At 37.6% G+C, this 136559-nt stretch overlaps 2 protein-coding genes across 4 annotated transcripts; one reads left to right on the top strand and one right to left on the bottom strand.

The window, feature by feature from the left end:
• Positions 1–16645: 16645 nt before the first annotated feature.
• Positions 16646–111385, bottom strand: BTAF1 (B-TFIID TATA-box binding protein associated factor 1). Of its 3 annotated transcripts, XM_027112034.1 has the most exons (38): positions 111071–111385; positions 98946–99069; positions 95497–95611; positions 93616–93762; positions 87350–87513; positions 84496–84632; positions 82066–82195; positions 81720–81788; positions 80539–80628; positions 79749–79844; positions 79473–79649; positions 78634–78774; positions 77693–77817; positions 74872–74992; positions 55340–55444; positions 54079–54228; positions 53616–53758; positions 53176–53350; positions 51633–51836; positions 45980–46406; positions 44826–45016; positions 42970–43123; positions 42441–42550; positions 40860–41061; positions 39327–39475; positions 32088–32240; positions 31738–31859; positions 31481–31648; positions 29465–29542; positions 29204–29333; positions 26903–27044; positions 26629–26759; positions 24647–24772; positions 23046–23198; positions 21007–21218; positions 19594–19753; positions 19037–19207; positions 16646–17525 (listed from the first exon to the last, which is right to left on the bottom strand). In XM_027112034.1, exons 1-38 carry the CDS (start codon positions 111082–111084, stop codon positions 17382–17384), a joined length of 5550 nt encoding a protein of 1849 aa, XP_026967835.1. In that variant the 5' UTR covers positions 111085–111385; the 3' UTR covers positions 16646–17381. The 3 variants fall into 3 exon arrangements, with proteins under 3 accessions (XP_026967835.1, XP_026967836.1, XP_026967837.1); XM_027112035.1 differs by lacking the exon at positions 98946–99069 and having other exon boundaries at positions 111071–111349; XM_027112036.1 differs by lacking the exons at positions 93616–93762; positions 95497–95611; positions 98946–99069; positions 111071–111385 and adding an exon at positions 93003–93036.
• Positions 111386–118746: 7361 nt separating this feature from the next.
• On the top strand, positions 118747–119517 carry FGFBP3 (fibroblast growth factor binding protein 3). The gene has a single exon (XM_027113099.1). The coding sequence runs from the start codon at positions 118747–118749 to the stop codon at positions 119515–119517; it is 771 nt and encodes a 256-aa protein (XP_026968900.1).
• Positions 119518–136559: the final 17042 nt, after the last annotated feature.

Raw genomic sequence — 136559 nt, 5'->3', positions numbered from 1 at the left:
TTTTTTTTTTTTTTTTTTTTTTTTTTGTGGTACGCGGGCCTCCCACTGTTGTGGCCTCTCCCATCGCAGAGCACAGGCTCCGGACTCGCAGGCCCAGCAGCCATGGCTCATGGGCCCAGCCACTCCGTGGCATGTGGGATCCTCCCGGACTGGGGCACGAACCCGTGTCCCCTGTATCGGCAGGCGGACTCTCAACCACTGCGCCACCAGGGAAGCCCCTGTTGGAAGATTTTTAATTACAGTTTCAATTTCATTACTTGTGATAGGTCATTGTATATTTTCTAGTTCTTCCTGGTTCAGTCTTGGAAAATTGTACCTTTCCAAGAATTTGTCCATTTCTTTGTGGTTGTCCATTTTATTGGCATATAGTGGTTTGTAGTAGTCTCTTATAATCCTTTGTATTTCTGCGGTGTCAGTTGTGATTTCTCCTTTTCATTTCTAATTTTATTGATTTGTGCCCTCTCCCTTTTTTTCTTGATGAGTCTAGCTAAGGGTTTATCAATTTTGTTTATCTTCTCAAAGAACCAGCTTTTAGTTTTATTAGTCTTTGCTATTTTTTTTTGTTTCTATTTTATTTATTTCTGCTTTGATCTTTATTATTTCTTTCCTCCTACTGACTTTGGGTTTTCTTTGTTCTTGTTTCTCTAGTTGCTTTTGGTGTAGGGTTAGATCGTTTATTTGAGATTTTTCTTGTTTCTTGAGGTGAGACTGAATTGCTATAAACTTCCCTTTTAGAACTGCTTTTGCCGTGTCCCATAGGTTTTGGGTCGTTGTGTTTTTGTTGTCATTTGCTTCTATGTATTTTTAAATTTCTTCTTTGATTTCTTCAGTAATATCTTGGTTATTTAGTAGTGCACTGTTTAGTCTCCATGTATTTGTGGTTTTTACAATTTTTTTCCTGTAATTGATTTCCAATCTCATAGCGTTGTGGTCAGAAAAGATACTTGATACGATTTCAATTTTTTTCTTAAATTTTCCGAGGTTTGATTTGTGACCCAAGGTGTGATCTATCCCAGAGAATGTTCCATGTGCACTTGAAAAGAAAGTGTATTCTGCCACTTCTGGGTGGAATGTTCTATAAATGTCAATTAAATCTATCTGGTCTGTTGTGTCATTTAAAGTTTGGGTTTCCTTATTTATTTTCTGTTTGGATGATCTGTCCATTGGTGTAAGTGGGGTGTTGAGGTCCCCTACTATTATTGTGTTACTGTCGATTTCCCCTTTCATGATTGTTAGCATTTGCCTTATGCATTAAGGTGCTCCCATGTTGGGGGCATAAACATTTATAATTGTTATATCTTGTTCTTGGATTGATTCCTTGATCATTATATAGTGTCCTTCCTTATCTCTTGTAAGTCTTTATTTTAAAGTCTATTTTATCTGATATGGGTATTGCTACTCCAGCTTTCTTTTGATTTCCATTTGCATGGAATATCTTTCTCCATCCCTTCACTTTCAGTCTGTACGTGTCCCTAGGTCTGAGGTGGGTGTCTTGTAGACAGCATATGTATTGGTCTTGTTTTTATATCCATTCAGCCAGTCTGTGTCTTTTGGTTGGGGCATTTAATCCATTTACATTCAAAGTTATTATCAATATGTATGTTCCTGTTACCATATTCCTAATTGTTTTAGGTTTGTTTTTGTGTTTTCTTCTTTTGTGTTTCCCGCCTAGAGAAGTTTCTTTAGCATTTGTTGTAAAGCTGGTTTGGTGGTGCTGAATTCTCTTAGCTTTTCCTTGTCTGAAAAGCTTTTAATTTCTCCGTTGAATCTGAATGAGATCCTTGCTGGGTAGAGTAATCTTGGTTGTAGGTTTTTCTCTTTCATCACTTTAAGTATATCCTGCCACTCCCTTCTGGCCTGCAGAGTTTCTGCTGAAAAATCAGCTGATAACCTTATGGGGATTCCTTTGTATGTTATTTTTTGTTTTTCCCTTGCTGCTTTTAATATTTTTTCTTTGAATTTAATTTTTGTTAGTTTGATTAATATGTGTCTTGCTGTGTTTCTCCTAGGGTTTATCCTGTATGGGACTCTCTGTGCTTCCTGGACTTGGGTTGTCTATTTCCTTTCCCATGTTAGGGAAGTTTTCCACTATAATCTCTTCAAATATTTTCTCAGACCCTTTCTTTTTCTCTTCTTCTGGGACTGCTATAATTTGCATGTTGGTGGGTTTAGTGTTGCCCCAGAGGTCTCTGAGATTGTCTTCAATTCTTTTCATTCTTTATTCTGCTCCTCAGCAGTTATTTCCACCATTTTGTCTTCCAGCTCACTTATCCATTCTTCTGCCTCAGTTACTCTGTTATTGATTCCTTCTAGTGTATTTTTCATTTCAGTTATTGTGTTATTCATCTCTGTTTGTTCTTTAGGTCTTTCTTAAACATTTCTTGTATTTTCTCAGTCCATGTCTCCAGTCTGTTTCTGAGATCCTGGATCATCTTTACTATCATTACTCTGAATTCTTTTTCAGGTAGATTGCCTATTACCTCTTCATTTATTTGGTCTTGTAGGTTTTTACCTTGCTCCTTCATCTGTGACGTATTTTTTTGCCGTCTCATTTTTTCTTTTTTTCCTTTTTTTTATGAGTGGGATTGTGGTCCTGTCTTACTGGTTGTTTGGCCTGAGGCTTCCAACACTGGAGTTTGTAAGCTGTTGAGTAGAGGTGGGTCTTGGTGCTGAGATGAGGACCACCGGGAGACCTCACTCCGATGAATATTCCCTGGGGTCTGAGGTTCTCTGTTAGTCCAGTGGTTCGGACTTGGAACTCCCACCACAGGAGCTTTGGCCTGACCCCTGGCTCGTTAATGAAGATCCTGCAAGCCACGTGGGGTGGAAAAAAAAAAGAACAATAACAAAGTAAAAAATAAGATTAGACTAGAAAACTAACAGATATGTTAGAAAAAATATAAAAATAAAAATATAGATGAAACAGCAACCAGAAGGACCACAATAGTCAAAAAGAGGAGGAGGAAAAAAAAAAGGTGGAAAAGCCTGGGCTGTGGGGGGAGGGGCATAAGCAGGGGTGAAGTTTGGGCAGTGGGCAGGGCCTATTCTTAGGACCCACAGGGCTGGAAAGGTGTGGGAGGTGTGGGGTATAGGGCTTAGGCTCAACAGAACACAAGGGGCCCAGGCTGCCTCCCGCCTCTGGCCTCAGAGGGTGGGGGACCCCACCCGGAGGGCCCTCCTGCCTGCCTCATTTCCCCAGCCTCCCTCCTATGCCCCCAGGACCCATGTGGCCTGGAGGGGGCTTTGCAGGGCCTCCTTCTTTTTTTAAAGTTGAGTAATATTCCAGTGTTCGTCGATACCACAATTTGTTTATCCATTCATCCATCCATTGATGCATACTTGGGTTGCTTCTACCTCTTGGCTATTGGGAATAAGGTTGTTAGGAAAATGCGTGTGCAGAGGAACCAAGGTGGCAGAGTAGAAGGACGTGCTCTCACTCCCTCTTGCAAGAACACCAGAATCACAGCTAGCTACTGGATAGTCATCGACAGGAAGACACTGGAACTCACTAAAAAAGATACCCCAAAGACAAAGGAGAAGCCACAATGAGATGGTAGGAGGGGTGCAATCACACTAAAATCAAATCCCATAACTGCTGGGTGGGTGACTCACAGACTGGAGAACACTTATACCACAGAAGTCCAGCCACTGGAGTGAAGGTTCTGAGCCCCACATCAGGCTTCCCAACCTGGGGGTCCAGCAACAGGAGGAGGAATTCCTAGAGAATCAGACTTTGAAGGCTAGTGGGAACTGATTGCAGGACTTCGACAGGACTGGGGGAAACAGAGACTCCACTCTTGGAGGGCACACAGAAAGTAGTGTGTGCATTGGGACCCAGGGGAAGGAGCAGTGACCCCAGGGGAGACTGAACCAGACCAACCTGCTAGTGTTGGAGGGTCTCCTGCAGAGGCAGGTGTGGCTCACCATGGGGACAAGGACACTGGCAGCAGAAGTTCTGGGAAGTACTCCTTGGCATGAGCTCCCAAACTCATTCTGTGAGGTCACCATCACCCTGATACCAAAACCAGACAAAGATACTACAAAAAAAAAATTACAGACCAATATTGCTGATGAATATAGATGCAAAAATCCTCAACAAAATACTAGCAAACAGAATCCAACAATACATTAAAAGGATCATACACCATGGTCAAGTGGGATTTGTCCCAGGGATGCAAGAATTCTTCAATATACACAAATCAGTCAATGTGACATACCATATTAACAAATTGAAGAATAAAAACCATATGATCATCTCAATAGATACAGAAAAAGCTTTTGACAAAAGTCAACACCCATGTATGATAAAAACTCTCCAGAAAGTGGGCATAGAGGGAACCTACCTCAACATAATAAAGGCCATATACAACAAAACCACAGCAAACATCATTCTCAATGGTGAAAAACTGAAAGCATCTCCTCTAAGATCAGGAACAAGACAAGGATGTCCACTCTCACCACTATTATTCAACATAGTTTTGGAAGTCCTAGCCATGGCAATCAAAGCAGAAAAAGAAATAAAAGGAATACAAATTGGAAAAGAAGTAAAACTGTCACTGTTTGCAGATGACATGATACTATACATAGAGATTCCTAAAGATGCCGCCAGAAGACTACTAGAGCTAATCAATGAATTTGGTAAAGTTGCAGGATACAAAATTAATGCACAGAAATCTCTGGCATTCCTATACACTAATGATGAAAAATCTGAAAGAGAAATTAAAGAAACACTCCCATTTACCACTGCAACAAAAAGAATAAAATACCTAGGAATAAACCTACCTAGGGAGACAAAAGACCTGTATGCAGAAAACTGTAAGACACTGATGAAAGAAATTAAAGATGATACCAACAGATGGAGAGATATACCATGTTCTGGATTGGAAGAATCAATATTGTGAAAATGACTATACTACCCAAAGCAACCTACAGGTTCAATGCAATCCCTATCAAATTACCAATGGCATTTTTTACGGAACTAGAACAAAAAATCTTAAAATTTGTATGGAGACACAAAAGACCCCGAATAGCCAAAACAGTCTTGAGGGAAAAAAACGGAGCTGGAGGAATCTGACTCCCTGACTTCAGACTGTACTACAAAGCTACAGTAATCAAGGCAATATGGTACTGGCACAAGAACAGAAACATAGATCAGTGGAACAAGATAGAAAGCCCAGAGATAAACCCACGCACCTATGGTCAACTAATGTATGACAAAGGAGGCAAGGATATACAATGGAGAAAAGACAGTCTCTTCAATAAGTGGTGCTGGGAAAACTGGACAGCTACATGTAAAAGAATGAAATTAGAACACTCCCTAACACCATACACAAAAATAAACTCAAAATGGATTTGAGACCTAAATGTAAGACTGGACAGTATAAAACTCTTAGAGGAAAACATAGGAAGAGCACTCTTTGACATAAAACACAGCAAGATCTTTTTTGATCCACCTCCTAGAGTAATGGAAATAAAAACAAAAATAAATAAATGGGACCTAATGAAACTTCAAAGTTTCAAAGTTTTTGAAAGTTTTTGCACAGCAAAGGAAACCATAAACAAGACGAAAAGACAACCCTCAGAATGGGAGAAAATATTTGCAAACGAATCGACAAAGGATTAATCTCCAAAATATATAAACAGCTCATGCAGCTCAATATTAAAGAAACAACCCAATCCAAAAATGGCCAGAAGACCTAAATAGACATTCCTCCAAAGAAGACATACAGATGGCCAAGAAGCACATGAAAAGCTGCTCAACATCACTAATTATTAGAGAAATGCAAATCAAAACTACAATGAGGTATCACCTCACACCAGTTAGAATGGGCATCATCAGAAAATCTACAAACAACAAATGCTGGAGAGCGTGTGGAGGAAAGGGAACCCTCTTGCACTGTGGGTGGGAATGTAAATTGATACAGCCACTATGGAGAACAGTATGGAGGTTCCTTAAAAAACTAAAAATAGAATTACCATATGATCCAGCAATCCCACTACTGGGCATATACCCAGAGAAAACCATAATTCAGCAATACACATGCACCCCAATATTCATTGCAGCACTATTTAAAATAGCCAGGTCATGGAAGCAACCTAAATGCCCATCGACAGACGAATGGATAAAGAAGTTGTGGTACATATATACAATGGAATATTACTCAGCCATAAAAAGGAACAAAATCGAGTCATTTGTTGAGACGTGGATGGATCTAGAGACTGTCATACAGAGTGTAGTAAGTCAGAAAGAGAAAAACAAATATCGTATATTAACGCATGTATGTGGAACCTAGAAAATTGATACTGATGAACCAGTTTGCAGGGCAGAAGTTGAGACACAGATGTGGAGAACAAATATGGGCACCAAGGTGGGGAAAGCTGCTGGGGGGTGGGGATGGTGGTGTGCTGAATTGGGCAATTGGGATTGACATGTATACACTGATGTGTATAAAATTGATGACTATTAAGAATGTACTGTATAAAAAAATTAATTCCACAAATTAAAAAAAAAGAAAATGGGTGTGCAAATATCTCTTTACGATCCTGTTTTCAGTTCTGTTGGATACTCAGAAGTATAAATTGCTTGATCAAGTGGTAATTATATTTTTAATTTTTTGACAGATCACCATGCTCTTTTCCATAGTGACTGTACCATCTTACACTCCTACCACAAGGGTGCACAAAGTTTCCAATTTTTTGACATTATTGGTAACACTTGTTATTTTCTATTTTTTGTTTTGTTTTAGTAATAGCTACCCTAATGGTATGAGGTAATTCCATTCCTTCTAATCTATGTCTTTGTATTTAAAGTGGGTCTCTTGTAGATAACATATAATTGGGTCTCATTTTTTAAATATCCTCTCTCAGTCTCTGCCTTTTAATTGGTGTGTTTAGGTAGTTTATATTTAGTGAGTATTTATTATACATTGCTGTTTATAACTGTTTATTATACATTGCTCTCATTTTGTTGTCTTTTTAAATTTTCCCTCTTTTTCTGCCTTCTCTGGATTTATCTGAGCAAATTGTTAAGATTCTATTTTCTCTCATTCCTTTTTTTAAAATTAATTAATTGATTTCGTTGCACCAGGTCTTAGTTGCAGCAGGCGGGCTCCTTATTTGCAGCTCGCCGGCTCCTTAGTTGCGGCATGCAGGCTTCTTAGTTGTGGCATGTGAACTCTTATTGCAGCACATATGTGAGATCTAGTTCCCTGACCAGGGATCGAACCTGGGCCCACTGCATTGGGAGTGTGGCCTTTTAACCACTGCGCCACTAGGGAAGTTCCTTTTCTCTCATTTCTTAGAACTTCAATTATACTTCTTTAACAAATTATTTTTTACTAGAGGCCCTAGGGTTTGCAGTTTGCATTTACACTAATCTATGTCCACTTTCTTTCTTTCTTTTTTTTTTTTTTTTTCATTTCGCGGGCCTCTCACTTTTGTGGCCTCTCCCGTTGCGGAGCACAGGCTCCAGACGTGCAGGCCCAGCGGCCACGGCCCATGGGCCCAGCCGCTCTGCGGCATGTGGGATCTTCCTGGACCGGGGCATGAACCCGTGTCCCCTGCATCGGCAGGCGGACTCTCAACCACTGCACCACCAGGGAAGCCCTGTCCACTTTCCAGTAACACTATTCCATGCTTCATGGGTAGTGCAGATACCTTATAATAGAGTATTTCCAGTTCCTCCTTCTTGTCCCTTATAACATGGCTGTCATTCATTTCACTTACATATAAACTATAATCAGCAAATATATTCTTGCTGTTATTTTGAATAGTTACTATTAGATTAAGAATTTTGAAAGTAAAAGGTTTTATTTTATTTTCTTTCCTTTTCATGTTCTTCCTTTCTTTATGTAGATCTGAATTTCTGACCTATATCATTTTCCCTCTCTCTGAAGAATTTCTTTTAATACTCTGTGCAAGGCAGGTTGACTGGTGACAAATTCCCTCAGTTTTTATTTGTCTTAGAAAGTCTTTATTGCTCCTTTTTTGAAGGATAGTTTTGCTTGATAGAGACTTGTAGGTAGGTGGATTTTTTTCTTTCACTACTTTAAATATTTTAATCCAGTCCTTCTTTGCTTGCATGATTTGTGAAGACAAGTCTGATGTAAGTTTTATCATTGTTCCTCCTTTTCTAGTTGTGGTGCACGGGCTCAGTAGTTGTGGTGCGTGAGCTTAGTTGCCTCATGGATTGTGGGATCTTAGTTCCCTGACCAGGGATCAAACCTGCATCCCTGCATTGGAAGGTGGATTCTTAACCACTGGACCACCAGGGAAGTCTCTCATATTCTTTCCCATTATGGTTTATCACAGGATATTGAATATAGTTCCCTGTGCTATACAATAGGACCTTGTTGTTTATCCATTCTATAGGTAATAGTTTGCATCTAGTAATCCCAAACTCCCACTCCATCCCTCCCTCCCCTACCCCACCCTTTGCAACCACAGTTCTGTTCTCTATGTCTGTGTGTCTGTTTCTGTTTTGTAAATAAGTTCGTGTCATATTTTAGATTACACATATAACTGATATCATGGTATTTGGCTTTTTCTTCTGACTTACTTCATTTAGTATGATAATCTCTAGGTCCATCCATGTTGCTGCAAATGGCATTATTTCTTTCCTTTTTATGGATGAGTAGTATTCCACTGTCTATATGTACCACATTTTCTTTATCCATTCATGTGTCAGTGAACATTTAGGTTGTTTCCATGTCTTGGCTATTGTAAATAGTGCTGCTGTGAACATAGGGATGCATGTATCTTTTTGAATTATAGTTTTCTTTGGATATATGCCCAGGAGTGGGATTGCTGGATCATATGGCAACTCTATTTTTTGTTTTTTGAGGAACCTCCACACTGTTTTCCGTAGTGACTGCACCAATTTACATTCCCACCAGCGTGTAAGGGGGTTTCCTTTTCTCCACATGCTCTCCAGCATTTATTATTTGTAGACTTTTTAATGATGGCCCTTCTGACAGGTGTGAGGTGGTATCTTATTGTAGTTTTGATTTACATTTCTTTAATAGTTAGCAATGTTGATCATCTTTTCATGTGCCTTTTGGCCATCTGTATGTCTTCTTTTTTTTTTTTTTTTTTTGCGGTACGTGGGCCTCTCACTGTAGTGGCCTCTCCCGTTGCGGAGCACAGGCTCCGGACGCGCAGGCTCAGTGGCCACGGCTCACGGGCCCAGCCGCTCCGCGGCATGTGGGATCTTCCCAGACCAGGACACGAACCCATGTCCCCTGCATCGGCAGGCGGACTCTCAACCACTGCGCCACCAGGGAAGCCCCTGTATGTCTTCTTTAGAGAAATGTCTATTTAGGTCTTCTGCCCATTTTTCGATTGGGTTGTTTTTGTTGTTGAGTTGTATGTACTGTTTGTATATTTTGGAAATAAGCCCTTGTTGGTCGCATCATTTACAAATATTTTCTCCCAGTCCATAGGTTGTCTTTTCATTTTGCTTATGGTTGTCTTTGCTGTATAAAGACTTGTAAGTTTTATTAGGTTCCATGTGCTTATTTTTGCTTTTATTTCTATTGCTTTGGGAGACTGACCTAAGAAAACATTGGTATAATTTATGTCAGATAATGTTTTGCCTATGTTCTCTTCTAAGAGTTTTATGGTGTCATGTCTTATGTTTAAGTCTTTAAGCCATTTTTTTAAACATCTTTATTGGGGTATAATTGCTTTACAATGGTGTGTTAGCTTCTGCTTTATAACAAAGTGAATCAGTTATACATATACATATGTTCCCATATCTCTTCCCTCTTGCGTCTCCCTCCCATTTAAGCCATTTTGAGTTTATTTTTGTGTATGGTGTGATGGTGTGATCTAATTTCATTGATTTTCATGTGGCTGTCCAACTTTCCCAATACAACTTGCTGAAGAGACTGTCTTGTCTTCATTGTATATTCTTGCCTCCTTTGTTGAAGATTAATTGATCATAGGTGTGTGGCTTTATTTCTGGGCCCTCTATTCTGTTCCATTGATCCATATATCTGTTTTTGTGTCAATACCACACTGTTTTGATTACTGTAGCTTTGTAGTATCGTCTGAAGTCTGGGAGGGTTATGCCTCCTGCTTTGTTGTTTTTCCTCAGGATTACTTTGGCAATCCTGGGTCTTTTATGTTCCATATAAATTTTAGGATTGTTTTAGTTCTGTGGAAAATGTCATGGATAATTTGATAGGAATCTCATTAAATATGTAGATTGCTTTGGGTAATATGGCCATTAAATTTCTAATATGATAATTCCAAAGTCTGGTAATCATGCTTTGTCTCTTCAGATTGTGTCTTTTCTTGCCCTAGCTTGTTTGTAATTTTTTGTTGAAAGCTGGGCATGACATATTGGGAAATAGGTAAATAGGCCTTTAGTGTGAGATTTTATGTCTACTTTGCTGTGAGTTAGGCTCTGTTTAACGTTTGCCATAATTGTAGGTGTTGGGGGCTTCAGTTTCCCCTAGTGTCCTTGTTTTTGTCTCCCCTCTTTCCTTTGGCTTTCCCTAGAAACTCTTTTTTTTAAAAAATTCTTGAGATATAATTCATATACAGTTTACCCACTTTCAGTGTACAATTCAGTCGTTTTTGATATATTCACAGATACATGCAACCATCACCACAATTAATTTTAGAACATTTTCATCACTTCACAAAGAAATCTGAACCCTTTCCCTATCACCCACCTATACCACACTCCCAGCCTTAAGTAATCACTAGTTTTCTTTCTGTCTCTATATGGTTCTCCATTCTGGATGTTTCATGTGATTGTAATCATACACTACGTGGTCTTCTGTGACTAAGTGCTTACACTTAGCAAAATGTTTTCAAGGTTCATCCGTACTGTAGCATACATCAGTACTTTATTCATTTTTATGGCCAAACAGCCATTTGTCAAATGTATCCATTTGTCAGTTAATGGACATTTGGGTGGTTTGCATCCTTTGTCTGTTATGAATAAAGCTGCTATAAACATTTGTGTACAAGTTTTTGTGTGAACATATTTCATTACACTCAGGTAAATAACTCGGAATGGGATTGGTGGGTCATCTGGTAAGTGTATGCTTAACTTTTTAAGAAGCAGCCAAACTGTTTTCCAAAGTGGCCATACCACTTTGCTCTGCATCTTCATCAGCAGTTCATATTGTCAGTTTTTAAAATTTTGAATTATTTTCATAGGTGTGTAATTGTAGTGGATATACCACTACACACTATTGGAAAAGATGTTGAACATTTTGAACCTCTTTTCATGTGCTTATTTGTCTTTCATATATCTTATTTGGTGATGTATCTGTTCGAATCTTTTGCTTGTTTTTAAATTGGGTTGCTTACTGAGTTTTAGTTCTTTATGCATTCTTGATATGTTCAAGATATAAGCCTTTTATCAGATATGTGATTTGGAAATATTTTCTCTCATGCTGTGACTCTTCATTCTTTCTAGTGTCTTTCAAATAGTGGAAGTTCTTACTTTTTTCCGAAGTACAACTTACATTTTTTCTCCTATGGATCATGTTTATAATTTCTAAGAAATCTTTGCCCAACCTAACATCACAAAAATTTTCTCTGATGTTTTCTGTTTCTATAGAAGTTAAACGGCTTTAGGTTTATCATGTATGTCCATGTTTAACTTTGAATTAAATTTTGCATAAGCTATGTTTGGGGTTGTGGGTTATTATTATTTTATTTTAGCGTATGGACACACACTTTTTGAAAAGATGATCTTGTCCATTGAGTTGCCTTAGCACCTTTGTAGAAAATCAATTGACTATTTAAGTGTCAGTATATTTGTAGGCAGTCTGTTCTGTTCCATTAATCTGTCTTTATGCTAGTACTACACTCTCTTGACTACTATACATTTATAGAAAGCTTTAAAATCTGGCAGTGTAAGTCTTACAACTGTTTCCTTTTTCCTAGTTTTCTTTGATTACTATGGTTCCTTTGCCTTCCCATATAAATTTTAGCATCAGTTTGATATGTACAAAATGTCCTCCTGGAAACTTTGATTGGAATTGCTTTGTGTCTAGATCTGTATGGAGAGAACTGAAATCTTAACACTTTTGAGTTTTGATACATAATATGTATCTCTATTTTTTATTATCTTTTTGATTTCCTTCATCAGCATTTTTGTAGTTTTCAGCACACAAACCTTTTACATGTTTTCTAAGATTTATTTCATGGATTTTGGTGCTGTTATATAAAGTATGTTTAAAAATTTCAGTTTCCAATTTTTTATTGCCAAGTATGAAAATACATTTGACTTTTTGTATATTGACTTTGTATCTTGAGAACTTCCTAAACTCAATTCTAGTAGCTTTTTTGTAGATTCTTCGGAATTTTCTACATAGACATTGTAAGTCAGAAGTTTTGTCTCTTATTTTCTGATGTGTGTGTTTTCCTTTTATTGTCATATTGCACAAGGAAGGACCTTAAGTATATCTTTGATCCATCTTTATGCCAATACTACACTTTCCTGAATAGGAGTGGAGAAAGTGGACACTGTATTTGTGATTTTAATTTCTTAAAATTTGCCAGGACTTGCATTATGGCTCAGCATATGGTCAGTTGTGGTGAATGTGCCACATAAGCTTCTAAAGAATGTATTCTGGAGTTGTTGGGTATGTCTGGGTATGTCTAGGTATGTCAATTAACTCACATTTGTCAACCATATTATTCAAATTGTCTATATCCTGTTGCTTTTTTTTTTTTTTTTTTTGGCCTGCTTGTTCTACTGAAAGAGGTGTGTTAAAATCTCTAACTATGACCTTGGACCTGTCCATTTCATTTTATGTAGTTGTCTATTTTTCCTTTATGGATTTTGAGGTGTATATCAGTTTGGAGTTGTTATAACTTCCTGGTTAACTGAAATCACTTTATCATTATGAGGTACCCCTCTTTACTGTAAGTAATATTTTTTTGCCTTGAGGTCTACTACTTCTGAAATTAATGTAACCATATCAGTTGTTGGCTAAGGTATCCTTCTCACTGGTCTTTAAGCTTCTCCCATTGTGTTTGGTACAGAGTAGGAAGTGATCAACAAGTGTTGTGCATGTGACTGTCACTCAGTTTTTTATGTTTCAAATGTGAAATAACCATATATGTGATTTGTTTGTATATCCCTAAACAGTGTTTCATTTTTACCTGTTTTCAGTCTTTATATAGACTGAAACTATACATATTTTATTATTTTTTTCATTCAACATCGTTTTTGAGATTTATCCATGTTTTACTATAGTCATTGATTTTTCACTGCTGTATACTACTTCACTATATAAATAACACCACAGGAGACCTCATTCAGTCCCATACATTCCTTAAAAATACTATCTTCCAAATTTATCTCTCTAGTCTTGACCTTTCCTTTGAGCTCTAGATTCAACATCTCTCCTTTGATATAACAAGGATCTCAATTTAACAACCAAAAGACAATTCTTGATTTCCTACTCTCCCCCTTCCCAATCTGTTCCTTTTTCAGTATTCTGTATCTCCTCATGACACCATTCACCAAGCTGTACAAGAACCAAAATTTAGATGGAAACACATTTGGTTTTACATTGAGGCATTAGCAGGGGGACAGACTGACTTGACTGGGGTAAATATGGTGGGATATGATGAAAGTGAGAGAGATGGGCAGGGGCCAGCACATGTAGGGCTTGTATACCATGGTAAGGAGTTCAGATTCAGTATGAGTGTTATAGGAAGTCATGGGAGGCTTGGCAAGAGGGAAGACCAGTTAGAATACAGTAGTCCTGAAGAGTCAAGATGATGGTGGGAACTATAGCAGTAGTAGTAGAGATGGAGAATGGTGAACAGACTTGGAATATATTTTGGAGCCAGAGATGGTAGAACTTGCTGATAGACTGGATGCAGGGGTGTGTAATAATTAGAGTTAAGTCAAAGACGACTTCGTCTCTTTTCCCATACCCCCTTCCTTCTGGACCCTCCTATGAACTGTATTATTAGGTGCTCTCATTCCATCTCCCATTTTTGCCTGCCCTTTCATAGTTTCTATCAATCCATCTCTGCATCCCATCATAGATGATTTTATAAGATCAGTCTCCCAATTCACATTCTCTCTTCACCTGTGTCTAATCTGCATTGATGACTATCAAGTTTTCAATTTGTGACTTTTTTCATTTATGAATGTTTCAAATTTATTTTTTATTTTTATTTTTTTATTTTTGCAGTACGCGGGCCTCTCACTGTTGTGGCCTCTCCCGTTGCAGAGCACAGGCTCTGGATGCGCAGGCACAGCGGCCATGGCTCACAGGCCTAGCCGCTCTGCGACATGTGGGATCTTCCCAGACCGGGGCACGAACCTGTGTTCCCTGCATCGGCAGGCGGACTCTCAACCACTGTGCCACCAGGGAAGCCCTGCCTAACTTTTAAATAATGTTTTCCTTATTTTCATATCTAATTAATCATTACTTTATGGTCTTTCAGATTATTCTATTTGCAGTTTTTATTCTATTTTTTAAAATAACTTTATTGAAGATTATTTAATTTTTGGCTGCACTGGGTCTTAGTTGCAGCATGCAGGATCTTCGCTGAGGCATGCAGGATCTTTCGTTGTGGCACATGGGCTTTTTGTTGTGGCACGTGGGCTTCTCTCTAGTTGTGGCGTGCAGGCTCCAGGGCATGTGGGCTCTGTAGTCGTGGCTCGTGGGTTCCAGAGCACGTGGGCTCTGTAGTTTGTGGCACGCAGGCTCTCTAGTTGTGGCGTGTGAGCTCAGTAGCTGTGGCGCGGGCCTAGTTGCCCCGTGCCATGTAGGATCTTAGTTCCCTGACCAGGGATCAAACCCTCGTCCCCTGCATTGTAAGGTGGTTTCTTTACCATTGGACCACCCGGGAAGTCCCTATTTGCAGTTTTGAAATAACGAATTTTCCTATTTGCATCTGCTGACTCTTCCTCCTGGTAGTTCATTGCCTCCTGTAGATTGTGTGTGTGTGAGTTTAATCTTAGAAGCTTTTCCCTGTGGCAATCCTAAGGGACCCTATCTGAAACTGTTCCTATAGGGCAGTTTTGTTTGCTTCTGCTAGGGTCCCAGAGTTGATATGTTATTTTCTTAATTTGTGGTTCTTATAGCTATACATTTAAAATAACCCAACCTTACTTACCTTTGGTACAGGTATTCTGGGATTCTGATTTCTCATAGATGACTTTGTGATTCTGGGCTCTTGGACAGTTCTACTAGTCCTGTTTCAATACGTGAACTCTTTGTGGCTTTATGGAGAGGATTAAGTTATAGCTCCACTTTCTCCTGTAAGCCTGAAACCATGGCTGCTGTCCCTACACAGATAGTAGGATATCAGCCCCTATATTCTTCAACAGAACTTCACTGGTTTAAGGGAACTTACTAGAGACCGGTGGGAACCCTTTCTTTAAGCAGGAGGTAGTTTTTGATGTCTGACACTGATTTGTGTGACTAGCAAATATTTTGTTTATTGACACAACTCAAGTTTTTGCTTCGTAGATTCACAATGAGTACTCTGACACTTGATAACAGATGTTCCTGCAATCAATTTCACTTAAGAGTCCACTGATGCCAGCATGTGTTCTGGGAAATTAGGAGGTCTACCTTTAATTGGGAGGTATACGATTGTACTGGGATTAAATATTTGGAACAGATACGTGATGCAACGCTGTTACTTTTCTGTAATTTCTATTATGCTCTTATAGTCCCCCCACTTTTGCCTCTGAGTGGTCACATTCTCAGACAGCTTCTCTGTGCTATGTACAGTGGATATTCTATATAAAGTCAAGAATTTCCTTTTTGTCTTCCACCAAATTTGACTATAAGTCCTAAATAATGAAAAAATAACCATTTAATTAGTAAGAAAAAAGATCTTGAGCATTTTTTGACCATATCTAAACTAATAATCTTTTGCTTTTTCTAGTGATCACTTCCTACAAATAACACACAGTTGCACATATTTTTACAGTTAAATCTTTTTTTATTCTCTTGTGGAATGCTATGTTTAATGTTACAGTATGGTTGTCAAAGCTACTGAAATGTGACACATATCCATGTCTAAATGCTGCAGAACAGTATAACTTTATTTTAACAAAAAGTTATTTTACAGCTGAGGTCTGATGGTTTTGAAACCAATGCCTATGTGTGTGTATGGCCAGCCACAAACCTGGGGGATGTTTATTTCCTGTACATGTATATACAAATATATCCCATACATATATATGCACACAGGCATGTATTAATTTATGTGTGAAATATATAAAATTATATACATACACATACATGCATATCTATATACATATACCCACCCTCACTATTGAGCTCACTTTTCTAACACTAATCAGCTTCATGCCCAATTACTGCTGCCCAGTATAACTACATGATTTTAGTGCCAATACCAAGCACCCTTTCGGATGCAGGATAGGTACATCTGTGCATATAGATATGTGTATTTATGTATGTTTGTGTGTATAAAGGAATCATTTCTCCCTTTTATGCTACAGTCATGCATTACTACGATAAACAGTCTTTTCACCATAGGTTTTGAAATTCTAAACAGTGTAAAATCTACTTCTGGAAAACTGTATAGGTTCATAGTTACAAAAAATATATATTTTTTATATATATATATATATATATGTGTGTATATATATATATATATATATATATATATACGATTGAAACCTATTGAGTAGATATGTCCTCAGAATCTGGCTATATCCTAGCCCTTAGATAAATTAAAAGAACACCCTCTTAATAGGATGTTATGATAGCCTTAAATAGAACATTACCTGTATTTAGAATAGGTGATGTTTTAAAAGTTAACAAAATGATGTTAAAGATTTGAACAACACTATGCCTTTGCATTAAATATATAAAGGTTTCCACCAAAGGTTTGGTTCAATTAATTGTCTAAGATTTTCATGTTCCAAGAGTGACCAGTATTGTAGTCATTATTCTTAAAATTATGGCTCATTAAAGGCTTTTATACAAAAAAAAGCCCTAGTTTTAATCATTTATAAAAACAAGTTCTCTTTAAAAGGAAAAATGTACATGAACACTAACGTACTCATGGATATTATCCTGTACAAAGTGACTACTATGTAAAGATAGGAGGCTTGTTCCCAGTAAGAACACCTCATGGTAGCACATGTAAACCTGGTTTGGTTCCTCTGCTCTGCAGCTATTCAGCATGTAAAATTTAAACCATTTCACATTAACATTTAAATTTAATACAGTGCAAATGTTTGAGAATAACTTGTTCCCCCCAGTGAAACAAGAACCAGCGTTATGCTGAATATTCTTCAGATCTATTTACACATTGAGCTAAAAAGTTCACCATAAACTTTGAAATTTGCTGAATATCAGCAGAAATGTTACTGAACTAGCAGCAATTGCATTTACAATATCTGATAGTTATTTGAGAGAATGCATGAAATTTTCCAGGCTGTACTCTGAATCGTATTGCTCTTGATCCCACAGATCGCTCAGGTTTTCAAGAACTGATTTCATACTTGCTTTTCCAGAAGTAGAGGTGTCAGCTTTTTCTGCTTTGCCATCCTTAAGAAAAATTGGCAGAAAGATAAAATGAAAGATTAATTTCAGAAATTTTATTTTCCTTGAAAATATCATAGTTGTTTCTAACATTGCACTTTTTCAACAGAGTTAAATACTTCAAAATATGGGGCAGTTTGTGAACTCATAAAATAGCCTATTTTCCCACAGCCCTAATAATTTATCATTTTACGCTTTTTATTTGAGAAGAATTTTAAGAACATTGCAAAGAATTCACTGTTAACTGTGTCATTTGGCTTTGTCATTCTTCTCCCCTTGTGTGTGTTTATGTGTGTGTGTGTGTGTATATATATATATATATATATATATACACACACCTGTGTATATGTTAGTATTAGATATATAAATTATCAGCCTTTCCCAAAACCATTTGAGAGTAGGTTGTGGATAGTATGCCTCTTTATCCCAAGAACAAGGACATTCTCTTACATAACCCAAGTACAAAGATCAAATTAAGGAAATTTAATATTGGTATATTAACATGATCTCATATGTAGGCCATATTCAAATTTTGCCAATAAGATCCTTTATGGCAGTCGTTCTTGCTTCCTTGGAACACCCCTTGAGCCCAGTTTCTGCTCACTGAAAGTCACCCATAAGAATATTCTTTCAAATGGAATAAAATACATTTGAAGCAAGCCATGTTTCTTTGAGCCTTTTTTTCTGGGTTACACAGATCCTGTTCTTTCAATCTCCCTTATGTGACATGATTGAAGAACTTTTCTCCATTCTGGCCATCTTTTGGGGATTCACTGATTTGTTACTGTTTGTTTAAAATGCAGCACCCAGAACCAGACAGTATTCTAAATGTGGCTTAACACACACAGAGTCGAGTGGAACTACTTTCTCTCACATTTGGACACTATAATTCTGTTATTACAGCTAGTTTAATTGCATTATATAAGGCCATTTCTCACCCTAATTTATACTGAGTGTACAGCTGATTTTCTGAACCTACACAGGACTTTAAATCCAACCCTATTAGTTTTACATTATTAGACCAACCAATATGTCCAGCTGGTGCACCCTTTGATAATGGATTGTTATCTGATATATATTAGTTCCATCATCCACATTAACAACAACAGCTACTATTTATTATTTTCGTAACTCTAGTAATATAGGCATTGTTATTCTGCCAAGGCTGAAGATGGTCAGAGAAGTTAATTTGCCTAAGGTCGCCAGTTAATAGGAGGCAGGGCAAGAAACACAGACCCAGGTCTAGCTGACTCCAGAAACAGCTGTCCTTTAGCAGGTAGGGACTAAGGAAAGAAAACCTGGGGAAGACACTGGAGACATCAATCAGAAAGTCAGACCTTCAAACATGCCCTAGTATCCTGGAGAGTTTTATCTGGACATCAAAAAATTCCCTCAAAGGGTTGTCTAGGTGATGCTAAAGTGAATGACTTTTGCTGCTCCTTTTAATACTTTTACCAAGCAGTCCCAGGAAGTCTGTGAATACATTAAAGATACAACAAATTGTATAAGTTCTTTACCTTATCAAGAGTAAACAGATCAAGGAGTTGATCTGTCCCCATACTCTGCAAACTAGAATTCTCTTGGCTAATAACAGTATTTGCTATGTTCATCTTGAATTTCTGCAAACCCATTATTTTCTCTTCCAACGTTCCTCTGGTTATCAATCGGTACACATTAACCACACGTTTCTGAATGAGAAAAAGAAGTTAAGCAACTGTAGCATGAATAAATGGGTAAGTAAGTTTTGAGATTTACCAAGTCAGAGGGCTTGCATACTTGTACTAAGTACTTAACTACCATTGAATTAGGATTGTGTTTTCTTTATCTGTGCCCATGACCTTAAAATGTTTGTAGACGATCACAGAATATTAGGAATGGACAGTTTCCCAGGTTTTCTTAGCCCAGGCACCTCATTTAGCGCATGAGGAAATGGTGCCACAAAATTAAGTGACTTGCCTAACGTCACAACCCTTACTAACATAAGAGCAGGAACTTAAACCAAGGCTTCCTGTCTTTTGGGGGGAGTTATTTTTCCCAGTGCACAAGTTAACACTTGTGAGTGCTGACTTTTTACCTGCCCAATGCGATGGGCCCGGTCCATGGCTTGTAGATCACGCATGGGATTCCAGTCATGCTCCACAAATACCACTGTGTCAGCGCCTGTTAAGTTAAGCCCCAGGCCACCAACGTGAGTTGTAAGTAAGAGAACGTCTATGGATGGATCGTTGTTAAACCTAAAAACATAGATATTAAAAAATAAAATTAGTACATTTCTTCCTAAAGTTCAAGTAACAGAAACTGAACTGTTTAATAAAAATTAAAGAGCACAAATGAGAACACTGCTTTATAATCCACGACATAGACATTTCTGTGACCACCTGAGTTCAGACTGTCTTCTTTTAATATACATAACATCTTTAGTAGTAGAAAGAAGGTATTCTAGAACATGTCAGAAATTTCATACCTAGCAATTAAGTCCAATTGCAAAATGGATACAAAAATGGAACACTAATTATAATTAAGACAAAACCCAACTATGAACATTTAACATATGGAGACAGAAGAGTGTAGAGAAAGGTTAGATCAGTCAGGGAAGGTAGAAGATTAGCGTGCTGAGGGTTGCTAAAATTGTACTAGTCCTAGAAGATATTGACAAAGGACATCTGGTAGCTTCTAGGAAAAAGAAAAACTAACATTACTAAGCTATCATTTATTACTCACTCTGAGTCAGGCAATGGGCTTTGTACTTTATATGCTTTATGTTATTTCTTACAATAGCTCTATAAGATATTATTATTGTTATTTGAGAGACTCTCAGGCTGTGTGGATAATAAACAGGCCCAAGAGAACACTGCCTCAATGGTAGAGTCAGAGTCAAACCTGGGTTCAAAGTCCCTTCGTGGGTCTCTGTTTTGTGCCTAAAAATCTCTTAGGGATGCTCGTTAAAAATGCTCACTCTTGAAGTCAGCAGGCCTGGGACAGAACCTAGGAATATGCATTTTTAAAAATGAACCCCTGCGATTTCCAAAGCAGAGGGAGCAGACCACACGTAAGAAACACTGTACTCAGTGATTCTGCTTCCAAGCTAGGCCAGCTTCCAACTTGTTTTCAGCAGAGACAGAGGGATCAGGATAAAGAGCTTAGTTAAGCCACTTGTTTGCTTCCTCCTGCCCCAACTCCCATAAACAGATGAGGGGAAAGTAGTTATCTCTATTTTTTGTTGATGCCTTAAATTTCTTTCATGCCCTTAGGAGTGCTTTCCTAATACAGTCACACTTTTTTCCCCCTAACTAAACAAACTATTCAATTATATTTCTGCAGTTCTGTATTTTAAAAAGGTAAAGATTTAGTTGGGTTCAATTATACAAAAAAAACCACATTTGCAAATATCTAGCCAAAGAAGATACTTCATGAGGCAAACTTCTATGTAAGTAATAATAATAAATTGACTATAACTTGATTTGTAAGATTTTTAGAAGCCACTTACCGTGAAACAATGGAATGCCTCTGACCAGGAGGTATGCTACCATCTAATCTCAAGTAAGTGACAGAGGGTAAGTGAGGTTTGAGAAGATCATGCTCTACTATATCAAGCATGCTTTTAAGCTGACAGAAGATCAGTATCCTGTGCTGGGCTACAACAGACTCTGTGCCACTCTCGGAAGTGCTGCCATTTCCCAAACCACAGTCCAACAGCAACTTGAAAAAAGAATCACTTGTTACACAGATGTCCAATAAAAGTAGGCAGTCAATCTCACCAAAATAAATATTTCTCTTTGTGGTGAGAAAAGGTTAACTTACCTGTGACCTGAAAAGCAGATTAGCATTTGGGGCTCTCATTTATAACATTTTCTACACTAGCCCATGTGAAATCTAAAATCTTCATCCGTTATTTATTCTCAATAAAATTTAAGCCAGAATAACTACAAAAAGCTAAAACAATAAAGTCCAGGTTTTACAATAAGATCTTAATTTTTAAGGCTAGAAAAACTAAATGGTATTAACATTTACATTAACTTGAAATTGGTTCCTTTAATTTAACCTTTCCAAATTCCAGAATTTTTTAAAACTCCATTTTTAAAAGCTATACCAAGAGTGACATGAGCAAATGGCAGAGCAAGCAGTTCCTAGAAAAATTAATTCCAGTGATCCACACTGACACATATAATCAAGCTGTTCAAAGACAAAGACAAAAAGCGAAATCTTGACGACAGCAAGAGAAAAGTGGCCACCCCACCACCACCACACGACCTGTGGGATCTTTGTCTCCCGACCAGGGATCAAACCCGGGCCCCGGCAGTGAAAGCGCCAAGTCCTAACCACTGGACTGCCAGGGAATTCCCAAAAGTGACTTCATGTAAAAGGGATTCTCAATGAGATGAACACCTCTTTTCTCATCAGACACCATGGAGGACATGACCAAGAAAGTTAAAAGACAATCTACAGAATGGGAGAAAGTATTTGCAAATCATGTATCTGATAAAGGCTTAATATCTAGAATATAAACTCCTAAAACTCAACCAAAAGACAACCCAATGAAAAAACAGTCAAAGGACTTAAACAGGCATTTCTCCAAAGAAGATATACAAATGTCCCAATAAGCACATGAAAAACAACATCATTAGTCAATAGGAATAGCAAATCAAATCAACAATGTGATACCATTTCATACCTATTGTGATGGCTATACTTAAAAAAAAGGAAAATAAGTGTTGGTGAGGATGTAGGGAAATCAGAACCCTGGCACATAGCTTGGGAATGTAAATGTTGCAGCCACTGTGGAAAGCAGTTTGGCAGTTCCTGAAAAAGTTAAACATAGAATTGCTATATAATCCAGCAATTCCACTCTTAGGTCTAATATCTAAAAGAACTAAAAAGAGGGACTCAAACAAGCCAATGTTCATTGCAGCATTATTCACAATAGCCAGAAGGTGGAAACAACCCAAGTGTCATCAACACATGACTGGATAAACAAAATGTACTGGTGGTGGTAATAACAACAACAACAAAGGACTATTATCCAGCCATAAAAATGAATGAAGTGCTGATACGTGCTCTAACATGAATGAACCTTGAAAATAAGTGAAATAAGCCGGCCACAAAAGAACAACAATATGGTGCCACGTACATGAAATATTTAGAACAGGCAAATGCATACAGACAGAAAGTAGATTCGAGGTTCCCTGGGGTTACAGAAAGGGGAGTGGGAAGTTATTGCTTAACAGGTACAGAGTTTCTATTTGGTTGATGGAAAAATTTTGGAAATAAATAGTGGTAATGGTTACATAACACTGTGAATGTTATTAATGCCATAGAATTCTACACTTAAAAATGGTTAAAACGGCATATACTATGTTATATATTTTACCACAATTTTTTAAAAAGCTGTATCAAAAATTTAACAAACGAAATTTTAAAATAAAAGAAATAGTAAACACCTCAGTAATCTTTTGGAAAAGCAAATTTATCTACTGTTACAGACCAAGAATGTACAACACACATCTAACACTTAGAAGACCTACTTACTTGTTTCAAAGCCGAGAGTTTAGGGGCATGTTGAATATCATGGAGAGAAGAATTCTGAACTGCAAGTTTCTCAGTAGTACTCTTGAACTCTGGGTGTTGAGGTGTTAAGACTAATGCTGGATGGTTGCACAGTTTACGCAGGTACTGTAATGCCTTTAAGAAAGGGGAAGAAAGTATACACAAGTCTCCTTCACATGGCACAAATGTTCATGTCAGTATCTTTCCTATGCTAGTCCATCTATCTAAAATGCCTTTCTTCTCCTTCTCACTACTCCTCTGCTCATTCTTCAAGAAACAGTTCAAGTACCTCATCTGTGATGTCTTCATCTGTGTTTCTTACACGACTTGTATTTATTTTTGTGACAGCATTTATAACTTGTATAAATTGTACTGTTTATGTCTGTCTCCCCCACTAGACAATGAGCTTCTCGTGAAAGAATGTCTTATTTATTAGCTTCTAGCTAACTCTTTCCCACTCAAAGTGCCTGATAATGCTGATAGATGATTCTAGAACTAGACATCATTTTCTAAAGAAAGGTTTCTCAAACTTCAGTGGGTATAAAAACTTCTTGAGGACCTTATAAATCTGTAAATCTCTCTCCTCTACACAGTATTTTGATTCAACAGGTCTGGTGGTGGGAAAGGTAAGGTGGAACTAGGTGGTTGTGTTTCAAGTGGTTGTGTTTGAGAATCAGAACCCCCTCAGGTCTTTTTTTTTCTTTCTCTGATTCAGCCATACCCTTTGTCTTTTGTCATTTACTTGGCTTATAGTTTGGGTCTCAACTGTATCCGTAAGCACTATGACAGAAACTGTGGGAGAGGTATAAGCCTTCAAAATCACCTTTCCCCATTTCTATCTTTAAAACTGCTACAAGTATTTAATTTATTGGTGACAAGGGGGTTTGGAAAGTATTCTACAGTGGAATATTTCAAAAGGGAAAGAAAAAAAGTGAGTTGATACTCTTTTTTCTCAAGCACATTCATCATGTGTCTCAGGACTTCTGTGCTTTATGTATCCTCTGCCTGGAATCACTCCCCCCCACACACACATATCTGCATGCCTCAATCTTCCTTCAGATCTTCGCTCAAATGTCACCTTCTCAGTGACATCCCTGATCACTCTATTGAAAACCACAACCTACCGTGACTCCTATACTGTATAACCCCATACTCCTTTATTTTCTTTTACATGATATATATATTTTACTTACTTAATCAATTTTCACCTCTACAAGGGAAGGGGTCTGTTTTGTCCACTGCTTTAATTAACCCCTGAGGTTATAGAAAAATTACTGCCTTGTGGTAGATGTTCAAATATTTTTTGAATAGAAAATAAAAGTTTCTCTATTTTAAAACCCTTCTTTTAATGTAATATACAAACATATATTGTGGGTTTTACTTTAATTTTAATATTAAATTACTTATTAATTACTAATTATGAATATGAAAATAAATTAAATTGGTACTTTTACCTGTCTTCAAGAATGTATACACAATACTGAAAAAAACCAAATAAATCCGTATTTCAGTGTTCCATGTAAAAATTGCTGCACTGAAGAACATTGTTCAACAACATTTAAAAAGTGGACTGTAATATATACCTGGAATACATGGCCTGTAGCTTTAAGCTTTGGTTTTTCAGTTTCTTCAGAAAGTGCAGCTGAAGAAACTGTTTCATCAACATCACACTTGGCACGAGACTTAGCAAAATCCTCATAGAGCTGAACCTGTAAAATTCCCCCCATGAAAGCAATAAGTATAATTATTTTCAATTGTTCAAAACATAACTAGCGGGCTTCCCTGGTGGCGCAGTGGTTGACGGTCCGCCTGCCGATGCAGGGGACACGGGTTCGTGCCCCGGTCCAGGAGGATCCCACATGCCGCAGAGCGGCTGGGCCCATCCGTGAGCCATGGCCGCTGAGCCTGCGCATCCGGAGCCTGTGCTCCGCAGCGGGAGAGGCCACAACGGCGAGGCCCGCGTACCGCAAAAAAAAACCCAAAAAAACCCCACATAACTAGCAAAGGCCAATAAAAGCAGTAATTTAAATCAGCCCTCATCAAAGAAAATAAATTATGATACCTATATTTCACTACTTGATTACAGATGATCCACTGCATCTTGGTAAATTCCTTTTAAATTACATTTAGAAAACAAGTTTAACACATTGTTTGGCTGCTAAAATATTTAAAAAAATAGTCAAATAGTCCTAGACCCAATTTTTCCACTCTGTTCAAGAAGAGAAATACATTACCAATAAAAGAGAACTTTAACCTTTACAAGTAAATGAGGAAATCTTCCTTAAGTGAAGTTATGTGGTCAAGACCCTAATAGGTATATTTCAAAAGACCAAGTTTAAAAAAGGATACTAACTGCAGAACCCATACCAAGTTCAAAGTATTATCTTGAAGTCTGGGTTCCTGCCTTGTATATGCTAAAACAATGTGAAAGGGAAGAGAATCTAGAGTGCTAGAGAACAGAAGTCAGAGAATAAAAACCTGCAGATGCAAAACGAACCCAAATGTCACTTCCCTCCCCAGCCCCCTTCCTCCAGACTGCTTAAGCGTGTTTCATGAGGTGTTATAGTGCCACCCCCAGTATATCATCTCAGGTTTCTTCACATGGCACCTTCTCTTTATTATACTTAACTTTAAAAAGTCTTGATTTCCTTACCTCTAAAAATTTTTCCTTCAAGAAATATTAATCCAATTTTTACAAATGAGGGATGGAGGCTCAGAGAGATGAGGTAGATAATATAAATGATCACAGAGCTCTTAGCATCTAAATTAGTGTCCTGTCCACTAAACTCAGGTTGTATAGATAAATACTAAAAGGTTAAATGTCTATACACTGGAGGGAAAGAAGCAGTTTTCCAGGTATGTCTGTATATCTTTTTTTCATTTGACCATACTAAATCAACTCTAATACTGAAACAGACTGATGCTCACTAACCTAGAACACAAAGTAAACGTTCAAACAGAAAATTCTGCTTATAGGCCATATCTTACTAAGACAAGAGACAGTTTCCCCTTACAAAAATACTGCACAAGGAAAGGCATACAATAAATTCCTTTGATAATGGTCTCTATGTACGAAATCAGAACTGTGCAGAAGCCAATACTTATTTTGGAAATTTACTGGCAATACTTTAAAAGGGACAAGGTCCCACTTCCCAACTCAGCCCTGATGTATACACCTATAATGCTGCTGCAAGGATATGACATTATAGGCAGACTTCTTGCCCTTATAAAACATTGGCTTACTTCTGTATCATTTTAACCTTCCAACTTTTTCAATTAACTAGACATATATAACAAAGCAATTATGATACTGGATTTTGTTTTAATGCTATATTCAAAATGCACATACCCAAATGTGTACTTACATATCCAAACAGATTCATTTAGGTTTTATCTACACCTGTTTGAAACTGAGTATTCCTGAAGTCTAAGGAAGTAGAAGCTAGATTAGAGTGACAAACCAAAGGCTAAATCCCCTTTATTCAATACTTTTGTGGCTTGTTCAAAACATTCCCCTAATAAACATACCACCACCAACCACAACTGCGATCACCAGATTCCTAACCTGGAGAGTACTAAGAGTACAGTAATAGTCTTGAATAATTTTGGGTGGTAGATCCTGCAAAACATCTTCTTTCATTCTTCTCAAAAGAAATGGCAGGACTTGGCGGTGCAGTGCATCCATCGCGAGAACACCTATTAATAATAAGAGGGTTAACTTAATTCTATTTATTATTATTATTAATTTCTCTTAATAATAAGATTAAATGGCTTCCCAAAAGTTAGATATAAATTATATTCACTTGCACAGAGTATATAACTGTATCTCTTTTTCATACCTGCTTCTTGTTCACGACTGGAGCTTCGAGCATCCCTACTTGCTAATATAGGTTTACCATATCGTGCAGCAAACTGGCGTTCAGTCCCCAAAAATCCTGGCATGAGGAAATCAAATAATGACCACAGCTCCAAAACGTTGTTCTGAATATAAGAAAGGAACACCAGTTATCTTGTGTACTAGGATTATTTCCTTATACTTAAAAATGGAACATTAATGAAAGCCCACTGTGATGACATCGATTATCACCACATTTTTGGGTATAAGTCTATATATACACATATTTTAAAGATTTTTTTGATGTGGACCACTTTTAAAGTCTTTATTGAATTTGTTACAATATTGCTTCTGTTTTCTGTTTTGGTTTTTTGGCCATGAGGCATGTGGGATCTTAGCTCCCCGACCAGGGATCAAACTCGCACCCCCTGCAAAGGCAAAGTCTTAACCACTGGACCGCCAGGGAAGTCTCTATAAGTCTATATTTTAACGTGTAAAATTTGGAGAAAATACTCTATCCTATTTGGAGGAAACTTTCAAGTCTCTTCCACCAGAATAAGCCTTGGTCCATGGTATTTAAATCCTACTGGTAGGTTCCATCAAGTAGTAAATAGAAGAGGAGAAAGATGAATACATGTCTGATTCTTTCAACTTTGAGACTCAGATTAGCAGCAAGATTTAAGAAATTTGGCCAATACCACCATTTCTTCAACACAGGAAAACCTAGAAGAGTTTGGTTATAGGTCAAGTCTACCCAGTATTTATGGGGCATGAGGAACAGGCACAGGTTCTTTCCAATTCTGTTGGAGTTTCATGAAAAAAGAAAAAAAGAAATCAACACTTTTTCATTTTAGATGCTTTCCCAGTATGTGTGGATCCTAAGGTACCATCCCATCTGTTTACCCCTTCCAGAAGGCCTCCTCACCAGGCTCAAGCAGTGGCTCACCATGCTGGGCTGCCATTCTATACTGAAACCCTTCTAATCCCACCTAGGCTCTGCCCCATGACTCATGGGCTACCATGGCTGTTTGGTGCAGAAACCCACCCACCTTACAGCTTCAGAGCTAAACTGTTGAGGTGTGGAAGGGGAAAAGAGAGCCTTTAAGCAAACAAATACTTCTTTTGTTGTGAAAGCTATAATCAATTTTAAAATACTGTGAAGTTTCCATATAAGCAAAACAAATCTTGATATATCAAACCTAAAAAGTATGCCGCGGACCAGCTGGGCCCGTGAGCCATGGCTGCTGGGCCTGCGCGTCCAGAGCCTGTGCTCTACAATGGGAGAGGCTGCAGCAGTGAGAGAGGCCCGTGTACCACACACACACAAAAAAACAAACCTAAAGAGTGATTTTTTCCTCTTATTTATTTATCTATCTATTTATCTATCTATTTATTTAGGCTGTGTCATGTGGCATGCAGGATCCTAGTTCCCAACCAGGGATCAAACCCATGCCCCCTGCACTGGGAGGGCAGAGTCTTAACCACTAGACAACCAGGAAAGTCCCTTTTTCCCTTTTAAATGTACTTTTTCTTACTTCCATTAAATTTTCATATGTTTGTAATTACGTTCTCTCTTGTGGTTATTAAAATCTGAAGTGTTTACTTAATAGACAAAACCATAATACTTTAGTAGTCAGTCCATCACCAAAAATAAATATAAAAGAAAAGTAACAAATACATAAAGAACCATCATTTTTTTAAGAGTCAGAAGCAATCTTAGAGGTCACTTGGTGTCTACCCTCCTACCAACTGGAGAATGATGGAGGGTATCTTCCCATCAGACTTGGCTATCCAAGCTAGATGTGAACATTTGCAACCAATTCCTCTGGAAGATAAGAGAATCTCTCAAAAATATCTAAAGGCATCTACATACTCAGCCATCTCCTTCCTTTTCTAAGATAAACTGTTACAATCTCTTTCCTTCAATTGCTTCCTAATCTCAGGTATTCATACCTCTCCTATATGATGAGTCACCTCTGAATCATCTCTAGCTTTTCAATGTTAAATCAGATTGTATTATACTGCAGAAGGAAGATAGCCAATGTGGAAGACTTATGTCTTATGTTATAAGACTTATAAGACTTATGTTTACATAGCCTAAAATTACATTTTAAATATGAGATTTAAAACTTAGTTTGCTCACATACTGCTACATACCAAATGAACCATTATAAAAGCAAGATAATTATTGGAAATTATCATTCCTATAAACTAAAAAAACCTCTTTAATTCACTGTCAAATGCCAAGCCTTCTCGCCACATGGCAAATATTAAAAAAAAAAAAAAAAAAAAGGTAAATAATTACCTGGATTGGTGTTCCAGAAAGAATAATCCTATAATTAGCAGTCAGTTGTTTTACTGCTTTTGACAATTTTGTTTTTCCATTTTTGATGACATGGCCTTCATCAAGAATACAGTAGTTAAATTTAATATTTCTGAAGAAAAACAAAAAATGTTAGCATCTTTTACTATATGTCAGGAACAATATGAAGTCTTTGAGGCAGGAAAATACTAAGTCTCTCTGAATTTGATACTAAGTCTTTCTTTAAGAAAGTTTAATTCTTACCTAAAGAAATCTATGTCGTTTCTCACAACATCATATGAAGCCACTATCAGATTGTGCCTTTTCACCTGATGCTGTAACCTGTATTTAAAAATACATAAGATTACAAAATGGGGAATCTGCAAAGTTTATAATATGCTTTCAAGGGGAAAACCACAGATGCCATTGTATAAAGTGCTTTCAATCTACCTACTAAGCCCAATATTCCCTTCTGCTTACTCTACATCCATGACCCTGATACCTGAAGGCCATTCTTCTTATGACTTGGCCTTGTTGCCCTAACTCAGTCTGATTAGAAAAGAGACAGGTACCTGACTCAAAATGTGGAGGTCATTTTAACTTTATTTGCCAACACCTCTTCCTTGGAGGCACTCACTATTCCTTCACCATTCCATGTTGTGCTGGGGGGTAGAGGGGGAGCTATCAATCATACATCCTCATAGTCACCAAAGAGATGAAGCATTTTAATCAGGTCAAGCCATTCACAATATTTTATCCCCTGACCACAAAGACTGGTTTGGGGGCATGACCCAGTCAAGGCCAGTCAGTCATCTCAAGTACTGATATATTCATGATGGGAGAGAAAAGATTTCTGTTTATTATAGTTGCCAAGCTAGGAGAATGCCCATGGTCATCTTACCTACCAACAGTAGACTGAAGTCCAGTAGAGATCAACAGAACAAGTTATACGTGGGGAAGAATAGTAAATTAGATGTACCTGAAGCAAGAATTCACCCCCTGAGATTCTCAATTTAATTAATGAATTTGCCATTTGCTTAAGCTAGTCTGAGCTGAGCTTCTACCACTTGTAAATGGATGAATTCTTTTACAATAAATTCTTTAAGAGTACAAGCTGTTGAGCTGCCTGTGTTCCAATCTTCATTTAATTAGCTGAGTGACCTTCTTCCCAGACCCCATGTCTTAGACTCCTCATCTGCAAACTGGGAATAATAGTACCCATACCTCATAAGGTAATTATGAGAATACACAATTTTACATAAATGTAAATAAAACTGCTTAGAATAATGCCTAGCCAGTAAGTGCTCAATATATGTTAGCTATTATTAACAGAAGGGCAGCAAATCTATGGACTAATCAGCAATCTATGACTATCCAAGCTTTAAAAGATGAACTGAAATCAGGGCTTTCCTCATGGCACGGTGGTTAAGAATCCGCTTGCCAATTCAGGAGACACGGGTTTGAGCCCTGGTCCGGGAAGATCCCACATGCCACGGAGCAACTAAGCCCGTGTGCCACAACTACTGAGCCTGCGCTGTAAAACCCGCGAGCCACAACTACTGAGCCCGTGTGCCACAACTACTGAAGCCTGTGCACCTACAGCCCATGTTCTGCAACAAGAGAAGCTACAGCAATGAGAAGCCCACGCACCACACCGAAGAGTAGCCCCTGCTCGCCGCACCTAGAGAAAAGCCCGTGTGCAGCAACGAAGACCCAGTGTAGCCAAAAATAAATAAATAAATTTATTTTAAAAAAAGATGAACTGAAATCAATGATATACCACTCTTCAACATTTGTATTTAGGAACAGAGATGTACTAGTCGATAGAAAGAAGGTAAAACTAATAGAACTCTAGTGTTTCTGTGGTATCAGGGCAACTAGAGCAAGCCACTGTGGACCAAAAAACATTTTTGAGGAGAGAGAAGAAGAAAGAGGGAGCACTTCGGGAAACTGAGTAGAAAATGAGGATACAACAGAAGCACCTAGAAGATACTATGATCAGAAGACTTCCAAGAAAGGCATAGAGAATGGTTTTGGTTCCTGACAGTTTCCTGGCTCCAAAACTTAGAAAGCCCAACTGATTGTTAACAATGGCTAAAGTCCTTGAATTTTGATGAGTCTCACTGATTATATCTTTATTATTCACTCACCTTTCTTAAATAAGTAAGTTCCTATGTCTGACAACCAAAAAAGCTAACTAGAATTCATTTTTAATCGATTTTATTCTTCCAAACTACTTAAAGCAAAAGATAAAACATTTTTTGGTTGTACAGTTCTTACCTTATTCTTTCAGTGGGAGGTCCAGTATAATGCAATGGATTGAGATATTCTCTGGAGCAAAATTTACCTACTTCATCCACCCAATGACCTGTTAATGTTGGCGGACAAACCACCAAGGAAGGAAGTGGCATACATTCTGCCAATTTTGATCTTGCATATTCCTGGGCCCTTTAGACAGCAAAACACAATGAATTAACCAGTTCGTTTAAACTGCTCAGCATCTGAAAGCCTTCTTTTAAAATAACATTTAAAATTACCTGTGACAATGATCTCCTGCTAGAATGCAGATGGACTGTAAAGTTTTTCCTAAACCCATGTCATCACACAGAATTCCATGAAGCTTATACTTATTAAGAAATGCTAACCAGTTCACACCATCCTGAAAGGTTGGGAGAAAAAGAAAAATGATAAATGTGAACAGATCATAACAAATTTTTTCTTGTAAAGAACATGTTTACACAGACCAAAAAATCTGTATTTTTACAGGCAATGAGAAATAAATGGGTATAAGACACTAGACAGAAGAACTGAATTACTATATCAATTTTTAAACTCTTTAAGGCACATTTACAAGGAATAGTCACTATTTATAAGTATAAAACTTTACCTGCTGATATTTTCTGAGTTCAGCATTGATTGGTACTGGAATCTTGTAATTTTCTAATTTTTTCCCATCTAACAATTGCTCCAAAAAGTGTCGTTCCTTGGCTTTCAACTGGATTAATTCTTCTGACATATTTGGAGGGTCTGGAATGCCTGCCTAAAATTGTTTTTTAAAGTGTATTAAAACTATTTGCTACTATTTATTAATTTTTCCATCCTCAGATTATGAAATCATTTCACATCTTATCAAAATACAAATGCAGAGATAACACAATATTGTAAACCAACTATACTTCAATTATAAAAAATACCAAAAATAAAACATATATATGTATATATATAAAAATGCAGAGAAAAAAGCAATTCAAAAATAGTATGATTTTAAAGACTGGAAGACAAATATTTAAGAATTTGACAGGTATTAAAAGTGCTATAATGAGACTACTAAATAAACACATTTGAGATATTTTAAAGAACACAGCTACAATTTATTTTTTCCAGTACCATGGCATTACTTGATGAAGAGGCAAATAAAATTGTACAGTTTATTTTAAGTGAAATCCTGTTACTGGAGCTTCTCAATTTTAGTGTTATGATACCCCAGGGTATTGGTTCTCAAATGTGGTCTGCAGACCTCTCAGGATTTCTAAGACCTTTTCAAAGGGTTATTGACGTCAACTATTTCATAACAAAAGAAAGACATTACTTTTTTCACTGTGTTGACATTTGCTCTGATGCACAAAAATAATGGGCAAAACTGCCTGTGCCTCAGAAAGAATCAAGGCAATGTCACCAAGTGTACTGGTAGGCACTGCAGTATTCCTCACAGCCATCCACCAGCTTTTTTTTTTTTTTTTAACTATATAATTTTTTTTTGCTGTAGGTTTTTTTTTACATCTTTATTGAAGTATAATTGCTTTACAATGGTGTGTTAGTTTCTGCTTTATAACAAAGTGAATCAGTTATACATATACATATACATATGTTCCCATATCTCTTCCCTCTTACGTCTCCCTCCCTCCCTCCCTCCCTATCCCACCCCTCTAGGTGGTCAACACCAGCTTTTTTTTAAAGTTGGTTTCACTTAAGAATGTCCTTGAGGGCTTCCCTGGTGGCGCAGTGGTTGAGAGTCCGCCTGCCAATGTGGGGGACACGGGTTCGTGCCCCGGTCCGTGGGCACGAGCGGCTGGGCCCGTGAGCCATGGCTGGGCCCGTGAGCGGCTAGGCCCGTGAGCCATGGCTGCTGAGCCTGCGCATCCGGAGCCCATGCTCCACAACGGGAGAGGCCACAACAGTGAGAGGCCCGCGTATCACAAAAAAAAAAAGAAAAAAGAAATGTAAAGTGAAAGTTAAGAAATGTAAAATTCTCAGAAAAGAACTTCAATTAAATTCAATTAAAATATAAGTTCCTTATAATACCAGAAATAGTATCAGGAGTGAGGTGTATACACTGAGTCTTAAGATGATTGCATGTTATATTTTCAGAAGGTTTTTTTTTTTTTGCTGCGCTGCAGGGCTCGAGGGATCTTAGTTCCCCAACCAGGGATCAAACCTGTGCCCCCTGCAGTGGAAGCGTGGAGTTCTAACCACTGGACCATCAGGGAATTCCCTCAAAAGGTTTTAGAATTAACAACTTTGTCAATTAAGATAGAACCTAACATTTTAACACATCTAATACCATAATGACAACCATCAAAATGAAGCCTTTCTGCACAGTGCTTTTTAAGTAACAAATCTTCAAACATTTATCCTCATGGACCTTTTAATAAATGACAACCAGATATAAGGCCATACAATAGGGACATTTCCTAACAACGATTAGGATTCATAAATACTGTTTAGTGCCAGAAACCCTTCCTTTGAGTATCTTCCTCACCCCAATTCCTATAAAAGCAGCAAGAGTTACTAATAGTGCAAGGAATTAAAGCTTCTATCAAAACCACTGGTTTATATTCCCTGAATCCTTGACTGAAAAGTACATGATTCTTCCTATGAAGATGGGACAGAGCAAATCAAGATAAAGTGAAACAGGAATTAACTTGCATGACATTCTTGTTTCTATTGCTGCATCTTCAAACTCATAGCATCTAATCTGCTATTAATCCTATCCAGTGTGTTTTTATTTGTAATTATATCTTTCAACTCAAGAAGTTCAATTTGGGTTGTTCTTATGTCTTCCATTTTGCTCCTCATCACACTCATGCTTTCCCTCTACCTTCTTGAACATATGGAGCATATTTTAATGTCCTTGTATACTAATTCTATTATCTGGGTCATTTCAGGGTCTGCTTCTATTGACTGACTTTTCTCCTGGTTAACTTTTTTTGGGGGGGCAGGATCTCAGTTCCCTGAGCAGGGATTGAAACCTGGCCATGGCAATGAAAGCCTGGAATCCTAACCACTAGGCCACCAGGGAACTCCCTCTGGCTAATTTTCTGATGGGTGCTAAACGTCCTAAGTTTTACGCTGTTGGGTGCTGAACTTTTGGGGGTTAAACAGTTTTTTCTTTTGGGGATATAGTTAAATTACCTGAAACCAATTTGATCCTTTTCAGGCTTGCTTTTAAGCTTTATTAAGGTGGGTTCAAATCAGTCTTCTGTCAAGGGTTAATTTGGCCCTGCTACTCAGGCAATATACTTCTAAGGACTGTACTCAGTGCCCTATATGGTAGGTCCTCTGACTCAGCCTGGGGGAAATACCTATTCTTGACCCTGTGTGAGCTCTGGGAATTGTTCCACCTACTCCTTTCTGATTTTTCCCCCCAGTCTCAAACATATTCTCATACATATGCCCAGATGAATGAATACTTAGCCTTTGTGTGGACCTCTGGAGCTTCCTCTCTGTGCAGCTACTTCCTCTCAGGTACTCTGCCTTGCAAATTCTACCCATCTTGTCCTCCCTGCACTCTGACTCTGCTAGCCTCTGTTTAGGTTTCACTTCCCTGTCCTATGGTCTGGAAACTCACTCCAGGCAGTAAGCTAGGGCATTTCATTTGTTCCCTTGTTGTTCAATGTCTGAAATCCATTGTTTGATTCATTTTGTCTGGTTTTCTAAGTTAAGGTAGGAGGATAAATCTGTTTTATCATGGCTGGAAGCAAAATATGCATCACATCCTTGTAATTTTCATATCTATCAAAGGGAATCTTATCAATCTTTTCTCAATCTCTAAAGTTCAAAATCTCTTTTCTTTGCCAACTTGTTATCAAGTACTGTTATTCTCCCTTAAAAAAAAAAGTAGTTTAGACTCTTTATCACCTCACAGTGGATCTGGGCTCTGGGGGCACTTACATTCTAATCCACATTCAAACAGCTATTAAACTGATTTTCCTAAAACACTGCTTTCATCATCTACTCCTTTGCTCAAAGAACACATGATGTATGCCAAAAAAGACCAAGGGGACAAAGCATAATCAACTTAGTTTACAGATAAGATGATGCAAGGCCCAAAAGTTAAAGGATATGAATAAGACCTAGGAAGCAGAGGATGGAAACAATTCAGGAAATGTCACTTGGGTCTTTTGATACAGTAGTCTAGTAGTTTTTTAGTCACGGTGGTTATTTTAACATATTGTGGAAAAAATATTCATGCAGAGAAATATATAAACAAAGGTACAGATCAATAAATTAGAAAACAAACAGCTCTCTAACTACTGCCTGATTAAGAAAACAGCCCTGATTTTTCACAGAACTGGAACAAAAAATTTTGCAATTTGTATGGAAACACAAAAGACCCCGAATAGCCAAAGCAATCTTGAGAACGAAAGAAGGAACTGGAGGAATCAGGCTCCCTGACTTCAGACTATACTACAAAGCAACAGTTATCAAGATGGTATGGTACTGGCACAAAAACAGAAAGATAGATCAATGGAACAGGATAGAAAGCCCAGAGATAAACCCATGCACATATGGACACCTTATCTTTGATAAAGGTGGCAGTAATGTACAGTGGAGAAAGGACAGCCTCTTCAATAAGTGGTGCTGGGAAAACTGGACAGCTACATGTAAAAGTATGAGATTAGATCACTCCCTAACACCATACACAAAAATAAGCTCAAAATGGATTAAAGACCTAAATGTAAGGCCAGAAACTATCAAACTCTTAGAGGAAAACATAGGCAGAACACTCTATGACATAAATCACAGCAAGATCCTTTCTGACCCACCTCCTAGAGTAATGGAAATAAAAACAAAAATAAACCAATGGGACCTAATGAAACTTCACACCTTTTGCACAGCAAAGGAAACCATAAACAAGACGAAAAGACAACCCTCAGAATGGGAGAAAATATTTGCAAATGAAGCAACCGACAAAGGATTCATCTCCAAAATTTACAAGCAGCTCATGCAGCTCAATAACAAGAAAACAAACAACCCAATCCAAAAATGGGCAGAAGACCTAAATAGACATTTCTCCAAAGAAGATATACAGACTGCCAACAAACACATGAAAGAATGCTCAACATCATTCATCATTAGAGAAATGCAAATCAAAACTACAATAAGATATCATCTCACACCAGTCAGAATGGCCATCATCAAAAAATCTAGAAACAATAAATGCTGGAGAGGGTGTGGAGAAAAGGGAACACTCTTGCACTGCTGGTGGGAATGTGAATTGGTTCAGCCACTATGGAGAACACTATGGAGGTTCCTTAACAAACTACAAATAGAACTACCATATGACCCAGCAATCCCACTACTGGGCATATACCCTGAGAAAACCAAAATTCAAAAAGAGTCATGTACCAAAATGTTCATTGCAGCTCTATTTACAATAGCCCGGAGATGGAAACAACCTAAGTGCCCATCATCGGATGAATGGATAAAGAAGATGTGGCACATATATACAATGGAGTATTACTCAGCCATAAAAAGAAACGAAATTGAGCTATTTGTAATGAGGTGGATAGACCTAGAGTCTGTCATACAGAGTGAAGTAAGTCAGAAAGAAAAAGACAAATACCGTATGCTAACACATATATATGGAATTTAAGAAAAAAAATGTCATGAAGAACCTAGGGGTAAAGCAGGAATAAAGACGCAGACCTCCTAGAGAACGGACTTGAGGTTATGGGGAGGGGGAAGGGTGAGCTGTGACAGGGCGAGAGAGAGTCATGGGCATATACACACTAACAAACGTAGTAAGGTAGATAGCTAGTGGGAAGCAGCCGCATGGCACAGGGATATTGGCTCGGTGCTTTGTGACAGCCTGGAGGGGTGGGATAGGGAGGGTGGGAGGGAGGGAGACGCAGGAGGGAAGACATAAGGGAACATATGTTTATGTATGACTGATTCACTTTGTTATGGGGCAGAAACTAGCAGACCATTGTAAAGCAATTATACCCCAATAAAGATGTTAAAAAAAAAAAAAAAGAGAGAAAACAGCCCTGCCATCATCCTACAAGGTCCTGTAAGCTCCCCCCAGTGATAACCCACTCTCCTTTCCTCAAGAGGTAATCATCTTACTGATTTTTCATGGCAATTTCTTTTTTACCTTTCTTTATACCTTTATCACCTAAGTATGCATCCCATGTACTTTTGCCTATTTTTGAACGTCATAAAAATAGAATCTTACGTTAAGGATTCACTAGTTGTCGTATGTATCTGTACTTTGTTCATTCTTATTGCAGTATAATAATCCACAGTTAACATACCTACTCTACAGATAATGGATATCTGAGTGGTTTTAAGACTACTATAAATAATGGTATAAATAATATTCTTGAAGGTGTGTCTTGGATGTATTCTGAATTTCTCTAGGATATATACCTAGCATAGATTTGATGGGTCATTGGGATGGGAATCTTCAACTTTACCAGATATAGCCAATTTTTTTTTTTTCAGAGAGGCTATCATCCAACTTACGCTCATATTTTGCTGGTGGAAATATAAAATGGTAGAGTTACTCTGGGAAAAATAGTTTGGCAGTTTCTTAAAAAGTTAAACATGATATGATCCAGTAATTCCACTCCTAAGTATCTGCTCAAAAGAAATAAAAGCAGGGACTTCTCTGGCGGTCCAGTGGTTAACAATCCATGTTCTGGGGCTTCCCTGGTGACGCAGTGGTTAAGAATACACCTGTCAATGCAGGGGACACAGGTTCGAGCCCTGGACCAGGGAGATCCCACATGCTGCAGAGCAACTAAGCCCGTGCACCACAACTACTGAAGCCTGTGTGCCTACAGCCTGTCCTCTGCAACAAGAGAAGCCACTGCAACAAGAAGCCCGTGCACCGCAACGAAGAGTAGCCCCTCACTTGCCGCAACTAAAGAAAGCCTGCGCGCAGCAACAAAGACCCAACGCAGCCAAAAATAAATAAATAAAACAAATAAATTAAAGGAAAGAAATAAAAGCATACATCCACACAAAGACTTTATAAGTGCATAAAGTGCACGTTAATAGCAGCATTACTTATAATAGCCAAAAGCTGGTAATAAGCCAAACGTCCATCAACTGGTGAATGGATAAACAAAATGTGGTGTCTCCATGAAATAGAGTATTATTGGCCAGTAATACTCTAAACACACCCAAAAGGATAACACATCCAAAAGGAGCTACTGACATACTACACCACGGATGAACTGCATATATACTTACTTCCCGAGTTACAAAAATCCCATAAAAATATATAAGTGGCTAAGTGGAAGGGTCCTGGCTTTTCCCTTGCTTCAAGCCACTTCTGTTTCCCACACTGGCCACATATATTATTTCTGTAGCATGAATATACTCCAAAATTCTCCAACTTCAGCCTTCTAGTCTGTTTTCTCCATAATCCAACAGAGACATCATTTGCTTTTTACACTTTCAATTACCATCTTTCAAATTTACCTTTCACGTAAACTTCAGAACAGAATCTTTACATAGATGTTACCAGGGATACTTAGGAACAATTCTATTTCTAGAATAGCATCAATGAATTATCATTCTTTTAGGAACCATAGTTTTTGTTTGTTTTTTAAATTTTTGGCCGTGTCGTGTGGCATGTGGGATCCTAGTTCCCCAATAGAACCCGTGCCCCCTGCAGTGGGGTCTTAACCACTAGACTGCCAGGGAAGTCCCAGAACCACAGTTTTATTTAAAACACTGTATTAAAAAAAAAATTACCCATTAAAGCATAAAATTCTTAACACTTATAAACATATTCAAATCTTTTTTTAAACCTGACATGTTCTTTAAAAAGGGTTACAATTACTATGAAGTTACTGAAAACATTAAGTCCATAAACCAAGTATCTTCAACTTACCTCAAGTGGCATGAGTCTAATGAGTGTTGCAAAGCACTGTGTAGCCATGAATCTTACACTGTCCGTCTGATCACTCATTCTTCCCAACACAGGCACGACTAAAAGGACAATATATGGAACAATACCAACATCCAGTTGTTCCATTACACCTGAGTAAGTTATTAAGGAAATTTCCAACTGGTTCCAAGGTAGATGTTTTCACAAACTAAGACTATGACTTCTAAAACAGTTCCTCATTTTCTCACCTGTATTATGAAGAACTGACTGTCCCTCAAGGTCTATGATTCAACTATAACAGCATTTGTACAATGTTACTCCTTTGTGAACATTATGTAACTTTCTCATGATTAAGATAAAATGATGTTTTTCATCATTTTCATCATGAGGAAGGTTGGAGGTAACTTTATTAATAAGACTTTTTTCCATAGAGAAATTCCTACAAGTTTCTAGAATTCCCATACCAAAATTGAGTTAACAATTGCAAGCAAGGGAGCACAACTCAGCGTCAAAGATTAATTCCAAATTTCCCACCAATATCTCAACAATCTTAAACTGGACATAGCAGGCCCAGTGAGTTCAGTCCTCCTGTAATCTTTAGCATTTCTGAGCCAGAGTTTCTAACTGATTTAATCTCCACCCGTCTTTCTTGCTCTTATACCGAAATATCTTTCGGGTTATTTCGAGAAAAGAATGTCAGTGGATGCCATACCCTTGGTAAAAGCTTGCTTGTAGGGCTTCCCTGGTGGCGCAGTGGTTGAGAGTGTGCCTGCCGATGCAGGGGACGCGGGTTCGTGCCCCGGACCGGGAAGATCCCACATGCCGTGGAGCGGCTGGGCCCGTGAGCCATGGCCGCTGAGCCTGCGCGTCCAGAGCCTGTGCTCCACAACAGGAGAGGTCTCAACAGTGAGAGGCCCGTGTACCGCAAAAAATGATAATAATAATAAATAAATAAGCTTGCCTGTATATTTCCAGTTATTTAGTATACTTAGTCATTTTCTACCCAAGTAATGAACAAAGCGAACATAATGTTTATAAGAACTACCTATATCTGATTAATATTAAAAAAAATTGATTATAAACCAAATAAACAGATTAGTTACTAGATAAATAGTTCATGAGGTACATAAAATTTTTGCCTGTAAAAAGATCTCTTAAAATTAATAGTAATTCTTCAGACTTTCTGTGTGAATATTTTCGTAATCAAATGTAAATATATTTATAATGTATTATAATGTAATAAAAATACACTTCAAAATAAAATCTAAAAAAGTAGGTTTCTTTTTGGAACAAGGCAGGTTATGTGCGTATTTGTTTTTGTTCTGTTTTGTTTTGTTTTTGCTGCACTGCGCAGCTTGCGGGATCTTAGTTCCCTGACCAGAGATCGAACCCATGCCCTCAGCAGTGAAAGCACGGAGTCCTAACCACTGGACCACCAGGGAATTCCCTGTGCACATTTGAATAAATTTTATTTTAGTCATCCTTAAATAAAATGAATATAATTTCTGAATAGTTTGTCAAAATAAAAAAGGATACAGGCAAGTGCTTCAATTGCACCCTCTTGTTTGATATTGTCATCAATTGCTCCCAGCCATGGAAGAACCTTCTCCAAAAAAATATTCATTGTTTCCATGGTACCTATTTTGCTCATGACGCCTATACAACGAGCAGCCATGTGCCTCACTGCAGTGCTGGGGTACTGAAGGCACATATAAAGATGAGGCAAATGCTGTACCAACTAAAAACAAAAAGTTTAAGATAATCAGAACACTCATTAGGGAATCTACTGTTCAAAATATAACTATAACGGCCCATACTCAGAGGTTCTCAATATTCTAAGTAACTCTAAATCCAGGAATATCTCCAATTACCTCAAACCATTACTGTCAAAACATCCTCAATAAAAATTTAAATCTAAGTTGTTATTATAATGCTTTTAAAAAGAATAGAAAGGTGCAGAACTTCTCCCCTGTTCAATATCCTCTTACGCATCAGGGAACACTCAATTCTTTCCAAAATTAGCAGGGAACGCATCAAAGGGACTTGCAAAAATCTCCTACTGAGGGTGGGAAAATGACACCACACATCATCAGCCCCCTCCCAGTATGGCTTAGTTTTAGGTACGTACTTTTTTATTCACGGGGTTGAGTGATCTCGATTTTGTTCTGGGCACTATACTTTGGTAGGTATTTTCCACTTTAACTTCCTGGCTTACCAAAGGCAATATGATCACAAGACCACAACATATCCCATTATTAAATGTCTGCTGCATGGAAGCCAGGATTAATGCTCATGAGATCCAGGTACTTGCTCAACAGACTAGCCTTACAGCTCAGCTGAATGCATGCTGTTGATCACGGAGGGTGAGCATATAAAGGATTCTGCCCTTCTTTACTAATGATAAATCCGCAAAATTTAACAAGAATATGCTTTATTACTATATAAACAGAAAAATTTCACTCTACTCTCTCCTAGATTCTCCCTCTTATATTAGATGTGAATAGAGAATTGGAGATAGCACCCTTCACAATGTTATAAACTGCAGAGGGCTTCCTATTGCAGTTATACGGAAAGAGTAATACTTTCTTCAATGGAAAAACCAGACAATTAATTCTCTAGTCTATGTTCCTCCTCCCTCTGTTCCAATTTTTTGGTAAGAGATATTTTAACAGTCAAAAAATAAACCCAGGTTCTATCTTTGCCACTGACTAGTTTCATCTCTGAGAGGTAACTTCCTTCTACCATTACATTTATCTTGGAAAGAGGTTTTATTACCTGTACTCTTCCTTTCCTAGACTATATTGTTAAGATGGTATAGATGAATAGGGATGCGGCTTTCTTTCCTGTTTATACCTGGCTTCTGCGTCATCAGAGCCCTGTCCCTACTGCCCTGTATTCTAAGCTCCCAGAGTGGGTTTTCTATCATTCATGCACCCAGCTCTGCCTCAAAGCCCATAAGAGTTGAGTTGTCAGGAAAGAAGGAATCTAGATATAGCATATAAAAGAAAATGCAATTATAAGGGATGACATCAAAGTTGCACTTTTCATTCAAGCCTTAAGTCTAATAAGACTACTTGTTTTACTAGAAAAAAAACTACACTTGCATTAGTTAGTTACCAAGGGATGAAGCTCAGAATCCATTGACACTGCTGCTGTTTCAAAAACTTGCAGAGAATTCACCAGTTCTTGGGCAGGGCCATCTCCCTTTTCCAGGAGGGACTTTCCATCTATTAAAACATATTGATTTAAGTGCATATTACCTTGCAAATAATTCTTTAAAATCTAGAGCCCACAAAAAGTTTTAGCACTCCCCCAGGTACTGTGGGAGAGTCTATTTTGCTTTATAATGTAAAATGAAATACCATGTCCTTAATTTAACTGCTGAGGTACTACACCTAAAGCAACTAAAGGTGTTTAACATAATGATCCATTTCAAGTATCTGTTCCTAAATATGTAATAGAAAAAGTAAAAAGCAAAAAGTATGCAAAATGACATGAAAATAAATGTTTTTACCAACCTTCCATTTAAAAACTTACCAGCTGGCCTGGGATAAACAGGTATAGGCATTGTTATTTTATAAGGACATACGTAATGGATATATACTGAAATCTGTTTAAAATGCAACTCGGAAAAATATGTACACACCAAAATTATTTATGTCGATTGTATTCCTCAATGGACCAACCATAGCATCCCAGAGATGGGGCAACTTCACTGCCATTTCACCACCAAAATGCTTCACTATAGTTGTCAAGGCAAATTCAGCTCCTCTCCGTTGTACCAGGTAAGGCTTCTGGGCCTAAAATTAAATGTTAGTTGAAAACGAAATTTGAGAAAAAAGTATAATGCATTTGAAATGTTATTAAGATAATTTAAAAGTCACTACCTAAGAATTCACAGTGTTACCATTAACTAATTAAGCAATTACTGGACATATTTACCATAACTATAAACATTTCTCAATAATTAAACTTACATGGGCATAAAATCCCAAACTAGATTTTCACATCCAAAGTAAAATACTTTCGGGGGGTTGGAGATAAGGAATAGACAAATATGTGCTGTTTCTAGAGACAGTTCTAAGTAACATGTTTTTTTCTTCTCTCCACTCCAAAGAAACAGGTAGAGAGAGGAAAAGGAGATAAAATGATGGGCCCTTATTTATATTTGCTTAAGGGATAGAATATGAACATCTATTTAATTTAACCACAAGATTAATAACCTCTTACTTAGCAGTAATTTTTTTTTTTTTTTTTTTTTTGCGGTATGCGGGCCTCTCACTGTTGTGGCCTCTCCTGTTGCGGAGCACAGGCTCCGGACGTGCAGGCTCAGCGGCCATGGCCAACAGCCCCAGCCGCTCCGCGGCATGCGGGATCCTTCTGGACCGGGGCACGAACGCGTGTCCCCTGCATTGGCAGGCGGACTCTCAACCACTGCGCCACCAGGGAAGCCCAGTAATTTAATAATAATTAAATAGAAAAGAAACTGTCCCCCCAGAAAGATATATATATATTTTTAAATGAAGGAACTATGTAAACCATGTAAGTATAAATATTAAAACCACAGTAAATTTTTGATTAAAATTATGGGAAGAATATAGATAGTGAAAAAACCTTCATTCACAGAATATTTTAAAAGAAATATACACAATAAGCTAAGATTTTGGTTTAAAAAAAGAAACTTAAAATAGGCCTATACTTTATAGAAATATATTAAACACATGTCTTTTAGCATTGATAGTTTATTGCTGAACTCAGGTTAAGTTCCTATGTCTTGCAACCAAAAGAGCTACCTAGAGCATTCATTCCATTGTTAACAATGTGACTGTAAGATTTTCCAAAAGCAAACACTTTTTAAAATCATCTTTAAAGAAGACTGTACTGTAGAATAAGTAAACCAATGAAACAGAATAGAGAGCCCAAGGAGATCCTTATATATACAAAGCATGACATAAAACAGAGGTGCCATTATAAACCAGGGAGGAAAAGATTCAACGGTGGGATAAACTGGCTGTCCATGTGGGCAAATAAATTTAGATTCCTACCTCACATCACATAGTTAATAAATTCCAAGTTGACTAAAAGTCAGATAGGTAAAACTTTGACATGTATAAACTTATCCTCTGAATATCAACAGCAATTCCTGACATTGATAGGACTGAGAAAAGTTAGCTTTCACTATTACTTAACATCTCTGTAGTCACTGTTATAGGAATTAGTTTATATTCATGAATGACTTATGTACCCACTACTGAGAAGGTTTCTTGCCTAGAAGATAATGATCAAGTTAAGCTGGTAAAAATAATAAGAGGCATGAGAAATTTGAAGAAGTTTTCCGTTTTTCTGGACCCTGTTGCTGCAGTACTCCAAAAAGTTATTAGCCCCAGTTCTTTCACTTAAAAATATTAAAATAACAATTCTAGAAGCTGATAGACAATTTAGCTCTCAATCTGTAAGATACTTGTTTTAAAATCAGAGTATTCAAAGAAAAAAACTATTTACCTCATCAAGTTCAACAAGGATATTTCCACCACCTCCTGCAGGAAGATCTGCTATTTGAGCTTTTACTGCTTTGGGGGTAGGACCTCGCCTACTTGTGATAGCAAAAGCAGCTTTTTGATGCCTATAGAGTGTAATTATACCCCTGTGCTTGGTGACAGTATGATGCATTCCATCTTTTTCGGAGTTGGATCCTATTAAGGAAAAAAGTTAAATAACTTTTAAAGCATAATATAGGTGACCAAATGTTTCCTGCTCCAAAAGAGATACAACACATTTTAAAATTGTCTTTTAAGCCTCAATTTTTATAGGCCAATGATATTTTCTTTAGACAATGAAATGGTAACAAAAATCAATAATTTATAACACTGAATGTTTTAATATTTGCATAGGACCATACTTAATACAACCAAATTTGCAGCATCATATTAACAACAAGAAATATTACATGCAAGAATGAATGTACCTTCAGTTAAAAGTACATTAATTCTTTAAAAATGAATGTTTCCAGGCATAAAAAGAAACATTAAAAAACAATGCAAGTAAGTTTTCTTTAAAAAAAAAAAAGTCCATAGTTACCATGAATTCAGAAACACCAACCACTGCAAAATATTGCTGCCTCACATAGCTCTCAGGGACAGGGATGGGGGGAATTTAGGACTAAGGTATGTGAAGAAACATTGGTCCTTGAGATTAGCCTACAAAGAGCAGTTACTTTCCATATAAATTTTCTGGATGAAAATAGAAAAGCTGTTTAAGCATTATTTGCTAAAGGTAACAGAGCCCACTTATCTCATAAGACATGTACTAAATTAGAGAAACCAGAATTTTACAGGAAGAACTTTTATTCACCACTGGATATAATTAAGTTTTCTAGCTCTGTTAACAGTAAACCCTATAATTATGGTCTTGAAAGAGAAGTTAAGGGTTAACACCTGTCTCATAGAATTCAGTCATTTTATATATCAGGTCTTTTATGAATAACTTATTTAAGTTAAGAGACTGTGATTTTATTAGCAATATGTGCAAATTCTCTCAAAATGGGAAAAAGCTCCACCATAAACTGGATTTGTGCTTAAATTATACCTGTAAGTGACTATAAACAAATTTAAATGGTTAATTCTTTCTCTACCCCAAATAAAACTTTAGATATATACCTTTAGAATTTTCCTGGCCACTTTGTGTTGGTACTGGACACGTGACAGAAGGAGTTAGATATGGGTCCACACAAAGTGAGCTACAGAGATTTTTAATAATTTTTGAATTGGGACAGGGCGTCCTTCTTGTGCACTGCTGAAGTAGTTTGGCTATGCACTGAGCCGCGTAGTTCTGCACTAGAGTATTCTCTTCTTTTTTAATTGTCTCCATTAATGGTTTTATAATAGGATTTAATTTCTCCGGAAGTTGCTGCAAGCTTACAACTGCACATGCAGCAAAAGTATGCACTCTCAACTGCAACACTTGCCACTCCTGGTTGGTCTCTGTAACTGTCATTTGGACCTGCTGTCGTTTACTATCTAACTGCTGTAACACTTGAGGATTTAAATCGAAAGATGATGTGACTTCATTAAAAACAGCAGTGACCTATTAAAAAAGAGAAATCAAAAATCATTAAGGACATCAACCCCAAATAGCCTGTAAACTCCTAAAGGGCAGACAACAAACTTTCTGTTTCAATTTTAAGTTCCATGATATCTAGTACTATTTTAGTATTCAGTAAACTAAATAAATGTCTAAAACCTTCCAAGTAAACTTTATTTTATTTTTTATTTATTTATTTTTTTGTGGTACGCGGGCCTCTCACTGTTGTGGCCTCTCCCGTTGTGGAGCACAGGCTCCGGACGCGTAGGCTCAGTAGCCATGGCTCACGGGCCCAGCCGCTCCGCGGCATGTGGGATCCTCCCGGACCGGGGCACGAACCCACATCCCCTGCATCGGCAGGTGGACTCTCAACCACTGCGCCACCAGGGAAGCCCTAAACTTTATTTTAATCTGACTTAATTTAACATTAGTATTATATTGTTTAAGAAAGACAGTTTCTTGAGAGACTTATTATATCTAATAAGTTTGAGTGAAAAATCACACACAATACCCACACAGTACTTTGGTGAAATGAGAACGCTGTAAGCAAATATAAACCAACAGTTAAGAGAGGATGGTACAATAGTCATTAATTATTTAATTACCAAGAGCTGCTTAAAGCTGTAAGACTGTGGCATCAGACTACTTTACAAGCCCCGTTAAAAGACTGTTCAATACATCTTCTTAAAACAACTTTATGAGATATAATTCACATACAATACACTCATTTAAAGTGTACAGTTCAATGGTTTTTATTATATTCAGAGTTGTACAACCATCACCACAATTTTAGAGCATTTTCATCACCCCCATGTAACCACTTATCTACTTTCTATCTTGATAGATTTGCCTATTCTGGACATTTCATATAGATGGACTAATATAATGTGTAATCTTTTGTGACTAGATTCTTTCATTTAGCATAATTCTTCCAAGGTTCACTGATGTTGTATCATGTAAAATTACTTCATTCCTTTTTTTGCCAAATAATATTACACTATATGGATATATCAGTTGCATTTTTCCATTCATTAGTTGATGACTGGATGGGTTGGTTCCACCTTTTAGCTATTACGAATAATGTTGCTATGAACATTTATGTACAAGTTTCTGTGCACACATTTTTTAAATTACCATTTAAAGACTGTGATGGATTACATAACAAAAATAGTCTTCTTGTTTGATAGGTAACTGCAATCATAAAGAGGCTCCATAAATCCAATCTGATCAATGTTGGTCAGAAAAGCCTGTAACATTAAAGAACCTAACTTTTTTTTTAATGGAGAACCCAATTTTTCAGACTTAGAAATAATCAATTCCCTTATGGACAAGACTGATAATGCCAACCTCTATTATAAAAAGCAAAATAGGCACACAAATAAGATCTTCTTTTATCATTATAAAATACCAAAGACTTTAAATTGAGCTGTATCTGCTTCATCTTGATCTGTTCTCTACAAAGGAACATGATCACATACCACTTCTAGCTTATACTTTCCACTTTGCTTTGTCTATTTTATGTGTTCAAGCTTTGCATAAGATTATTTGAAACAGGTTTCATTACTAAAAGTTTAAAAACATTGTCCTAAATACACTATGCTTCTGTCAATTTTCAATGATTCTAGGCAATTTAGGAAAAGCTTTCCAATTACCCCAAATTCATTCACTCAACAAATATTTAATAAGTAATACTAAGAGATGAGTATCAATGTCTTCATACACTCAAAAAATGTTGAGAATAATGTGGGAGACAGATACATAAGTAAACAAGACAATGTAACATGAAACTAAGGTAAGTGCAAGTTGCTGTGGTAGCACAAGGATAGCTTAACTCTTCTTAGAGGAGACAAAAGTAGAGAAGGCTTGCCAGAGGCAGTTAACACTTATGCTAGGTTCTTAAACAATGGATAAGTCTGGAGTTATGGGGACATCTTGGCAAACAGAGTGAGGTAGGGAGTGCAAAGTGAGGCACTGTCCAAGGAACTGACAACAGCTTACCACGGCCTGAGCACAAGGCGATGAAGGAATGTCAAGAGATGAACTTGGGATGAGCAGAGGCTGGAGGGTAGGGAATTTCTGGCAAAGGAAAGAGGAGCTCAGACACCAAAGTGAGAATGAGTGAAGCAAAGAAAGTGGGTGAGGGTGGTGTACTTCTGCAAGAGAATAACTAGGCTTAAGTGGAGGAAGTTTGAGAATAATGAGGAGAAAAGAGATGGGGAATTTAGAGAAGGTGTTGAAAGTAAGAAAAAAACTAAAATCAAGGAAAAAGAAAATCATGTTTTTAAGTAGGGGAGGGATGTGTTCGGAGTGGCACTAAGAATTTTATTAGTGTGGCACAGCATGCAGGATGGAATGAACCAGAGACTGCCTGCAGCCTTAGAGATGAGTCAGGACCTAGTCATAAAGTACTAAGGCCTTTGACTGGGCTGTGGTGATGGAAACAGAGAAAGGATAAACATATGAAACTTTCTGAAAGGAAATGTTAACAAGATTTGAGACGGTGCTTAAAAAGGGCTATTTTCTGTTAAAAAATAAATCCCAATTTTGGTTGTGTTAAGTTTGAAATGATAGTGAGATATCCAAGCAAAAATGCCTAATTGAAGAACATAAAAGATCAAGAGAAGATAGCACAGTACATGGTTAAGAACTAAATTGTGAGAATGGTGACAAAGGAAGACCTTCAGGAAACGCCTATATTTTGCAGGTAAGAATAAAATAGGGATGCAAAGAAAGTTACAAATAGCAGTGGCTCTTAGCCAAGGCCAAGACTAATCTTTTAAAATTGCTCTTCCCTCAAATATGCTCTTCTAGAGACTCTGATATCCCAGGTCAAAACCACTGGACTAAGGAAGCTGATGAAACAGAATAGGAGTTTCATTGGGGAGTGAGAGGTTTGTATAAGAAAAGCTTTAAGAGTCCATGTAATAGCTTTAGAAAGAAATGTCAGAAACAGTAAGAAGGGAACCCAGACCTTAAAGAAAATTTGAGGTTTTATTCCAGGAAGGCAAAATATGGGGGAGGGGAAGCAAAAAGGAGAAATTATAGAAAAACAACAATCAGAAAAACTCAGAAAAAAAATTGAAGCAATTTTAGCTTTTTTTCACAGGTGAGAACAAAAAAAATTTCAACTATATTATTTTTTCAATAAGAAAGGGGGATAAGAAATGAAGCACGCTCTTTCACAGCATTCAACACAAGTGAAGCAGCTGAGTTTCTGGTTCTTTAACTCATAAAAGGAAGAACTCATTTACACCACCTAACCTCAAAGACTTACTAAGTACAAAGATACAGTAATCAAGACACTGGTGCTAGCATAACAGACAAATAGACTGAACAAATAGAGCCCATGTACAGACACACACTTACATTTCAATTAATTTTTGACAAAGGTGTCAAAGAAATTCCATGGCCAAAGAAAAATCTTTTCAATAAATGATGATCGAAAAATTAGGTATCTATATGAAAAACAAAACACAATCTCTACTTCACACTATATATAAACATAAATATGGATGACTGAACAAAAACTAAAACTACAATGCTTTATAAGAAAATGTGTGTGAATAACTTCACCACTTGGAGATAAGAAAAGGTACCTTAGGTCACAGAACACAATAACCATAAAAGAAAACAACTGATAAACTAGACTTCATCAAACTTAAAAATATCTGCTCATCCAAAGACACCATTAACAAAATGAAAAGGCAAGCCACACAGTGGGAGAAAATATTCGGAAAGCATCTATCTGACAAAGGATTGGTATCCAGGATATATAAAGAACTCCTACAACTCAATAATAAAAAGACAACCTAATTAAAAACAGACAAAAGATTTAAACAGACATTTCAGAAAGGAAGATCAACAAATGGCCAATAAGACATAAAAAAGTGTTAAACATACTAGTCATCAAGGAAACACAAGTTAAAACCACAATGACACTATCACACAACCACCAGAAAGGCAAAAATTACAAGGAGTGACCATCATCAAATGTTGGTGATGATGTAGAGCAGCCAGAACTCTCATATATTGCTGATTAGAAGGTAAAATGATACAGCCACTTTGGGAGAAGTGCAATTTTTTATAAAACTAAATAAACACCTCACCCTATGACCCAGCAATTCCACTCCTATGTATTTACCCAAGAGAAATGAAAATATGTCTTTAAAAAACTTGTACAAAAATGTTTATAGCAGCTCTGAGCTAAGAACTTGGAGTAGCCCAAATGTTCATCAAGCAGAGAAGGGCTTACACTAATTGTGGTATATTTATACAATGAAAGAAAACTCAGCAATAGAAAAGAATGAATTAGTGATACATATAACAACATGTATTTTACAAAACATCATGCTGAAAAAGATCCTTACACCAAACAGCACAGAGTGTATGATTCCATGTATATGAAATTCTAGAACAGGCAAAAGTAATCTACGGTGAAGGAAAAACCAGAACAATGGTTATTTGAGGGCAGGGGATTGACTGGGAAGTGTTATGGCACTGTCTGTATCTTGATAGAGGTTTGGGTTTCATAGGTATTTGCTTCTGTTAAAATTTATCATATGTTCCATTGGAGATTTGTACAATTCATAGTACATAGGTTTTACCTCAAAGAAGAACAAAAAAACATAAAAACTCAATTTTAGTTAATGACACAAAAAAAGAGAAAAAAACATAAAAACTGAATTTTAGTTTAAGTGTACTGATATCTGTCTGTAACTTACTTAAAAATGCACCAAAAATTAAGAAGGATTAATGGTTGAATAGAGGGGTAGACAGTTGCATATATATGTGATAAAGCAAATTTAGTAAAATGTTAACTGTGTAATCTAGCTGGTAAGTATATGAGACTTCATTGTGTAATTCTCTTATGTTTGAATATTTTCATTGTAAGTTGGCAAAAGGGAGGAGAAGTACTCAAGAACTTAGAGAATCAATTTTTTCTGTACTCTGCCAGTCTTAAGCAAAACTGAGAAGTGACAAAAATGTAACAGTTTTTTCTAATAAAGGTATATTGGTTTGTCAAAGCTGAGATAAAAAAAAAAAATCCCTTCCCCATTCTCTTATTTCAAGAAAAGTCAATACAATGAAATAACCTTTCTAAAGGGTAGTGATGACAGGCTACCAAGCCATAAATAGATTCAACAAATTAGTGTTTTTGTGGTAAACATGACATGACAAAGTTCTTATCCTTATTTCATGCTCTAAAATTAAGGTTACTTCTTTACTCACCAGGTCATTAGCTTGATCAATTGTAAAAACATTGTTGTTTACTCTATTACCAACTTCAATATGTGCATCAGCTAATGATGAAATAAGCTGTTTACACTCATTCTGCATTCGTGTGAATGGAACGGCAATTTCATCATAATATAAATGTTCTGAAAGGATATCAAGTAAACGTGGCTGCACAGCTAGGGTAACAGCTCTACACTCCTAAAATATAACAGACAACAAATATTCAGGGCAAATATGTAAACATAATTCCAGAAATGCATAAATCTTCACTTGCAAACTACCAAGTCTAAATTTCTATTGATTTTGAACCTATATTCTCTTATCTCCCAGAACAACATAGTTATTAGTTGCACAGAGAAAAGGTATCACACCCAAACTACTCTAAAATTTTAATATGAATGACTATAGCACATGCACATGGAACTATTACAATTCCATTAAACTTTCCACTTAATTACTCTTACTTTATTCTGAATTTATTCCAAGTTTACATATATATTATATACCACAGATTTTAAAATATACAACTGTAAAAAGAAATCAGTCAGAAAAGAACACTTAGCATGCACTAAAAATGTTATTTAAAAACTCATTAGATTTCTTAACAGTTGAACCCATAGCTTCACATGCCATACTGTAGAAATGGATATATAATTTAAAGGCTACTTACCTGCCCCCAAATTTAACTAACCCTTCCCACTCTCTCTGGTTGTTGCCTGCCCCAACCAGAGGGGGAATGACCTCAGTGGTGAGCCATGAGGGGTTCTGTGGGATCTGGGTGATCAGCCTGGGCTTCACAGAGTAAGTCCAGAGAAGCTCTGTGAGGGTCCAGAAACCGAACTGTCAACACTTGCTGCTGAGTCTGAGAGGCACAAAAACACAGCATCACTGCCTCTCCAGCACACCGAGTCCTGCCTAAAAACAGATGAGCCTTGCTTCTTTCCAGAGGCAAAGCTGGGGTTTCAGTTGCAATAGAGCATGGCTCAATTACTTTTAGACACAGCTCTGACAAACTGCTAAGAGGCAGTAACAAGCAGCTCTCACAGCAAGTGCAGACAGTTAAATTTCCAGAATTCCAGTCAATGGAATAAACAAAGCCAGCAGGAAGTTTCTCTGATTTACAGAAGCAAGTCTTACACAAAATCATACGTCTTACTAGAAGTTAAAAATTAAAGGGGCTGTAAGGGAATGGCTTATTTGGAAACATAAAGATTTGGGTTTAAATGTGGAGATTTTATTCTTCCTGTGACCAAAAATCTGCCCTTGCTACTAGTCATAAAAATGGATTTCTATCACTCAAAGCCTCTTATCTTTTGTAGTTCTCAAGTACAAGACTGGGGGTTCTAAGAAAAAAGTCTAGGGTTAAAGGCAAATGAGAAACAATATTGCAATATAATTTGAATACTTTTCTATAAATGTTAGATCTTTATACAGAGAAAATTTTCACTTCTCTGTTTGTAAAATATAATGAAAATAATCCTAACAGCTAAGGAAACTGGTTTAAATTGTCTTCATTTATTTTTGGGCAAAATCTTACCTTCTGTAAAGCAGCCCATTCACAGATTACCAAAGCTACACTAATTCTCTGTAAGGCAGATTTGGAGTTCAAATGGAAGAGTAGTAACTGGCCAAGGGATTCAGCTGGTTTAATTTCTTGGGTTACCACATTTACACCTGGATCACAAATACAACAACAAAGTGCTCCTAACAACCTAAGAGGGAGAAAAAAAGAAGTTACTACAGAATTGCTTGAAGTTTCCCCTATTGAAGCTATAACTTTTCCCAAGGAAGACATAACTCCTATCTTATCTTCATAAAGATATATAAATCTTACTTTTAAAACTTCAAAAAAATTAGAAACTTTTTCTTATGCTTTAATTTTTTTCCTACTCTGTAACTAGTGTGATGGAGGAAAGACTGACAGACACATCAGAGGAATCTTTTGGTTAAATGACTTTTGAGTTTATGTATACTTACTTGGCTGCCATCATTCTAGCCCGCATAACAACAAAATCCCTGGTGGCAGGGTCTTCCATGATGGTGTCTGCACCTGCAATGTACTCCTGAAGTACTTCTTTACTCTGGCTTTGGCCTTGACGCACCTTACCACCTGTTTTTTCCTAGAGGGAATAAGGGGGAAGAAAACAGTAATTAAAGATTAACCATTAAAATTTAATAGACAACATCAAAAACACTCTCATTTGTTATAATCCCAGTAAAATACAGTTCTTTTCACAAAATTTTAATGGATAAAAATTGCTATGCATTTTGTCAAGGTTCTAATGATATAATTTTTCCTTATGTTACAATAATGGTATCATGCTTATAATAAAGCAATACAGATTTCTTACATGGTTACTGTATTAATAATTATGAGTTGAAAAAAATAATAATAATTATGAGTTGAACATACAAATACATTATGTCCCTCTACACTTACCTTGGCTCTAGCTTTTACTTCCAGCAGCATGTTTAAATCAATAGGTAAATGAGAAGGCTGCATCATTAAGCAAAGCCAAGCACCCATCCATGGACAAGCAGCTGCTACCACATACTGAACCGAAGCCTTGCTCAACAATTCCATCCAAACCTGCAGAATGAAAAGGGAACAAGAAAGTGAAATTTTTCTAGCAAGGCCTAAAAAAACCTAATACTTACTTTTAGGGATACTGAATCAAAAAAAAAAAAAAGTACGAAATAGCACAGAGATTAATTTTAAAATTCAATATAGAGGCTTATTTTTAAATACTGTTTTTGGGTAGGTAGGTTCATATACTAAAAAAAAGTAATACACGAGAAAGTTTTTTAAAAAAGGAGTACAAAGTATTTTCCTCAGTATTTTATGAAAATCACTTAAAAAAAAAGATACCCATAAAAATAAGTTATCAAAATCTCAGTAAGTCTCTGAAATCCTTTGTATGTATCATAAAGCTCAATATGCAGTCCTATATTCAACACCGCTTCAATATATAATAGCTCCTATAAATAACCTCTGCTAAATTCAGAGGTAGTAATATCCTAGTATAAATTAAGAAAAGTATAAGTCTTGATTCATGATCTTACTCAATAAAGCACCTTTTTTGATGCCTAGCATTAAATGGGCTAGGGCCAGCATGTAGAAATAATACCAATGTTAACCCAAGGCTGTTAACAATGAGCCACCTCAGAGGTCAGTGATTCAAGACTAACTTAACAGGTTTTAAAGGTACAACAGTGCCATTTCCTCCCATAAATATTATTAAATACATCAAATGTCTATTCTTTAAAGGTTCCAACACATATGACCAATTTTGCTAAGTAATAAAAAAGTACAAGTCTAAACTATGACAATCAGACTCTATATATGACCAATAAATCCCAAAGATACTCTGCAGGATCAATAAGCATGCTGATAAACAGCAAAATGAGGGATGGAGAAAAGCAGCCTTTCCTTCATTTTATTTTCTGTATTGAGGCTACAAAGAAAGCGCTTAAAACGTTTGCCAGGTAGGTCACACAAGCAGCAGGGCTAACCAGGACTTTACTATATTCCATAAGAAGCCTATTTCCTTGTCTCATTTTGCAGATCTCCAGACTATTCAAATCTCTTGGATGATTTCTAATTTCTTAAAATCCCTGATCAACAACAGTACAGAGTTATGAAAACTTTTTTACATCTACCAAGATACTGGGAAAGGAGTACAGATATATTCACCATATACCTTGTGAATGAGGTCCAGAATTTCCTGGCTGCTTTCTAAAACACAAAACTGAAAAATGTGTCGAAGCATATCAGGAAGGATAGGTATAAGCCAAGATGAAGAGTTCTAAAAACAAAAACAAAATCAAAATTATAGCATATAATTCTTTGGTGTTAGCTTATTTAAAAAGCTGTAAGTCAAATAACAGAAGTACTACCATGAAAAGACTGTATGACTTCATCAATAATGTTCAACTGGTGATAAATTTTGACAAGATTCTGGAGCAACAATACCGCATTTATTATTCCAATGGTTTGGAGAAGTTAAATGGCACACAATCGCTAGGAAGCTGGAGAAAGTCTGATTATGATTAACAACACTAAATTGTGCTTCTAATAAATTGAAATCATCCTCTATACGGGAGCAAGCTCTAACCAGCAACAACTCTTTGGTTACATTATATATCACTGCTCAGTCAGGGAAATTTGACAAATGATCAGATTACTGCTGCTGTGCTAAATAAACAGTTTAAGTTCTATGAGCTCACCATTAATGCAAGTAATGAACTGTAAGATGATAGCCAACCTAGAAAATTCAACTTTGAGTTCACTACAAAATTAAGGCAACTGTTCTTTTTTTGGGTGTGTATTTATTTTTGGCTGTGTTGGGTCTTCGTTTCTGTGTAAGGGCTTTCTCCAGTTGCGGTGAGCCGGGGCCACTCTTCATCGCGGTGTGCAGGTCCCTCACTGCCGCGACCTCTCCCGATGTGGAGCACAAGCTCCAGATGCGCAGGCTCAGCAGTTGTGGCTCACGGGCCTAGCCGCTCCGCGGCATGTGGGATCTTCCCGGACCGGGCACAAACCTGTGTCCCCTGCACTGGCAGGCGTATTCCCAACCACTGCACCACCAGGGAAGCCCCAAGGCCAATGTTTTTAATCTATTTTGGGTTAGGGACCCTTTGAAAATCTGGTGAAACTATACACAGAGGAGGAACCAAGATGGCGGAGTAGAAGGATGTGCTCTCACTCCCTCTTGCGAGAACACCAGAATCACAACTAGCTGCTGGACAATCATCGACAGGAAGACACTGGAACTCACCAAAAAAGATACCCCACATCCAAAGACAAAGGAGAAGCCACAATGAGATGGTAGGAGGGGTGCAATCACACTAAAATCAAATCCCATAACTGCTGGGTGGGTGACTCACAGACTGGAGAACACTTATACCACAGAAGTCCAGCCACTGGAGTGAAGGTTCTGAGCCCCACATCAGGCTTCCCAACCTGGGGGTCCAGCAACAGGAGGAGGAATTCCTAGAGAATCAGACTTTGAAGGCTAGTGGGAACTGATTGCAGGACTTCGACAGGACTGGGGGAAACAGAGACTCCACTCTTGGAGGACACACACAAAGTAGTGTGCGCATCGGGACCCAGGGGAAGGAGCAGTGACCCCAGGGGAGACTGACCTAGACCTACCTGCTAGTGTTGGAGGGTCTCCTGCAGAGGCGGGGGTTGGCTGTGGCTCACCATGGGGACAAGGACACTGGCAGCAGAAGTTCTAGGAAGTACTCCTTGGCATGAGCCCTCCCAGAGTCTGTCATTAGCCCCACCAAAGAGCCCAGGTAGGCTCCAGTGTTGGGTTGCCTTAGGCCAAACAACCAAGAGGGAGGGAACCCAGCCCCACCCATCAACAGTCAACGGGATTAAAGTTTTACTGAGCTCTGCCCACCAGAGCAACAGTCAGATCTACCCACCACCAGTCCCTCCCATCAAGGCTCTTACATAGCCTCATCTGCCAGAGGGCAGACAGCAGAAGCAAGAAGAGCTACAATCCTATAGCCTGTGGAACAGAAACCACATTCACAGAAAGACAGACAAGATGAAAAGGCAGAGGGCTATATACCAGATGAAGGAACAAGATAAAACCCCAGAAACACAACTAAATGAAGTGGAGATAGGCAACGTTCTGGAGAAAGAATTCAGAATAATGATAGTGAAGATGATCCAGGACCTCAGAAAAAGAATGGAGGCAAAGATCGAGAAGATGCAAGAAATGTTTAATAAAGACCTAGAAGAATTAAAGAACAAATGAACAGAGATGAACAATACAATAACTGAAATGAAAACTACACTAGAAGGAATCAACAGGCAGAAGGACGGATAAGTGACCTGGAAGACAGAATGGTGGAATTCACTGATACGGAACAGACTGAAGAAAAAAGAATGAAAAGAAATGAAGACAGCCTAAGAGACCTCTGGGACAACATTAAACGCAACAACATTCGCATTATAGGGGTCCCAGAAGGAGAAGAGAGAGAGAGAAAGGACCTGAGAAAATATTTGAAGAGATTATAGTCAAAAACTTCCCTAACATGGGAAAGGAAACAGCCACCGAAGTCCAGGAAGCATAGAGAGTCCCATATAGGATAAACCCAAGGAGAAACACGCCGAGACACATAGTAATCAAATTGGCAAAACTTAAAGACAAAGAAAAATAACTGAAAGCAGCAAGGGAAGAACGACAAATAACATACAAGGAAACTCCCATAAGGTTAACAGCTGATTTCTCAGCAGAAACTCTACAAGCCAGAAGGGAGTAGCATGATATACTTAAAGTGATGAAAGGGAAGAACCTACAACCAAGATTACTCTACCCAGCAAGGATCTCATTCAGATTTGATGGAGAAATCAAAAGCTTTACAGACAAGCAAAAGCTAAGAAAATTCAGCACCACCAAACCAGCTCCACAACAAATGATAAAGGAACTTCTCTCAGTGGGAAACACAAGAGAAGAAAAGGACCTACAAAAACAAACCCAAAACAATTAATAAAATGGTCATAGGAACATACATATCAATAATTACCTTAAACGTGAATGGATTAAATGCTCCAACCAAAAGACACAGGCTTGCTGAATGGATACAAAAACAAGACCCATATATATGCTGTCTACAAGAGCCCCACTTCAGAACTAAGGACACATACAGACTGAAAGTGAGGGGATGGAAAAAGATATTCCATGCAAATGGAAATCAAAAGAAAGCTGGAGTAGCTATACTCATATCAGATAAAATAGACTTTAAAATAAAGAATGTTACAAGAGACAAGGAATGAAACATAATGATCAAGGGATCAATCCAAGAAGAAGATGTAACAATTATAAATATATATGCACCCAATACAGGAGCACCTCAATACATAAGGCAACTGCTAACAGCTCTAAAAGATGAAATCGACAGTAACACAATAATAGTGGGGGACTTTAACACCTCACTTACACCAATGGACAGATCATCCAAAATGAAAATAAATAAGGAAACATAAGCTTTAAATGACACAATAGACCAGATAGATTTAATTGATATTTATAGGACATTCCATCCAAAAACAGCAGATTACACTTTCTTCTCAAGTGCGCATGGAGCATTCTCCAGGATAGATCACATCTTGGGTCACAAATCAAGCCTCAGTAAATTTAAGAAAACTGAAATCATATCAAACATCTTTTCTGGCCACAACACTATGAGATTAGAAATAAATTACAGGGGAAAAAACGTAAAAAACACAAACATGTGAGGGCTAAACAATACGTTACTAAATAACCAAGAGGTGACTGAAGAAATCAGAGGAAATCAAAAAATACCTGGAGACAAATGACAATGAAAACACGATGATCCAAAACCTCTGGATACAGCAAATTCAGTTCTAAGAGGGAAGTTTATAGCTATACAAGCCTACCTCAAGAAACAAGAAAAATCTCAAGTAAACAATCGAACCTTACAACTAAAGGAGCTAGAGAAAGAAGAACAAACAAAACCCAAAGTTAGCAGAAGCAAAGAAATCATAAAGATCAGAGCCGAAATAAATGAAGTAGAAACAAAGAAAACAATAGCAAAGATCAATAAAACTAAAAGCTGGTTCTTTGAAAAGATAAACAAAATTGATAAACCATTAACCAGACTCATCAAGAAAAAGAGGGAGAGGACTCAAATCAATAAAATTAGAAATGAAAAAGGAGAAGTTACAACAGACACTGCAGAAATACAAAGCATCCTAAGAGACTACTACAAGCAACTCTATGCCAATAAAACGGACAACCTGGAAGAAATGGACAAATTCTTAGAAAGGCATAACCTTTCGAGACTGAACCAGGAAGAAACAGAAAATATGAACAGACCGATCACAAGTAATGAAATTGAAACTGATTAAAAATCTTCCAATAAACAAAAGGTCAGGACCAGATGGCTTCACAGGTGAATTCTATCAAACATTTAGAGAAGAGCTAACATCCATCCCTCTCAAACTCTTCCAAAAAATTGCAGAGGAAGGAACACTCCCAAACTCATTCTATGAGGCCACCATCAACCTGATACCAAAACCAGACAAAGATACTACAAAAAAAGAAAATTACAGACCAATATCACTGATGAATATAGATGCAAAATTACACAACAAAATACTAGCAAACAGAATCCAACAACACATTAAAAGGATCATACACCACGATCAAGTGCAATTTATGCCAGGGATGCAAGGATTCTTCAATATACTCAAATCAATCAATGTGATACACCATATTAACAAATTGAAGAAGAAAAACCATATCATCATCTCAATAGATGCAGAAAAAGCTTTTGACAAAATTCAACACCCAATTATGATAAAAACTCTCCAGAAACTGGGCATAGAGGGGAACCTACCTCAACATAATAAAGGCCATATATGACAAACCCACAGCAAACATCATTCTCAATGGTGAAAAACTGAAAGCATTTCCTCTAAGATCAGGAACTAGACAAGGATGTCCATTCTCACCACTATTATTCAACATAGTTTTGGAAGTCCTAGCCATGGCAATCAGAGAAGAAAAAGAAATAAATATTGGAAAAGAAGAAGTAAAACTGTCACTGTTTGCAGATGACATGATACTATATATAGAGAACCCTAAAAATGCCACCAGAAAACTACTAGAGCTAATCAATGAATTTGGTAAAGTTGCAGGATACAAAATTAATGCATAGAAATTTCTTGCATTCCTATACATTAATGATGAAAAATCTGAAAGAGAAATTAAGGAAACACTCCCATTTACCACTGCAACAAAAAGAATAAAATACCTAGGAATAAACCTACCTAGGGAGACAAAAGACCTGTATGCAGAAAACTGTAAGACACTGATGAAAGAAATTAAAGATGATACCAACAGATGGAGAGATATACCATGTTCTTGGATTGAAAGAACCAAAATTGTGAAAATGACTGTACTACCCAAAGCAGTCTACAGATTCAATGCAATCCCTATCAAATTACCAATGGCATTTTTTATGGAACTAGAACAAATTACCTTAAAATCTGTATGGAGACACAAAAGACCCCGCATAGCCAAAGCAGTCTTTAGGGAAAAAAACGGAGCTGGAGGGCTTCACTGGTGGCACAGTGGTTGAGAGTCTGCCTGCTGATGCAGGGGACACGGGTTTGTGCCCCAGTCCGGGAAGATCCCACATGCCGCGGAGTGGCTAGGCCCGTGAGCCATAGCCGCTGAGCCTGCACGCCCGGAGCCTGTGCTCCGCAACGGGAGAGGCCACAACAGTGAGAGGCCCGCATACCACAAAAAAAACACAACAACAACAAAAAACAAACAAAAAAATGGAGCTGTAGGAATCTGACTCTGTGACTTCAGACTATACTACAAAGCTACAGTAATCAAGACAATATGGTACTGGCACAAAAACTGAAACAGATCAATGGAACAAGATAGAAAGCCCAGAGATAAACCCACCCACCTATGGTCAACTAATGTATGACAAAGGAGGCAAGGATATACAATGGAGAAAAGACAGTTTCTTCAATAAGTGGTGCTGGGAAAACTGGACAGCTACATGTAAAAGAATGAAATTAGAACACTCCCTAACACCACACACAAAAAGAAACTCAAAATGGATTCCAGACCTAAATGTAAGACCGGACACTATAAAACTCTTAGAGGAAAACATAGGAAGAACATTCTTTGACATAAATCAAGCAAGATCTTTTTTGTTCCACCTCCTAGAATAATGGAAGTAAAAACAAAAATAAACAAATGGGACCTAATGAAACATAAAAGATTTTGCACAGCCAAGGAAACTATAAACAAGATGAAAAGACAACCCTCAGAATGGGAGAAAATATTTGCAAATGAATCAATGGACAAAGGATTAATCTCCAAAATATATAAACAGCTCATGCAGCTCAATATTAAAGAAACAAACAACCCAATCCAAAAAGGGGCATAAGACCTAAATAGACATTTCTCCAAAGAAGGCATACAGATGGCCAAGAAGCACATGAAAAGCTGCTCAACATCACTAATTATTAGAGAAATGCAAATCAAAACTACAATGAGGTATCACCTCACACCAGTTAGAATGGGCATCATCAGAAAATCTACAAACAACAAATGCTGGAGAGGGTGTGGAGAAAAGGGAACCTTCTTGCACTGTTGGTGGGAATGTAAATTGATACAGCCACTATGGAAAACAGTATGGAGTTTCCTTAAAAAATTAAAAATAGAATTACCATATGATCCAGCAATCCCACTACTGGGCATATACCCAGAGAAAACCATAATTCAAAAAGACACATGCAGCCCAATGTTCACTGCAGCACTATTTACAATAGCCAGGTCATAGAAGCAACCTAAATGCCCATCGACAGACGAATGGATAAAGAAGTTGTGGTACATACATACAATGGAATTACTCAGCCATAAAAAGGAACGAAATCGAGTCATTTGTTGAGACGTGGATGGATCTAGAGACTGTCATACAGAATGAAGTAAGTCAGAAAGAGAAAAACAAATATCGTATATTAACGCATGTATGTGGAACCTAGAAAAATGGTACAGATGAACCGGTTTGCAGGGCAGAAGTTGAGACACACATGTAGAGAACAGACGTATGGACACCAAGGGGTGAAAACCACGGTGGGGTGAGGATGGTGGTGTGCTGAATTGGGCGATTGGGATTGACATGTATACACTGATGTGTATAAAATTGATGAATAATAAGAACCTGCAGTATAAAAAAACAAACAAACAGAGAACAACTAATTCTAAACTTTCTTTGGGTTATTTGTATGGACATATGTTAATATAAATTTTTCAGGCATTACTTGAAATTTCTAAAAATCTTATATGTTCTGGTATAATGTTATAAGTCATAATTGTAGTTATTACTTTAAAATGTATATCTCAGAAATAACTAAATTTTCTTGTCAATTGCATTTTATGAACTTTCATCAAATCTTTTTTTTTTTTTTTTTTTTTTTAATCAAATCTTTATCCGTGGTCATTTTTAAGTCTTTTGTTATTTACAGACAGTTCTGGGTGTACTCTGATGCTTTTGCAAGTATGTTCCTGTAAAAGGGTTTCGTCTTCAAGGATTCATGGAAAAGACTCTGACAAGTACAGGTTTCTGGTAATTGACTATACTGCTAAACTGGATGAATAAGCATTTTCAGAACTCTAATGGGAAACTGATGAACTCATAAAAGTGCTAACAAAAGATGAAGATAAAAAAAATTACATGGGACGGAGTGAACTGATGAGGATGATTATAATTTTTGTGACTTTCTGTTTGAATAAAAAAAAAAATCCCACAAGGACTCAGAGGCAAAAAATATACAGATCAATTTTCACTGTAAAGTAAAGGAGCTGTTACAGTGGAGGATTACTGGACTGAATGTCAATATTATGACATAGTATGAGTGTGTTTCGTGTTTGGTAATTGCAATCATTGTTGCTTTTGTTGTGGTCATCCATTTACAATGCTTGATGTCAGTCTATTTATCTCTTGTAGAAATAAAATACAGTGTGTGTGTCTGTGAAAAGAAAAGTATGGAGAAAATAGACACTGATAATACAGATATCTTTGAAAAACAACAACAACAAAAAACTATACGCCACCTTTTCTAAGAAAAATACACTTATATACACACTTAGGTGTAACATTTTGCTTTCAGTTTCAGGGGGTTCAGGGATTTCCTTAAGCCCAGGTTTAGAACCTTAATCTAAGGAATTTCTCAGCAATTCAAAAGCCAACCCAAATCAAGCAATCAAATAGTGCTTAATTAAATATCTATTGTGTGCCTAAAATTCTAAGAAAAGGAATCTCACATGTTGTCTATTGTTCAAAATTAAAAGCTTGTTGAGAGCTAAAAATTCTATTAACTAGTTCACAGTACTTAACACTACCTCCTTCCACAATTTTTTTTTTTTTAAAGCAAAAACTGTGTTGTCTGGAAGAGACTGAAGAGAAATTTGAAAAATTTAACTGAAATTCCAGAAAGCGAGAAGATCTAGGGATAATGTATAACTCAGAAAGCTACCTATAATTTTCTAGCCAGTGGAAAACTAACAACCCTGGTCCTATCTTTTTAATATGTTTCTCAAAATGGTTTGAAAGAAGTTTAAAACAGACTGCAAAATCAACAGCTGGGGGAGCCTACTCACTGATTTGCTATGCTTTAACTACTTTCCATTGAAAGGGAAAGGGAAATTGGAAAGAAGAAAAGTTCTCTTTCTTTTCTCAGCAGAGAGAATTAGGGACAATCTTAACAGAATTAGGAAAGCTGTAACAGCAATAACCAAATAATTTGATATTACTCTCCCATAATTTCTTCTCATTTCTCCCCACCATATTTACCAACTCTCTTAATTCTCCCCTAACCCCATCACTGGAAATCCAAATAGTTGCTTGTAGATCCCAAAGCCACACCTATAGAGGAAGAGTTTTCCCCTATATTTACAAACAATGAATATAATATAAATTGTAGTAGCCTTCTCAGGCTATAATCTTTCTTACTGTAGTAAATTCTACTTTATAATTATTAAAAACGACCAGGGGAAGAAAGGGATGAAAGAGCACAGGGTAGAGTATTTTTAGGGTAGAGAAACTATTCTGTATGATACAATAATGACGGAGAGATGTCACATTTGTCAAATTCAGCACAATGAACGTGCAACATCAAGGGTGAAGCCTAGGGAATTCCCTGGCAGTCCAGTGGTTAGGACTCCGCACTTTCACCGCCAAGGGCCAGGGTTCAATCCCTGGTTGGGAAACTAAGATCCTGCAAGCTGCGTGGCGCAGCCAAAAAAAAATAGTGAAGCCTAATATAAACTATGGACTAGCTGATAATGATAACGTCAACGTTCGTTTACTGACGGTAACAAATGTACCATTCTGGTGTGAGATGCTGATGGTAGGAGAAGGTGTGTTTGGGGGAGGGTAGGGGGTATATGGATGGGCACTCTGTTTAATTTTGCTCTAAAAAGTGAAGTCAATAAATAAACAGAAAAATAAAATTTAAAAAATAGAGAGGGCTTCCCTGGTGGCGCAGTGGTTGAGAATCTGCCTGCTAATGCAGGGGACACGGGTTTGAGCCCTGGTCTGGGAAGATCCCACATGCCGCGGAGCAACTAGGCCCATGAGCCACAACTACTGAGCCTGCGCCTCTGGAGCCTGTGCTCCGCAACACGAGAGGCCACAATAGTGAGAGGCCCGCGCGCCACGATGAAGAGTGGCCCCCACTTGCGACAACTAGAGAAAGCCCTCGCACAAAAATGAAGACCCAACGCAGCCAAAAATAAATAAATAAATCAATTTTTAAAAATAAATTAAAAAAATAAAGGGAAACCAAAAACCTAACCAAACAAAAAAAACCCGACCCAGCATACGCAGATCACCATCATCACAGGAACCAGTATTTTAAAAAACACATATTCTCCAGTAGCAAAACATAAAGTCTGCCTAGAAGAAAATACAAGATACAAAATACAAGTTGGGAAAACAGCCATAGGCCAAATTCAGTCCATCTAAACAACTGTGCAAGCATCTCCTTTTAGATATGGTTGCAAAAAGTTACACGCTTTAGCTCACTATTAGTATTTTCTCAAAATATCACTAAGTACAATTTGGCCCATCCAGAGTCAACTTGCCTCTTGCAAATCTGAAAGTTCGTCCACCTGCTTTCATTAATTTTGTGCCTGTCTTCCAGTAGACAATGATTTAGGCAGGTAACCTAATGTTGTTTTTATTTATAGTTTATTAAATTGGTTGGGGAGTAGGGTACAGTGAGGGGTGTAGTACTTTCAGTCTTTCAGACATTATCCACCTTGGGATTTTCCATTCCAAAATTTTAAAAAATAGTCCATAGACTTCTAGTATGCTACTAACTAGGAGTCTACTAGTCAAAAATTTCCCTCCTAATCTTAGGCAAAGTCTGCAAAGTTCTGATGACTTTAGTATTAGTCTAGCAGAGTGCAATCTAAAATACAGAAAAATTCCTACCACAGACTGTTTACTTCACCAGGTTTAAATCAACTATAACCTGGACTACTACAACTCAAGTTATAAGTAAATTCATGTTTTAAGAGGGCTTTTAAAAATATTCTTTTGTTTTGTGTTAAATAATTAATATGATATTAGCGCTAGCGCTTTATGTTAGTGCTAAATGTGGTCCCCAACATTTCTATAGTGAGGGTCAGATGGAGGGGAGGGCATTTATGGGAATTACTCAGGGGAATGAAGGACAGTTATTTAATTTGATGAGAATGGGGCAGTCTCTTTCCAGCTCCTTTATTCAGATTGGTGTTCCCTCCTGTGTTCTGCCTTCATGGAACTAATAAGGAAAGCTGATGACAAACAAAAATAAGCCTATCAGACACGTCACTGTACCAGAAAATCAAGGTTAAACTTCTAGCCATCTATACTCCCGTACACTCTATCCTTCAGCCGGACCAATTTCCTTTCACTTCCTCTTTAGTGCCGTCATGCTCACTCCTACTCCCAGAGTTTAACACATGTTCCTTCCTCTGTTACCCTGCTCTTCACCTGGTTAAATTCCACTCATCCTTCAGGTCTCAGTTTCAACTTCACTTTTAGCTAGTGGGGATCCAGTAGCACTGTCTTCTTCCCCTACCAGATACTTACCTCATTATGTATTGATAGTTTTAGGAAATGACCATTATATAATTATAAGGGCTTGTCTAGTTGTCTTCTCCTGTCTTGCTTAGTTTCCTGTCTTAAGTTCAACAGAAGGGCAGAGACCTTGTCTCTTACCAATAAGTATCTAGAAAATTGTAGGCACACGGTTGGCACTAAAATATCTGTTGAATAAATCTACCTTGCTTAGGGGAATGGTCCAAAGTCACAGGGAATAGTTGGTAATATGCAAAATTTTCCACAACTGTAGTTGGCAATAAATCCCTAACTGGCAAAATTGGCATCTTAGGTGGGATAAGATCTTGCCAGTACCATTTTGCTATGCCCCCTCTTTTATCTTCCCCCAAGCACACCCACAAAGTGGGCAGATGTGGAAAAAAAAGCAGCGATCTGATTATCATTACCATGAACACCTGATTCCTGCCTGCAGGCAAATGCATCATCATTTCTATCTCCATATCAAATGATCTGGGGTTGCAGGGAAAAAAATCTGGAAAGAAGCTACAACAAAGTGATGAATCATACTGAATTCTGTGTTCTTCCACTAATTTGGTCTGAAATCCTATTTTGGCCCACTGCCAAAAACAAACCCAATTCTATATATAGACAATTTATAATGCCTTGTTTTATTTATAAGTCCAACCAATATTTATTGAAAGTCAACTAAATATATAAAATTTGCTCTCCTCTTCTCATACCTTTATAAAACCTGGTCAATACCTAATTATGCTAATGTTCTCAAATGCCAAAGTCTTAGTCAGCTCTATTCTTTTGGTCTTTCTTTCCTTCTCTACATATGCATATGTTAAATTTTCTTACATCCTGGACTAAATATGCCCCAGATTCCAACTCAATCTCATGTATGTCTTCATGCTAAATATAAGCGTCATGCTAATGTTTGCCTTTCAAACAAAAATCAATACTGTATGTATTGAAATTCTGGATTGACTCACAAAGTGACTGATGCAAATGGAATGGAAAAGTTGACCCAGTCAACAAAACATGGCTAAACTAGAGATTAATGTCCAGAAGCATATTTTCCTAGATCGTGAATTCGAGTTCTGGTTAAAACAGATAGTGGTTATCAAGACTAATTAACCTAGACATTCCAGTAAAGTAGTTCGCTGATAGACATATACATTCATAGATAAACTCGCATGAATAAATAGTCTATAGAAAGGAAAAACAAGTAATGACTCATATGAGAATAGAATCTAAAAAAGAGTGAATATATGGGTATGTATAACTGATTCACTTTGCTGTACAGCAGAAACTAACACAACATTGTAAATCAACTATACTCTAATAAAAAATAATTTTTTAAAAAAAGGAAAAGCAAGTGATCAATTACTTCACTTTGTCAAGCTCCTAGTTCAGCAAAAAAAAAAGTTACATCTTGATTTTAAGTCATTACCAAACGAAATTAATTTGGTTTGCTTAAGAGTTCTTATTTCATACTCCCTGAGAAGCCAGGCTTGCCAATACTTTCATATGTTAACAACAGAGATAAAGGCACGGGGATTAAACAATTTATTTTCACAGATGCCAAGGTATGTCACATGGAAGTGTAAAAGAAATGAGATTTCCCTGGTAGTCCAGTGGTTAGAACTCTGCGCTTCCACTGCCAGGGGCCCGGATTTGATCAGTCATCAGGGAACTAAGATCCCGCAAGCTGCATGGTACAGCCAAATAAATAAATAAAAGAAATGAGAGTTTATTATTTCATAAATAACTATATTAACTGTGATTCTACACAAAAACATTTTAGAGATGAGCATATCTGCATATGCACTTTTCTTTTCCCATCTTTACTGGAGTATAACTGCTTTACAATGTTGTGTTAGTTTCTGCTGTACAACAAAAGTGAATCAGCTGTATGTATACACACATCCCCATACCCCCTCCCTCTTGAGCCTCCCTCCCACCTCCTTATCCCACCCCTCTAGGCTGTCACAAAGCATCGAGCTGATCTCCCTGTGCTATGTATACACACTTATGATCGGATAAATTTTAAGATTTAGGATATCTTTCTTATAAAGTCTTCTGGTTTTACAAAGCAAAACAAAACACAAGATTACTAAAGATAATCAAAATACTTCCAATGGAACAGAGGCATCAGTCTTTATGAGGTACTGATGCACTGAGCTACAGTGAGGTTTGGCCACACCATATTACCTTGGAATTATTGAGGGGAATAGGTTGAGAAACTAGGAACTGAAACCAAAACAGAGCTAACTGGTAAATTAGCTCTGAAGTTTTTTTCACTTTGGACTTAAGGTGACTTCATATTCAGAAATGGGAAGGTAATTCAAGAGACACATTCCATTTTGTCTTCTAAAACTAGAAGCTGAAAGTCAGCAAGAATTGGATCTAAATCTGAGTTGAGTCGCTTACTATGAGATGTGTAGCTGTGAGCTTGGGAAGGTTTCTTAATTTTTGATCATCAGTTCCCTCATCTGCAAAATAGGAATGGCAATAGCCACCCCATTTATAGTGCTTACTGAAATTCACAGCATAAAGTTAAGCTCTCAATAATAGCCTGGATTATTATTACTACAATTACATATCATTCTTACACCCTAGAATACAAATAAGATTTTGAAATTGTTAGGAAAGATTTCCAAGAAGTGTTAAGTGTTAATTATTATTGTTATGTCTGTACTATTAATAATTTGTATTTGTACAGAATTAAGGCACTTTCATATACATTATCTTACTTGGTCAATATATTACTCTGAAAAAGGATCAATAGAGATTATCACCAGAGGGTTAAATAAACTTGATCGAGGTCATAAAGCTAACAAATGGTAGAGCTAAGGTTAGAACCCAGATTCTCTGTTTAGTTAAGGGATCTTTTCATTAAACCACTGAAGAGGAAACAACAGTGATAGAATGCAGCTCAGAAAAAAGTAAGGCAAGCTATATGAAGGTATATTTTATTGTCACAACAGGCCTAACATCTGTAGTCCAAATTCCCTGGAGCCAAATATGTTTTAAAATTCAGAATATTTTCAAATTTTAGAACAGTAATGAGGTTGTATATACCATATGTTATGTAATATCCTCAATAGAGTCTGAGGCAGCATCTGAATAAAATATATTAATATTTCTGCAGCAAAATTTGTGAATAGGCACATTAAGTAGGATAAAGACTTATTCAGAATGGTCAGGTTTTTCTGCCAAATAAGTAGTTTTATAAGTTGACCCAACTTACAAAAGTGCTGGATTTCAAAATTGCTGGTAAGAGACCATGGGCTTGCATTACAAGAGTCTGTGCATAGCTATTAATCAATCTATAATAACTATCAGGTAATGCCATGGGAGGAACACAATAACAGATAAAAGCATCATACATGGTTTACTCTGCTATCTTCTCAGAAAGCAAATAATGTTGCCAAAATCACAAGATTAACCATAACCATTAAATAAATGCTCTTCACTGCATAATGACTTTATTTAAATAATGTTTTAGATAAAGAAAAATCATAGTGAGTTGTATAAGTCAGAATAACTTTATGGCCCTAGAAATCTGACCTGTTTCCTGAAGGAAAGTTACAGTGAGGAAGAAACGAAGCGAATATTTAGGAGAGAAAATGTGTGTGTGGCTGGGGGCAGGTAGTGTTGGTGATGAGCCATGTACAAAGATACTCTCATCAAAAGAACGTAACATGGTTACAACTGCGATATAGGGGTAGACGTGGACAATATTAGGGAATAGCAGAGGAAAAGGCTGACAAGAGCCAAATAACAGAAGAACAAGAAAGACAGGAATTTAATTCTAATGTAGTAGGCAATGACAAATTACTAACAAGTTTGCAAGTAAATGAGGCTATGGTCCCCCAAATTATCCTGAGACTTAACACAAATTCTCCCCTTTTAGAAATACTATGACTGTGTAGAAACTAAATATACAAAGACTGATTCCAAACCTTAAAGAGCCAACTATTAGGGAAAGGACAATAATATTTTTTTATAAATATACAGAAGAAAGAAAATGGGTAAATTAGAAAATAGGTGATGTTCTAAGGGGGTTACCATTTATTCTTTATATTTTTCATGAAAAAAACTTGAAGCAAGTAAGAATTATAACAAATGCCAAGTGTGGATAGTGGATAGATGAATGTTGTTTTATAATTCCCTCTTTTTTCTATTTAAATAATTTCCCAAAATTAAAAAAATGAAAAAGAGGTGGTGGTAGTAAGAAAAGTAATCTGAAAGGGTTTGGCTTTATAGTATTATTTTGGGAAAAAACAGAACAAAAAATCAAACAAAATAGTAAAGGATATATGTGGGGGCCAAAAAGTGGAATGTACTAAGAGTGGGTGATATGCACCATAACTATAGCCTCCAATGGTGAGGCTACTGGAGAGCAAGGCTCAGGGCAGTGACGAAGCACAAAATAATCTACATGCATCAATATTAAGTTTCACTGACAGCAATGCTTTCAGTAAAAAGACACTCTGAAGATACAGGATAGATAGTAACAATGGGAAATTTCATTAGTGACACCATTAAAATTTTTTTAAGAAGAGAAAAAGAAGAGGCATAGATAACAAACACAAAAGGACATAGGAAATACAATAAACATTAAAACCTAGAAAAATAAAGGATTATGCACATATCAGAATAACTGGACGGAAGATATGGAAGCAGGATAGATTTAAATGTCTAAAAGGAGAAGACTCTTTGGAAAAGCTCTTTTGTTCAATACAGTCTGTATAACTTGCCTAATTTGAAACTGACATATTTTTCAGAAAAATGAGATGCTTATAGAAGTATGTATTAAAGATACTAGATGTTAAATAGGAAGAAGTAAGGGAAGATGACTTTTTTTAACCTTATCACCCAAATCCTCCTGATCTTTCAGCACTTAGTCTAGCCTTCAATGCTGCTTCCTGACACCTATCATATTCTGGTCTTCCATTATTTATTTGCAGAGGTTTATTAAACTTATTACATAAGAGTCTTATCACAATCATATCATAAATTTTTTCAAAGTAAGAACCATGTAGGATTTTTTTCTTATTGATAATTTCCCGTAACACCCTGCACTGAATTTTATATAAATTTATTTAACAAATATTGAGGGCCTATGCATAAGTGATGGCTGACGTACCACAAATCACATACAAACACAATAGAGTTCTGGTATAAGAAATGACAGTCATCATCATCAATCTTCTACACATGCTAAGGCCAAAGCATTCATTTACAAGCCAGTAAAGGCAAATTCAAATTTGGTCAAAGGACCTAAATAAATAAATAAATAAAGCCCCGAATAAAAAGAAATCAACATCACAGAACACCGTAGAGATGTTTTCACAACCACATAATTTTAATAGCCAATATCAACAATCATTGAGGACTTCCCTGGTGGCGCAGTGGTTAAGTATCTGCCTGCCAATGCGGGGGACACGGGTTTGAGCCCTGGTCCAGGAATACCCCACATGCTGCGGAGCAACTAAGCCCATGCACCACAACCACTGAGCCCACGCGCATAGAGCCTGTGCTGCGCAACAAGAGAAGCCACCGCAATGAGAAGCCCGTGCACTGCAACCAAGAGTAGCCCCCACTTGCCTCAACTAGGGAAAGCCTGTACGTAGCAACGAAGACCCAACGCAGCCAAAAATAAATAATAAATTTATTAAAAAAACAAACAAACCAATCACTGAAGGGCTAAAACAATTTTGAAGGGGATTTGGAGCAATTTTGGGATCAAAAAATTTTGAAACATGAGAGGAGGAGCCAGATTTTAAGATGGACAAAAGTGAGAAATCACAATTGACAGCTGAGAGAGGAAAAAAAAAAAAAAACACCTAGGAAAAAGCAACTGAAAAAGAAGCAGTGCGACTCATGTATCTCAATATTCCCACGGTATACCATAATAAGCAAGCACACTATTGACCAATAAATCATCTTGGTGACTCATTCATCAAAAAATATTAACTTATGGGCTTCCCTGGTGGCGCAGTGGTTGAGAGTCCACCTGCCGATGCAGGGGACACGAGTTCGTGCCCCGGTCCGGAAGGACCCCACATGCCGCGGAGCAGCTGGGCCCGTGAGCCATGGCCACTGAGCCTGCGCGTCCGGAGCCTGTGCTCCGCAACGGGAGAGGCCACAGCAGTGAGAGGCCCGCGTACCGCAAAAAAAAAAATTAACTTATGTTTAATATACTTTAAGATGATAACCAGGTTTGTCAATGATTTTAATGGGTAACTATTTTTGGTGGCAAAAAAGTATGTTTCAACTATTTAGAAAACTGATTTATATGAAATACCTGATTTCCTAATAATGTAAATAAAGTTGACATTATTAAGAAATAATGCCACAAAAGTTAAGTTTAAAAGAGACTGCAGGTGGCTTAGTCACCTTATAAAGAACAGAAAGGCTTAAAAGAACAATGAGGAACTCATATACAAAATATACAAAGAAATCTTAAAATTCAACAGTAAGAAAACAACCCAATTTAAAAATGGGGAAAAGATCTGAACACTTCATTAAAGAAGAAATATAGATGGTAAAAAGCATATGAAAAGATGTTTAACATCATATATCATTAGGGAACTGCAAATTAAAACTATAGTGAGATACCACTACACACTTATTAGAAAGGCTAAAATCCACAACACTGACAACATCAAATGCTGGGAGATGATGTAGAGGAACACAAACTCTCACACTGCTGGTGGAAATGTAAACTGGTGCAGCCACTTTTGGAAGACACTTTCTTATAAAATTAAACATACTCTTACTATATGATCCAGCAATTGTGCTCCTTGGTATTTCACTGAAAACTATGCCCACACAAAAACCTGCACGTGAATGTTTAAAACTTTGTTCATAATGGTCCAAACAGAAAGAAACAAAAATATCCTTCAATAGGTGAATATATGAACTGTGTTACATCCATACAATGGAACATTATTCAGTGATAAAAAAAAAAATGAGCTATCAAGTCACAAAAAAACATGGAGGAACCTTAATTCTGTATTGCTAAATGAAAAAAAGCCTCTCTTAAAAGGCTACTTACTACATGACTCCAACTATATGACATTCTGCAAAAGGCAAAACCATGAAGACAGTAAAAGGATCAGTGGTTGCTAAGGCTCTGAAGGGAGGAAAAGTAGAAATGCATAGGTGGGGCACAGGCATTTTTTAGGGCAGTGAAACTATTCTCTATGTTACTCTAATGGTGGACACATAACACCGTACATTTATCAAAACCCATAGAATCTACAATACAAAGAGTGAACCCTAATGTAAACTGTAGACTTTGTTAATGATATATCAATATTGGTTTATCAACTGTAACGAATGTACTACACTAATGCAAGATCTTAGCTAAAGGGGAAACTGTGCGCATATGGGTAGGGGCATATGGGAACTATGTACTTTTCGCTCTTTTTCTATAAACTTAAAACTGCTCCAAACAACAACAACAACAACAACATGAAGGGAAGAAATCTGATAACTTCAAGAGGTCTACCGAAAGTGAATTTAAGAATATTTACATCAAAAACATTTAGGCAAAACTCACAAAAGTAAAACAAAAATGAAGTGAAAACTCAGAACAACCCATGCCGGTTTTGTCATATGAACCCATGCCTGATCAACTAAGGATTATAAAACAGACCTGATAGTTTTTCCTTAGAAGACTGTGATTAGACAAAAAAGATAATGTAAAACGAAACTTTACAAACATTGATTCATGGTAGTGCAACACAACATCATGTTGTAGATTAAAGTAGGTCTACATGGAATATTCCTAATTCACATATGAATGCATGGTTAGTGAACACAAAAGAGACTTTTACCCCTACGATATTGTCTAAAAAATTAATCACTGCTTTTTGAAGACCACCGTCTCAAACTGCACTATCTATAAATAACAGCATGATAGAAGAATAGATTCCTTATGGTGTTTCCCTAAATTCTAGTATTTTGTTTGACCTTTAGGGCTATTTTTAAAATAGGAATGTGAAGCCTTTTACAGACAGGGCAAGGACTCCTCAGCTCATTAACAGATTGCATTCACACAGTGATATTACCTGAAGGTTCTCTGTAGGCATTTCATTGTGTTATTCCTGAAGTATAATATCCTTTGAAATATCATGCTCTTAAGATTGAGTAATCCTTAAGAGAAGGTAAGTGCCTAGCAATTTTATTATCAGTCTTTAGAGTCATACCGCAGAGCTTCAAATGTAGCCTTCTAACCTGGGATGAGTTTTGCCAATCATCCAACTGTCAACCACACAGAGCAAGAAAAGAATAAACAACAAGTCTCTGACAGGAAGGGAATATTCAATCAATCTTTCATTCGACAAATACTCACTGAGGGCCATCCATGTGTTAAGCAATATTCCAAGTGCTGGGAATACAACCTACAACAAAATATTAAAATATTTCTGCCCTTATGGTGATTACATTCTTATGTGTCTACAGAGTCACCATACAATTTTACTAGGCCTAGCATTCTCCTGATCTTTATGTGAAGCAAGGGTAACCTGGTGATCATATTTATTTTACAAAATTAATTTATATAAATTTCAAGATTACTATGGTTATTAGTTCTTACCTGGTCTTGAGTTGATAATAAAGTGAACAGAGTTTCCAATGCTGCTCTTCGAACTGATGATATAGTGTGATGCAAAAAAGGCCAGACTCGTGGAACTAAAACTGTGAGTGACTGTTGAATACTAATAAAGAAGACACAAATTAATCTTACTCATTCTCAGTTGAAGCTCTATTGATACATTATCTAAGTATCAATTCCTTGTGGACCTAGCATCATTTTTGATGAATAAATTCTAAAAAGACAATACAATTTTCATATGAACATTCGCTTAACACCCTCATTCAAAACCGTTATTATATAGTACCAGTACAGACAGAGCAAATGCAGTCATAAAGAAGAGGAGAAATATTAACATTAGGTTGTTCTATGGCACTAATGCCATGAATTAACCTTTATCAAATTAGAACTTTCCAATATAACTGCACTTATTCTCAGTCTGTTCTTACTCAGGAAAATGGGGGCATGTATCTTAGCTGGTAGTCAGCCTACACAAAATCAGGATTGCTAATCCTTACTACTTTCCCATGGCTAACCCCAATGGGTAACCAATAGGTGCACATAACTTACAACCCCCTTTGGGGCCATCTCTATCACATATCAAAAGAAACAAGAGATGGTATGGTAGTAGATTTGAAATTTGTTATCCTGATCTAGCATTACTAAGTTAGGAAAATTCAAATTATCTTCCTTCTCACAGATTAGATTTTTTTTTTTTTGCTGTACGCGGGCCTCTCATTGTTGTGGCCTCTCCCATTGCGGAGCACAGGCTCTGGACACGCAGGCTCAGCGGCCATGGCTCACGGGCCCAGCTGCTCCGCGGCATGTGGGATCTTCCCGGACCAGGGCACGAACCCGTGTCCCCTGCATTGGCAGGCGGACTCCCAACCACTGCGCCACCAGGGAAGCCCCTCACAGATTAGATTTTAAATGGGAAAGCAAGCAAAGCCACGTGTAGGCTAACAACTTGCACTAAGATTCCTGTCACATCCGTGAGTCATTTATAAAAGTTACCTCAAATTAGGAAATTATTTATAACTAGCACTTGAAATATATACCTCTGTAGAAAAAGAAATGAGGAAAAAAGAATATGTCATTGTAACTATTTATCTGTTCTTTTAGTTCCTCTCAGGAGGTCCATCTTTTAATGCTATTTTCATTACTTGCAGGTTTGTATGAACATCACTTCTTAAATTTATTTACACATTTAGTAAATTTACTTATAAAATTATAACTTAAAACACATGCACACACGGACATAAAACAGTCAAATATGTATTATAAAAGCATTATAACAGGTCTTGTTAATAGTGTAACTGTTCATGCTCCAAATACATGCTGCATTTCTTCTTACATAAGCTGGAAAGTATCTGCCAAATATCAAAACATATGAAGCAAATTTTCTAAGGCAATTTTGAAAAAAAAATCAAAAACTACATTATTTCTCATTGAATTAACAGAATTTTCACTATATTCTTTCATTTTTGTTTACATTATCTAGCTTTCCAGACACTGTCCACTTGATTACTTTTTTTTAAAAGTCCAAAGTCTTTATTTAGGGCTGGTGCCAACAAACTAAGGCTCACAGTTCAAATCCACTCTACTTGGTTTTTTTTAAATAAAGTTTTATTGGATCGCAGGCATGTTCATTCCTTTATGTATTATCTATGACTACTTTTGTGCTACAATGGCAGAGTTGAGTAGTTTTGACAGAGATCATATGGCCCACAAAGCCAAAACATCACTATCTGGGCAGAAAAAGTTTGCCAACCCCTGATATAGAGTAATTAAGAACTCTTGCATTTTGAAGCTTGAGAAGGGCTTTCATATAGATTAACTGATTTAATCCCTATACCAATGAAAGCATCTGAAAATTAGGAAACGCCATATATGCACTACCACTTCAACTTTTTTCTTCATTTTATAGGCATTTATTTTGCTACTCCAATTTGTGAGCTGTCCTACTAGCCTAAATTTAACATTGAAGGACTATCAGCAGGTCAGTATTATTTGAAACATTTTTCACACATTGATGATTTTCATTGGAAACAGACGCACTCACAGAACCAGAAATCATTTATAATCATAACCACATAAACATTCATTGAACACTCTCACTAGGCTAAGAAGAATAACTTTCTCATCTGTGATTTTTTTTTTTAAGTTGCATACGATTTTCTTCTCTATCTCCAAGGATACTATTAATAGAAAATAATATTCAGGAGCCAGTCTAAAAGGTAGGGAATACATTAATTAGCTGAGCTTCATTTCAAATATCAGGATAGGAAAATAAACAACACTTTAAATTTTTGGTTTATGTTTTGGCTTCACCCAGACTCTGACTTTGGACATTATATTACATTATTATGTATTCCCTTCCTGATGACTGATTACTGAAATCAAGAACAAGAGTTGAAGTGAACATCACAAAGAAAAAGTTTACAGAGTAGCAAATTTTGGAAAAAGTAAAACTGATGTTCAACAGTAATTCTATTAACTGTCACAAAGGCTAAAATTCCATAGTCTGGGGCTAGAGGTGAAAATAATATGTAATAATTGTATTTCTAAAGTTAACTATTACAGGATGAACAAATCGAAGAATTATATAAATAAACTAACCCAAGAATATGACCTAAGTTCCTGCCCCAAAAGAGCTGGTGGCTAGACAGTCAAGAAGAAAAGTCCTCCTGGAAATAACTGTCTTTGGCATCCCCAACTTACCGTACTGTTCTAAACGGTGCTAGGCTATTGTATTTTTAGGCTTAATTATCTGGAAATGTATGTAAACACTTTTTACTTTATTCCACTGAATAGAAATAATTACCTGCATTGTTGAACCTGAGGATAAGTTAACAAGGATGAAAGAAGAGTCATAATACTATTTGTTGAAGCTGTTAGATCATCTAGTTCCAGAAGAGCATCCCATAATGTATTTATAATGAAGGGTACCTGTAAGATTAGTTATCAAGAAAAGTTATTAATTTTGCAAGAAATATTCCCGAGTCATGCCAAATTGTATCTCAGGAGTCACTACTGATTCAACAACATATACAATCCCAATGACCCTGGATAATGCCAGTTTTGAGCAAAGTTAAGAAGCCTTTAACAATTCTCTACCCCTCTTTTTAATGCCACTCAACTCTACTTTGGCACTGCCCTTTCTAATGAGGCTCATAATGGGATGGAGAATTCAGGAAATAAGTTATCCAATACTCTATTTTATGTAAAAAACTAAACTTTGAAACCAATACAGTGTAGACACACATGTCAGGACTCTCTGAGTAAAGTAATTTAATATATTTAATACATTCCTAATCATCATGGAAGGACAAATTTAGTTTCTGAGCTTTCAAAGTACTGCTTGCCACACTCCCAAATACATGTGTTCCAGTTTTGATAATTCAAAAGGAAGTCAGATAGATCTTAAAAGAGGCATTTCAAAGATGAAACCAGATTAAAAAACCAAAAGCCAAAACCAAAATCAAAACAAACAAAAATCTCATATTCCTAAAAACCGGGAATGAAATGAAGAAGGGATGGTTGCTTCCTTCTCAAGGAAGTTCCCTACATATTCTGTACATGAAAGGGAAAGATAAATAGACACAGTTCACTCTTCCCAAGGATAATATATAATCGAGATTCCATGCATCAGAGGGTTATTTGTCATAAGAAAAATGGAGAATGGCGAAAAAAGTCTGTTTTTCCTAACATGCTACACCTCAAATGTAAACAGGCTCTACATGAAGAAAATGCAAAAATATTTACTTTTTGTGTCTGAAGATACACAAGGCTTTCTACCACAGGTACTAATGATGCTGCAGCAACAGCTCTCACATCGTCATCAAGATCCTGGAGTCCTTCAATTATTCTAGTTAAAACTTTAGGCAATAAAGTATTAATTACATCCTGTAAAAGAGTAGATCAAAACAGATTAATTTTCTATAGTACAATTATTGTGCTTAAACATCTTTTATTAAATTTACATATGGAAGCACAAATTCCAATATTTATTTAAAAAGAATCATGTAAATGGAAACGAAAAATAACATCAACAGATGCCTATGTAACTAATCTCATTTCAAAAAGAACACAACAGTATCAAGTACTTCATTATTCATTGTGACTTGAAACATCAGAACATGTTTTCAAGGCTGGACTATGAATTCCCAGTGTGAATACACACACATACACACCCCTGTGCTAGAACCTTAACTTCTATTTCTCATTCAACACCACTGACAAACAAAGGGAATACGAGAGAAGAGGGAAAGAAAGCCATCTCTTCCTGCTTCTCATTACTCCAAACTACCCTCTTTTCAATCGCTCCAATAAAGGCAGCTCCCAGAGGCTACTCCTGTGATCATACACTAGGAATCTCGCCGAGAACTGGTCTTGCTATGAAACAGAAACAGGTTTCCAAGCCTATCTTTTAATTTGTTCTTATTAGCATCACCTATCTCTATGATACTACCTCAACAAGGCAAATCTTGAAGGACTGGCTTACCTGTAACACTAAGAATCTAGGGCCAATTCATTTAATTAATGAAAATAACTAAGGGGGGAAAAAACTCTCCCATACATGCTTCAAAAACTGAAGTGTTTACCTGACGAACTGCCAAAGCATATTTTATTCCTAGCAGACCACCATGTCTAACTTCCCATTGTTCTTGTGTAAGTAATTTAAGCAGCACGTCCACAGTCTTATGAACTCCTGTTTCATTCATGTGTTTTAACACCACACCTAATGTCTGAGCACAAGTTTCACGAACTGGTGCCACAACCTACAAATGAGAAAGTAAGATAACTCACATTTGCAAAAAAACTTATTTTGTAAGAATCTGAAATTTGATTGGGTAAAGCCTCCCTTAGGCGATACTTACTTCATCAGAAACAAAGTCTCCAAATCTGTCTAATGCAAACACACAAAGGAGTCTAATAACCAAGTCTTCCAACCACTCTTGATGCTGTTGAATCATCTGTTAAAATGATCACTTTTTAATAACGTATTAAAACATATTAAGGGAAACATATTAGGTCCAAAAACTAAAACTAAACTATTATACTATAGTAAACTGAAACAAAATACTGGGACAGATTATTTTAGCTGTAGGAACAATAACCAAAATATGGAATAGTCCCAATTACTATCTTTAATATTAACCACATTCTCTTCCATGATTATTAGATATACTGTAGCAAAATCTTTAAAATTCATGAATTCTATTATTTTACTTGCACTCCAAGAGAAATTAAGAAACCACTTAAGGCTGCTCTGATATTAATTATATCTATCATGTATCTATTATCTAGCCTATTACCAGTGTCTCCATTTTAACACCATATTACTTACTGACCTTTAAACTATCCTTTCATTCACCTTACTCTACATTCTAATCCCTTATATCCTGCTCAAATACTAATGCTTCTACATATTTTTCCACTCAATATCTCCAGACATATCTTTCCCTTGAACTCATTCTTCCTGTCTATAAATAATATAAATAAACCTCTTCCTAACGTTTTTATCTTTTTCCTTATGTTCACCTTTCCATGTTTCTTATTATTTACCTCTCATTTCTGCTTCATGGCTCTGTTACTTCCCTGTCTTGGAAAAAGAGACCACCTACTGAAACTTGGTGATAATTATTGATTTTCTACACTTACACTTACCTCTTCTAAAGTGCTGTCTCCCATTTTACCACCACTTTTCCCATGAGCTTTAAGGATTTCCCTAAGTCCAGTGCCTGCACCATGTCGAACCTAGTAAGAACCAAGAAGCAAATATCAGAGGTTAAATGCTTAAGAAACAGTGTTTACCTTTGCTTCAGTATGAAAAAGGGATATTAGATTTTTAAGAAATTGGAACTAAGCAGTACTTCACAAGAATGTGTTTTTCTTCTATTGTCCAAGAAGAATTACATATATTTATTTCACAATTTTGATTATGTGGAATTTTTTTAAAAATCAAGGCAAGAAAACAGCTATTCTAAATTCCTTCTGAGATATTAATCCACCTGGCTGTCATTCCTCTAACCTCTACTTGCATTCAGCATCATCCACAGGAAAGGAGAGACAAGCATCATATAATGTTCTTTATAGCGCAAACACCAATATTTTAGAAATAAATACATCAATACTAAGTTCCAAAGCTACCAGTGTTAAGCATCAAAGGAAGACAATTCAAATAAAATGTCTCATGACTAATACTTTACTGTAGCCCTGTAGCCTTCTGCAGTGTCATCTGGAAGGGAGGAAACATGCCACTGACACTGCACCCACTTATTCAAGACCCCATTTAAGACTTGAATAGCTTTAAATAGAAGTACATCAAGGAGCAGAAAGAGTGCTAAAGGGTATTCCAAAACAGTGTTTTAAAATTACTCAGAGGCCAAATGAAGTGAGACAGAATCGTTTGAGACTACCAACCCTCAATTTCAACCAGAGGAACTTCACGTTCATCTCTTTTACATGAGACCTGTTCAAGATTTTCTTTGAAGAAATATTTCTGAGGCTAAGCTACTGCTTGGAAACTACTAGTCTTAATCAAAATTGTCCACTTCCAGATGAAATTTTTACTGTCTGGAAGACATGCAACTCTTTGTATCATAGCTAAAAGAATGAAAAGAAATGAACAATTCACCGAAGAAATATGTCAAAAGGGGTATAAAAGGTGAAAATCAGTCTAAAGCTTTCTATTTAAGAGGCGAGTGATATGAAGTGCCCTGACCAGTGGTTCTGAGAAGGATACAGGGCAACAACAGGAACTCTGACAAAACAGATTGTGCTTGACATGGTTCTTATCATTAGCCAAGAAAATAGAGCTGAGAGAAACTGTAATGAAGAAATCCTACCTCCCAGGAGGGATTAAAAAGGTCATTGCAAAGTTCTTCGCAAAAGCTTTCCAAAGGCCATTCATTTGTCTGAATAAGAAAAACAGAATTACTACTAATTTAAAAGATCTATCTTATGCTAATAATTTAAGTAATACGGTGTATTTATTTGTAGGACTAATAATAATAGTCAGGCTTTTAAATTTTTAAATAATTAACAATTTTTACTAATGAAGTAAAGATACTTAGATTTTTAATAATAAAAGTTCTCTCAAGTGACACATTATTATATACCATCTACTAACACATTAGTATGAAAAAAATTATAAATAATTTCAAAGGACATTTTATGGCATTTCAATAGTACCTCTTCAATTAAGGCAGAACTGTCTGGAATATTATCAATCAGGACTTTGGAATCATTTGCAGACTGATTAATAACAACACTGGCTATTTTTCGTCTCTTTTCTTCTGGTTCCCCATCAGTGCTATCATTGCTAAAAAAAAAAAGTCACCATTTAAAAAAAGTGAATAAAGGATAATGTTAACCACAATGAATGTAAGAGAATCCATCATTTTAACAAATGTTTTGCCATTTTCTGCTTATATGGTTTACTTACAATTTCATGTATCAAATAACTAAGATTAACTGCTTAAAAATGTTTGAGCAAACTTTATCCTACTACTCTTACTGATAAATGTAAAAAGGTCAAAGACGTCTTGCTTTCAGACTGGATCTCAAATTTAACAATGTATTCTTTTTTCCCCTTCTCTCTACAACCAGCTCCTCTCCTTTTTATTTTAAACTCTTTTGGCCTAACAACCTAAATCTGGCCCAGCATAACTTTTTTTTTAGGCTTTTGTACCCTGAAAAAAACTAATATACTGAGCAACACACTATAATCTTACTAGTTCTTGAAAAATATAGAGATAAGACTATTAGAAGATGAAAAATGTGTGCAGAAAATTTGAGGAAAATTTTATGACTAAAAGAACAAAAACAGAGGCTAGACTAATAACAAAATATTACAAAGGAGAAGACAAGTAACTGCTTTATTGAATTATTAACAGAAAGAAAGAATTAGCATTGTTAAGGTATACACAGCATTATTTTCTATAGCTATCCACCAGGCCCCACCTTCCACCTTAATAGTGCAATCTTGGCCAACCATTTTTTCTGTAGGTGATGAAAGAAATCGGAGACTATTATTATTCTAATTATTTCTAATTCAATCTAGTCACACTGGTTGGTCATTTTACTGTCTTTGAACTTGTTAAGCATGTTTCTACTTCCAGGCTTTTGTCCTTGCTATTCCCTCTATTTGGAATGTCTTTTTAAGATGTTCCCAGGGCTGGCTAGCATCCTCACTTCTTTCATATCTTTACTGAAAAGTAACCTCTGTGAATCTCTCCCTGACCATCCTATCTAAAATTTAAAACACCCTCCCCACAATACATTTCACTTGTTTGTTCCTTGTTTTACCTCTTTTTTCCTTATTAACCCTTACCATTAAAATAATTATTTATCTTATTCCTCATCTATCTTTCCCTCTAGAATGTAAGCTCCACGAAGACAGGAGTTCCTACCTGTTTTATTCACTACTGTATCATGAGAGCGTAGAACAGTATCTGGCACATAAAAAGTATTTAATAAAGATCTGTGTAATGAATGAGTCATGGGCTCTGAAAAATAAGGTCTATTATTTCCAATATTCAGATATTTGGGTAAAAGTCTTAAATGAATAGAAGTCAGTAAAAACACTTACTAGGTTACTACACGATCCTAATGAGCTGTTAACTTAAAAAAAAAAAACCTGTAGTTAACAAGATCAATAAAGATTTTATACTTAAAAAACCAACTCCAAGTAAAAATTTATACCAAGTAGATGTTTATTGTTTACCCCACCATATGCCTAGCTTTTAAATAAACGCTGTAAACACTTAACTTTTTAGCTTTATATGAATGGAAAGAATAACAAAAAGTTCTGTTATCTGCAACAAAAGCTTATTTTCATAGGATCTCATGTGTTTATGAATTGCACCATTTCCTCAAACATTTCTTGGACACCATTAAAGATTCTGATTTAAGAGTTAAGTGGGGCCCAAGAATCTACATTTTAACAAGCTTCTCAAAATGTTTATGAAGGGGGTTGTTTTGAACCACTCCTTGAGAAATGCTACTCCAAGCCACACAGGTATCATTTTTATGAACTCATTAAGAAAGTGAGGACAGTGATTTTACCCCCAGAGTTCTTTCCTACAACAGAATTAGGTAAACAAGCCTGGATTATTACCCACTATTTGGATTAGCCCCCAGCCAGGGAACAGGTGATATAATACCCAGTTTATAAATGTAGTATTCTTAACTTGTAGTCCTCAGGCCATCTCTCTGACTTCATTCTCTACTACTCTTGCTTCTGTCTATTCATCCCAGTCATACAGCCTTTCTTTCTGTTTCTTGAATATTCCATGATTAAGGCATTTACACTTGGTTCCTGCTACCTGGAATGCACTCCCCTTGGAAGATCTTCAATCCTCATTCAGGGCTCATAATTATTAAGAAAAAAAAATGTGCATACGTAGATTTTTCTGGGAAAGTTGTCCTAGTCCCTAGGACAACTAATAATAGTCCCTAGTCTACTAATAATAGTAAATACTCTCTGACAATTGAGAAAGACAATCCAAATGGTACTCCACAGCCAAAGACAATGTCATCAAAATGTTTTTAGAAATCAAGCAGACCCAGATTTAAGCTAACCAACATTACTGTTTTAAATAAGCAGAAAAAGATTATTACCTCTTCTCATTAGTTTCCACTGCATCCCTGGATCTCTGTTTTGCAAATAACTTGGCCATTCTTTTAGCTTTGTTCTTTTGTCTATTGCTCATTCCTGTTCGAAACTCTGAGTCAATCAATTCAGCTGCCTGGAGAGTCTAAAAGAATAAAAGAATTCTGAATTTGAACTTCTTAAGTTAGAATATATACCCATAGTCTCAGCCTCAGAAGAGGACTAAAGTCTGTAAATTTCACTATACACAAATTGATTACATTCTTCTTTGACAGCTTCATGCTATTCTGCTGTATGACTGTACCATAATTTCACTCTCTTCTTCCTTCTCCCCTATTCTTTCAATTGCCAGGAAATGCTCATTTGCCACAGATAAGGCAAAAATGTATGATCTTGACCCCAGTGAGGGCTTTGAAGAGGTGAGACTTCAAAATAACCATACTAGGACTTCCCTGGTGGCATAGTGGTTAAGAATCCGCCTGCCAATGCAGGGGACATGGGTTTGATCCCTGGTCCGGGAATATCCCACATGCCCGTGGGGCAACTAAGCATGTGAGACACAACTACTGAAGCCCACGTGCATAGAGCCCATGCTCTGCAACAACAGAAGCACCGCAATGAGAAGCCCACGCACCACAAAGAAGAGTAGCCCCTGCTCGCCACAGCTAGAGAAAGGCCGCATACAGCAACAAAGACCCAACACAGGCAAAAACAAAATAAAAACCATACTACCATCCAAAAGTTATAATAAAGAATGTCAATTTTTAAACAATGATAATCATCTTCTACTGAAAAAAATAAAAATAACTATAGCCATATAGTTTTAGTAACTGGGCCAGCGTCCTATAGTTAACTTAGCCTATATGTTTTTTCCCTCTTAATCACTCACTGCATACTGTTTTTGATCTCTTTTGCATTCATGGGAGACATTATTAAGGATGTGAACAAAAATGCTTTGAGTGCAAGACTAAAAATCCTTTCTGCCCTTAACCAATTAAGATTCAATTGAAATTTACACTTCTACAACCAATTAGGCTCACTGGTGTGGGTGCCCTGCTACAACTTGGTCCAGGGACCACTGGCATATACACAAGGCAATGCAGCAGTGATGACCCTATGGCAACAACTAACCTCAGCAACTCTTCCCAAAGGTCCGCGACATCTAAAGCAACCAAACTTGGATCCTGCAAACCTCAAATTTGCTGCTGCCATCCCATATCCAACTATTCTGTCTATAGCCCATTTTCTCTAATACACCTACCCATTCATTTCCCTACACCATGTCGAAATACCACACTGTGATCACATTACTACATTTTTGTTTTCCTTTATTTTATTCTGTTGTCTTCCTTATTTTTTAAAATTTTACTTATTTATTTATTCATTTATTTTTGGCTGCATTGGGTCTTTGTTGCTGCACGCAGGCTTTCTCTAGCTGTGGTGAGTGGGGGCTACTCTTCGTTGCAGTGCATGGGCTTCTCATTGCAGTGGCTTCTCTTGTTGCAGAGCACGGGCTCTAGGTGCGTGGGCTTCAGTAGCTGTGGCACATGGGCTCAGCAGGTGTGGCTGATGGGCTCTAGAGTGCAGGCTCAGTAGCTGTGGCACACGGGCTTAGCTGCTATGCGGCTTGTGGGATCTTCCCAGACCAGGGCTCAAACCCGTGTCCCCTGCATTGGCAGGCGGATTCCTAACCACTGCACCACCAGAAAAGTCCTGTCTTCTTTATTTATATCTTATGCATCCCTTTGTACCCCATTTCTTTCTATTACTTCCTGGTTGTTATTATATTTTCTGCCTCTGTACTCTTCTTTTTCCCTCCAGAATCTGCCTTTTTTGCCCCCTTGCCGGCAAAAGTTCCATCATCACATACCCCTCAATGCCAAAAAATTTAGTTTATAAATTCTAATGGTTTAGAGGGCAACTGGTATAAAGGCAAATAGAACCCTTCTCCTCTTAAGCAAAGGGAAAGGCCAAGGGAATGAGAAGATATGGGTTTCATGTAAAGCAGGAATTCTTAATGGGACCCACAGATCCCTAAAAGGATATTGCAGGGGCAGGAGGAAAGAGCACTAAACTCCCTGAAAGGTAATATCTCAAATGTATGTGAATTTTTCTGAGGAGAGAGCCACAGCTTTTACTGGAGCTTAAAAAGAGTCTATGGTATAAAAAAAAGAAGCATACAGGCATCCATTGGGAACTGGAAAAACAGAGGAACAGGAAAAATACAGAGCAAAATTATGGTACAGCCATATAAATAGCATGAAGCTGTCAAAAAAGAATGTGATCAATCTGTATATACTGATATAGGAAGCCATATGAAGTGAGACAAGGTGAACATGGCTTAAAAGAACTTATGTATACAGAGAAAATTTCAGGAAAAATGCACAAATAACTTAAAAAGCGTTGCTTCCTATTGTGTGCCCTTCTGCATTGTTTGAAAGTTTTCACCATGTTTGTTACTTTCTCAAATAAAAGAATCATAGCTGTAAAGATTTCTAGTATCATCATATCTGACTATGATAGCCCTTACTATCGCCCACCCTCTGAAATATTTTTTTGTGCTTCATTGCAGAACAAAGAAAGAGCAATTGATGCAACTAGGATTTTTCAACACCAGTGTCTCCTAAAAGATGTACCATACCTTTTATCTAATAGTCCAATGTCTATGAGGTAGGTGGCAACTTCTGTCTCCTTAGAATCTATCACTAGAAATCCAACTTATGAAGACACTAAATTATGGTGACGCTAAGCAACAATGAGTAGAATTAAAAAACGCATTTTTTTAAATTCCAATTGCATAGCAAAATAAAGCAAACCCCCTGTATTATTACTTGCAATCAACCAACCAGAGGTTTTACCTACAGGTTGTTTGTTTACAAGCGCTGCTGAAGTTGGGGTATAATCCAAATCTTCATCATTAAAGAGTTCTTCAGTGCTCATTCCAATAGCTTCTCCCATATTAAGGCCAAGTTTCTTCTGTAATAGTTTTCGTTGGCGTGCTATCCTCTCTTTAGGATCCACTTCACCTTTAAACAAAGAAGAAATACATTTTCTTCAAATCAGTTAAGCAGTTTTCTAATACGTGAAGATCAGACTCGATTAAAATTTTAAAAAAAATTAACCATTAGAATACCTCTCTTGATAATAAAACAAACCACACTCACAATCTCTGAACATGTCATAAACTTTATTACCTAATAGAGTAAATATTTTACTGGATCTTGGAAAACAGTGTTCTAGCTAACAAAACACTCTAGCTAACAAAAATTCACTGAGATTACCCCATTGCCCTACTGTCAATTATCAAGTATATATATAATGAGATCTATTCCTATGAAAATAAACCAATCTTATTATTTTATAGCTAATCTCATACATTCTCTGAGAGCTCTAACCAGGCTTTAAAAAAAAAAATCTAGATTTTATTTTACAGAAAAAGATCTCAACAAATACATGCTTATTCCAAGTGTGGCCTTTATGTATTCTGAGATGACACAGTCCTGATAGCCCAAATAACAAAGACAAAGGCATAAAAGTAGATTTTGAATGTCCCAAGAAAAATCTCTCAATATTTCAGTGGAAAATAGATCAAAAGGTATCATTTTAAAAATAAAAATTTGGGCTTAAACTAGCTAAGTTGCAAGAGATGATTCTATAATGATTAACTTCCAATAATAGCTGATTAAGTTCTTATTGAACTACTCCTCCACAGATAACAAATTCTAGCTAAAATATAATAAACAACCACCTGAAGGCACTGGAAAGAGATCAAACGTAGGCATATACTTGGAGGAGTTATCAATACCTGGAAGAAGGACATGGCATTAGGTGAGTTTCCCATTTTTGAATGTTTTTAGCCTAAAGGTAGACCCAGTCCGTGGTACGTAGGGCAGCCACGCCCTACATTTAAAAGTTGTGTAAAAACCCAGTCTGTCTGTTGCAGAATTAGAGGAGAGTCAGAGATCACTATAGCCACTGGGAAGTAGAGAGAAAAAACCCAGAAAGGAGAGAACCAGAGAGAAAGTCCAAATTCTGTAAACTCAGCCAAATCTCTGGCTGACCTCTGAACTATGCATGCACAGGGCAGACTCCAAACAGTCCAACTAAAGCTAAAAATTGAATTGGGATTTGAGTTGTTGCCCAGTACAAAGGAGACTGAGTTTGAGTTTCACCAAATTAAATGCTTATTAAAACAAGTAAGCAAAAACAACTAACTAAACCAAACAAATCAAAACATTCTTTGGAAGAATATAACACAATCCAGCCTGTGGTATAAACATTTATAATGTGAGGAATACAATCCAAAATTAACTGACATACAAAGAATCAAGAAAATGTAACCCATTCCCAAAAGGAAGACAATTAATGGAGATCAACACTGAGACGACCCAGATGTTGGAAGTGGAAGACAAGATTTTTTAAGCAGCTAATATAACAATGCTAAATGTAAAGGAGGATATTGTCACAATGATGAAAAGATAGAATACCTCATTAGAGAAACAGAAACTATTAAAAAAAATAGAATCATACACTTGCAAAGGGTAAATTATAATAGTTTTATAAGTGAATTCAAAGATAAAGCTATACAAAGTTCCCTCATCTAAAGAAAGGGAGGGGTGGGGCTTCCCTGGTGGCACAGTGGTTGAGAATCTGCCTGCTAATGCAGGGGACATGGGTTCAAGCCCTGGTCTGGGAGGATCCTACATGCCACAGAGCAACTAGGCCCGTGAGCCACAACTACTGAGCCTGCGCGTCTGGAGCCTGTGCTCCGCAACAAGAGAGGCCGCGAAAGTGAGAGGCCAGCGCACCGCGATGAAGAGTGGCCCCCGCTTGCCACAACTAGAGACAGCCCTCGCACAGAAACAAAGACCCAACACAGCAAAATAAATAAATTAATTAATAAACTCCTACCCCCAACATCTTCTTAAAATAAAATTTAAAAAAAGAACAGGGAGGGGAAGAAAACGATTTAAAGAAACAAACAACTTGTATATAAAATTAAGAAAATAATTCTACTAACAATAACATCAAAAGTAAAACTTAAAACTTATGTTCTGAAAACTACAAAATACTAGTGAAAAAAATTAAAGATCTAAACAAATGGAAAAACATTCCATGTTCACAGATCATAATACCTCATAGTAAGACAGTAATACTTCTCAAATTGATATACTGATTCAAAACAATTCCTATCAAAATATCAGCTGGCTTTCTGCAGACACTGACAAACTGATCCTGTAATTCATATAGAAATGCAAGAGACTGAGAATATCCAAAATAATCCTGAAAAAGAACAACAAAGTTGAAGGCTCATACTTCTTGATTTTATTTTTTTATTTTTTAAATTTTTATTTATTTAGTCAGTTAGTTTCTGCTTTATAACAAAGTGAATCAGCTAGACATATACATATATCCCCATATCTCTTCCCTCTTGCGTCTCCCTCCCTCCCACCCTCCTTCTTGATTTTAAAAATTACCAGAAAGCAATGGTGACCAAGACAAAGAGGTACTGGCCTAAAGAAAGACATCAATTGAATAGAACTGAGAGTCCAGTAATAAAACTATATGTCTACCGCCAACTGGTTTTCATGAAGGGTGCAAAGAAAATTCAGTGGGGAAAGAAGAATCTTTTCAACAAATGGTGTTGAGACAACAGGATAGCCACATGTAAAGAATGATGTTGGATCCTTAACCTCACAACATACAAAAATGAACTCAAAACAGATCAAATACCTAAGAGTAAGAGTTATAGCTATAAAACTCTTAGAGAAAACACAGGGGTAAATGACCCTAGATTTGGCAATAGCTTCTTACATATGACATCAAAAAGCTCGAGAAACAAAAGAAAAAGATAAATTGGACTTCTTAAAAACGTTTATGCTTCAAAGGTTACCATCAGGAAAGTGAAAAGATGCACGGAATAGGAGGATATATTTGTAAATCACATATCAGATAAGAGATTTGTACAAAGAATATATAAAGACCTCTTATATCTCATTAATAAAAGAACAAATATCCCACTTAAGAATGGGCAAAGGACCTGAATAGACAGGTCTCCAAAGAAGATACAGAAATGGTCAATAAACACATGAAAATATGTTCAACATCATTAGTCATCAGAAAAATGCAAATCAAAACTACAATGAGATATCACTTCACAGTCACTGGTATGGATATAGTCAAAGTCAGTTAATAACAAGCAAGCGTTGGCAAGGATGTGGAGAGATCGGAATCCTTGTATCCTGCTAGAGGAATGTGAAATGGTGAAGCCAGTTTGGAGAACAGTCTGGCAGTTCCTCGAATGGTAAAACATAGTTACCATATGACCTACCAAGTCCACTCTTATGTATCTACATAGGAGAAATGAAAACACACACCCACACAAAAATCTGTACATGAACATTTATTGGCAGCATTATGCATAATAGCCAAGAGTGGAAACAACCCAAATGTCTTCAGCCTATGAATGAATAAACAAAATGTGATATTCATACAATGGAATGTTATTCAGCCAGAAAATAAAATAACTTCACACCTACCAATATGGCTACTGCCAAAAAAGCCAGAAAATAACAAGCGTTGACAAGGTTATGTGGAGAAGATGGAAACCTCATAGATTGTTGATGGGAATGTAAAATGGAACAGCCACCATGGAACTGCCAGTATGGCAGTTCTAAAAAAAAAAATCAAAAACAGAATTACCATATGATCCTATAATTCCAATTCTTGGCATAAATCCAAAAGAACTGGAAGCAGGAATTCAAACAGATATTTGTACACCCACGTACACAGCAGCATTATTCACAATAAGCAAAAGGTAGAAGCAACCCAAGTGTCCACTGATGGATGAATGGATAAACAAAATGTGGTATAAACATACACTGGAATATTATTCAGCCCTAAAACAGAAGGAAATTCTGACACATACAACAACATAGGTAAACATGAAAGATTATGTTAAGTGAAATAAGTCGGTCACGAAAGGACAAATATTGTATGATTCCATGTATATGAAGTACCTCGAGTAGTCAAATTCAGAGACAGAAAGTAAAACAGTGGTTGCCAGGGAGTGAGGGGGAAAAGGAATGGAATTGCTGTTTAATGGGTATAAAGTTTCGGTTTTGCAAGATGAAAAGAGTTCTGGAGATTGGCTGTACAACAATATGAATGTACTTAATACTACTGAACTGTACAGTTAAAAATGATTAAGATGGTAAATTTTATGTTATCTATATTCTATCACAATTTAAAAACTGATACACCCTGTAACAGTAGTAACTACTACTTACGAAAAAAATGAAAACAGTACTAATATATATACTACAATATGGATAAATCTTGGAAATATTCTGCTAAGTAAAAAGAAGCCAGTCACAAAAGACTACATATTATATGATTCAATTTATATGAAATGTCCATAGTAGGCAAATCTATAGCTACAGGAAGTAAATTAATGGTCCTTAGGGATGGGAAGAGAAGGGAAGGATGTAGGGTGGTTGCTAAAGGATACAGGGTTTCTTCTTGAGACAATGTTCTAAAATTAACTACACACAATTGTGAATCTACTAAAAGCCACTGAATTGGACACTTTTAAAATGGGGATTTCTATCGTATATGAATTATATCTCTCTAAAGCTACATTAAAAAAAAAAATTTAAGGCTACTCTACCCAGAGGGAAAAACACTAGGCGTCCAAAATGAAGGCTGCTGGATTATAAGTTTAGTACACTTACAAAGAGCCTAAAATTGGTCCTCTCATTCCAGGGAAAGTACTATTGGGGAAAATAACCAACTGCAAAGGAAACTCAGACTGGCACCTATGCAAATCATAATATGTGTAATTTATAAATATGTAGAGACTAACACAGATGAGCAGATATTTAAAGAAAACCTAATTAGAGGGTTTTAATGAGCACTCTTCAGCATGCTATGACTTATCAGCATTAAAAACTGAATTCCAAGAAAACTGGGGTTCCCAATCCTGCTTACATATCAGTCACCTGTGGGGCTTTTTCTTTTAATATACAATTTCCCAAAACTCTCCACAGATCTATTAAATCAGAATCTTTAAGATACGACCCAAACACGTACTTTTTTTTAAGTGACAAAAGTGACACTGACTTTTATCCTTAGATAAGGGCCAATGATCTCTCATCATGTCCATGGGTACACTAGTAAGATTAGTAAACTTACTAATTAGTAAACTTAGAGATAACTTTTTCAAATTGGAAAGTTTCTGAAGACTTCTACCTCCCTTATTAAAAAAAAAAAACTGTGCTTTTCTGGAACTTAAGCAAGTTCTCCTCTTAATTCTCTCCATAAATAATGACACTAGATCTTTCAATACAAAGTATATTAGGAAAGAAGAAATGGGTATTTGACATTTTTTTAAATAAACAAATTGAAGATCATTTCATTAACTTAGACAGATATGCTTTGACTAATAATAAATTAGCAACAAAACAAAACACTGTTCTGTTTTGGTTTTAGTCAAAAAAGCAACTTATTTACTTACAGAAATCCATTAAAAACATCAAGGTTTTTTCCACTCAAGGCATCAATCTTGAATGGCCAAAACATTTATTTATATCCAGATGGATTCTGTAAGTTTAAAGATAATGGGACAATTACCTATCTAAGACTTATTTTTCATTTTTAGTTTTTGCTTTGGTCATCAGCCTAAGTAGATCCAATTATATAAATGTTTAAAACATATGATAAAAAGGAAACTATCATAGCCTCTTAAATTTCCAGAATTGTGAAAACATTACCACAATCTGTACTAATCCTGGCTTTTAAAATCTATTCAACTGAAGCTCTTGGGTACCACTTTACAATTTCTATATTGAAATACTGAAATATTAATATGTATCTATTAATGGTGCATATATATATATAGTACATATTCAACTAAGGGCAGAAAAATATTCCTATAGTAGCTTTAGACAAAGTGCTTCTGGTTACCTTCCCCACCTGCATGCCCCACACCTCAAACTGAAAACTTCAGTGAATTTGCATTTCATGACATCTGTTAGATTTTGCATGACTGATAACATAGCACGCCAAGTAACAAACTGGTCTGAATGCATGCATTTCAGACTTTTTTCTGTAGGACTACTACTACATACCTGATTTTTCATCTTGTACTTCAAATTCTGCACCAGCAGATCCCAAAAGTGATGCCCCATGTTGTAATAATCTACATATATCAAATCTGTCAAAATTCAATCGATCTGTAGTAGATGAATCTTCCATAGCACCTTCTGAAGTAGTTTCTAGATGAGGTTTAAAAACATTTGATTATATAGCCAAAGTATAGAACGAAAGAAAATAGCATCACTTCAGGGGGAGCAGGGGGGAGGGTATTTTAAGAAAAGTAAAATGTGGAAGAAGTAGAAAAGCTACTGTGAATTTACTTATGATCAACTATTATTTATGAAAAAATTATTTAGTAGGTGGCTCCCTTACTACAAAGTATCAGAATGTCAGTGGGTGTGTGTATAACTTTTTGACTATGAAAGCACAATGTCATATGAAGAAATGCATCCCCATGTTGAAATACGTATGTTAAAAATCGTGCAATCTGTTAAACAGTTAAAAAATACCAAGGTAGTTTATTATAGTGATAAATTGGAAGATAAACATATTCATAGAATATATTCATAAATAAAACTAGTGAGCATCATCATTCCCTATACCTGAGGAATATCTAGGACATAAAGGAAGTACTCAATCAATAGGACTCTTTTCTCATAATATAAAGCAAATTACAATCTCCTGGCAAATTGCTAAAATTAAATATCCAACTGGGGTCTAAAACTATCTATAAAATGTTCTGTATTCCCCCAAAAAGGTTATGGCATTGTAAATTTTTAAATGTACTGTAATTGTTCACTGACTTAATAGTTCGTTTAACTGGCATTTGCATATAATTCATCTGTAAACTAAAGTATAATTGCTAAACTGAAAGGGAACTGCTATGAATATCTTAAAGTTTTCTAATGATAACAAGTAACCTTACTATATATTTTAATGCTACTGTAACTACTTTAAAGTTTTTTGGGGGATTCTCTGGTGGTCCAGTGGTTAGGATTCCACGCTTTCACTCCAGGGGTTGTGAATTCAATCCCTGGTCAGGGAACTAAGATCCCACAAGCTGCGCAGCAAGGACAAAAAAAATTTTTTTTTAAAAATGTGTTTTGACAAGAATTTGATTAATAGGCTGGAATGGAAAAGGTTCTTTTCTATAACAAGTTATAAATTCTTCTGGTTATATATTTCTTTTGATGAGAGAAGACAAATTAACACAATCCCTCAAAATAATAGGTGAGGCAAATTAAAGCAAAAATTTTAGACAAGCTAAGACATATGATAAAAGTCATGTTATCAAAGTGACTTGAAAACGAAATGCATTTGTACCATATTAAATTCTCACTTAATTAAAATGTATACCTTTATCTATTTGTAAAAGCATACATTCATTTTTAAATGTCATATATAATAGGCAGTCAGAAAACAAGTAATTTCCACTAAAAGACATCTAAAAGACACATAAAAAAAACTAAACACTGACCCCTCCAAATATCCACACATAATCGTGCTTAAATTTAGTAAACAATTACACTATTTTCCCAGCAACAAGAATAAATAGACTGTTTCAAATATTTACATTGTATTGATTTCTTTTTTTAGAACATTAATCCTTGAGGGAAGTAATAATCTCTAAATCAAGCATACTGTAGAATAATTTAAAATATATGTGAGATAATGCAACTATACTCCAATAAAAATTAATTTAAAAAATAAAGAAAAATAAATAAAACATATATGAGAAAACATTTTGTTTGTCTAGTATGTTTTTTAAAACATGGTGAAAAATCACAGTATTCATTATTATTTCCTGACAAGACTGCACCTAAAAAGCATGAAAATTAAGTCTTTAAAAGTGAAATTACTAAAATATAAAATGTGTAGTTTTTACTGCAACCGACTTTTCCACTTAAAAGCACCTTGTTTGGTTCTTGGCATTGGATTCCATTCAGGTACATTTTTCACTATAGCTTCAACAGCTTGTCCTGCTGCAATCCGAGTATCCCAATTTGTACTCCTTAAATATATCAACACCTTAAAAAATTAAAAATTAAATAGTTATATAACAAAAAATATTGTTTTTTCAAAGTGGCCAAAACAGAATGCTTAAGTGCATTTTAAAAATAACATAGTTTTTAACATAGTAAAAAGCAAAGTGCATATTATTCATTAAGTCCCATTACTTAATACAAGAGTTATAAAACTAGTAGAAAAGATGAGTTCAGCAAGAGAGCAAGATGTAACATCAATATACAAAAATCAGCTGTACTTCTGTACACTTTCAACAATCTGAAAATGAAATTAAGAAAATAATCTCATTTATAATAGTATCAAAAAGTATAAAATACTTAATAAATTTAACAAAAAAAGTACAAGACTTGTATATTGAAGACTACAAAAAAATTCAAAATACTACTGAAAGAAATTAAATAAGACCTAAATAAACATCTCATGTTCATGGATTGGAAGACTTAATATCGTTAAGATAGTAATACCCCCTAAATTGAATACAGACTCAATACAATTCCTATCAAAATCCCAGCTGGCTTTTTTTCAGAAATTGACAAGTTAATCCTAAAATTTATATGGAAATGTAAGGGACCCATAATCATCGAAAGAATCTTGAAAAAGAATAATAAAGTTGGCAGCCTCACACTTCTTGATTTCAAAACTTACTACAAAGCAACAATAATCAAGATAGCATTGTACTGGCAGAAGGACAGATACATAGATCAATGGAATAGAATTTAGAGTCCAAAAATAATACTATGTGTCTATGGTCAACAGATTTCAACAACAGTGCCAAGACAATTCAATGGGAAAAAAGGGGTTTTTTCAGCAAATGGTACTAGAGCAACAAAATAATGACTTAAAATCCCTACCTCACACAAGACACAAAAACTAACTCAAAATAGACCAGAAGCCTAAAAATAAGAGCTAAAACTATAAAACTGTTAGAAGAAAACATGGGGATAAACCTTTGTAAACTTGGGTTAGGCAAAGGTTTCTTAGATATGATCTCAAGAGCACACAAGTGATGTATTTAAAAAAAGAAAAAAAAGATAAATTCGGCTTCACTGAAATTAATAACTTTTGTGCTTCAAAGGATACCATCAAGAAAGTGAAAAGACAATCCACAGACTAGAAGAACATATTTGCAAACCCCATACCTGATAAGGAGCTTGTATCTAAAATATATAAAGAACTCCTACACCTCATTAATAAAAGAACACATATCCCACTTAAAAGTGGGCAAAGAATCTGAACAGACAGGTCTCCAAAGAAGATATAGAAATGGTCAATAAAAAAATGAAAAGATGTTCAATGTCATTAGTCATCAGAAAAATGCAAATCAAAACTACAATATCACTTCATACTCACTGGTACGGATATAAACAAAGTCAGTTAATAGTTAAGTGTTGGCGAGTATGTGGAGAAATCCAACCTCTCATACATGCTGTTGGGAATGTAATATGGTGGAGCCAGTTTGGAAAGCAGTCTGGCAGTTCCTCATAAAGTTAAATAAACACAGTTACCATATGACCCAGCAATTCTGCTCTCTGGTATACACCCACGTATGAAAACATACATCCACACAAAAACTTGCACACAAATTTTCATAGCAGCTTTATTCATAACAGGCCAAAAAGTGGAAACAACCAAAATGTCCATCAACTGATGAAGAGATAAATAAAATGTGCTATATCCATACAGCATTATCCATATCCATACAATGGAACAATATTTGGCGATAAAAAAGAATGAAAAACAAAACATGCTACAATATGAATGAACCCTAAAAATAATACTTTAAGTGAAAAAACCAATCACAAAAGGTCACACATTTATATAAAATGTTCAAAATAAGCAAATCTATAGACAGAGGGTAGATTAGGGGTTGCCTAGGACTGGCTATGGGAGGGGGAGTGATGGAGAGTGGTAATAGGCATGAAGTTTCTTTTAGGGGTGATAGAAATGTTTTAAAATTAGATTGTGGTGATGGTTGCACATATCTGTGAATATGCTAAAAATCACTGAATTGTACACTTTATCTGGGTGAATTGTACGGTATGTAAATTATATTTCAATAAAGCTGTTTTTAAAAAAATAAAACCAAAGGCAATAGGAAAACACGAGGGCAGAGAGGGCATAGGAGGTCAGAAGGTGCTAAAAACAAACTTTGCCTCTTTTGGAATTACTTGATGGCAGCCATATGGTGGGGTCTGAGTTAAGAAGACCAGAACTAACTTGGAAGTCTGGAAACCTTTTCTCAGTTCAGCACAAGTTAGTCTTGTTCATTGTTTCCAGTTTCAGCTCATTCAGTCCTCCATCTCTTCCCTTGGGATGAAAATAAATGGGTATACCTCTCTATCCCCACACCTTTCACATGAGTATGGTATTGCCTCATACGCACCCTTCTCCATTCTGAGAATATGGAGCCTGTAGATGTCAAATCACTACCTCTTCATCGACATCTTGGTTAGAAAGTTCTGATAGTATCTAAGTGGGGAGTGCATTGGAATGAGAATCGCTGGTAGCCCCTATGATAGGAACAATAGAGTGCAGGTTTGTGTATGATGACAAAGGGCTTAGAACTCCTACTCATAGGAAGCAGGGAGGGACAAATCAGAATGAAAGGATGAGATAAGACTGGTGGGAACAGGGATATATTGAGTCTTCCAATATCTGGGCTATCATAGTGCTTCCCACCTTATCCTCTATCCACCGCTCCCACCCCCCTAAACACAGATACAAAGCACTCCTGTTTTTACTTTGCATGCCAGAGAATTAAATACATGGAATTTGCTACTTACTATCATACAGTCACACTTCTACAAGCCCACAGAGTTCAGTAAAAATAAAGCATTGCTTAGGGAAAGAACATGGGCTAGGATTATGAAAATACTTATCCACCAAAGCAGAAAGGCTCCACTTTCAAAGAGCTAATAACTAAGAATGTAACAACTAGCTTCTCATATATTTCCACCATTACCCATGAGTACTCATCCATTTGAAGACTGCCAACTAGTATAATTATTAGCTGCTAAGAACAAGTCAGACCACTAAAAAACTAGATTAACAACTTACTTTGTTACCAAATTGGATCAGATTCAAATTTGTGCCACAGGCCAAAGGTTCTATATTGTCAAACAAACTTGATGCAAAAAACAAAATATTTTAAACCTTGTGACAAACAAAAATAGCAAAAATTTAAAAATATCTGGAGAAATATTGAGATATTTAATGGAATTTGAAGACCACAAAGTGTCACTAATAAGACAATTTCTTTCTCTACTTTTATGTTCCTGCCCATGGATAAATTTCTACAATTGTATTATACTAAAAGAAAAAAAAAAAGAGTTCTTACTTTAGATAAGAGATTATTTAGCTCGTGGGGATGAAGCTTCACCACTTCTCCAAGTTGCTGTGCAGCAGCTTTTCTTGTAACTGGAGTAGTGCCAGTATCCAGTAAGATAAAAAGACGATCAAGCCTAAAATAACAAAAATATAATGCTTATTCTGAAATGTTTCTTCATATGTATAAGTCTGAGTCAGTAAATGTACATATTAAGCACCTATGAAGAAAGATTTATGGTAGGGTCCCAGAAGATAATCTAACCTCTACTCTTAAGGAACTTGCTATGGAGGTGGAGTGAAAGGGTAAGGCAAACACACAACTAGAATATAGGGTCCAATACAAGTATTGTACATGCATGGATACATACAATAAGACACATGTCAGAAAAGACACACAAAGTGCTTTGAGGAGTGGGAATGGAGGCAACAAACACTACATCCCCAACTGTATAATACTGAGAAGGCTTTCTAAAAGAAATGGTGTATGAGCTGGACCTTAATGGTAGAAAAAAATTTCAATACTGGTGATGAGGTGGTAAAAAGGAAAAGGGGGAGATACATCTGGAAGAGGGAATAAGAAGAGAACAGCAATAAAAGGAGACTATATTTAGAGCAGTGAGTAAAACAGCCTGGTTGTAATTCAGGGTACACTTAAGAGAACAGTGGAAGATACAGCTAATATTGTGGAGACCCTTGAATTACAGCTCAGCCATGAAAGTCTTGGGTCAAGAAAGTGATGGGACTGGAGCTATGCTTTAGAGAGATTAGTCTGGCAGCAGTGTGAAGCATGAAGTAAAATGGAAGGAAACTTTCAGAGAACTTTCACACCTGAACTACAATCTAAGACTAGAAAGAAGTTGGGGAAAACGCTGCAGAAGTAAAACACCACGGTATAGTAATTCCATGAAATGTCAAGGAAATGAAAGGATTCTGAGACTCTGAATTTTAGAAATGAAGATATCATTAAAAGATATGGGAATAACTAGTGGAAGAAATGTTATTGAGAAAAGATGACAAGTTTATTAGTGGCAGGGACAGGAAAGCTGGGGGAGACCAAAAAGGATAGTTGAAATAGAGATCTGACGTTCAGGAGAAATTTGAGACGAAAGGTATATAGATATATGAGTCATTCGTATAGAAGTGACAGATACAGCAATAAGATCTCTGAGGAAAGAGCTTGTAAAGATAAATAGCATAATGGGACAAATTCCAGAGCCACAGCCCCACGATTCAAATCCCAGTTCTGCCACTTATCCAACGAACAGTTTGGAATAAAACCACAATGCCTTGTACCTGGAATAAGTGGGGAGAAATGGAAAACTGTGTCCCTTGCTTCTGAGATACAGAAAAATCCTAAGATTTTAAAAAGGCAAAGAAACCAGTAACTACCACCAGCAGTCCACATGGTAGAAGATCTAGCCCTTCCACCACAGTACTCATCAGGTTCAATGAGGCAAATGGATGCCACAGATAATAAAAGGAAGGCGGCTTCATATCCAGAATAAATGGGTACTTCAAACAAGATGAAGGGTGAAAAGGGGCAAGGTTATATTAATTGTGCCCAATCCTATATGAGGGGAGATTTAGAGAATACACCTTTAAATGTCATCTAATGAGGAAAGGAAAGCAAGCAAGGTCCCAAAGTTAAGCATGAGCATTAAGTATTAATAAACTGCAGAGAGACTCGTATTTTACTTCTGGGATTATTTTTCTTTCACAAAGAGCTAAAAACTTAGAAAGCAAAGCTCTAAAAACCTTTTACGAGAAAATATAAAGCTATAAGGGGGCAAATGAAATAAGCAGGGTTTTTCCTTTTCTTACTTTTTCTTTTCGAAGGGGTAGTATTTATAAAACTAGCCAGTCACTGATAAGCACAAAATCACTGTAACTGGTAAAATATATATATATATATATATAACTAAAATAGATCTTTTTCAGTCAAGAAGGCTAAGGGTACTATGAAAACTTTTCAACTGCTTCAGAACAAAACACTAAGAGGTGAGGTTCAAATTTTACAGTTAAGGGTATGTATAAGAAGGACATGTTTCAAGAAAAATATCTGAGGTAATTAAAGCCAGCGAAATAAAGGGGAAAAAAAGAGTAATACAACACATTTTTTGCTTCCAATATACTGAATGGCACACAGAGTGATTTTACAGAAATTATTTCTAAAAAACATGCAAAAATCAATTTATTTTATACACTGTGCATAGACACACCCCACCTTTTGACACAATATTTCTCCTTATCCATTCAAGGCTATCTAAATACTTGTCTTTACCCATTCATTCTTCAGGCCTTGCTACAGGATTTGATGAACAGTGACTCACAGATAATGGGACAAAAGGGAGAAAAAAAAATTTTCTGACAGCTGGTTTTCTTAAAGTTCTAACACTAAGTCAGACCCCAAATCCCTTCCCCATAAAATGACTTCCCTTATACATCCCATACATAACCCTAAGAATGCTCTGACGTATTTTCATCTTTATAACTGATTGTGATGTTAAAGTTACTGAAACTCTCTGAACCTTCACAACAAATAAATGCCTATTTCCATGACTCTGATTTTGAATGCCTCTGCTCAATGAAATTTGCAAAAAGAAATTTTAAATGATCTATAAACAACTTTCTATCAAGGTAAATATTCATGTTAAATCTATATTCTATGGCAGGCAAAATTATCAAAGATTAAATGTTTTATTATAAAAATTATGTCTTAGGTCAAATTTATGCAACAGTGGACTTATATTTGCATATGATGCATGCATTCTTTATAACAATATCGGGCTCTCTTGTATGTGTACAGTTCACATAAACCCAGGACTTTCTTACAGGAAAGCAGTGGTAAAATGGAAAAACAAACTAGACTGGAAGTTAGGAGACAAAGCACTACTTTTGTCACTTGTTAGAAGACTTAGAGAAGCTCACTTAACTTTGCTTAACCTCTTATTTTGTAGGGTTAAACTAGATTTAGCCATATTTTATAGCTTCACATCATTGTACTTGTTTTAATAGGTTTTTCTTCCCTTATATACCACAGTGTTTGTCATATCTTTGACTTATTTGATGCAAAGTTCCCTAGACTGCACCTCTGGAAAGACTTAAACTACTTCATAATTCCCTTTTTTTTTTTTTGGCTATGCTGGGTCTTCGTTGCTTCACACGGGCTTTCTCTGGTTGCGGCAAGCAGGGCTACTCTTCGTTGTGGTGCGTGGGCACCTCATTGCAGTGGCTTCTCTTGTTGCAGAGCAAGAGCTCTAGGCACACAGGCTTCAGTAGTCATGGTGCGCGGGCTCAGTAGTTGCAGCACACGGGCTTAGTTGTCCTGCAGCATGTGGGATCTTCCGGACCAGGGATCGAACCCGTGTCCCCTGCATTGGCAGATGGATTCTTAACCACTGGACCACCAGGGAAGTCCCCATAATCCCTTTTTTGATGATGGAGTTTCTGCTTTTGTGACTAAAAGCAAAGCTGGCTGCAAAATGAACACTCTAAGGAAGTGACAATACTAACCTGTTTATAAATCCATGTGTAAAAAGTTAAAATAAAATTGATAGTTTTCCCCAATCATTTCCACTTTCCTCAAGTCCCAGTTGCCATTCCCTATTCCCTAAAAAGGAATGGACTGAGTAGATCTCTAGATTATGGAACAAGAACTATCTTGTTCTCTACTCATTACCTCTAAAGGTCTTTACACTTATCCTCTTTCAATTTCAGATGAAAAGACAATCCTCACTCTTCTTCAAGACTTACATAAAGTCCCGCTATTTTTTTTTTTACCAACTCCTTCTACCCTCATTCAATTATCCTTTCTCCAATATTTTAAATCACTGCCTTAGTAATCTATTCCCTTCTATCTTCAAATATCCAGAGGTCCATCTTTAATGAGAAGATAAACTGCTTGACTTCCATCTTCTAGAACACTTTCTTTTCGCTGCCAAGCATCTTGAACAAGTGCTTAAAATCACTTCTTTTATCTCCTCACCATACCCAACTTAATCCCTATAAATCAAGTTTCTATCCTTCTTTACTACTAAAATAGCACACCTGAAGGTCACCAAAGAACTTCTAAGCTCTAAATCTAATGTTGTTGTGTTTTTTTGTAAATACAATTTTCATGAATCTTCTATGACATGTGATTTCAGCAAGTACCCCATTCTTAAAATATTTTCCTTCCGAAGTTTTCACAACATTCTGTTACCCTGTTCTTCTCTGAACTCTTAATTCTTCCTGTGGTTTCCCTACTCTTTAACACTCTTAATATGAACATTCTCCTAGATTCAATCCTTGGCTGCCCATCTCTCACCCATTTCTCCTGTAGGAAACTGTAATTTGTTTAAACTATAACACAGTAAAAATAATCCCCAAACCTAGCCCATCTGGGAGCTCCAGTGCCACACTTTCAACTGCCTGATGAGCATAACTCAATACTAATGTGATCTCATTGCTAAATTTACTTCCTAAAGCACTCTTTGATCAAATTATTACCTTACTCTAAAACTTTCAATGGCTCACCCTTACCTACCAGATAGCAATCAAAAACAAAAAAGTATCTCCCAAACAGGGTCCATTTTGGTTTCCACAATTTTGTCTACCCTGTTTCCGCTACTTGGAATGCCTTTCTTGGTCCAATTCTTCAGCTAGCTCCCACCCATCAAGGTTCAGTTCAAGTCCTTTACCTTCTTGAAACCATCTCAGACTACTATACTATTATATCCTCTTCTAAAATCCACAGGGATTCTCATCTTAAATAACCATTTTGGCATTTATTATGCATTTTTTGGCATTATACATTAATTTGTCACATGTTGTCTTATGCTCGTTAGGCTTCACCTTCTTCAATGATTCTTTTTTGTCCCCCACAATACTATGCACAGTGTCTTTGCACAGTAGTCAAATATTTGTTGAATACTTGGTATTTACTACAATTAAAATTATAGATAAAGAAAAGTTCAAGTTTCTTGGGACAGGTTTAAGCACCATTTTTAAGCAAAGAAAGAGGGTGTTATATTACAATTTTTTTTGCTTCCTTCAAGAAATATCCTTAATCTGTCATAGCTGTATTACATAAAAACAAGTTATAAAAATAACAGAAGTGATGCTAAGGCAATGAATGTTTCAGTAAGTGAAAAGATGAACACAGCAGTACTTTAGCAATCTGAACATCACGGCAGTTACACTTGCTCCAAAGAGCAAGCGGAAAAAGACCACACAGTAGGCACTGTATTCCTTCAATAATTTCTACCCTTCCTAAACTTTCCTTTAGTCCTCTGCTACCCAGCTTCATTAGAACCATATCCTGCTCAAAGACCTTCGACTCCTCTCTAACCTAATGTTGACTCTGCCTCACAACCACACAGTTCCTCCTGCTTTCTTCGAAGTCTTTTATCCCAATGCCATGTCATGTCAGCTCTGCTCCCTCACCAGCCAACTGCCCTGAGGGTAGCAGATCAGCTCACCCTCTCATCCAATTCCAGGCTTGTTTATTCTCACATCTCCCACCTTTTGATAGCCAAATTTGCCTCCCTGAATAGAGGAATGGGGACCCAAGAATGCTTCTTTAGTCCTCTTGACTCAAAGCCCCTTTTGGAGTTCTCCATTCCTCTCTCCAGGACAACAGATTAGATGCCACACAAAAGGAAGAACAAAGGGATGTGCAGACCAGGATCTCACAAGAGGGCAATCTGACCTGTTACTCCAAGATAGCCAGCTATGAGGCAAGCAGGGTAAGCATCAGCGCCAGGCCACAATGGAAAAGGCTGGTATAATGAACTGGTAGGGGACAGGAAAGGGCACGAGACAGAGTCAGTATTATGTTGGAGGGCAGACAGGGCCCTTGATGAGGGAGAGGTCTGAAAGCTAGGTGATCAAAAGAAAAACGAAGTTAAAAGAAGGGCTGATTGAGGGAACACAGTACTTACCACGATACTTCTTTTGGCTAAACCTTATGTTGCATAACAGCTAATAGAAAAAAATGACATTCTTCATTCGCCGAAGGATAGACAGATGGAGGAGAAAGAGGTAACAGATGTCAAGCCAAATGGAAGGCACCAAAGACTGTAGACGAATAATTTTAATAAAACATAAGGCAATTATATTTGATAGTATCCACTGGTTATGAATCTACTGATGATGATAATCTGGCCCATTTTCAATTTGGATTTTAATTCACAGAAATAACTATAAAAGATATGATTCATGTTTATTTTACAAACCTGTGATTTCAGAAAACTGCTCTAAAGACTGCCTAGAGGGAAGAGGGAATGGGAAGACGTGTGTGGGATTAAGAGACACAAACTACTATGTACAAAATAAATAAGCAACAAGGATACATTGTACAGCACATAATAACTTTAAATGATGTATAATCTATAAAATACTGAATCACGACATTGTACCCCTGAAACCAATATAATGTTGAAAATTAATTACACTTCAATTTAAAAAAAAATGTTGTTAAAAAAAAAGACTGCCTAGAAACAGGAAAGTACGTGGGAGTTTGTAGAGGTTATGCTGGCAACTGTGATCTAACTTCAGCTGTTCCCATTATGATAATTCATAAAGTAAAAATATAAAAAGAAATCATATGCATTTTGAACTATAAAATGTGTCCTAGATTACTACTTCATCATTAATAAACATATATATATTGCATTTCCACTCCTAAGCCATTTGAGGATGAAAAAAAAGTATAAGATATAACTTCCTCAATCTACTTCCAATCTCAATATTCTCAGAATAAATTTAATCACTCTGAAAATTTATGGAAGGTCTACTGGCAGAATACTTCACGCAGATGGCTTTGTAATCTTAACTAAAAGGGATTGGTCAGTGAAGTTTGTCCATTTTGTCATACATTTTTACATTTACTATTTGAAGTTTTACTTTTCTGTGTTACTTAGGGAATAAGAAAATAAATAGATGATATGAACACTGTACTTAGTCCTACATAATATCATTAAGCAAGGAAGTTATGGTCAAAAGAAACAACTTCCAAGAAATTGTCTAGACTGATGTTTTAAAATGTATGCCTTCTAGTTCCTACTGTGGGTTATTTGAAACTATGTTAATGTTATGTTTTTTAAACAAGAAAGTAGATTAATTTGAAATACCACATAGGACACTAAGAACAAATATGAAGATGTGAAACCACACCAAAGCCAGGTGCAAGGGCAGGTGTGGCTAGATAATTTACATTCCCCCCACTCCCACTCTAGAACACAAACAAACTCCATGAGAATGGGAACTCCATTTTTGTTCTTTGCTGTATCTCCAGCACCTAGAACATAAAAAGCACTCTGTAAATACTTGTTAAATGAGTGCTGAAAAAGGACAACCAAGTTGCGTTATGTCCTTCAGGCCATATTTTTTTCTAATCTCCACCTCTTGCATGACTTTATCTTAAAGACAAAATCTAGGTTTTGCAGGAAAAATATCTGTGGTTTTAAAACTTCACTTGAAATTATACACTTTAAAACGGTGAATTTTGTTATGTGTATAGTACTTTGAGAAATAAACTAAAACAGGGAGGAATTTACCACAGGGATTAAAATGGATACACTTATATAATGCCTCCTCCACCTTTCCTAGCTTTTTGTCCCTACATTTTTTAAATAACAAAATATTTGATACATTACAATTTACAACAGTGCCTTCTGTCAATCTTATAATGGATAGAAATTAGCAATGATGGAGGAATAGGCCTAGCAAACATAAGCAACCTGTGCTGTCCTATAGGTAAGATTATTTTACCATTTTCCCTGTCAAGAGCAAGGACCCACTGTAATTTGCCCCCCGCATCATGAAACCTTTTACTTGGCAGAACAGGCCATTGAAACAGTGTTTCTCTGAAGTATCAGCAATGCACAGAGAGAATTATCAAAACTGAGCAAAGTTCTGCTCACATGTAGCAATTTGTTTCTTCCAGAAGAGGGTATGTTCCCTTTTTTCCCCTGAATCTTTTCTGAACACTGCATCATTTTTAAATGCAAAGAATATGTGTCACAGACTTACAGCACGACTTCTAAAACAGTCAAGTCATAATTACCATCTCGACATTTTAGACATGAACTTTACAGCAGAGATCACTCAGGAAAAATTCTCTATATTTTTACATTTTCTCTATATGATCAAGGAAAAACTAAGTTCATAATAGCTAATCAATGTATAACAACAGTCAATCAATTGTGGCATAAACAGGCAAAGGTATCAAAAACAATCTTTTTAAAAAATCTGTATTAAGCCATGGAACCCAACATCATCACACATTTCACCTACACCTTCTGTAATGAGCATAAGTTTTAACAATCCCTCTAAGGTTGCCTTTACTATTGGTGACTCAACCCCAACTAGATGACAGATAACACAGGGAGACAGACTCTTGTGAGCCTCTACAAAACAGTATTCAAAGATTTAACAATTATAATTCAAACTGTTTGCAAATAACACTGAAAGCCTGTAATATATACTAATTTGTTTTTTTGCTGAGGTTGATTTTATGGGAGCAAGTCAAGTAGCTAGTGAGTGAGCTTGGCTGACCTTCCAGTATTCACATCTTAAGGGCAACATTGTTCTCCTACATGTGTATGCTCTCTTTTATTTAGGGTCTAAAGGAGTCATACATTTTTCAGTAGTATTTCACTGCATTTTACAGAGAATTTCAAATGCTATAATTGTATTTGCAATTTTAGAGAGTCACAAAGGTTTTTTTTTGGGAGGGGTGTTTGTTTGTGGCAAGATTTAACTCATCCATGGATCAAGAGTTGACCATACATTTCATGATCTGCTACATTCTTATAATTCAAAGTATATTAAAACTAGGCCTTTATAAAACTAAGTGGGGTCTAAAAATTTTGATTACACAAAATGCAGGGTTACATTATATCCAATTTGCATTATAAAAGACCATGCTATATAAACTTATAAAACTAGTTCTGGGGCTTCCCTGGTGGCGCAGTGGTTGAGAGTCCGCCTGTCGATGCAGGGGACACGGGATCGTGTCCCAGTCTGGGAAGATCCCACATGCCGCAGAGCGGCTGGGCCCGTGAGCAATGGCCACTGAGTCTGCACGTCAAAACAGTGAGAGGCCCGCATACTGCAAAAAAAAAAAAAAAAAAAAAAAAAAAAACTAGTTCTGACAATGTTTATTATATTTTTAAAATTATAATTCTGGCTAATAGTCAAAGCTATAAAGTTTTTCTCCCTCAGGGAAAACTGTAAAACTCAGAAGCACTCATTGAAAAACACCAGAAATACCCTACTATATATAAATTACAGAAAAATCATGAGAGGAATTAAAACAAGAAACAAAAGCACTCTTTTGTTCCTTTTTTTAAAAATATATTGAGCACCTACCAGGAACGAGGCACTCTCCTGAAGATAGAAAGATCAAAGACATTCCCTTCTCTCACAGAACTGATGCTTAAGCAGGGGAGAGAACAATTAAACAATCACTTACAAAGTATGATAAATATGACTGATAGGAGTACACATTGGTGCAAAGAGCTCAGATGAAGGAAAACCAGAGAAGGTCTCCCAAACAAAGTGACATATGTATAGGCTTAGGGTTTAGACCTAAAAACTAAGGTTGGAATTAGCCAGACTTGGGGTGAAGGGGGGAAGTAGGAAAAATGTTCCAGAGAAAAAGACTTGGAGGTGAGAACAAAGATTCAGAATGAAGGGGAGTGGAGGAGAGAGAGAGAGAGATGCAGAGAACCTGAGACAAGATGAAGCTTAAAAAGGTAAAGTAGGAACCAGATCACAAATGATCTGTTAAGATGTGTTGGTTACGGAATGTGGCCTTTATCTTAAGGCAACAGAAAACTAAAGGGTTTTTAGCAGAAAAAAAGGCCATATTAAAATTAGCATATTAGCAAACAATAATATAACTGAAATGAAGAATAAATTAGAAAGAGATGCCATGGGAGGCAGGAAGAGCAGAGTGGCTGCCGTTACAGGTGTCTCGGATTAGAGATGATGGTGGTATGGAGGAGGACTGTGGTAATTAGTATGGAAAGAAACAGACTGGCCAGAGAAAGATTAGAAAGGTTGAACTGACAAGATTGGATGTGGGGACTAGCTAGACTGGGGGAAAGGAAGGGAGAGCAAAGTCAAATATTATTCCTAGATTTCTGGATCTTGCAATCTGAACTTAATATTTCCCTTCTATTGGAAATACCTACAAGGTTCTAAAAACATTACAGTTTCTTTTCAGTTACACACATTGATATAAACAGTGCAAAAAATATTTTAGATTTGGTTCTAGCAAATATGATTTTTATCTCTTGAACCATCTTCCACCTTTTCTACAATAAAGTATTAAAATGAGTCTGTATTCCACACCAAAAGGAAATTTAGTTAATAAAGACAGGTGCTCAGTGCATGGAGAAGACCAGCTTGAAATTAAAAGTTTGCTATCCAAAGTGAACCCTCAGATGAAAAAGTCAAGGACTGACAGTATCCCCAAACCAGAAAGTGTCTCAAAAGTGTTTTCTGTGAACCTGTTATATTACCAAAATAAGCACAGGACTAGCTCTTTCATAAAACCATGACAGGCTTTCTTTTTACAGCAGAATTTGATAGAATTTTGGCAAGCTAAATAAAAAAGATCTATAGAAAAAAAGAGCACCACCCTTTGAAATCCAATGTCAAGAACAAAAAGCACTTGCTTTCAAAACTCACTCATTCATTCAGAAGTTTAGGTGCTCTAAACTTCTGTAAATAGATTAACATTGGCCAAGGAGATTAAGCGCTCTTTAATCTTTCATTTTGTCTCTATAAAACTATAACCAATACTGTGAACATATACCGTCTACTCAGGAACGAAATTTCAAGAGCTACTCATTCCCTTAAACGTTTTACCACCTTATAAACAGAATACCATATTAAGTTTGTATATCAATGTATTTATAATGTATGTATTTATATAGTCATATGGGGGTAACAAATTAGATGGTACACCTTTCTGCCTCTGCAAAAATTGAAAATACTACTTGTATACTCTCGAGGCGATTTTACATATCACAAAATAAGAATTTCCTCACATTGAACGGATTCAACTAATCTATGAAATAAAAATTAGATGCCCCACTACAGGTATCTTAGGACCCCTTTCACCCAACTCCCATGGGTTTCTCCCATGAACTCTTTTATCAGTTATCTAGGGAATCTGTGAGGGATGGGTTATCATTTCATTTGCAAAACAGGAATGTGTTAACTATGAAAAATGAACAAAAACTATGTTTTCTGAACTATCATCATTTTCCCCTTTCAGTCTATGTGGCAGAAGGACCCATTTCTCACGAAAACTAACAGTAAACTTGGCGAATCCTGACTGCTATCAGAGGGACTATCCCCTACTTACACACACACATGTCCACTAACTTCAAGCCTCTGACAAAATGTACTCTCCCCACTCTCTCATATTGGAGGAAAGGAGAACTTTCCTTCTATAGCTATACAAATAAATGTCTTGCTGGCCTTTCTACAGTTTCCTATCGATGGGCATCGCTTCAAACTAGTTTAAGACTCGCGATACATCTTTCACGCCTTAGGTGAGGAAGATGATGCTAATACAATAATTTGCTAAAGATTACAATGCTGACGACTGAATGTGTACTGTCAAACAAAGCGAAGAATTATACTGTAATGTAAGGAAAAAGTCCTCAGGAAAGAACATATCCCTAAAGCCGTAAACGCAAAATTTTAACATAATTAGAAGGCCACGTAGATAATATTAACTCAAAATCTCCCTGACTTCGACAGTTGCTACCAAGTTTTCCCGTGAAATGGAGGTTAGGGATCGGCCTTAAAACGCTCAGAAAGAGAAGAGACTCTCCCAGAACTGAAAGGGGGAAGAGAAACCAGAGAAGAGAAACATGGTGAGGAAAGAGAAAAACCAGCCCTAACGCGCCAAAGGGTCTATTCAACAACAAAAAAGACATTTTTGAACCGATTTACGAGGGGTAACCCGAGCCCAAACCCCCGCAGACCGAGGGTCGAACCGCGGAGTCTGGGGAGGAAGGCACCCGAGCCCAGTGACAATAGGAACCGTTCCTTTCTAGGAGTGGGGGCTCCGAGAAGAGACCGTGCCTCGCCGGGCCGCCTTCCCGTCCGCTCGGGAGAAGCTAGACCCACCTGGAAACCGCCATGGCCGGGCGCCGGCGGTTCGGAGCTCCCCGCGAGCGACGCGCCGCGCTACCGACGCGCTAGTTTCCAGGGAGCGGAGCGGCGCAGGCCCAGGCCACGGAGCAGATAGGAGCGGCCGGTGCAGCGCAGGATGTCCCGGCGCGGGCCCTCGGGCATCTGCCCCGCCGCCTACCAGAGCTCGTCCCTGCCGCGGCCCGGGAGCAGGGGTCTGAGACGTCGTCGGAGGCAGCACTCCTCCGACCCGCACGACTTCAAACCGGGTGCCCCCAACCCCGCTCTTTGCTGACGCAGGCGTCGGCACGCCGGACTGAGCGTCAGCGCGCCGGAAGTGACGCCAGCTCACCGCCAGGGGCTCCGCTCCGCCGCTGAGTAGGAGTATGAGCCCTTACGGCCTGGCGGCGCGCGCCGCCAAAAAAAGCTGTCTTTGCTCATCTAGAGGGGGTCGGTAGTCTTCATACGAGGCGAGAGAGGAGAAATGAGTCCACTTATTTTCTAGGGAAGGAAAAGAAGCGATCTAGCCAAGGTTCTGGGAGTTAAAACCTTTGCTTCTGATTCCTCACTGCCCCGATCCCCATCTCACCAGACTGCTTCTAGAGAAAGCAGAATCCACAGGACCATAGCATGCTCTAGTCCAGGTGGCGATGCCAGTGGGAGGGGTGAAATCCAGAAAGATCTGCAACGGCACTGAAGACACGACTCGAATGTTTGCCATCTATCTGCCATATGTTCTGCCTAGGTATTGGAGGGAAGGTATTCTGTCAACCATTTTGCCATGTTTGATTTCTTAATTGCTTGTGTTGTTGGTACCATGATTTTCTCAACCATATTTGAAAACTCTCAGCCATTTATTTATGTATTTATTTATTTGCTTATGTGGCTGTTCAGTCGCTTAATTTATTAGGCTTTTAAACATTCTTCTGTCACCTAGTGCAGGCCCTTATCACCTTAAACTTGATTTTTATGATAGTAGTCAAAGTAATATTTCTCCAGCTTCAACTGAGTCCATCTTAAAGGCCTCCAGCAGATTAATCTTCATGAAACTCTGCTTTCACCGTGTCACTCCTCTGCTTATAAAACTTATCCATTGGCTTTTTATTATCTGTAGAGGCTTTGCCTCAACCCTGAGTCTTTTTCATCTATAAAATGAGGCTAATGAGAAGTACTATAGAAATAAAATGAGGTCATGTATCTAGAAAAGCTTACAAGAGTTTATAAAGCATAAAGGGAAAGAAACTAACTTAAGAACCTATGTGTTAGGCATTTGGCATGCATTATCTCATATAATTTGTAGGCCAACCCTGTAAAGTAAGTTTTAATCTTCATTTACAGGTGAGAAAACTAAGCTCAGGAAGGTTAAGTAATTTGCCCAAGATCCAAGCTACTAATAATATTTACTGTTCATTCTTAAACAAATATTAATTTGGCCCCTGCTTTATGCCAGACACTGTGCTCAGCACTGTTTTATACTATTAGACAATATCTGATTAAGCTGATGTTCACATGTCTTCATATTTCACAGCCTCCTCCCACCTGCCTTCTCAGTTCATCTAACACCACTGAAACTAACAAGCAGGTACATTTACTGATTGTACACTACATTCATTTATTCAGCCAAAATTAAGTACCTACCACATGCTAAACTCTATACTAGAGATTAGGGCTTCTAAAGAAACCAAAAACAGATAAGGTGCCCACTCTAGTTGAACTTACATTCTAATGGGAGGAAAGAGAGCGAACAGATAAACAAGAAAATATCATGTTTGTATGCTATGGAAAGCAGAATGATGGGATAGAGAGGGTGATTAGAGACCCCAGACTGGGTGATTAGGGGGAAACAAAGAAGGAGCTTAATCTGAGGCCTGAAGGACAAGAGGGAGCCAGCTATGTGAAAACCTGGGGAGCCTTCCAGATAGGGGATACATCTAGTGTAAAAACCTAAGAGAAGCTGGCTATCTTGGGAGACAAGATGGGAGAGGTAGAAAGGGGCCATTGTAAGGTATTTGGATTTTAGTCAAGCAATAGGAAGTCATAGGAGGGTTTTAAACATGTGAGTAAAATGATCTGATATACATTTTAAAAAATCTTACTCTTTAGTATCCAAGAGGTAATTAGATATATAGTTCTAAAGAACATATAGAAGAGAAGAAAAGGCTGGTGTTACAGATTGGTAAGGCATAGTGTAATAATCAAATATATTGAAGTCAGACTGACTTGTTTTTAAATCCTTCCTCACCACACTCAACAGTTGTGTGTCTAGGGAGTTGTATAACCTTTCTAAGCTTCAATTGCTTCTGGGAAATGGGGACAATAATAGCACCTTATAGGGTTGTGGTAAGGATATAATGAATATAAAGCATTTAACCCAGTGACTGAAACTTTAAGCACTCAAAAACATTATTAACTACATTGAGTGTTCTTTTTGTTAACTATGCAACCTTAAGCAAATGACTTACCTTCTATGTCTCAATTTCCTCAGCTATGAAATGGGGATAATATTAGTACTGGTACACAACCCTTATCTGAGACCCTGGCTAGAGATGGTTTTCTGAATTTAGAATTTTTTAGATTTTGAAAGGTAATCCAGTGCATATTATGTCACACCCTAGCAGCTTCTAGGGCAGCACCCCATGGTCAAGTACATTTATAGTTCTGCAGCAAAACATAGGAATAGCCATACTAAGAGGACTAAATAAGAAACTCTAAATAGATGCATGGCAGTTTAGGTCAGGTTTTGCTGCCAGACGCATTTTTTTTAAAGTATCATTCAGACCTTTTTCAATTCCAGAATTGTAAATAATGGATCATGAACCTGTACTTTGTAAAGTTGTTGTAAGGAGCAAATGAGTTGATACATGATACACTTAAGAAATACTAAGTGCTAAATAAATTGTAGCTATTATTTTTTTTTTTAATCACCAGAAAGGTGGCTTCAAAAATCAATGGCAGGACTTCCCTGGTGGTGCAGTGGTTAAGAATCCGCCTGCCAATGCAGGAGACACGGGTTCGAGCCCTGGTCCGGGAAGATCCCACATGCCGTGGAGCAACTAAGCCCGTGCGCCACAACTACTGAACCTGCGCTGTAGAGCCCATGAGCCACAACTACTGAGCCTGCGCTCTAGAGCCCGCGAACCACAACCACTGAGCCTGTGTGCCACAGCTACTGAAGCCTGTGCGCCTACAGCCTGTGCTCCACAACAAGAGAAGCCACCACAATGAGAAGTCCGTGCACTGCAACGAAGAGTAGCCCCTGTTCTCTGCAACTAGAGAAAGCCCGCACACAGCAACAAAGACCCAACACAGACAAAGAAAAAAAAAAAACTATACCCAGTAGGGTGGCTATTTTAAAGCGCACGCGCGCGCGCGCAAGAGAGCAAACAAAAAAAGTAAATAACGGGCTTCTCTGGTGGCACAGTGGTTAAGAATCCACCTGCCAATGCAGGGGACATGGGTTTGAGCCCTGGTCCGGGAAGATCCCACATGCCGTTGAGCAACTAAGCCCATGCGCCACAACTACTAAGCCTGTGCCCTAGAGCCCACGAGCCACAACTACTGATCCCGCGTGCCACAACTACTGAAGCCTATGCACCTAGAGCTCATGCTCCGCAAGGAGAGAAGCCACCTCAATGAGAAGCCTATACAACACAACGATGAGTAGCCCCCACTCGCCACAACTAGAGAAAGCCCATACGCAGCAACGAAGACCCAACGCAGCCAAAAATAAATAAATTATATTTTTAAAAAAGTAAATAACAAGTATTGGCAAGGATCTGGAGAAATTGGGACCCTTGTGCACTGTTGGTTGGAATGTAAAATGGTGCAGCCACTATGGGAAACAGTATGGAGTTTCCTCAAAAAGTTAAAAATAAAATTAGCATATGATCCAGCAATTCCACTTTTGGGTATGTGCCCAAAAGAACTGAAAGCAGTCGCGGAGCAACTAAACCTGTGCGCCACAACTACTGAGCCTGCACTCTAGAGCCCACGAGCCACAACTACTGAGCCCATGTGCCACAACTACTGAAGCCCATGTGCCTAGAGCCCATGCTCCACAACAAGAGAAGCCACCGCAATGAGAAGCCTGCGCACTGCAACAAAGAGTAGCCCCCGCTTCCTGCAACTAGAGAAAGCCTGTGCACAGCAACAAAGACTCAATGCAGCCAAAAATAAAACAATAAATAATAAAAATAAATTAATTATTTAAAAAAACTGAAAGCAGAAACTCAAATATTTATACACACATATTCATAGCAGCATTATTCAAAATAGCCAAAAGGTAGAAGCAACCCAAGTGTTCATCAACCGATGGATGCATAAACAAACTGCACTATACATACAATGGATTATTATTCAGCCTTAAAAAGGAAGGAAAATTTGACACATGCTACAACATAGATGAGACGTGAAGAAGTTATACTAAGTGAAATAAGCTAGTCACAAAAGGACAAATACTGTATGATTCCACTTATATGAGGTAACCAGAGTAGTCCATTCATGGAGACAAAAAGTAGAATGGTGGTTGCCAGGGGGGGAGGAAGGTAGGAATGAGGAATTATTGTTTAATGGGTACAGAGTTTCAGTTTTGGAAGAAGAAAAAAGTTCTGGAGCTGGATGGTGGTGATGGTTGCACAACCATGTGTGAATGTACTTAATGTCACTGAATTGTACACCTAAAATGGTTAAAATGGTAAATTTGGGGGTGGGATGAATTGGGAGATTGGGATTGAAATCTATACACTACTGATACTATGTATAAAATAGATAACTAATGAGAACTTACTGTATAGCCCAGGGAACTCTACTCAGTGCTCTGTGGTGACCTAAATGGGAAGGAAATCCAAAAAAGAGGGGATATGTGTATATGTATAGCTGATTCACTTTGCTGTACAGCAGAAACTAACACAACATTGTAAATCAACTATACTCCAATAAAAGTTAATTTTAAAAACAAAATACAAAAAAGAAAAAAATGGTACAATTTATTTTATGTGTATTTAACCACAACTTATAAAAAGTAACTTCTAGTAAGACGTTACCCCTTTCTGACATGGCATAGCACATCTGTGTGCCCTTATGTTTGTTTTGGGGGCAATGTTTCTGACAGAAAGCATGGTCTCGAATGTCTCCTTTAGTAATTATGACTTTCCAGTAGCAAACTTTTTCACTGTAATTAGTGAAAAATGTCACTAGATGTCACTCTTTAGCTGAAAAACTATTCCAATTTGGTTCAGTAGCCGATAGCTATAAGTAATTCCAGAGCATCAGATAAAAGCCTGTATATAGTGCTTTGCTCATACAAATACGGTTTTCTGGGAAAGAGAATGTTAATGTTTATTAACTTCGTTGGTACTAATTGTTTTTCACTATAAATTGAGTTTGTGTAATTAAGACATAACTAACTTTGTAAGTGATAGTGAAACACAAAGCTGAAATGTAAAGATCATTTATCATTGAAAGTCAGGTGGCTTTACCACTAAATGATGTGTGACATTGGGTAAGTCCTTTAATCTCTCTGATTTCACCAGAGTAGTAGAAACATCCTTTCTTAGGTCAATATACACTACCGTATATTTGCTCTGTGCTAAAACATATTTAAGTACACTCTAATTCTAAAATATTTTGGTTTTTATAGTAGTAATCAAATTGTAACTGTTGAAATACAATACCAATGGGAGTTCAGTAACAGAAAATACTGCCCACAAGAAGACATTAGGAAATATAATGAGACTTCTTGATGTCCTGAGGGAGTATTTTAGGAAAATACTTGTATTAAACAATTATAGTCAGAGGTATAAACTCTTGAAATAAAAAAGATCACATTTACTACTGAGAACAGTTTTTAAAAGATAATGGAATATCCTAAAGTGTAAAAGAAAAATTGCTTTGTTTACCTGTAAAATTCTTAAGATTCAAGAACACATTGATTCTTAAAGATTAACCATTTGAATTGGTAATATTACACTATAATCAAAATAATTTTTTAAACTTCTAATTTTTGTAAGAAGTTTGTAATTGAGTTATAATACCTAAAAACAATCAAAAGACCAAATGCTCACCGCTGGATGAAATGCTGGACATTATAATGCATCAGTAAATGAGGATATTACATTTTTATTAGTAGTAACAGTTATTAGGATTAAGAGTATTAGGATGAGAAAAACTATCAGAAATGGTAGGTAAAAATATAGAACTCAGAATGATATAAAAAATAGAGTGTAAATCGTGCCCAGTTAAGGATATTGACAGTTGTTTTGTTTAATTTCATTATATTTAACTCTTAAAACTTAGATCTTTCTGTTTAACTTTTATATTCACATGATTAAATATGTAAAAGGAGAGGGGGTGTAGTAGCTAAAGGGTACAGATTTGCTTTTTGTGGTGATGAAAGTGTTCTAAGATTAACTGTGGTGATAGTTGCGCGTATGTGTGAATATATAAAAAACCTTTGAATTTTACATTTTAAATGGGTGAATTGTATGGTATATGAACTATATCTCAATAAAAAGTAGGTGAAGGAAGCACTATTCAAGCTTTTTTTCTAATACTGCAAATATAGTTATGAATGCCTATTTTTAAAAGAGCATTGAAAACAAGTGGTTTGGGGGGGAGGGATAAATTAGGAGTATGGGATTAACAGATGCACACTACCATACATAAAATAGATACACAAAGATTTACTGTGGAGCACAGGGAACTATATTTAGTATCTTGTAATAAACCATAATGGAAAAGAATTTTTTAAAAAGGAATATAGATATATCATATATATGTATAACTGAGTTACTTTGGTGTATATCTGAAACTAACACAATACTGTAAATCAACTATAATTCAATTAAAATAAATAAATAAAATTCAAGTAAAATATGTAAAAGGAAAGAAAAGAATGATTTGTTAAAATTCGCGTGATTATTTTAAACACTGGAAGCAAAAAAGATTTATATTTCATGTTACATTGCCACTTCTATCATACATCTGTGTGTCTGTGTGTCCGTGTGTGTGTCCGTGTGTGTGTGTGTGTGTGTGTGGCACGGTGGTGGGAAGTCTCCCAGGGAAAGAGAGAGAGAAGTCTGGGAGGGGCATAGTCGGGGAGGCATGTTCCGTTCCATCGATAACACGTTCATTCACTGGAAGCCGGCTAAAACAGACTAATCCTTCTTGCAGTCATTCCCTCTATCTTAACAAGGCTCCGCCACCTCGCCCAGAACTCGGTAAGTTCAAAGTGCAGTAAAAGTGCGTTTTTCCAAAGAATAATCTGAAATGACATTGTAGATAATTTACTGGAGGGTGGAGAAGGGAGGGGGTGGAGGAAGGGGTGGAGGTGGTAATTATCAGGCATCGCTTTGCTATCATATTTGCAATGGGGAGAAAAACCTCAATGCGCAAATAGTTTCAAAAAGATTAGACAGTAATTGGCTTTTTCCCAGGAAACCTCTTCAGAGGGGCCACTCGCAAACTGCTGCTGCCAACTGAAAACCGAGGCCCAGAAAGTCTGGGGTGGAAGATTGGCAGGTGCCTGTGCTTGGGCCAAGGGCTGCGCCCGACTCAGTCAGTAGCCGTCTCTGCCTCTGTCCCCAGGTCTAAGGGATGCTGCTATCCTGGCCCTGCTACCACTGAAGCGCTCAGGGGTACCTGGAAAGCCGACCTGAGTGCAGACACCACGAGCCATGAGTCCTCTGAGGCTGCGAGCGTCTCTCTCGTTGCTGCTGCTGCTGGGTGGCTACCTCCTCGAGGGCGCCGGGAGAAACCAGGGGGCGGTCGGCAGCGCGGTCGAGTCAGCCCCGGGCCCCGCGGGCGGCTCCTCCGGTCGCTTCGTCAGCCCCGAGCGGCATGCTTGCAGCTGGCATCTCCTGCCGCCCGCCCCAGGGCCCGCGGCGGGCAGCGAGCTGGCGCTGCGCTGCCAGGGCCCGGACGGGGCGCGCCACCGGTGTGCCTACCGCGGGGAGCCGGGGCGCTGCCCGATCTATGCCGCCAGCCGCTCGCACTACTGGAAGCAGGTGCTGGGTGGGCTGCGCAGGAAGCGGCGGCCCTGCCACGACCCCGCGCCGCTCAAGGCCCGCCTGTGCGCGGGCAAGAAGGGCCAGGGCGCGGAGCTGCGCCTGGTGCCCCATGCATCCCCATTCGTCAGCCCTACTGGGGCGGGCTTTCCCCGGGATCCCAAGCTCCGGGCCAGGAGCCGGGGGCAGCCCCGAGAGACCGCGCGCAACCCCACCGTAGGGGCCCCGCCTCCCTCGAACGCGCCGCCCAAAGGGAAGCCCTCTGAGAAGAAGACCAAAGGAGGCAAGAGAAAGGCTGCATGGAACCCAGACGAGGAGCGATCTCTGGGGACCCGGCCCGATCCCGACGAGCTGGACGAGAACACGAAGCTCACGGAGACCTACTGTGCTGAGAAGTGGCATTCCCTCTGCAACTTCTTTGTCAATTTCTGGAATGGCTGAGGGTGCGGGCCTGGGGAGGGAAGGGGAGAGGGAGGGAGGGGATCTGTGCGCAGCCCGGGAGGGGAAGCTAAGGGTATCCTAGGCCACAAGATACTGGATAGAGAGTGGGGAAGAGTCCAGGTTCTAGAATGGGTCTGGGGGGTGGAGGTGGGGCTTGGGATGGGAGTATAAAGGCTATGGAGAGTCTGAGACAGCAGGGAAGTTAAAATTTATGAAGAGTCGACCCTGTTTAAGAGCAGAAGAACTAGTAGAAACAGAAGTAGGCATACCCTAAATGTGTAAAAACTGTAGACTGGGGAGAGAGACGGGTACAGAGAGAGGCTGAAAAAATGAGTGGGAAAAATTGACTAAAATGATGTGACTCTCGTGTGGGAAGCAGGATACAATGTACACTGTTTAACGCATTTCTATTAAAATATACTCATGAGCAGCTGATAACCTGAGCCAGGTTGAATTTTCAGTGCCATCTCACCTACTCAGCTGACAAGATTACCAACTTTTTTTCTCTTTAGGAATTAGTATGAACTTGGGTGCTCTCTCCTGTCATAGATGATCCCTATAGGGGATCAATGGATCTGAAGCCATTCAGAGCTCAAAACTGACTCCAGTGAAAAGGTTTTCAGCATGATTGCCTTTGAATTCTTTTAGAAGTGCTGCTTTTAAACAGAGTGATGCCTAGTGTTCTGAAACTGTCCTATTAACCTTCCAAATTCAGAAGTGAATTATGAGTTGAGTGCTCCAGTAGGTTTTAAAAAACAATTCTCTTTGTATTTGATCGTATTTTTTAAAAAAGCTAAAATGTAAGTACATATCTCAGAGTCATTTGGACCATTATGGAAGTCATCTCTCTGTCTCATGTAATTAATTGTTAACATATTTCATTTTAAATAAGATGAAATGATAGACTTTGCATGTGTTAGGTGCTCAATAAAAACTGTACGGCTAGATTTAAAGAACTGGCAGGACAATGGAAATTTTGACTGCATTTGATCTAGTTCTGAGTATACCTTGAAGTTAGTTCCTAAAAACATCTTGAATTGTTGGGGAAAGACAAGAACAAGTCTGCATAAGGGAAAAATCACAAACTGACAAACCCTGGGTCCTATCATTGCTCTGTTTGGCCTGCATGCAGTTCTCTCATTTTTCCACTCTTCCTCCCTCCCTCCCAATTGGGATTTGTTGCTAGCATTTAAAAATTAGATAATTTCATATAAAAAGCCAGATTTCTGAATTCTCTTGTAAAATTAGATCTAATGACATTGGACACATCTTTCCACATTGCAACAACTGGCTGATGCTGAATATTGGCTGACCTCTTTAGAGTAGATATATTTTCTTGGGTTTTCCCACTGCTGCTGCACATCTTATAAATTGACTTTATTCATTTATATTACAGGGCTGAACCCATGAGACATTTAAGCCACCACCAGATATAAGTGTTTTTGGCTGACCTTCTGTTTTTCTCACCTCCTCTCCTTTAAAATAATGGTAAATGCAACAATCTTACAGATACTGAAGATCTCCTGAACTTTTTCCTCCTTGACCAGCCCCTAGAAAATGTAAACTATCTGTTACCTATTCTGTACATTCTTCACACAATTGGCAAAACATTCAGATTGACCATAGTTTCATGCCACGTTTATGAATCACATTCTGAGTAACATTGACCATTAGATAAAATTCATCTTGGCCAAGGAAAGGAAGCTCAGAGTAGCTTGAGACCACCCCCTAAAGATAGGATTGCAAGGTTTGAGGGATCTTAATTCCCCGACCAGGGAACGAACTTGGCCCCCCTGCAGTAGACTGCCAGGGAATTATCCAAAGGGATTCAGTCTTACAGGGCACTTACACAAAATGGTGATCAGAAACTCTCCATCTCAGCTGGGAGCCACATAAAAAGAAATAAGCAAGAAATGTGTAGTTGTAGAAGGGAGAATTATCTGATGAGGAGAACAAAATACAGTGCTCGTATCCCTGACGCGTAAGCAAGAGGGTATGTGTGATGTCCTTCGATGACAGCGACTTGAAAGGAGATGAGAATGTTTCTGGTCTTGGAGGCTTGGGGACCACAGCTGCCCTCCCAGCTCCATGGTTTTCTTACAACTTCAAAGAGCATCTCTCCTTACTTCCTGCCCGAGGCTTACAGCTGCAGAGCTTTGATGAACTTACCCCAAGTTTGTCCCTCCTGTGACCTCTGGCTCACCACATTCAAACTCTTCCCCATTTCAATTTTTAAAAGCAGGCATAAAAGCAGACCAAAGCCTTCCTTTCCCTTTTGTAAAGCAAGACAGCTGCTTCAGCCATATTAAAATTATTAGGTGGTCATTATATACAGACAACAGCAGTTAGAAAAAGATAATGTAAGGTGCCATTAATAATAGCAATCCAATTCAATAAACTCAATAAAAATATACAAGAGCTATGTGAAGAACACAGAAATACTTCTGAGGGCAGAACAGAAAGACTTGAGTAAATGAAAACGTGTGGATTATGATTATGATTATGATTAAAGAAGCCTTAACATTTAAAAATGTCAATCTGTAAATAATCTATACATTTAAACATGATAACAACAGACTACCAAAAGGATTTTTTGGTGCGAGAATTGGGCAAACTGATTCTAAAATTCCAAAGGAAAACCAAAACGAATTTGGGGACTGGAGGGGTGCAGGGTTGTATGTTTCAGAGAGAGAGAAAAAAAGGATGCTTTCATTGAGGTTAAGGGTACAATTTGAAATGGTTAAATACAGAATCTCCCCAAGGACTGCTGGCAGCACAGTGCAAAACAATGTAAATGATGTGAGTGGACTGTTTCTAGGTAACCACAGGGACTCTCCATAGAAGGCCAGAAGCTTCCAACCAGCGCTTCGGTTGACTGTTGCCGCCTCTGAGCTGGGTGGTCATGTGATCGTGGCGGGGCTGAGGACCCTAAACCTTTGATCCATATGTTCTTTTGTTCCCAGGCATAACGATCACAATGAGAACGATTCTTCTCCAAATCGAGACAGGGAGAGGGCCCTTATGCATTGATTTTAAGATGTGGGGAGAGAGGTGAAGGGAAGATGGCCAGTGTGGGATCCCCAGGAGGGTGAGATGTCACAGTTTATGTTTAATCATGTGTTAGTATTCCTTGGGAGTGCCACAGGATGAAATGTTTGCCAGCATTTAGAGGTAGCTCTTTACCTTCTCTCTTTTCTCCCTTCCTATTATTACTTAAGGCTTGGGAGGGCTCTCGATTAAATTTTAAAAAAGCAAAGCAAAAGAACACACTACACAACAGAACACACACACACCATACACACACATACACACACACACACACAGAGGATTGGAGTATTTTGAAAACTTACTGCCTGCAGTATGCCCAGAGGAAAGAAGTTGATTAGGACAGTCACGTCTTTCATTCCTTAGCTCACACCAGCAGTCTCCACCATGTGGGTATGCAACCAGCTTCTCAGATGGGTTTGGATGTTCCTGCAAAACCCTGTTAAAATCCACAACATAAACCCTCAGGAAAATCTGGAGGGTGAAATCACTTTGAGTAACTGTGAATGGCTGGCACCTACACTGTTACAAAAACTTTGAGTCACCGAGAATGAAGAACCTCAGTGTAAGAGGACAGCACGTATGCCTAGAAGCAGGTGGGCTGCCTTAGGAAGGCTGGGGGCAGATTGAGGGCTGGAGAGCTCAAGTTATTTGCAGGAGGGATAATTAGCCTCATGAGACCAGCTGGTAGGATGTAAGAGGGGATGGGCCAGAAGGGGCCTCGACTGAGCCCCTTTGACTGCAGCCTCGAAATTTGGCTACTGTTTAATGGTAAATTTGTTCAAAATAGTAGAGGAGGCCTTCTCTTTTAACAGTCATGAAGTTTCATTTGCCGTTAAAAAATAATAATAACTATTGTTTAATGTCAATGATCTTCTTGAATTTTGAAAATAACTTAGAAAACCATTTAGACATGACTGGTGTGTTATTTTGGTAACGAATGCAGTTTCACAAAATTCTATATCAATAACATAAAAGTCCCTTTGTTTACGATTCTGTTGTTTATCTCAAAGTTTGCCATTAGATCCTAATTGAAATTCATAGACTTCCTGGTCCTTGTTAAATATTGAAAGTGAGAGCTCAGATCTAAGAGTGAGAAGGGTTAATGAGCTTGTGAACTTGTGTTGGTGGCCTGTTCCCAAATCTGAACTCCGCATGTGTTGGGGAATAATGGCTGCTTATTAACCTCCCAGGCGGAACAGCTGGTGGGGATCAAAGGCACACTGCACTACATGGTGTTGCTCAAACTGACTTCCCACCTAACCCCCAGGAAACGTGCCAGGTCCCCAGGGAGGGGTGGGTTGCACTAAACCCAGGAGCACATTGAAAGAAGGTCTGTCCCACTAGAGTCTCTCTGGAAATGTACCAGGGGACCCCTTGGGAGTAAGGGATTGATTCTCAGAGCTATAGAAATAGGGGTGGGAATACTACGATTATTTAGGCAGAGACATCACTCCAAGTCGCATTTCCCTCTTTAGGTCCTCCTCCAATATTTGCAGGGCCTGTGGCAAGAGTTCCAGTGGAGGGAAGTCCACATACAGTATGTCTAAATATTAAATAATAGTAACGCAAGCTAATGAATATAGTCTATCCTCCTATCTTGGCTATACCTTTGAACAACAGAATTTTAAATATATACTATGAAAACTATAATTTTTATACGATTGAAAGTGGTAAAATGTCAAAGACAATGAAATTTAATGATCATGGTGCGTGTTTGGGGTCCTCTTGATGGGCCGGTGAACGATGGATGAATAATAGTGACCTATATAATTCACAAGTTATTACATTGTAATTTTTTGTCTTCATTTCAGCAAAATTGCTAATTATGCTGTCTGGATTATAACGGCAAGATTTGTGCCAGAAATGCCCAATTACATAATAATTTTTGAGTCATCTTAGTTGTTAGGTGGCTTTTTATTCATTTCGATTTTGAGAAACTTCATTCTGCTGAGGCAGTAGCAACTGAATTTGTCAATGAATTTCTTAGATTCAGAAATGAACCCGAAATTTTATAAATCACATTCAAGCACTGGTGTTGGAATTGCAAATGATAACTAACATTATTACAGAAAGTAGCATAAAATATTTAATGTATTTGTAAAACATTTTAATTTAATCCTATAAATTGCTATCACTTATACTTCAGTGTTTCATCTCTTAAAGCAATATCTAGAACCATTCAATATTAAATTCAAAGTTTCCAATTTGTTCAAATCTCTCTTCAGTTGACAGGATACCTTGCTCTACAAAGGCCAGAAAATAGGCTCTATTGAAATTAGTTTAGAATCAATTATGAATAAATCTTTTCCTTCAAAGTCATGCAAACATTCTTTTCCATTTTGATTTCCTTATGTTTTATTAGAATGTCACTTTTGTTCATATGTCACATGCGGTTTCATTCAATTTAAATAACCACTTTTCACTAAAATTAAAAAAGTATTTTTAATTTTTTTAAAAGTGAAATAGGCAATCTTGAATCTATATGTTGTTCTTATAAGCTTTTGATAACCTTATTAATAGCAAGTGATATACCAAAAATAAGTACGGAGAGAGCACATTTTAAATTAATTTCATTTTCTATCACCAACTACAATTTGTTCTTCATTTGAAGATCTGTTTCACTTAACTCATCTCACACATGTTCTGTCTTATCTAGCTTAAGTCCCATTGCTTTAGCACCATTTCATAGGCTCTCACATTGTGTGTCAGACAGGTCAATTTTAATGTGTACTTCATCAAGATGTGACATCTCTGGGCAGATCCAGAAAATAGAGCATATAATCTTTGAATTGTTCCAAAGAATGCCATTGCTACTAGCACAGTTGAGACCCTGTCTCCTGAAATAAAGTCAAACTATGCACTGCACTGCCCAATATAGCAGCTATTAGACACATGAGGTTCTGAGCATTTGAAATGTGGCTAGTCTGAATTGAGATGGGCTGAGAGTATAAAATACATACTGGGTCTCAAAAGCTTGGTACCCCTCCCCCTACAACACAAAAATGTAAGATGTTACATGAAAAAATTTTATAATATTGCTTGCATGTGGAAGTGATATTTTAGAGATATTAGGTAGGTTGAAGAAAGTAAATTATTAAAATTACTTTTACCTGTTTCTTTTTATGTTTTTTCATATAACTACTTGAAAATTTAAAATCACATATATGTGGGACTTCCCTGGCGGTCCAGTAGTTAAGACTCCATGCTTCCACTGCAGGGGGCACGGGTTCGATCCCAGTTGGGGAACTGAGATCCTGCATGCCACATGGTGAGGCAAAAAAACCCCTTAAATTAAAAAATAAATCACGTATGTGACTGGCATTATATTTCTATTGGACAGTGCTGGTGTAGAACACCAAGAATGCTTCTGGATTTTTGTCCAAAATTCTGGTTTGCACATCTTTCCCTTAACCAAGATGGTATAGGCCTATTTTATTTATTTATTTAGTCCTCTTGGAGCGGCATGCGGTGGGAGAGGTGGGGGGGGGGGTGGATTTTAGTTCCCTGACCTGGGATTGAACCCACATCCCCTGCAGTGGAAGCATGGAGTCTTAACCACTGGACCGCCAGGGAAGTCCCCAACAACCTTTTAAATCAATACCTACAGTTGACATTTTATTTTCGTTTCTTCAATTCTTGAGTGAAAACCTGTGCTTTTTACAACAGGTGTGAAACTAATGAAACATTAGTTTGGACTGTTCTGGCTATAACTTTTGAAATCATTTTAATCAAATCCAGAAATCTGCTGTTATTTTCTGTAAATGTTGTGCTGTTAGTGCCATGAAAAATATCATGTCTAGCTGAATACTGGATATGTATTATTATTTTATGACTATTATGTGGATGTTTTATATTGGTGTTTAGTTGTCCTTGTGAAATAATATTTTTTTTAAATTATTTATTTATTTATGCTGTGTTGGGTCTTCTTTTATGTGCGTGGGCTTTCTCTAATTGCGGCAAGTGGGGGCCACTCCTCATCGCGGTGCACGGGCCTCTCACTATCGCGGCCTCTCTTGTTGCGGAGCACAGGCTCCAGACGCGCAGGCTCAGTAATTGTGGCTCACGGGGCTAGTTGCTCCGCAGCATGTGGGATCTTCCCAGACCAGGGCTCGAACCCGTGTCCCCTGCATTGGCAGGCAGACTCTCAACCACTGCGCCACCAGGGAAGCCCTGAAATAATATTTTTTTTAACATCTTTATTGGAGTATAATTGCTTTACAATGTTGTGTTAGTTTCTGCTGTATAACAAAGTGAATCAGCTATTGAAATACTATTAATTGTTTATTCAGCTTTTTTTTTTTTTCAGTTCTAGGGTTTGCATGTCTGTGTGTGTCTGTTTTTTTAATGCACAAGTGACAGTCATGTTCTTCTAATAGAGCATCTAAATGTGTCCTTTCACAAGTCCCTCCATTGGTCAAAGCTAATTATGACATGATTGTGAAACATGTAAGAGGAGCTACAGAATACTTTGCATTTGTGCTTAGAATTTAAAAGTCAGTTTCTCTATCTGAAGAAATTTTTATGTACAATGAAATATTAAACTTGGATAATCATTTACTTGAACTTAACCTGTTTTGGGGGGTAGCGCTAGGAACATCCTCATGCTGGAAGGATGTGAGGGCCATTTTCCAGGATCCTAACCCCCCAAAATCGTTCCAGAGGTCTCCTCTTTTTCATCTAGCTTGCCGATTTCATGGCCTATATTTTAAATGTAATTTTCTTTATCAGCTAATAGTCCAGAGTAGCATTTGAAGTTTTTGATTTGTGATTTAAAAGGAATAATTCTTTTAAATTTTTCATTGCTTTGATTACTCATTACTTCTCCACTTAGTAAAGACTTTGGAGGCGCAGAGACCTTCATCTACTTACTCGAGCTGTAGATTTGATGAGAGTAATTTTCTAGCCAGATTTCATTGTTTTGAAAAGTAGTTAAATATTCATTAAAGAATTTCTAATGTCATATTTGCACATTTTATATGGTCATGTCCTACAGTTTAGGGTTTAAAAAATAAACAGATCACTCTGAAAATGTTCTGTTTCCTTTTTCCCTTCAGCTTTTTTTCTGCTATGAGTTCCATTTGGATATTTTCTATTACAATCTTGACTAGTACTCATTCTCAGTGATCTAAGGGATTAAAAAATAAAGTGTAATATGGATAAACAACAAGGTCCTACTGTATAGCACAGGGAACTATATTCAAGATCCATATTGCACTGTAGGTCACAGTGCACAAATTTAAACTCCAGAAATATGCCAGGGAGGCTGAAAATAATAAAAACAATAATAATGTATAACAAAATTACTATAAAAAGAAAAAACATAACTAGATGCAATGCATGAAACTTTATTGGATTCTGGATTTTTTAAAAAAAATCTAGTTAGGGCTTCCCTGGTGGCACAGTGGTTGAGAGTCCGCCTGCTGAAGCAGGGGACACGGGTTCGTGCCCCGGTCCGGGAAGATCCCACATGCCGCGGAGCGGCTGGGCCCGTGAGCCATGGCCGTTGAGCCTGCGCGTCCGGAGCCTGTGCTCCGCAACGGGAGAGGCCACAACAGTGAGAGGCCCACATACCGGAAAAAAAAAAAAAAAAAATCTAGTTAAAAGGCATTTTGGGAAAAACTGAGAACATTTAAATATGGTCTATATTTTAAATGATATTTAAGCAGAGTTAATTATCCGAGGTGTGATAACAGTATTGTGTTTATGAAGAAAAACGTCCTTATGCCTAGTTCCTGCATGTGAATTATTTCAGGGCAAACTGTTATGAGATGCGCAGTTTTCTTGTAATTCAGGAGAAAGAAATCTCTCTATGCAGATATATGATAAAGCTAAATTGCAAAATGCTAACAAGTGGTGGACGTAGATGAAGGGTAGAGGAATATTCATCTGTCTTATTGTATTACATTTTCAACTTCTCTGTAGCTTTGAATATTTCCTAAATAGAAAGTCTGAAGAAAAACTAACTGGAAACTGATCACGCCTCTACTTAGGAATATAATAAAGTTACAGAGAGAGTAAGAGAGACAGAGCCATTGCCTTGCTGGCTTCTCTCCTGTGGGCTCTGTGCAATGGAAGCTTCCCAGGCCCCACGATTACCTTAAAATGTTTTCTACATTATTTGAATTGTAGTGAGAAAATGTGGTCCTGAGGAATGTAACCATGGTGATTAAATGTAAGATTGAAAAAAAAAAAAAAAAAAAAAAAGACAACACTAAAAGAGCCACGGGGCTTTCCTGGTGGCGCAGTGGTTGAGAGTCCGCCTGCCGATGCAGGGGGCACGGGTTCGTGCCCCGGTCCGGGAAGATCCCACATGCCACGGAGCGGCTGGGCCCGTGAGCCATGGCCGCTGAGTCTGCGCGTCCGGAGCCTGTGCTCCGCAACGGGAGAGGCCACAACAGTGAGAGGCCCGCGTACCGCAAAAAAAAAAAAAAAAAAAGAGCCACGAACACAAGTATATTTTAGAGGAAAATGAATTTGGCAAGCCAAAGCACTGCGCGCGGTGCTCGGGAGCGGGAGGTGCTCCGCGACCCGGGTGATGTTTTGTGCGTCCGGTGGTGCTCCGCGCGCCGGGTGATGCTCCACCGCGGGCGCACACAGGGTTAACTGCAGGCCGAGGGGCCCGCGCATCCTCTGCCCGCCCACATTCCGCCTCTGAATGGAGGCGATGGCCTGATGCCGGTGGGGTGATGTCGCGGCGCCGCATCCAACCTTCCCACTGGCCAAGCTCGCGCCCCTCCGGGGCCGACCCTGCGCTCTGCAGTCACGTTACCTTCCCCACCATTCACGCGGCCCGACGGGGGTTACAAAGCGGGACATTAAGAAGTCTATGGACGTCGTCGCAGAATCTAGAAATGATGGGCTAGGAACGTGGAGACAATTACCGTGATTCTTAAGGCCCCCGTCGTCGACTAGCCTAGTAATCTGACCCCTTTCGTGATGTGACAGGGGGCCTGTGTTTGCAGATCTGTTCCTTTGTCTGAATTTTGGAAATAAAGCGTGGTACAACTTGAGAAATGTGTGTGTGCGTGTGCGCACGCCCTTTCATTAAATCCCTATGAATCAAACAAAAAAGAGACACTTTTCCTGATTTGCCCTTGTCTAATCTTATAAAGCACCTCTCATAAAATATAAACTTTTTTTTAAATAATAGAAGAACTGGGTTTTAAGTTTATAGAAACCTAAATGAAAAGAATATATTATTTTCATAAATAATGCTCCACCAAATCTAATAATTTATTCTTCTTTCTGTAAAAACCATATTTTAAAAATAGCTTCAGCTGGCAATATTTCCTAAACTATTTTATAAAATATATAAAACATAAAATAATGTAAATCCTTTATTTTTATCACCTATCCAATTACCATGAAAATTAGAGAAAGTGTGATTAAGTGGGCAATACAAAATGACATTATCACCAGAAAAAGTAAATTGGCATGAATAGAATGAGTAAAAGGAAATGTCCAATAGAAAATTAAATCACTCCTTTAACTAGTACTTAGAGAACCCACAATGCCCCAGGCCCCAGGGATTCAAGAGTGTGTGGAACACCGGTCTTGCCCTCCAGAATCTCCCAGTATTCCTGAGGAAGAGCGTTGATTGAGGTGGCCAGTATTATGAAAGAGTGAGTACCAGGTGCTGCAGGAGCCCAGGGTGCTGCAGGGACACCCGACTGGGTCAGGGTCATGGGTGTGTGTGGAGGTGTCAGAGAGGGGGAATCAGGAAGCCTTCCTGAAGGAAGAAATACTGAGCTGAAACCTGAGAAAAGTAGTTAGGCCAGGGGTTCCCTAACTTCGTGGACATTGGAATCACCTGGGGAGCTTTTTAAAATCCCTGTGGCCCAGGTCACACTCCCGTACATCAGAATGTCTGGGGGTGAAAGCCTGGCAACAGCGTTTTTTAAAAGTATTTTAAGGGACTTCCCTGGTGGTCCAGTGGGTATGACTCCGTGCTCCCAATGCAGGGAGCCCGCGTTTGTTCCCTGGTAGGGGAACCAGATCCTGCATGCATGCCACAACTAAGAAGTCCTCATGCTGCAACTAAAAATCCCACATGCCTCCAGGAAGATCCCGCGTGCCGCAACTAAGACCGGGCGCAGCCAAATAAATAAATGTTAAAAAAAAAATTATTTTAAAACCCAGGTAATCCCAATGTATAGCAAAGTTGGGGGAATTACTAAAGCAAAGGGAGGGAAGCTGATGTTTTTTCGTTTTCTGAAGGAAAACATTTGCTCAGCAGGCATGTAGTAGTTGCTAGTCATTGTTCTTGTTTCCATCTTCTCCTCTGCGCTGCCTGCCTCTAGGACACATTCAGGAAATGTCTATTGAAGTTGGAGAAAAAGCGAATCAAAATCCGGATGTATAAGAAAACCAGGCCCTCCTAAGGAATGCCGGTGGACTAACTGGGGTCTGAAACTTACAATGGCAGGTCCTTCCTTAAAGAGAAGGTAAAATGCAACATTTTGAAACTGGGGAAAAAATGCTGTAATTGTCGCTTCATAGGCAACAGCTAAAGGACTATCGTTTCTATCTTGAAAATGGCTCCCCCCTCTTTATTAAAAAAAGCACAACGTCTGCCAAAATTATTAATAATCACATTAAGTAGATTAATCATGAACAGCCTAAGGAGGAGGCCACTCGAAAGAATATTCCTTTAAGTAAGTGTAGGCAAGCTGTGCCTACACTTAAACCACTTAAACCACCCACAGAGCTCATGAAAAATACAGATTTCTGGACCACACTCGGATCTTCCGAAAGTGACCATCTGGGGCAGCACCGGGGAGACTATTTTTAACCTGCAGACTGCCCAAGCGATTCTGGTAAGAATCACGTTTGGTAACTTGTTACCCAGACAAGACCCAGGAGTGTTTCACTTTGATTCGTGGTTCCTATGAGCTCTTGGGTCTAGTGTTTCCTTGGCCTTGCACCAACTAGCCCTGTGTGCTGCTGGACAGGTCAGATGTCTACCTACTGCCTCCTTCCCCCGAAGTCCTCCCAGTGGTTCTTCTGGAATGCCTAGCGTGTCCACTCTTTAGGAAGTTCTTCAGGTTTGGGTGGTGTGGTGATAACATGCACAGGTGTTATCTGGAGGAGCTGGTTAAACACTCTGCTGTCAACTTAGGACACTAGCTGTCCTGAGAATGTGGATGAGGGTCCCGGCATGAGGAGAGGAGGATGTGGACCTTGCTTGGGAGACACTCGTTCTGTTCCTGCACCTACCAGTTGGGTGGACTTAAATAAGTTGTTCAAACTCTCTTGGCCTCACTACCCTCTTCTGAAATCCAAGAAGGTATATCAGATCCAAATCCTTATTTCTAACAATATGTTATGCTGGAGACCAATGTGTAGAACAGGGGAAGTCTGATATGACAGGTGTCCACCAGGACTTAGAAAGTCAGAGAGTGCAGAGCACACGTGAGGCTTCATTTGAAGTTTTACCTCCTTGAATCACCCTTCTTCCCTGATACCATGGCTCACAGAGATGGAGATGCAAATAAAACCAACTCCCAAATCACACACGTCTTAAAAACAGATGTAACCTCTAAGAGTTTTTTCAACGGTGTGAGAATCTCAGACTTGAGCTAAACTGCCTTCTAGCTGGATGAGAAAAGAAATTTAAAAAAAGAATGATTACAACTGCAGCACATTGGAGTAGGATTAGAAAATTCTAAATTCCTCAATTTGGATTGAGGGAACACGATACTGACTTAGAAGTATCTTGGAGAAATGCTGTAGAGAGAAAAGCAAGCAAGGTGTCTTGTGTACTACTATTTGTGTTAAAAAAGAAAAGAGAAACAAGGAACCCATATACATGTATGGAAAAGTGATAATGCTGGTTACTTCAATGAAGGGAACTGGGTGGCAGGGAGTGGTTTGGGAGAGAGGCTTGCTCTTCATGCTATACCTTTTCTTACCTTTTGATTTTCACTATGTGCATTTTACTTTTTTAAACTACCCTTGGACATCCCCCATCACTCCCTTTGACCCTTTGACCAGCAATTCCACTTCTGGGAATTGATCAAACAGGTATACTCACATTCAAAACATGACATGATCATATAGTTGTTCACTGAAGCTTTTTTTTTTTTTTTTTGGTAATGGCAAATGTTTGAAACGTTGTCAATATCCACCAGTAGGAGACTGGTAAAACAGATTGTGGCAAACCTACAAAATGAAAAGCCATGCATTGTGCATATTAGTACACCGAGGATGCTCTCAATGTACTAACATGCAGAGATGCACAAGATACATTGTTGAGTGAAAATAGGAAGACGCACAACAGTGTGTATAATATGAATTTTAAAAGGGGGTTAAAATGTATACATACATATATACATTCATATTTGCTTGTGTATGTATTAAAATCTCTGGTAGGGTACACTAGAGACAAATAATAGCATTTACCTAATGTGGGAGAATTGGGTGACGGGAATGGGGATAAAAGAGAGATTTTATTGAATATCTTTTTATACTTTAATATTTTTGAACCATGTAAAATAAATATAATACCTACTCAAATTAAATAAATAATGTTTTAAAACAAACATATAAAAATTACACTTTGGCTTCACCCTCCTTTATACCAGCATGGCCATTATGGCTTTGCTTCAGGGCCAGAACAACACACTCTTTTAAAGAAGCCAGTCCTCGGGCCTCCCTTCATCCTTTCAAATAGCGACTTGCAGAAAATCCAAAGCAGCATCTCTTCCCTCTAGCTTCCTAGTCTTCAGAACTGTTCCATGCTAGCATTAATCCCCCCTTTTTCTTATCTGTCCCCCTTACTCGTCTCATCAATCTTCCCTGGGCCTGTAGCCACCAGAGCTCTGATTTACAGCACAACTTCGTGCTTGGAATTAAAGGAAAGCAGAAGCACAGCTCTGAACACGGGGGTGTCCCAACAGCTCCCTAGGGTTGGCCAACTCCTGTCTCTGTTGCAAGCTCGTAACTGGCACCACATCTCAATGTCCTCACACAGCTGACGTCCCCAGGTCCTTCAAGGGATAAATAATTGCCTTTCACACTAAATCAGTCATTTCAAACTCAAGGCTAGCTGAGCCTGCCCCCAACCCTTGGTAAACCCCCCACATACCCTGGTCACCCATCATGTGCTTATCTTTACCTGCTTCCTCCAGTTACCTCCAAGCTTGGCAAAAACTGGTTCTCAGAGCCTCCAGCATCCTCCCAAAAGCCACTCAGGCCTTGAATCAATGAACTCCCAAGGATATCACTGCATTCATTTCAAACATGTGTCCACGGCACTGGGCAGGATGCTGGAAGACAGTCACGAACAAGACTGACATGGTCCCTGTCTACGTGGAGCCAGTAGCCCAGTTGGAAAGGCAACTGAACAAGGGATCAAATAGTGCAGCTCTCAACTCCGGCTGCACATTAGAATTTCTTGGGATCTTTTTTAAAAATGCCAATATTCTTGTATTGTCCCCTCTTGGCAAACTGAATCAGAATCTGGAAGCGAGGACCGTGCAGCATTTTTTAAACTTCCCAGGTGATTCTAATGGCAACCAGGACTGAGAACCCCTAACACAAGAGTTACACAACTTCCTACTTGATAATACAATCTAAATGACTCCTAGATGACAGTCCTTAATTGAATCATAAAAATGGAATGTATTTTCTATAGATACAAGGCTAGGAACTAGGGCACTGTTCTGAAACCCCATTTCATACCACAAACAACACTTTAATCCTGAAATAAATGACAAGAAGCCTGAATACATGCTTTAAAAAATATCCAGTGGCAGGCATACAATATCAAAACATGCCATAGAGTGATCAGGGCTTATCCACGAGACAGGATGGAATACCTTGGTGGTAAGAGTCCTGGGGAATCAAGAAGTATTTTCCAAACTTCTTAAATCACAGGGTTTTCTCATAGCCTCCATCCATTCCTTAGAGGGTTCCAGTGGAATTTCAACTACACAGATAACCGTCTAGTCATTTCTTGTCTCTATGACTGGGGGCCCAAGTGTGTGCTGCTATGATGATGATGATTCTTCAGTCAGTGGGCCTCACAGTGCAGAGTTATCACTCCTCCCACACCCTCTCTAGTGGGCAGCTCTGAAGATTTCAGAAGGCAGGTGAAGGACTATGCATAAGGATTTTCCTTTAAACTTTATTTGGGGGTGTGGGGAATAATGCTTTTATTATCTCTACTGGGGTCTAATCAGACCAAAAGAAAAAATAACACATGGGAATTAGTGTCAGAACAATGAAATACATACAGCTGACAAATATATATATATATATATATTTTAAATTAATTAATTAATTATATTTTGGCTGTATTGGGTCTTCGTTGCTGTGCGCAGGCTTTCTCTAGTTGCGGCGAGTGGGGGCTACTCTTCGTTGCGGTGAGCGGGCTTCTCATTGCGGTGGCTTCTCTTGTTGTGGAGCACGGGCTCTAGGCGCGTGGGCTTCAGTAGTTGTGGCACGAGGGCTCAGTACTTGTGGCTCACGGGCTCCAGAGTGCAGGCTCAGTAGCTGTGGCGCACAGGCTTAGCTGCTCTGCATCATGTGGGATCTACCCAGACCAGGGCTCGAACCCGTGTCCCCTGCACTGGCAGGCAGATTCTCAACCACTGCGCGACCAGGGAAGTCCCCAGCTGACAAATATTTAACCCCCATTTTTCTCATCTATAAAATGGGCATCATTATAGATAAAACCTCATAGGTCTGCTACGAAAATTAATGGTTATCATTTAGGTAAGGAGTCTGATATGTAACACTACACGGTAGGTGGTATTTATTTCTTTTAATGTCTGAAAAGGAAGGCTGGAAAATGCTGTTTTATGATTTACAGATTTACAAATGAATCTACAAAGGGGTTACACCAATACACATTCCCACCAGCAGTTTAAAAAAATACTCATTTTTAGCACCTCCACCACAGAGTATCATTCTTAAAAAAGAAAAGTTGCCAATTTGATAGATAAAATTGGTATAAGTTATTTTAACTTTCATTCATCTTATTAGTTCTAGTGTTGAACTTTTTTCCTGTCATATTTCTGATCTATTTTGTATTTCTTTTTTGGTATCTATGTATTTTTTACATTTTAAATTTAAAAATGTAATCACATCTCAATCTTTTGATTTACAACTTTTGCTTTTATGCTTCTTCATCTTGAGATTATATAAATATTCACCTTTATCATCTTTTAGTTCTATTTAAAAAAATATTTGACTTTTAGGTCCACATGGAATTTATTTTAGACTATGATGTAAAGATTTAACTTTAATTTTTCCTAAACAATTAATTACTTCTATTAGGAACACTTATATAATTCATTCTTTCCCTATTGATTGGAAATATCATTTTTATTCTCTTTCAATAACTTTCACTGTCCCTTCTTATAATAATAGCACATATTTTAATTATTATAGCCTTGCAGTATGTTTTAGAATCAGGTAGTGCAAATTCGGGGGGAGAGTCTTGATACTGCATCTTGCTTGTGTGTCACACACTTGTTCATGCACATTGTCCCCTGAATTAAAACATACTACTTTGGGTAATGCAACCTAAGTTGAGATACTTTATATGGTAGAACAGGATGCAGTGATTAAAAAGAAGCTTTTCCAAAAGGAGATATTTAGCAACATGGGAAAATGCTCTGCATATAATATTAAAAGATTCAGGTTAAACAATATGATCTGGCTTTGTTACAACCAACAAATTTCCTGTCTATATGCATAGAAAACAGATTGTAAATAAATACACAAAATTGTTAATGGTAAGCTGTTTCTAAGTAATGGGATGATGGGTGATTTTTACTTAGCTGTATCTTTCAGCCTTTCCCAGATTTTCTGCAGTGAATGTTCTTTACTGTTATAAGCACAACAATCAGTAATTAATATTACTGAAATGGATGTTTTAAGGCCCACCCCCAGTACTTGTCAGGACGGTTGGAGGAGTCAATCCCACCCCAGAGAAGAGACTGGCTCTTTCTCTCCAGAGGGAGTCATGGACAGGTATTCAGCCCTGA

The sequence above is a fragment of the Aethalodelphis obliquidens genome, unplaced genomic scaffold, assembly GCF_003676395.1.
Source record: "Aethalodelphis obliquidens isolate GAN/ISIS:26980383/991018 unplaced genomic scaffold, ASM367639v1 scaffold11, whole genome shotgun sequence".
Lineage (NCBI taxonomy): Eukaryota > Metazoa > Chordata > Mammalia > Artiodactyla > Delphinidae > Aethalodelphis > Aethalodelphis obliquidens.
Note: the sequence above shows the minus strand (reverse complement) of the source record. Positions and strands in the feature narration are given on the sequence as shown.

Bases quoted from the DNA above. Each gene is read 5' to 3' on its own strand.
- BTAF1 (XM_027112034.1), bottom strand. The intron at 74,993-77,692 runs GTAATTATTTCT...CTTCTTTATTAG, and splicing joins CCTCAGGTTCAACAATGCAG to TATTCAACAGTCACTCACAG. The intron at 55,445-74,871 runs GTAAGAACTAAT...TTTTGTTTTTAG, and splicing joins TATTATCAACTCAAGACCAG to AACTCTTCATCTTGGCTTAT.
- FGFBP3 (XM_027113099.1), top strand. From the start codon at position 118,747: ATGAGTCCTCTGAGGCTGCGAGCGTCTCTCTCGTTGCTGCTGCTGCTG.